The 142,929-nt window shown below is 40.2% G+C and overlaps 11 protein-coding genes and 1 long non-coding RNA gene across 13 annotated transcripts; 10 read left to right on the top strand and 2 right to left on the bottom strand.

The window, feature by feature from the left end:
- The first annotated feature begins 61 nt into the window (after positions 1-61).
- On the top strand, positions 62-9,820 carry LOC140921948 (uncharacterized). Its single transcript, XM_073371961.1, has 3 exons — positions 62-195; positions 7,188-9,438; positions 9,810-9,820. The coding sequence occupies exons 2-3, from the start codon at positions 7,215-7,217 to the stop codon at positions 9,818-9,820; spliced, it is 2,235 nt and encodes a 744-aa protein (XP_073228062.1). The 5' UTR covers positions 62-195; positions 7,188-7,214.
- A 23,050-nt stretch (positions 9,821-32,870) lies between these two features.
- LOC140921947 (uncharacterized) lies at positions 32,871-36,110 on the top strand. The gene is made up of 4 exons (XM_073371960.1): positions 32,871-35,034; positions 35,122-35,223; positions 35,302-35,760; positions 36,022-36,110. Exons 1-4 carry the CDS (start codon positions 32,931-32,933, stop codon positions 36,108-36,110), a joined length of 2,754 nt encoding a protein of 917 aa, XP_073228061.1. The 5' UTR covers positions 32,871-32,930.
- Positions 36,111-39,130: 3,020 nt separating this feature from the next.
- On the top strand, positions 39,131-43,272 carry LOC140953947 (uncharacterized). Its single transcript, XR_012167471.1, has 3 exons — positions 39,131-39,404; positions 43,000-43,187; positions 43,224-43,272. It is a non-coding gene; the product is annotated as an uncharacterized lncRNA (long non-coding RNA).
- A 14,700-nt stretch (positions 43,273-57,972) lies between these two features.
- LOC140921946 (uncharacterized) lies at positions 57,973-64,044 on the top strand. The gene is made up of 3 exons (XM_073371958.1): positions 57,973-60,084; positions 61,306-62,338; positions 62,591-64,044. The coding sequence occupies exons 1-3, from the start codon at positions 57,973-57,975 to the stop codon at positions 64,042-64,044; spliced, it is 4,599 nt and encodes a 1,532-aa protein (XP_073228059.1).
- A 5,827-nt stretch (positions 64,045-69,871) lies between these two features.
- On the bottom strand, positions 69,872-91,920 carry LOC140922125 (uncharacterized). Of its 2 annotated transcripts, XM_073372143.1 has the most exons (19): positions 91,792-91,920; positions 91,553-91,662; positions 91,396-91,459; positions 89,515-89,747; positions 89,031-89,094; positions 88,064-88,149; positions 87,688-87,740; positions 87,291-87,325; positions 86,044-86,089; positions 83,620-83,745; positions 81,732-81,921; positions 78,440-78,774; positions 76,884-77,266; positions 73,831-76,060; positions 72,967-73,073; positions 72,633-72,666; positions 71,772-71,879; positions 71,602-71,652; positions 69,872-71,081 (listed from the first exon to the last, which is right to left on the bottom strand). In XM_073372143.1, exons 2-19 carry the CDS (start codon positions 91,641-91,643, stop codon positions 71,016-71,018), a joined length of 4,302 nt encoding a protein of 1,433 aa, XP_073228244.1. In that variant the 5' UTR covers positions 91,644-91,662; positions 91,792-91,920; the 3' UTR covers positions 69,872-71,015. The 2 variants fall into 2 exon arrangements, with proteins under 2 accessions (XP_073228244.1, XP_073228246.1); XM_073372145.1 differs by lacking the exon at positions 91,792-91,920 and having other exon boundaries at positions 91,406-91,459; positions 91,553-91,596.
- A 1,390-nt stretch (positions 91,921-93,310) lies between these two features.
- On the top strand, positions 93,311-97,789 carry LOC140922130 (nucleolar complex protein 4 homolog). The gene is made up of 2 exons (XM_073372150.1): positions 93,311-94,520; positions 97,064-97,789. The coding sequence occupies exons 1-2, from the start codon at positions 93,321-93,323 to the stop codon at positions 97,418-97,420; spliced, it is 1,557 nt and encodes a 518-aa protein (XP_073228251.1). The 5' UTR covers positions 93,311-93,320; the 3' UTR covers positions 97,421-97,789.
- A 4,397-nt stretch (positions 97,790-102,186) lies between these two features.
- LOC140922127 (kelch-like protein 12) lies at positions 102,187-105,507 on the top strand. The gene has a single exon (XM_073372147.1). It carries the CDS (start codon positions 102,192-102,194, stop codon positions 103,947-103,949), a length of 1,758 nt encoding a protein of 585 aa, XP_073228248.1. The 5' UTR covers positions 102,187-102,191; the 3' UTR covers positions 103,950-105,507.
- Positions 105,508-108,355: 2,848 nt separating this feature from the next.
- On the top strand, positions 108,356-111,660 carry LOC140922126 (kelch-like protein 7). The gene has a single exon (XM_073372146.1). The coding sequence runs from the start codon at positions 108,364-108,366 to the stop codon at positions 110,134-110,136; it is 1,773 nt and encodes a 590-aa protein (XP_073228247.1). The 5' UTR covers positions 108,356-108,363; the 3' UTR covers positions 110,137-111,660.
- A 44-nt stretch (positions 111,661-111,704) lies between these two features.
- On the bottom strand, positions 111,705-116,460 carry LOC140922128 (methyltransferase-like protein 27). The gene is made up of 4 exons (XM_073372148.1): positions 116,379-116,460; positions 114,897-115,026; positions 113,206-113,584; positions 111,705-112,455 (listed from the first exon to the last, which is right to left on the bottom strand). Exons 2-4 carry the CDS (start codon positions 114,999-115,001, stop codon positions 112,259-112,261), a joined length of 681 nt encoding a protein of 226 aa, XP_073228249.1. The 5' UTR covers positions 115,002-115,026; positions 116,379-116,460; the 3' UTR covers positions 111,705-112,258.
- Positions 116,461-116,532: 72 nt separating this feature from the next.
- LOC140921945 (kelch-like protein 7) lies at positions 116,533-118,317 on the top strand. Its single transcript, XM_073371957.1, has one exon. It carries the CDS (start codon positions 116,533-116,535, stop codon positions 118,315-118,317), a length of 1,785 nt encoding a protein of 594 aa, XP_073228058.1.
- A 6,677-nt stretch (positions 118,318-124,994) lies between these two features.
- Positions 124,995-126,815, top strand: LOC140921944 (kelch-like protein 40). The gene has a single exon (XM_073371956.1). The coding sequence runs from the start codon at positions 124,995-124,997 to the stop codon at positions 126,813-126,815; it is 1,821 nt and encodes a 606-aa protein (XP_073228057.1).
- Positions 126,816-131,714: 4,899 nt separating this feature from the next.
- Positions 131,715-133,475, top strand: LOC140921942 (kelch-like protein 25). Its single transcript, XM_073371955.1, has one exon. The coding sequence runs from the start codon at positions 131,715-131,717 to the stop codon at positions 133,473-133,475; it is 1,761 nt and encodes a 586-aa protein (XP_073228056.1).
- The last annotated feature ends 9,454 nt before the right edge of the window (positions 133,476-142,929 follow it).

The raw sequence follows: 142,929 nt of genomic DNA, 5'->3' as shown, positions 1-142,929 counted from the left end.
GTATGTTAGGGGTCAATGCGCATATCTGACGAAAACTATAATAACATGCAAAACACTAAAGACGTCACAGCACTGTAAAGTACCGCAGATTTCTTTCACTTCGAACTGGCGTGTCCGTCTCTTTTCTCCCTCAGCTGGAATCTCTCTGATTTCATTCCGGAATATACCAACAGTCTACAGTGAGAAAACCCCCAAGTAAGTGTACAATTAGTAGACAAGTAGTATAGCGACGGCCATTTCAGAATCGTACTATTAACGGTTCTGTATGTGTATTTGCATTGCGCCTTATGTTATTTTAAACAGATAGTGCTCAATGAATAATCCCCACCCCCACCCCCAAGCCCCCCTTCCGTTTCCGCCCCAGGGAATGAGCTGTGGCAATCAATTTGGCTTTTTTGCGTCACAGTTTTCTAGCAAGTTTACATTGGTTTTTGTTAAAACATCTTTGTTACTTTTTCCCTACATTCAATATTGTCAAGTCCCATTATGGCTCTTGATATTGTTCAATAAATTGGGTTAAGAATCAATTCATGGTCATATTTATTTTCGTTACAAAGGCATTGATATGCAGGGTTAGAAAGGGGCGAACAGCGGCGAGTCAATATACATTCCGCACTACAGTAGACTTTAAGAAGTGTAAATACGCCATGCTTATCAAAAAATGTTTTCTTCTTTCCAATAATTTTGAAACCCAGATAATCTACTCACTATAAGAATTTTGAGGTAAATACTGTGTTTGTTGCTCGGGGGGGGGGGGGGGCACTCAGAGGAAGTTTGGGTAGGGGGGTGCCCCCAAGGCCTTCAAACCTTGACCCTGTGTAAGACAAAAATTGCTCATTTCGCTGCCCTGTTTAAGACAGGAGACACTACTTTCTGACCCTGATTTGTTTTGTTTTGTATACAGAATTTTACCGGGGCCTTTTTTGCCTTGGCAACCCACGTGGAAGGGTCGTTTTCATCAACAAGTTTGTCGGGCGACATGAAAATCTTTTTTATTGCAAATATTCTTTAGAGATGAAAACAAGGTGTAATGAATAATGTGAAAAGAGAAAACGTTAGGGAATCCCCCATTTTGAACAGTTGAGAGTTTCGCATGTCGCTAATGTAAATATTGCGTGACTAAAGTTAGCTTTGATAAGTGTTCGCATTGATTCTCGATGAGTTTCGTGATGGAAGGTTCACCCAATGTAGATAACTTTGATAAGTCGCTTATTTTCTCGATAAGTTCCACGATGGAAGGTTCACTCTTAGGCGATGGCTCGTAAATTTGTCTCTCCAAATATTCACTCTCAAGTTTTCGCTCATAAACTAGTACATCGTAAAGGTTGGGGAACGTGTCGTGCCCAAAAAGCTATAATCTTTCTCTTGACTCTCCTGCATACCTCGTCCTTTTCAAAATGGCGGATAAGATTTCAATGAACCAGCGATATATCTCAGCGAACACTCCCAAAAGTAACGAGCCAGCGATATATCTCAGCGAACACTCCCAAAAGTAACGAGCCAGCGATATATCTCAGTCAGCGATATATCCCTAACCATGTAACTTTGAAAAGACAGAAACGCGTTGCATTTTATGACCGGTGCCAGCCTTCGGCTAGGCCCCGGTAATTATTGGTATTGCCAATGTAGACCGCTCATCGCAAATCTTCACATTCTTTGAAAGACTTCCATTCCAAAAAGACACCCTATTCAAGACGCTTAATAGTGAAATTGTATACCCTGTTATAGCCTGAGATCATGCCCTCTCCCTATTATCCCTTTATGTTTCTCACGGGAAGATGGCATGATACATTTCTTTGTCGGATCACATGTAAAAAAGTCAGAATCTGGACTTTTTTCTGATTGGATAGGAAACAATACCGATGATTTGCGCTATTCCAATTGGCTAAAATGCGGCCATTCGTTAGTTGTTGTTGATTTCAGTGTGCATTTTTGCTTGCGTCATGAGCAGTGAATACACACGCGAGTTCGTTATAAAATTTCTGCCGGCTCAGTTTTCTTGAATTTGAAGAATGCCTAAATAGAAATTTCACCCATTGAAATATTTTCCATCTCATCGTATACTAAAAAGTTGCAGTCAAAAATTCACCGATCATTTGAATGCAATTTGATACCGGCTACAAGTTACAGAAGCGACAAACGGGTTCACTTTTCAAATAATCAATTCATGAATGGAATCTTGATCTGGTTTGACTGTAATTCCTCCTTCAGAAACCTGCGAATTATTCTGAGCAATCTTCGCCTTCACAACACCTTTCAGTTCGTAAAATATGGTGCTTCAAATGCGTGTATATTAGGGTCATTCATTTTTTCTGAAAGTTGAAAAATGAAAAATGAAAATCTGTGTTCAAGTTTCATTTTTTTAAACTTAAAAAGGAAAAATAAAAATCGACAATTGATTTCAATTTTCATTTTTCTCTAAACATAGAAAAATGAAGAATGAAAATCTATGTTCAATTTTTACATTTTTAGAAATTGAAAAATGAAAAATGAAAATAATGCGTGTATATTAGGGTCATTCATTTTTTCTGAAAGTTGAAAAACGAAAAATGAAAATCTGTGTTCAAGTTTCATTTTTTTAAACTTAAAAAGGAAAAATAAAAATGGACAATTGATTTCAATTTTCATTTTTCTCTAAACATAGAAAAATGAAGAATGAAAATCTGTGTTCAATTTTTACATTTTTAGAAATTGAAAAATGACAAATGACAAATGAAAATCTATGTTCAATTTTTATTTTTTTCTGAACATAGAAAAATGAAAAAAGAAAATCTGTGTCAAATTTTAATTTTTTCAGAAAAATGAAAAATGAAAATCTGTGGTCAATTTTCATTTTTTTTTTCTGGACTCATAACGGAAATGAAACTAACCCGGAAATAAAGACACAATAGATTACCGTGCAATTGCTGTCATCAGCTTCGATCTTGTTCGGTCGAGTGTTTCTGTTGCAATGCAGGAAGATTACATTATTTTTTTCTCAGGAGAAGGAGAACGAGGAGTAGAAAGACGAGTGAAAAAAATGCCGGTGACAGCGGAGATGGGCTCAAATGTTTGGAGTAAGTCATATCGCTGATTATTGTAATTGAGCTGATGATAGTTTCCAAGTGTTTTTACGGGGAATGCATGTGACAGCTATGGAAGAACTTCAAAGGCTGATGATGCGGGACCTCTAACATCAGCTACAGGCGAATTTCCCATAAGCGACCACCCAAAATGCAAAGGTTTGGTGGTCGCTTACGGGAGGTCTTCGCTTACGAGGGTCGGACCGCAAGGGCGAAATTTTTAAGTCAACCTAGGATGGGGTGGTATATTTATTCTAAAAAAATAAGGAAAGTTACTTTCCCCTCCCAATTACTGGTAGCTTTATTGACACAATCATTAGCTATTCTATGTGACAGTGCACTCAATTAGATGACGCTATAAATTGGTGGTTAAAAAATTTTACTTGTGTACGTGACTTCTTTACAGAAATGTCCCTGAAACGTCTGACGAACAAAAACGTAACTTCTTAAACTGAAACCTGGAAATCTGAGTCTTTTTCTTAAGGGTAACTATGTTTAATATTGTAGTTATAGATCGAACTAAAAAAAACACAGTAATAGTCGTGTAGGCAATAATGACAGCCAAAGAATAAATTCATTTTTGTCAATTTTTGCCACGATATAGTTCACTGTTTAGTAAGACCAGCTGTCAAGTGGTCGCTTACCGGAGGTTTAAAACAGTAGAAAATTCTCAAACTGTCATCCGAAAAAGTGGTCACGGTCGCTTACGGAGGTGGTTGTTTACGAGAGGTTTCAGTGTAAGGCTTTGATTGACAACATTTTTGTTGTTTTGGTGTTTTCAAGTTCCTCCATAGTTGTCACATACATTCCCTGCGAAAACACATGGAAAAAATCAGCTCAATTACAATAATTTGCGGCATGACTTACTCCAAACATTTGTGCCAATCTCTCCGCTGTTACCTTATCTTTTTTCACTCGTGTTTTTACTCTTCATTCTAAAATAATATAATCTACTTCCATTGCAACAGAAACACTCGAACAAGATCGAGGCTGATTTAAAGAAGCAAATGATAGCAATTTCGCGGGAATCTGTTGTATCGTGATTGGTTGTTTTTCTTTATTTCCGTGTTAGTTTCATTTCCGTTTTGAGTCAAAAAAAAAAAAAAAGAAAAGAAACTGAATTGACCACAGATTTCTATTTTTCATTTTCCTATGTTCAGAAACAAAGGAAAATCGAACATAGATATTCATTTTTTAATTTTAATTTTTTAATTCCTAAAAATATAAAAATTGAACGCCGATTTTCATTTTCATTTTTCTATATTTAGAGAAAAATGAAAATTGAAAATCAATTGTCAATTTTTATTTTTCACTTTTTAATTTAAAAAAAATGAAAATTGAACCCAGGTTTTCATTTTTCATTTTTCAACTTTCAGAAAAAATGAATGACCCTAATATACACGCATTGCTTCAGCCTAATTTTTTTGTCACTGCTTTCGGCACAGAACAAAGTCAGCGAGCTTTAACAAGTAATTTCTTTATTATTTGTAGCTCTTAAATAAAGGTACGGCAGCTCCAGCTAGCAGTATTTGAACACATTTAAAATTCTTTTTAGGAAGCGCCATCTGAACATGGACGTACTTACAAATTTTCTTTTCCCTAAAATTGATTTTAAAAGAGACATTATTCGCGCCAAAATTTGATTCCCGTATGGTAAACGCTTATTGGCTAATAACATGACAGTTCAAGCAGACGTTAGATTATGTAAATTAGGGGGCGGTTAACGGCTCGTTAAATGAATGTATCAGGCGTTATTTTTTTCCTCTCTCGAGCCAAAGAAACAAAGAAGCAAAAAAAAAAAACGCCTGATCTCAGGTTAACCCTGTTAAAGACTCAAGACCTTGAAAACCATACCATGTCTCAGTGGCACACACCCGTATAGGCCAAATAAAGGAGTGCCTCTCCCCCACCCCCCCCCCCCCTCGGGGCTTTTTGCCAGCCTCTAAATCCTACAGGGTCAAAGCGAAACGGATCAATAGGGCCATTTATACGAGGAAAAATAAGACGTGTCTTACATAAGACGCGTCTTAAATAAGACGCGAACCGTACCATTCATACGAGCATGTCTTATCTAAGACTAGAACAGCTCGTATAAATGGTTCGCGTCTTATTTCTGTTCTTGACTCGTTTTCATGTGAATGTTGCCCGTAGCAACGGCAATCCTGCGTGGCTCGCCAAAAAATAACGCATGCGTACTATGCGTTCGCGTCTTATCTAATACGCGAAGGTCATTTATACGAAGTTTTTCTCGTCTCAGCTGAGGCGCGTCTTATCAAAGACCAGGTGTTAAGGGCTGTTCTAAAACAAGAAGCTTATTTTAGACGAAATGTGCAGTTCATACGAAAAGTTCTTGTCTTATTTAAGACGCGTCCTATGTAAGACGCGTCTTAATTTCCCTCGTATAAATGGCCCTAATGTTTCAGACGCGGTGCGCAGATTGAAGATATGCTTAGATTAAAGTCAATTACGTTTCAGTCCGCTAGCACTTTGCAAGTCCCTACTCCGACCTGGAAAGCACCCCAATGGGCTTATTTCAAATTTACATCATTTTAAAAATCCTTTCCGTCTTCGCTCAAGTAAGATTTTCGTGACCAGCAGCTAAAGAAAACCCACTTTTTCGGACCGGTTTTTTTTGCCAATTAACATAACATGAAAATGGCTGAAAATGAGATTGCAACTTGTCTAAGATTTAGTTAAGAGTTCTGCATTTTGTTTTTGGCGCATGATGCGAAACGATTTCAACCTTTCTTTCTTGATTTCATTTATTTCCTTTGCCCTTCTTTCCATCCTCCACGCCACAGACGACCAGAAAGTCTGTTTAAAGAAGTACGTAAAAGAAGACTTAACTCCGTTCTTCAAATTAAATCAACTCCTAAACCGTGCTTGCGCTCAAGCTTATATTTTGTATTTGTATCCCGATTTTGTATTTATTTTGCCACACAGATAAATAACATGATTACAAAAACAAAGTAGAAAGTAATGGCGAGGAGGCCTAAAGGAAACTATAAAGCTCATGATGTTAACTAGGCCTCACTATTACAAGTTTTCGAAGATGAACCATACATTACGGCGACGATACAATTACTATCAAAGGAAATTGATAAAAGTAACAATATATTAAGGAAGTTTACAGATGATGAATATTAAACAGTTTTTTAACACGCATTTCGGCATGATTTTAATCATGTTGCTGCACAGGTAGCCCAAGCTTACTATGAGAACCCTGAACAACATTATCCTACTTTAAGCTAATTAATTGTAAATACGACAACAGTTATAACACGTTGTATGAAAATTATCCGATTTCTCCATAACTGAGCGAGACGTACATTAAATTTTTCCTTTTTTAGTATTTTGTTACATTTATTTGTGTGTTGACTGCGTTTCAGACCTCTTAGGATGCCAAGAACACGAAAAAAACACTTCCCATCAAGCTAATTAATTATTCATACAGCAAGAAAATTATAAGACGTTGTATGGAGAAATATTCTTTGCTCACTAAATTTGCAAAATGTAGTTGAATATCGCTTTGAAGCTCACCTTTAACGTCTAATTGCTTTTCTTTGTATTATGACTGTATTTCAGACCTCCTAGGCGCTATTTAATGCCTTTTTTTGAGCGACAGTTCTCACTCAGATGACAGTAGAGAGAAGAGAAGAGAAGGTTGGCAAACCTCTCTTAACCGGCTCCGCTCTCGGCGGCGATAAATTCCGGGTTCTCATAGTAAGCTTAAGCTACCTGTGGTTGCTGCAATTCACATCAGCGCCTAAACCATAGTCGACTTCCTTATCATATGTCTCTTAAAAGATCTTTGATTCTATTCTTAAAATGCAAAAACGAGGGCAAGTTTAAAAGTACAGCATTTTACGTCAGCTCTTTTTGCCTTTTCCAGCAGCACATTTTTTCCTTGTTGGCGTAGATTGAAAAGTTTCTCAAAATACTCAACCAAGGAACACCTGCTATACTTAGTAAATGAGGCTGTACTCATTGACATCGATCGATTTTACGACAATTTAAAACAAAAGAAGTTGTATTTTGCTTAAATCATATTTAAGAGATCCTGTATTTCTTTTCCCTTCAACCTTCATCAAGTTGTTTCTTGTTCCTTCATTTGTTTTTCCAAAGGTTCCAAGCCTCAGCGTTTCGTCACACATGGCCCTTTCAAAGAAATACACCGAAGAACAGCTAAACTACTTCAGAATTTGTTATGTAACCAATGATATACTAGCCGAAGGCCTCAGAGAGCTTTTTAAACGTGAATGGGACAATCAATATAAATCAACACTATTAGGCGAATGGGAAGATGTGGCCCAGAATGGAACGGACTTTTACAACGGTGAGTCTCCAAGAAATCAAAGAAGAAATGCTCATGTTTTGGCCACCATGATAAATGGAAACAGAGCGGAATGGGATTGCACAATGCTGTTTTCCGCCATCCTTTACTCGGATTGTGTCGGGTCCTACCTTGCATCAACAGTCAGAAACAGTGTGGATGATCTTAGAAAATTTAGAAACGAGGAATTCGCCCACTTTCCACTGGGAAGTCTCCCTGAGATAGATTTTCAAAATGCCATTGGCAAAGTTCATGGTGCGTTCTATGCGCTTGGTCTCTCTACTGTAAAAATTGATGAGATAGAAAATCAGAAAACGTTCCCGACCGACGAATTAGATAAAATTCTGAAAGAGGTTGACGATGTTAAACAAGAACTTCAAGAAAAAGAGAACCAGCGCCAGGTTCTTGAAGACCAGCTTCAAAAAGAAGCGCCTTCATTCTTTATTCTGCCTCCTAAACCTACACACGAAATTGAAAGCCGTGAAAGGGAAGTAGCAGAAATAGCACTTCAGCTAAGAGAACTAAAGAAGGCTAACAAGAACAGGTTGAGTTATCTGTACATCTCAGGGAATCCAGGAAGTGGCAAATCACAACTAGCTGGCCTCGTCGCTGAAAGATTCTTTGATGAAGTAAAAGAAATACCAGGCACTTCGTCCTTTGTGATGACCATAAACGCTGCCAGTCAAGATTCACTTTTGAAGTCATATGCAAATTTTGCTCGTCAGCTAAAGTGCCCAGACTTTTCAGTGATGCAAACCTTGAGCTCTAAGGATTGGGACATTGAGGACAAGATCGCCAATCTCAAGATGCTTATTGCTGCAAAAATTGGGTGTTACACGTCGTGGCTAATGGTGGTGGACAATGTGACTAATCTGACTTTTGTACACGATCACCTACCACAGTCTGGAACCGAGACGTGGGCAAGAGGTCAGTTGTTAGTTACAACCCAGGATACAAAGTCCATCCCATTAAAAAGCTCTTTTATCAATCACATTTCAGTAAGCCAAGGAATGAATCCTTACGATGCCACTTCCTTATTGGCCAAGCTATCTGGGGTCTTCGACATAGAGCTAGCGGAAAACGTTGCCCAGAAACTGGACTATCAGCCACTCGCTTTAGCAGGCGCGGCTGTGTTTGTCAAAGACATTCGACAGGACAAAGCATCGAAGCACTTTGGCTGGGACGAATACCTAAAGATTTTACAAAAAGGTAAACGAGAAACGACCGAAGATACCCTTGCTGACACCAACCCAATTTATCCAAATACGATGACTAGAACAATAACGTTAGCTGTCGAAGCACTAGTCAAATCCGACAAGTTTTTTGAATACCTATTCAGATTTCTTTCCCTGTGCGCACCACAACCATTAAACGTTGAAATAGCGGTTAGTTACCTTTTAAACGTTCTCGAACACGATGATAAAGAGGACAAGGAACAAATTCGCAGGAGATTCAGAAGATGTTCACTGCTTCTTTTAGAGGAAGAAGGAGATAGTTGCTACTACATTCGTCTACATCAGGTTGTGCACGACGCAATGAAATGGGTGATGAGTGAATGTACAGAGAATCAAACGATGAAGGTTGTAAGTGAAGCTGTTACATCATTTAACAAATTTATAGTCACAATTCCACACGAAAATAGAAGAATGGACACCATGCAAATCATTCCGCACGTAAGTGCCCTTATTGTACCAATTAATGCAGTTATTATGGCAGAAAATATGTCTCAAGTCCATGTTCAGGACATTTCTGAAAAATTATCGAATCTTGGCGACATATGTAAAATGCACTGTGAATTCAACGTGGCAAAGACATACTTGGAAAAGTCTCTCGCTCTTCGCATCAGGCTGTTGGGTGACCAAAATGTCGATGTTGCCTCTGCGTACAGTCACTTAGCTATAATTCACCAGAACTTAGGTGACTTTGAACGAGCAAAGGAGTATCAGCAACAGGCTTTAGCCATCTTTCTCAAGAAGCTTGGTACTGAACATCTTTCTGTTGCAACAAACTACGGTAACCTAGCTGTAATTCACAAGGACTTAGGTGACCTTGAACAAGCAAAGGAGTATCAGCAACGTGGTTTAGCCATCTTTCTCAAGAAGCTTGGTGCTGAACATGTTTCTGTTGCAACAAGCTATGGTAATCTAGCTTCAATTCACCAGGCCTTAGGTGACCTTGAACAAGCAAAGGAGTATCAGCAACGTGGTTTAGCCATCTTTCTCAAGAAGCTTGGTGCTGAACATGTTTCTGTTGCAACAAGCTACGGTAACCTAGCTTCAATTCACCAGGACTTAGGTGACCTTGAACAAGCAAAGGAGTATCAGCAACGTGGTTTAGCCATCTTTCTCAAGAAGCTTGGTGCTGAACATGTTTCTGTTGCAACAAGCTACAATATCCTTTCTTCAATTCACCAGGCCTTAGGTGACCTTGAACAAGCAAAGGAGTATCAGCAACGTGGTTTAGCCATCGACCTCAAGAAGCTTGGTGATGAACATGTTTCTGTTGCAACAAGCTACGGTAACCTAGCTTCAATTCACCAGGACTTAGGTGACTTTGAACAAGCAAAGGAGTATCAGCAACGTGCTTTAGCCGTCTTTCTCAAGAAGCTTAGTGCTGAACATGTTTCTGTTGCAACAAGCTACGGTAACCTAGCTTCAATTCACAAGCACTTAGGTGACCTTGAACAAGCAAAGGAGTATCAGCAACGTGGTTTAGCCATCCAACTCAAGAAGCTTGGTGCTGAACATGTTTCTGTTGCAACAAGCTACGGTAACCTAGCTTCAATTCACCAGGACTTAGGTGACCTTGAACAAGCAAAGGAGTATCAGCAACGTGGTTTAGCCATCGAACTCAAGAAGCTTGGTGCTGAACATGTTTTTGTTGCAAGAAGCTACGGTAACCTAGCTTCAATTCACCAAGACTTAGGTGACCTTGAGCAAGCAAAGAAGTATCAGCAACGTGGTTTAGCCATCCAACTCAAGAAGCTTGGTGCTGAACATGTGTCTGTTGCAACAAGCTACGGTAACCTAGCTTTAGTTTACCGGGACTTAGGTGACCTTGAACAAGCAAAGGAGTATCAGCAACGTGGTTTAGCCATCCAACTCAAGAAGCTTGGTGCTGAACATGTTTCTGTTGCAACAAGCTACGGTAACCTAGCCTTAGTTTACCGGGACTTAGGTGACCTTGAAAAAGCAAAGGAGTATCAGCAACGTGGTTTAGCCATCCAACTCAGGAAGCTTGGTGCTGAACATGTTTATGTTGCAACAAGCTACGTTAACCTAGCTTTAGTTTACAGGGCCTTAGGTGACCTTGAACAAGCAAAGGAGTATCAGCAACGTGGTTTAGCCATCCAACTCAAGAAGCTTGGTGCTGAACATGTTTCTGTTGCAACAAGTTACGGTAACCTAGCTGTAATTCACAAGGACTTAGGTGACCTTGAACAAGCAAAGGAGTATCAGCAACGTGGTTTAGCCATCCAACTCAAGAAGCTTGGTGCTGAACATGTTTCTGTTGCAGCAAGCTACTGTAACCTAGCTTTAATTCACAAGCACTTAGGTGACCTTGAACAAGCAAAGGAGTATCAGCAACGTGGTTTAGCCATCAAAGTTAAGAAGCTTGGTGCTGAACATGTTTCTGTTGCAACAAGCTACGGTAACCTAGCTTCAATTCACCAGGACTTAGGTGACCTTGAACAAGCAAAGGAGTATCAGCAACGTGGTTTAGCCATCTTTCTCAAGAAACCTTGGTGCTGAACATGTTTCTGTTCCAACAAGCTAAAAAGGTTAGCTAGGTATAGGGAGTGGGAACTGGGTCGAAGCTTTTGCTCTTACCATCTCCTTGCGATAAGTAAGCCCCTTTGTCCTAACGGAGAACTTGTTACATGCACGCTAAGCCTGGTAAGGTAATAGCGGAGCTCCGGGGGAGTTTTTTTGCTATTGCTGTACACAACCACATGTAAGCCGATCTCAAATCTCATTTTTACAACTACATAAAATGACAATACCCTGTCAGTTACATGTATATATGGTACAAATGAAAAGATTAATTACCAGCTGTCAAAATCGGGCAATCGCTAACTAATATTGCATTACCTTCCCGCTGGTTCAGGTTGTAAGACCGGTCCTTTTCCCCTACTTGTAAGAAGATATAAAATGTCACACTTACCGACATTGGACTATTAGATCAGTGGTTAAAGTCACAACAGAGACTCTATTACCATAGAAATGGAAACGTATAGATACAAAATAGATACGAATTTCGTTGGAAGAAAAGTATGAAATTTTTATTGCGGTGGTAAGAAAATGAGAAGTGCTAGCGACCAGCAAGGTGAAAATGAGTGGCAGTGGCAAAAAATCGAACAAGAAGAGAGGCAACAATTTTTTTCAGAACATACAACATTTTTTCCATAAAACGTGTTTTAAACTAGGAATTTTCATGTTTCAGTTGTGAAACAACAAAGGGAGAGAAATATACAAAAAGGAAGTGCTGCACAATTAGACCTTTCTCGTTGCCGTTGCCGTTAAGAATTACACTACTGTATTTTATTTTTTGCTGGAGTAACTTATAAGTATGTTAATGAGAGTTTCACTTTTAGCCCTGGCTTAATCTCTGTATTATATCGTCAGATGTGGGTTTCCGGTTGAGACCATGTCCACACCAACCCGTCTTTGACTCCCACAGGTGCAATTTCAGCGTATTGGTTTTTGGCACTAAGCCATCAGAAACGTCTATCTCCCGATATATTTCTGCTCCCGGGCTTTTCTCGGACATGTGTACTTCATACTGCGCTTGCGTCAACGGCGCTTGAAAGCAGGGCCAAAATGCACAAATGTAGTCGTTTCAAATGAAAAAACATTGGTGTGGACGAGTTCTCAGTGTGGAATAGTCGAAAAGGCTGCATGGAAAAGGAGCTTTTGATGCATCCTGTTAACAAAAGCGAAGAGTTTCAAGGCCCACTTCTGAATTTGTGTAGAGACAGCCTGACACCCAGATACAAAAAAAAGAGTAAAGTTTGTTGCTATGTTCCCATTTTATTTCAGTTACTTTCACTACCCGCTTAAATTCAGGCATAGGTTTGCCCAATATAGTGAGGATACAAATTGCAAAGTAATCTCAGCGATAAAATTTCACGTTCCGACAATTATACAAAAATAGTTAATTATTCTAGCCTTAGAGGAACCATTACTAAGTGGATAGATATGAGATATATCACTTTTATGCAAAAGCATCGTGCCTCAACACAAAGTCAAAGGGATTGCAAAATCAATTTCTAATTCTGTCGTTTATTTTTCTAACTATTTTTATATAAGAATGAATTTTTTTTGGAATTGCATTTTACCAATTAAGAGTCGTAGTAGTGGGTTTAACATATATCTTAAGGCAAAGTGCAGGCTTTTTTGTAAATAACTCTTTCACTCCAGAACGAATGATCTATGAGGTTGTTCTAACTTTTGAGTCTGCGGATGAAATCCGTTGGTGTGACCATTTAAATGAGACCTCTTTGGCAGTGCTCTTACGTTGTACTATTTATTTCTACCAATTTCATAGAATGAAATTTGGAATTTCTGTCCAGTTTAGACTTTGGCCTTTTCTGTGAGTGAAAGAGTTAAAGCAACCACTATAGGCGGTGTTAGGATAACAGAAAGAATATTAGATAAATATTAATTCAAAGTTAAGTAACGCTTTTGTAAATAAACAGTACGATCTCACGCAAAGCTTTGGAATGCTACTTTCTTCCACCTATAAAAGACTAAAAATCCCTTTTGAATAGAGAAAAATGTTAATGAACGATATGCTTCTCTATTGAACGGTCCCAGGTCACCAGGTATGGACCTCGCCTTACAGTTAAATCAGCCCACAGCCCATTCTTTCCAGGAAAGCTTCCGGATGAGATGGTTGGTCCCTAGCGCCACTCCGGATTACTGAGACTGTTCTAAGGGAACAAACAAGTGCCGGATCCAAACCTTGAGATAAGGGAGGTGCCCGGTCTCCAATTTTTTTTTGGGCCCTTCGCGCCACAGTTTGGTCATGGGCTCCTGGTTTGGTCTAAAAATAAGCGGGGGGGGGGGGAAGGGCCTTCCGGGCCCCTCCCCTGGATCCGCCACTGCAAACAACTTACCCTACTAAGACGTAGTGAAATCATATTAAAACTGGACCCAGCTAGTCGTCACGTTTCGAAGATGAACACCTCTCAAAGTAATTTTTCTGTGAGGTAGACATCTCTCTATGAAGGACTGAAAATAAGCCAAACACCTTTTTATGATTGACACCCCTAAGATAGTTACTTGTTCAAGATGGCCAATGTGTAACACAGACACTAGTCAGGGATTGTGACTAGGGAGCTCTTGCTTCTACGTAAGTCCCCTTATAAAAACACAGACAAAAGCTAGTATTGAGCAGTGCCCTCCCTAGTGTACTTACCAACAGACAGTGGCATGCAAGCGATCTTTTTTAGCTCACCGGACAAATGTCATTCCCCGTTAAGGTTTGAATCTTATAAAAAAAAGACGCGAATATGTAAAGCGCGAGATTAGAACGCAGGGAAGGATAAATGGTACAACAACATTTTGTTGTTGTCCATACCAACCGGAAAGAAGGTACTACCTCAAAACGAAGTCCTAGATGTTCGGTTGGAATATCCGAGAAAATGACCTTAACATTAACCTTCCATCCAAACTTTTCGGAATTTTTGGCTTGGTGGCTAGCGCTTCTGGTATCCGGTATCTGCTCAATACAGGTTTTAGCCAAAATATGTATCAGAAGAATGGGTTTTATAGACTTACGAAATATAGCGCCACCGTTAAATACTTTCTTAACGAAAGATCTAGCAAAACATACAAATTGGTCTCTATTTATTACTATAAAACTCTATTGTTTTTCAATTTTTGGCTCGTTTGCTTTCAAATAAGGATTACATGGCTATTTTAAGTTCGCTGTTGCCGCTTTTCCTGAAACAGAATAAACAGAGAAATAACTTTACAGCGCCACCGTTTGATACTTTCTTAACGAGAGATCTAGCAAAACATACAAATTAGTCTCTATATAGACTCTATATATTACTATAAAACTCTATTGTTTTTTAATTTTTGGCTCCTTAGCTTTCAAATAAGGATTTCATGGCTGTAGTTCGCTGTTGCCGCTTCTCCTGAAACAGAATAAACAAAGAAATAACTTTACCGACTGAACGTTACAGTTAACCACTGGTGTAAACAATTTAATCATTTGTTGAGTATAAGCCCCTAATCAGTCAAAATGACAAAACCGAGACGTGGTTTTGTGATTTTAGCATACAGAGTGTTTTCACTCACGTGGCCAGCATCTATGCAAATTTATTGGAACAAAAGAAAGCGTTTACATAAGAAAAGAGTTCAACTCCCACAGGACTGGTTTAGGACACAAACATGGCTGCCGTTTCATTGTTTTGGGACATAAATATGGCCGCCATGACGTCATGTGAAAACACACAATTACTTATCTTAAAGGTTTAAACTTGCTTTTAAAGCGGCATCCGTGTCTAAGATGTTTGCTTTCTGGACAACGTAATTTATTTCCGCAATACTAATCCACTGGATAGTAAGTTATTCGGTGGAGAATGTTACACTCCTTGAGCAACCAGGACCTATACACTGGCAACAACTTGGTTTACCGTCGACCCTCGCAACAACCTGAATTAAAGGAGGAAATAAGCTTGGTGCGTTAGTTGGAGGAAAGATAAGCTATTATTGGGCAAGCAAGAACGGCTCCGTATTTAAAAGCGTCTGGAGGAGTATCAGCAACGTGCTTTATCGATTAGACTCGAGAATGCAGGTGAGGTTTTAAACTGTCTAAACGTAAATCCATTGCAACGAGTTGAATAATATGTACCGTTGTTACTGTCAGAGAGAATCGCCATGGGCTTTACGAAAAATTGGCTTTGGACAAAATAAAGGGAACTTTTTGAAGAGGTTCGACCTATTGCTTTTGTAGGTACACTTTCTATCTTTGAATCTCTTATATTTAGCCAAATTTACCTTTATTGTAAAGACATTATAACACACGTATTATAGATAGACTTAACTTTATTATGATATTATTTTTTGCCCGATCGGAATTAATGTCATGTGACAATGGGAAATTCTCATGCAGCAGGCGAGAATTTACCGGGCCTGGTTCCCCTCTGAAATCTTTTGGAAATATGGTAATGATGTCCAAAGGGAGAAAATAATAGTGTGCTGCATGGGTATTTAATATTGTGCTAAACTCGAGGCAATAGGAAATCCCAGAGCAAAAACTTAGCCAGATCTATGACATCGCTTCAATATTTACTCAATTTTGCGCCTACGTTAGACAACTTAAAAAGTTTTCAATGGACAAGAAATTCAGGGATTTTATAGTACACTGATCAATTGCAGCACTGAAATTTTTTAAAGAAAATATATCGACGAATTTTGGTTTAATTGCTGTTTTCGTGAAAGTAGCCTTAGAAATTACAAAAAGAGTTCAACATTGCGTTTGACTGATTCACAGGTTTTCATGGTTTTTCGAAATCGCGCAAGTGTATTTGCCTTTGGCCGGTTGTAGAGTACCCTGCGAGGAAGATCGAAGGAGACACTGCTCGCAGGGTAGTTGTAGAGTGCATAAAGGTCATTTGCAAAACGAATGAGTGATAAAAACGTTTCGGAAGGATCCAAAAAGTAACAAATTTGTCTGCATTAAGTCCAGCCTTCAGTTCATGCATAATTTATACCCTTTTTGTAGAAATTCAATGATACTTCAAATTTACTCTTATAGATTTTTGTGAAACTTTGCATAACAGAAGAAAAGCACCCAAAGTATACGTAGCTTAAAGTACTCCTAAAGAAAATGCCGTTAAGGGCAGAAATTCGATTTAGAGCTAAAACTATTGTGGCGTCATTGTCACCTGATATTTACTCGGATTGCCCCCCAAAAAATATCATAATAAAGTTTAGTCTATGTGTAATACATGCGTTATAATGTTTTTACCAATAAAGATCAATTCACTTAAGTATAAGAGATTCAAAGATGGAAGGTGTACCTACCTAAACTTACCCACGTTGTCCTTCTTCCTCTTCACATTGAAGTAGTTTTTTGTCCCAGTCTATGGTTACATTTTTAGCTTCGAGAACGACATGAGGAGGGAAATTCAATCCCTTTTCTTTTAATTTCCGTATCATGTTATCGGTCTGTTGAGTATGGTTAACAGGCAGCTTCTTAGACAACAGCTAAACTGCTGAGCCCAGGTGTCATCTCATAAGTAGGTGGAATATGATCGTTTGGTTGTGTGTAGTCCTGAATAAGGAGGACTGTTGTTCACAGTGACTGTGAACAATCACCCCTGGCCACAATAACCCGGACGATCATATTTCACCTACTTAAGCTTACTTAAGAGACAACTTTTACTAAGTATTATTAATTACGCTTTCTTGCACCCCGCCCACCCCCACCCCCCTCTTCCCGCTACTTGAATCTGAAACACATATTAAGAAATTGTCACTTAATTAATTCTATGTATTATGAAAATTGCCGTTAGACATATGATGTTTCCTCTCCGATCCTCCTTCTCCTTGCTGCTATTACTTTCCCGGATTCTCTAGAGCTTTCGTTACTTTGGGTCTAGTTAAACGAGGAAAAGGCGCCGGTTGAATAAGATGCAATCTTCTTGTTTCAATGGCACCAAAAAAATCTTTGCGCCTTACTTATCACGCGCCTAAGCTAAGACGCTTCTTAGATACTCGTATAAAATCGTATAAATGATGCAGTTCTTTTTAAGACGCGTCTTATTTCCCCAAGTATAAATAGACCTATAATAGATTGTTTTTCCTTTAATCGAGAAAGTATTTACAGTGCGACTGCTGTAACCGGGGCCCAAGAAAGTTGGTTGTGGGTCGATCATCAGCTCGTAAAAAAACACAGCAACAAAAAACAAAAAAACAATAACAAACTCGAAGTACAAACTTTTCCAAAATATAATAGGGACTTTAAGCAGATAGCAAACGTTTTTCAAAAAAGCAAAATCTTTCACCAGACAATGTTTTTCTATTCGAAACTTTGCATATAACACCCAGGAGACCATTGCCGCGCTTTTCAATAAGATGCGACCTCAAGTCAAAATTATAACTAACGTTTACATTTTTCGCCTCTGTCACACACTCTAACGGACCTCCCAGGAAACACGGGTTTTCTTCAGTGGGTTTAAAAGGTCACCTTTTGTTGATTCTGTTTGGTTGATTCAGAGCTCCTGGGCTCCTGGTTGATTTCGATGATCCATGTTGTTTATTTCGTTTCCTGGTAATTATGATTGACAAATAACTTTCTCGGAATGTATTGTTATTTTCCTGTAACCTTATTGGTCAACTTTGTGTAGGTGTCCCCGGTTATAGTAGTCGCGCTGTAACACCTTTGGTTTTCCAGTAATTACGCAGGGTCGGATCCAGGATTTTTTTTAGGAGGGGTTGCACTCGTCTCTTGCTCTACTTCATCACCAATAAACCACATAGTTTTTTTTTTTTTGCGGTATACCAGTTGTATTAGAAAACCGCAAGTCATCTCGGGGGGGGGGGGGTGCGCACCCCCTGCACCCTCCCCCTAGATCCGCCCCTGTTACGACTTCCCTGCGTTTTACCAACAGCGAAAGCATGTGAGCGAGAAACCCCGTAGTCACTGTTTGGACGCCGCTTGCTTAAAGTTGAAATTTGACGGGCTCTCACCAGGAGTCCATGTCCAAATCTGCCATGAGGTCGCCGTTGAGCGATTTGCTTCATAGCCATTGTAGCTGGCGGTTTTTTGATCGGTTTTGCTTCGACCTCTGTTCGCGCGGTTGTAACGCTTACGTTGCTAACCATAAAATAAAAACAGTAAAAAAAAACGCCAGTTACGCAGGCTATTTGCTTAAAGTCCCCATTATTTGACGGACGTACGGGCAAGCAAGCACTTGGGATAATAAAAATATTCACGTCATTGTCCTAGAGCCCTAGAGGGGTGGAGGGTGCATTTTATGAACATGCGTACCCTGCCTAAATCTTGAATGAGCAAATTAAGGGTGGAGAATCTGAACACACGCGAGTCAAAATGGGACAGAGAGGGAATCTTGGGGCGTTGTACGGGATATGTGAATTTCACTACAGTTATTTCTAGAGGTCGTAATTAAACGGAGGACCAACTCCTGAGACATTCTCATTTTAATCGATTGTTTGAAACATTATCAAGTCAACGCGCGACTGCCTCAAAGCAAACAACGCAGAATATTGTAATGGCAACTCAGCTGTAGCAACTGTTAAATATTCAACATGACACTGACATGACCTTTTCGAGAGAGATTAACAGACTTCTAGACTTCGGCAGCAGTATTGTGGACGCACCTGATGAGCGCATTTCAGTTCAAGAAATTGAAGTTAGCGTTCTTACTCGCAAGCGTAGGATAGGCCGTGATTTGTCCAAATAGGACTCAAACTCTGTTTCCCTTGGCGAGAAAGCCGTGAGAAGAAATCCGCTTATGAAAAGAGACAGACAAAAGTCAAAGAATAAGTAAACTAAAATGCTTAAAATGCTGCTGTTTTTTCCCATTACGGCTCTCGGTTTACTTTCTTCTCCTAGGCTTGAAATATATCTTCTGTTCAACCGAGTCTAAAGTGAAGTCGTTACAGGTACCGTAATTTCATAGCGTCGTTCTGGCTTGGTCTAGAAGCATCTACTATACATGTGGTGGATGACAGTGGGGTGCCAGAGAGGGGGCATAGGAGGTACGTGAGGAGGGAGAGGAAATGGCGGGAGCTGAGAGTTCTACAAGGGTTGGAAGCGGGAGAAATAGGGGGAAAATACTCAATAATGCTTATTATTTCGCTAAATTAGAAAAGAAGCCAAGAAAAAAAACGGAAGCTGGGAATACAAAGTTCAGGAGGCGGGAGGTTTGGACCCCCTACCTCCCTTCTCTTCCCCGTATACAAGCCACAAGCTGCATGATGTAGGCTTCGAGTTAGTTTGCAAAACCTAAAATCTCTTTAACTGGCTCAGCCACAAAGAGAAAACAACCCCGCGATGCAGTGCAAAATCCATAAGACAAACGTAAAGCGTAACATAACATAACATTTTATTAGCATTCCCATACACAGAAATGGTATTGTATTACAATTGTAAATTTAATTTAATTAATTTAAAGCAAGGGGCACACATAAACCAACCCATGGCCCGGCCATCACCCGGGCAGTGCAGTGGCAGCCATACAAATCCATGCCCCGATCACTATTACCGATTGAATCAATCCAACCTCGTCCCCAGGTTTTCTCTCCTACCCTCCGTAGGGACGGATAGGAGAAAACCCTGGGAACGAGGTTGGCTGCAATCTTGGACAGAAGACATTGGAAACTTACTTATATCCCCCTGCCCCCCCCCCCCCCCCCGAAAAAAAAATCAAAGTTGGGAAAATAAACTACCAGTAGTCCCCATTTTTCCTCAGGGATAGTAGAGCGAGCCAAACGCGAGCGTGCGTGAAAATAATCCCACGCGAGAAAGGCGAGACGCAGCGGTGATGTTCACGCGCGCTCGCATTTCGCTCGCTCTACTATCCCTGAGGAAAAATGGGGACTACTGGTAATCCAAAGGGAAAATGGAACATAATGGAAAACGGAAAAATGGAAAATAATCGCCCTCCCTCGAATAATCGCCCCCTTTTAGTGCGAAAAAAATTATATTCGCCCCCGGCTATCATTCGAGGAAACGGTATGTGCCGGTCAGTGAGCAAAAAACAGGATGATAAAAATAGGTTGCTTTGACTTTAGACTCCGCTGGCGTGTGTCCATCTTAAACACTGAAATCATTAATCACGATGACCTTTGCGTAGGTGGTGAGGGAAAATGTATGTTAGGGGCCAATGCGCATCTATGACGAAAAATAATAACATGCAAAACACTAGAGACGTCACAGCACGGTGAAGTACATCAGATGAATGGCCAGCTGGATTGTTTTCACTTTCGACTCGAAGTGGCATGTCCGTCTCTTTTCTCTTGACCCTCAGCTAAAATCTCATTGATTTCATTCGGGAAAAAATCAGCAGTCTACAGTTTGTGAGAAGACCCCAAAGTAAGTGTACAATTAGTAGACAAGCGATCTAGCGACGGTCATTTCAGAATCGAACTTGACGGTTCTGTATGTGCATTGCTTGCTATCATTTGCATTACAAACAGAAGATTGGGGGGGGGGAGGGTTAACATTTGCTTTCACATTAGCATTAAAGGATCCATTTGGTGCCTGAACCGTCTCCAGCTAAACCGAATGGCCACAAACATCTATTTTTTTAAATGTCAATCAAGGAATACATGTAATATGTTGTTCTGCCCCACGTACTGTGTGCTTCTCTTGAGATGCAGACAACGTACAACAGAGAACAGGAACTGTCACTTTACAAGGCAATGATGTTTAGAAATAATCCAGTAGGGCACTTAAATGCATTGGGCTAAAAATGCGTTATTTTGTGAAGCTGATACTACGAACATAGTGGTACTCATAAAAGGGACCCTTTCTTAAATCTACTGCCGTTATTTTGGGGAAAGAAACACAAAAGGAATACCTGGAATACGGCAAGCGATTTTTCTACGTTTTCGCGGAAAGCAAGCACATGACCCCAAAACGAAATGTTTCAGTGATGGTTCCAAACGTTTCCGCTACTTTTCGATCTATGACGCTAGAAAAACAAAAACAAATTCAGTTTTTCGCTGCGCCTAGGTCCAATCAGATCACAATTCCATCCCAAAACGTTTTGTGTGAATTCCAACTAACTAATTTACTACACCAGCGCCATATGTTATTTTAACGAGATTGTGCTCAATGAATAAATCCCCCACCCCTCCCCCCACCCCTCATCCCGTTTCCTCCCGAGGAGTTTTTTGCGGTTAAGTCTTCTAGCAAGTGTAAAAAAAGTTTTCTTACCAAAACATCTTTGTTGCTATTTCCCTAAATTGAATATTGTCAAGTCCCATTATGGCTCTTCATATTGTTCATTAAACTGGGTTAAGAATCAATTCATGGTCATATTTATTTTTGTTACAAGACATTGATATGCATGGTTACACGAAAGCGAACAGCGACGAGTCAATATGCATTCCGTACTTGAGCACTTGAATACAGTAGACAACAAGAAGTGTAAATACGCCATGCAGATCATAATGTTTTCTTCTTTTGAACAAACTTCCAGATCTGACAATGAAACCCAGATAAACCCGTAAACTTATAGTTATAAAGGTTTGGAAGGAAATACTGTGTTTGTTGTCAATCTCTAAGTTCTTCAGGGCCAAAGCGAGACGGATCAATGTTTCAAATTTAAATCAGTAATAGGTGCGCTGGTTTAAGATATTGTAATGTCGAATTGTTTAGATTAAAGTCAGTCACGTTTCAGTGCTGACATTTTGCAATTACCATACTGCCACCCGAAAGGCGCCTCAGTGGGCTTATTTTTACAACATTTTAAGTAAAAACTCGCCTTTCCGTATTCGCTTAAATAAGCTTTAGTGACTAGAAGGTAGAGACAATCCTTCTTTTCGGGGCCGGTTTTTCCACCAATTGCTCTATTCATGAAAATGGCTAAAATGAGATTGCAACACGTCTACGATTTAGTTAAGAGTTCTGCATTTTTGTTTGTGGCGCATGATGCCTTGAAACCAGGCTGCTTGGGCAATAAACCATCGAATCAATGGTAGATGGTAAATTGGAAGGAGAATTTCCAACTCTTGAAATCACAGAAATGAATTATAGTTAACGAGTACAGATTGGGTCTTAATTAACCCTCGTATATACTGGGACACCCCCTCACCCCACCCCCCCCCCCCCCCCCCCCCACACACACACACCTATTTTGTAAGATATCAAAAGCTTTTTGAGGCAGAACTTCTTCTTTCCAGTAGCTGTCGTTTATTCCTTGACACTCAATGAGTTTTGGTATATATCAACAAACAGGAGGCTCTATGATTAAAGAGGCAGCTCGTCAACTGACAAAAGATCAAGGAATTTGATTCGTGAGTTTGAAAATGAATTACCTCCATTTTTAAAAATTGAAGGAGCAGGCTTCAGTTTGTAAGGACCCCAATTGCCAGACCATTATATTGCCACTCGATGATAAAATTTTGTCCAGGTGACAACCCTTAAATATCTTGTATACGTAGGTGACAAGGCTTTGTAACCCATTTTTCTGTCAATTATTTCTTCAAAAAGACACTAACTGAGAGTAATAGAAAAAAGTATAAACAGGAATTCGTGACCGAAAATTCAAAGCCTGTAAGGCGCATGGCAGAGATTTTATGACAATCGTGAAAATTCCTAATTTACAAGATTTATGTGTAGAACCACTGAACCTTGATGGCTTATATGAGATGTTCTTCCACTAAAAATCCTTTTGACGGCTGTCACTTCAGTAACGACCCTGCGTTTTTTAGATAATTTATAAGCCTGAAATTTACACGTTCGTGCTAATTTTCCGGCAAGCCAATTATATTTGTTGTTACAAACAGAGTCTACAACCTGGTGTATAACGTGACCAACAGATGCACCTCGCAGAGAGCAAGGGGTGCAGGCCACACTTTACAGACATGCTTTCTCTGCTTAGATTTCAATTGAGCATGTTGAGTGTGTGGGGAAGCACGATATTTTTTCCAGGTACCCTAATTACATGGCATCGCTAGGCTTACTCTAAAAGAATCTACCATACTTGTGGGGGAGGACAGGGGGGGTGGTAGCCTGTTTCAGGCTCTCAGATAGTAGCAAAGACGCGTAACTCAGAAAGGCACACGAAAATATGAGCGCGTGATCGCGCTTTCTTAATTCCTGGAACAGGCTAAGGGGTGGGAGCCTGGGATGGTTATGGGAGGTGGGAGGAAGCGAAAGAAATAGAGAGAAATTTTGTAACAATGCTTAATATTTCGCAATCGGAAAGGAAACCAGCAAAGAACGGGCAGGAGCCGGGAATGCAAGGTACGGAAGACAGGAGATTTGGACCCCCTACCCCTCCTCCCTCCCCCGTATACAAGCCAAAAGTTGCTTGAGGTAAGCTTCAAGTATTTTTGTACAACCTAAAAACTCTTTTAGCTGGCTCAGCCGCAAAGAGAAAACAACCCCGCGATGCAGTACAAAATCCATACCTCGGCCACTATGTCCGATAGAATTCAACCAATCTACAATCTAAGACGGACGAGATTGAAAATTTTTCCGCCCTTTCCCCCCTACCCTCCTCCCAATAAATTTCGAGGATGGGAAAATGGCGCGTTTTGGCTTTTGCGCGGCTTCATCCTTGGGGTGGAGTGGGCTTTGTTGTTCCATTCTGATCTGTCCAAGATTGTTGCCAACATTACTTTGAGGTGGGTTTATGAGGAGAAAAATACGTGCCGGTCATCAAATGAGCATTGGCTCGAAGCAAAAACAGGATGATAAAAATAAGTTGCTTTGACTTTAGACTCTACGGCGTGTGTTCATCTCAAACAATGAACTCATTAACCACGATAACCTTTGCGTGGGCGCTGAGGGAAAATGTGTGTTAGGGGTCGATGCGCATGTTTGACAAAAAATTTTAACATGCGAAACACTACAAACGTCACAGCACGGTAAAGTACCGCAGATTGCTTTCACTTTCGACTCGAAGTGGCATGTCCGTCTCTTTTCTCCCTCAGCTGGAATCTGACGAATCTCACTGATTTCATTCCGGAATATATCAACAGTCTAAAGTGAGAAGACCCCCAAGTAAGTGTACAACTAGTAGACAAGTAGTCTAGCGACGGCCATTTCAGAATCGAACTAAACGGTTCTGTATGCGTACTGCTTGCTATATTTGCATCACAAACAGAAGGCCGGTGAGGGGAGAGGGTTTAACGTTTGCTTTCACAGTAGCATTAAAGGATCCATTTGGTGTTTGAACCGTCTCCAGCTGAACCGAATAGCCACAAACATCTATCTTTTAAAATGTTAATCAAGGAATAATATCTTGTTCTGCGACTTGTACTGTGTGCTTGTCTTGAGATGCAGACAACGTACAACAGAGATAAAAGAACTGTTTTAAAAGGGAATGATGTTTAAAAATACAGTAATCCAGTGGGGCAATGCATTAGGCTAAAAATGCGTTATTTTGTGAAGCTGATACTATGAACATAGTGGTACTCATAAAAGGGACCCTTTCTTAAATCTTCTGCCGTTATTTTGGGGAAAGAAAGACAAAAGGAATACTTGGAATACGGCAAGCGATTTGTCTACGTTTTCGCGGAAAGCAAGCTCATGACCCCAAAACGAAATGGTTCCACACGTTACCGATATTTTTCGATCAATGACGCTAAAAAACAAAAACAAATTCAACGTTTTCGCTGCGCCTAGGTACAATCAGATCACAATTCCATCCCAAAACGATTTGTGTGAATTCCTGCTAATTAATTTACTGCACCAGCGCCTCATGTTATTTTAACCAGATTGTGCTCAATAAATAAAGCCCCCCCCCCCCCCCCCCCTTGCATCCCTTTTCCGCCCCAGGAGTTTTTTGCGGTTTAGTTTTCTAGCAAGTTGATATTGGTTTTCTTGTAAAAACATCTTTGTTGCTATTCCCCTAAATTCAATATTGTCAAGTCCCATTATGGCTCTTGATATTGTGCAATAAATTGGGTTAAGAATCAATTCATGGTCATATTTATTTTTGTTACAAGACATTGATATGCAGGGTTAGACGAAGGCGAACAGCGACGAGTCAATATGCATTCCATACTTAAGCACTTGAATACAGTTGACAACAAGAAGTGTAAATACGCCATACAGATCATAATGTATTCTGCTTTTGAACAAACTTCCAGATCTGATATGAAACCCAGATAAACCCGTAAACCCATAGTTATAAGGGTTTGGAAGGAAATACTGTGTTTGTTAATAATAATAATGTTTATTTCTTATATTGCGCAGTCTAGCATGCGATAAAGATATGATCGAATGCGCATAACAACACTAAAATCTTAAAGTGTTAAATGGCTAATCCAAATAATGATAATAATAATAATAATAATTTATAATTTTCAGAAAACAATAAAAGTAAAATATGAGTTAATAAAAGAACTAATAAAAAGCTAATTTAAAAAGATGTGTCTTTAGTAAAACTTTAAAAATGTTCAATGATTGACATTGTCTAATTTCTAAAGGGAGTCGGTTCCATACTTTGGGCGCAGCATTTTCAAACGCCCCATCCCCGAGGGTCTTTTTTGTTCTATAGGTATTGTCCATCAGGAGTATGCCCCGGTATGATCTCAACTGATACCGCGAGCCCTCTTTGATTTTTATCAAGTCTAAAAGATATTGTGGTGCGACGCCGTAGATACATTTGTGAACTAGCATTGCTATCTTGAATTCTATTCTGTGGGTAACCGGAAGCCAGTGCAGGTTGATCAGGGATGGTGTGATAGGATCATACCTAGATACAGTACATATCAGCCGAGCTGCCGCGTTCTGCAGGCGTTGCAGCTTACCAAGATGAACAGCGGGTGTACCATATAATAGACCGTTACAATAGTCTAATCGTGACATTATAATAGCCTGTACAATGGACTTCCTTTTGTCATATGATAAATACTTTCTAATACGCCGGATGTTATGTAGATGGTAATAAATATCCTGACATATGCTGTTAATATGTGTGGTCATATTCATGTTTGCATCAAACCAAACACCCAGATTTCTAACAGAGTGGACAGCAGAAACCTTTACCTCACCTACTTAATTGTCAGTCTCTAAGTTCTTCAGGGTCAAAGCGAAACGGATCAATGTTTCAGATTCAAATCAGTAATAGGTGCGCTGGTTTAAGATATTGTAATGTCGAATTGTCTAGATTAAAGTCAATCACGTTTCAGTGCTGGCACTTTGCAATTACCTTACTGCCACCCGGAAAGCGCCTCAGTGGTCTTATTTTTACAACATTTTAAATAAAAACTCGCCTTTCCGTATTCGCTTAAATAAGCTTTAGTGACCAGAAGTAGAGACAATCCTTCCTTTCGGACCGGTTTTTTACAATTGTACTTTTCAAGGAAATGGCTAAAAATGAGATTGCAACACGTCTACAATTTAGTTAAGAGTCCTGCATTTTTGTTTTTGGCGCATGTTGCCTGGAAACCAGGCTGCTTGGGCAATAAACCATCGAATCAATGGTCGATAGAAAATTGAAAGGAGAATTTCCAACTCTTGAAACCACAGAAATGAGTTATAATTAACGAGTGCAGATTGGGTCTTAACTTTTTCAAACATTGAAGAAGCATATTTCAGTTTGTAAGGACCCCAATTACCAGTTCATTGCTACTCGATGATAAAATTTTGTGCAGGTTCCAACTCTTAAATAACTTGCATATGTGGATGCCAAGGCTTTGCCACCCATTTTTCTATCAATTATTTTTTCAAAAAGAGGCTAGCTGACAGTAGTAGAAAAAGAGTATAAACAGGAATTCGTGACCGAAAATTCAAGGCCTGTAAGGCGCATGGCAGAGATTTTATGACAATCGTGAAAATTCTTAATTTACAAGATTTATGCGTAGAACCACTGAGCCCTGATGGCTTAAATGAAATGTTCTTCCACTACACATCCTTTTGACGGCTATCACTGTAACGACCCTGCGTTTTTTTAGATATAAGCCTGAAATTTACACGTTTGCATATTTTTTTATGCTTTATAGTTCCTGCTAATTTTCCAGCAAGCCAATTATATTCGTTCTTACAGACAGAGTCTATAACGTGACCAACTGATGCACCTCTCGTGCACCTCGGTCACCAGGGGTCCAGGCCACATTTTATAGAATTGCTTTCCCTGCATAGATTTACGATTGAGCATGTTGAGTGTGTGAGGAAGCACGATATTAGGCATACATGACATCGCTGACAGTAGGGGCAGGAGCCGGGAATGCAAGGTACGGGGGACGGGAGATTTGGACCCCCTACCCCTCCTCCCTCCCCGATATACAAGCCAAAAGCTGCTTGAGGTAAGCTTCAAGTAAGTTTGTACGGGGAGCAAGGGTGGCGCAGTGGTGAGAGCACTCGCCTCCCACCAATGTGGCCCGGGTTCAAATCCCAGCGTCGACGCCATGTGTGGGTTGAGTTTGTTGTTGGTTCTCTCCCTTGCTCCGAGAGGTTTTTCTCCGGGTACTCCGGTTTTCCCCTCTCCTCAAAAACCAACATTTCCAAATTCCAATTCGACCAGGAATCAGGTAGACGAAGAACCATTATGTGGATGTGCTTCCTGCAAATCGTTATTTATTTATTTATTTTATTTATTTGTTATTTACTACGTAAAAGCTCTTTTAGCTGGCTCAGCCACAAAGAGAAAACAACCCCGCGATGCAGTGCAAAATCCATACCCTAGCCACTACTACCGATAGAATTCAACCAAGCTACAATCTAAGACAGAATCATTTCAAATCCCAATCGTTTCCATGGATGGGAAAATGGCGCGTTTTGGCTTTTGCGAGGCTTCATCCTTAGGGTGGGGTGGGGGTTTGTTGTTCCATTCTATTCTGTCCAAGAGTGTAGTCAACATTACTTTGAGGTGGGTTTATGAGGAGAAAAATACGTGCCGGTCAATGAGCATTGATTCAAAGCAAAAACAAGATGATAAAAATAGGTTGCTCAAAAATAGGTCCATCTCAAACACTGAACTCATCTTAAATCAGCGAGAATCTTTGCGTGGGCGGTGAGGGAATAAGTATGTTGGGGGTCAATGCGCATGTTTGACGAAATATAATACCATGCGAAACACTAGAGACGTCACAGCACGGTAAAGTACCGTAGATTGCTTTCACTGTCGACTCAAACTGGCGTGTCGACCGTCTCTCTTCTCCTTCAACTGAAATCTCACTAGTGGTTTCATTCCGAAAAAAATCAACAGTCTACAGTGAGACGAACGCAAGTAAGTGTACAATTAGTAGACAAGTAGTCTAGCGACGGCCATTTCAGAATCGAACTAAACGGTTCGTACATGTATTGCTTGCCATATTCATAAACAGAGGATCGTGGGGGGAGGGGGGTGGTTTAACGTTTGCTTTCACATTAGCACTACAGGATCCATTTGGCAGTGATTTGGTGTCTGAACCGTCTCCGGCTAAACTGAAACGCCACAAACAATTATTTTTAATGTTAATCAAGGAAAAATATCTTGTTCTGCGCCTTGCATTGTGTGTTTACCTTGAGGTGAAGACAACGTACAACAGAGAACTGTTTTGGGGCAATGATGCTTTGAAATAATACAGGAAGGCACTTAAAATGCATCAGGCAAAAAATGTGATTTTGTCCGGCTGACACTAAGAACATGGTGGTTCTCGTACTCATAAAAGGGCCCCTTTCTCCAATTATCTACTATAGCGTGACCAACTGATGCACCTCGCAAGAAGCTAGGAGTATAGGCTATATTATAAACATGCTTTCCCTGCATAGATTTCATTGACCGTATTAAGTGTGGGGAAGCAAGATATTTTTTCCAGCTACCCTAATTATATGGCATCGCTAGGTTACTTTAAAAGACTAATCTACCATATTTGTAGCCCGTTCCAGGCGTTCAGATAGTAAAGCGCGGAAGATAAATTCACGAAGGAAAAATGCAATGCAGTGCCAAATCCATACCCCGGCCACTCTTACCGATAGAATTTAACCAAGCTCAGTGCAAGCTGCAATGTTAGAGAGAAGAGATTGGAAATTTATACGTCGCCCCTTTCTCCCCCCCCCCCCCCCCCCCCCCGCCCCCAAATCAAGGATGGAAAAAAAATGGCGCGTTTTGGCTTTTGCGCGGCTTTGTCCTTGAATGATCTTGATTTGGGGGATGGGGGTTTGCTCACTTCCATTCTATTCTGTCCAAGATTGTAGTCGACATTACTTTGAGGTGGGTTGTGAGGAGAAAAAATTTGTACCGGTCAATGAGCACTGAGTCAAAGCAAAAACAGGATGATAAAAATAGCTTGCTTTGACTTTAGAGTCTACTGGCGTGACGTCCATCGCAAACATTGAACGCATTAATCACTATGACCTTTGCGTAGGCGGCGAGGGAAAAAGTATGTCGGGGGTCAGCGCGCATATTTGACGAAAAATAATAACATGCGAAACACCTGGCGAGACGCTAGAGACGTCACAGCACGGTAAAGTACCTTCACTTTCGCCCGGAAGTGGCATGTCCGTCTCTTTTCTAATCACCCTCAACTGAAATCTCACTGATTTCATTCTGGAAAAAAAAATCAATAATCTACAGTTAGAAGACCCAAAAGTAAGTGTATAATTAGTAGACAAGTAGTCTAGCAACGGCCATTTCAGAATCGAACTTAACGGTTCTGCATGTGTATCGCTTGCTGATCACAAACAGAAGATCGGAGGGGGGGGAGGTTGATGTTTGCTTTCACAGTAGCACTAAAGGATCCATATAATCCATATGGTATCTGAACCGTCTCCGGCTAAACCGAATGGCCACAAAATAAACATTAATTTTAATGTTAATCAGGGAATAATATCTTGTTCTGCGCTTTGTATTATGTGCTTGCCTCGAGGTGCAGACAAGGTACGACAGAGATAAAGGATCTGTTTTAAAATGCATTAGGCTAAAAATGTGTTATTCTGTGAAGCTGATACTAAGAACATTGTAGTACTCATAAAGGAGCCCTTTCCATGTATGTACTGCGGATATTTTGGGGAAAAAAAACACGAAAGGAATACGGTAAGCAACATGTCTTCGTTTTTCGCGGAAAGCAAGCACATGACCCCAACACTAATTAATGGTTCCAAACGTCTCTGCTACTTTTCAACCAATGATGCTAAAAACCAAAAACAAATTTAAAGTTTTCGCTGCGTCTAGGTTCAATCAAAGCACAATTCCATCCCAAATTGTTTTGTGTGAATTCCTGTTGATAAATTTACTACACCAGCGCCTGATTGTGGTCAATGAATACCCTTCCCCCCGCCCCCGTTCAGCCCCAGTGGATGAGCTGTGGAAGTCAATTTGGAATATTATAGGGTTTAGTTTCCTATAAGCAAGTTGATATTAATTTTCTTGTAAAAACATCTGTGTTGCTAAAATTCCCCATACATTCAAATGATTGTTCTTTAAAAATGGGGTTTAATACCAATCAAGTGTAAAATGGTCATATTTATTTTTGTTACCAGACATTTGATGTGCAGAGTTACGGTGGCGAGTCATCCTGCACTTGAGCACTTGAACACAGTAGACAACGAGAAGTGTAAATACGCCATGCATATAGTAGTCTGCTACACAGCCGTTTTTAGTGTCGTCACGCAACGCTCCTCTCCACTCACTAGTGGGGAGGAGCGTTGCGTGACGACACTAAAAACAGCTGTGTAGCAGACTATGCATATAGGGGTTTTGTAGTAAATACTGTGCTTGTTGTCAGCCTCTAAGTTCTTCAGAATCAAAGCAAAACGGATCAATGTTTCAGAGGCCTGGTGTAAACTTATTTGCATACACGTTAATTTTCAAATCAGCAATCTGAGGTGCGCAGATTAAAGAAATTGTAATGTCAAAATGTTTAGATTTAGGCCCGGTTCAAACGTCGAATTTCACAGGCGCCGAACTTAATGCGAGAGTTAAATGCATGCGAAGTGCGACGTTTGAATCAATTAAATCCGAATGTTTACACGTAAATTAAATGCGACTTTGCGAACTGGAACAGTCGAAGATTCGACTTAGGTTCGACTTTTGATTCAAACGTCGCATTTCACATGTGCCGAACGTTTAGTTTTGGAGATTGGGAATACTGACAGCGAATAGAGCTAAATGCCGTATTTAAATATTTTAGTCGACTAAAATAGGAAGTTCAGCACATGTGAAATTCGACGTGTCAAATGGGCCTTAAAAAGTAACGCTTTAGCGGGCGCTACAGTGCTGGCACTTTGCAATACCCTACTCCCACCCGGAAAGTAGCTTGCGTGACAGGCGTTAAAAGGGGAAGGGGAGGGGGGAATTTGGGCGCGCGTGGTCTCGCGTCCTTATTCCCTTCCCCTTCCCTTTCGAAGGCCTGCCCTGCAGGCTACCCGGAAAGCGCCCCGATGGTCTTATTTTTACAACATTTTAAATAAAAATCCTTTCCTACTTCGCACCGTAATTTTTAGGGAGTTATTATAACTCCAAAAATGGAGTAAAAATTTTAGGTACAGGATAACCCCTTTTTTGGGGTTATTTTAACTCCTAATTTAACTCCGAATTTGGGGTCATTTTTACTCCTGAAAGAGAGTTCTTTTTACTCCCAGTCTGGAGTTAAAATTACTCCGAAATGGGGTTACTTGTACTCCTTACATGGGTTGTTTTTACTCTTTTTGGAGTTAATTTAACTCTGAAAGTGGAGTAAAAATTTTAGGTACAGGATAACTCCTTTTTTGGGGTTATTTTAACTCCTCAATATCTGGGGTCACTTTTACTCCTGAAAAAGAGTTCTTTAAACTCCTTTTTGGAGTTAAAATAACTCCACGAAAAATAACTCCACTGTAAGGAGTTAAATTAGCCCCACTAGAGGAGTTATTATAACTCCCTGAAAATTACAGTGCGCCTAAATAAGTTTTAGTGACCAGCAGCTAGAGAAAAATCTCCTTTTCGGACCAGTTGTTTTTTTTTGCCAATGCGATATAGTAGATATGGCTAAAAATGAGATCTCAACACGTCTAAGAGTTAGTTAAGAGTACTGTATTTTTGTTTTATGCGCATGAAGCGAAACGATTTCAACCTTTGTTCTTGCTTTCATTTTTTTCCTTTGCCGCTCTTTCCATCTTCCACAGGCGAGCAAAGAGCCTGTTTAAAGAAGTTCGTAAAAGAAGATTTAACTCAGTTCTTCAAATTAAATCAACTCTTAAACCGCGTTCAAGCTTGTGTTTTGTATTTTGTATTTATTCTGCCACACAGAACAATTTCGTGATTAGAATCACAAAAAAATACAAAAATGTAGAAAGTAATGGCGAGGAGGCCTAAAGGAAACTATAAAGCTGATAATGTTAACTTAAGGCCTCCTCAATTACAATTTTTCAAAGACGAACTAACAATTACGGTGACGGATACAATTATTATCAAAGGAAATGAAAGTAACAAATATATTAAGGAAGTTTACAAAAGAAGAATATTAAACAGTTTTTTAACACGAATTTCGGCATAATTTTAATCATGTTGCCATAATTCACATGAGCGCTTAAATCATAATCCACTTCCTTATTATACGCCACTTAAAGTATCTTTGATTCTATTCTTAAAATGCAAAAACTGGAGCAAGTTTAAAAAAAGAATTTTACGTCAGTTTTTTGGCCTTCACATTTTGAGAAATAAATGTTTTCTTGTTAGCGTAGATTAAAAAGTCTGTCAAAATACTTAACCATAAGGAAAACCTGCTTTATGCTTAGTAACTGAGGCTTCACAACTGATTACATCGACCGAGTGAAGGACAATTTAGAACAACAGAAGTTATTTCGTTTAAATCATATTAAAAGATCCTGTCTTTCTTTTCCCTACAACGCTCATCAAGTCGTTTTTTAAATTCATTTTTCCAAAGGTTCCAAGCCTCAGCAGTGCCTCAAACATGGCCCTTTCAAAAGAATACACCAAAGAACAGCTGAACTACTTCAGAATTTGCTATGTAACCACTGATTTACTAGCCGAAGGCCTCAGAGAACTTTTTAAACGTGAATGGGACAATCAATACAAATCAACATCATTGGGAGAATGGAAAGATTTGGCCCAGAATGGAACGGACTTTTACAAAGGCGAGTCTCTAAGAAATCAAAGAAGAAATGCTCATCTTTTGGCCACCATGATAAACGGAAACAGAGCGGAATGGGATTGCACAATGCTGTTTTACGCCATCCTTTACTCTGATTGTGTCGGGCCCTACCTTGCATCAACAGTCAGAAACAATGTGGATAATCTTAGAAAATTTAGAAACGAGGAATTCGCCCACATATCACAGGGAAGTTTCCGTGAGATGGATTTTCAGAATGCTATTGGAAAAGTTCATGTAGCGTTTAATGCACTTGGTCTCTCTACTGTAAAAATTGATGAGATAAAAAATCAGAAAACTTTCCCAACCGACGAGTTACATAAAATTCTGAAAGAGGTTGACGATGTTAAACAAGATCTTCAAGAAAAAGAGAACCAGCGCCAGGTTCTTGAAGAGCAGCTTCAGAAAGAAGCGCCGTCATTCTGTATTCTCCCTGCTAAACCTACACACGAAATTGAAAGCCGTGAAAGTGAAGTAGCACAAATAGCCCATCAGCTAAGGGAACTAAAGAAGGCCAATGAGAAAAGGTTGAGTTATCTGTACATCTCAGGGAATCCAGGAAGTGGCAAATCACAACTAGCTGGCCTCGTAGCTGAAAGATTCTTTGATGAAGTAAAAGAAATACCAGGCACTTCGTCCTTTGTGATGACCATAAACGCTGCCAGTCAAGATTCACTTTTGGAATCATATGCCAATTTTGCTCGTCAGTTAAAGTGCCCAGAATTTTCAGTGATGAAAACCTTGAGCTCCAAGGATTGTAACATTGAAGACAAGATTACCAATCTCAAGATGCTTATTGCTGCAAAAATTGGGTGTTACACGTCGTGGCTAATGGTGGTGGACAATGTGACTAAACTGACTGTAGTACATGATTACCTACCACAGTCTGGAACCGAGACGTGGGCAAGAGGTCAGTTGTTAATTACAACCCAGGATACAAAATCCATCCCGTTAAAAAGCTCTTTCATCAATCACATTTCAGTAAGCCAAGGAATGAATCCTTACGATGCCACTTCCTTATTGGCCAAGCTTTCTGGGGTCTTCGACAAAGAGCTAGCGGAAAACGTTGCCCAGAAATTGGACTATCAGCCACTCGCTTTAGCAGGCGCGGCTTTGTTTGTCAAAGACATTCGACAGGACGAAGCATCGAAGCACTTTGGCTGGGACGAATACCTAAAGATTTTACAAAAAGGAAAACGAGAAACCACCGAGGATACCCTTGCTGATACCAACCCAATTTATCCAAATACGATGACTACAGCAATAACGTTAGCTGTCGAAGCACAAGTTAAATCCGACAAGTTTTTCGAACACCTATTCAGATTTCTTTCTCTGTGCGCACCACAACCATTAAACGTTGACATAGCGGTTAGTTACCTTATAAACGTTCTCGAACACGATGACAAAGAGGACAAGGAACACATTCGCAGGAGATTCGGAAGATGTTCACTGCTTCTTTTAGAGGAAGACGAAGATGGTTGCTACTACATTCGTGTACATCAGGTTGTGCACGACGCAATGAAATGGGTGATGAGTGACTGTACAGAGAATCAAACGATCAAGGTTGTAAGTGAAGCTGTTACATCATTTAACAAATTTATAGTCACAATTCCACACGAAAATAGAACAATGGACACTATGTACATCATTCCGCACTTACGTGCCCTTATTATACCAATTAATACAGTTATTATAATTACGACAGAAAATATGTGTCAAGTCCATGTTCAGGACATTTCTGAAAAATTGTCGAATCTTGGCAAGATATGTAAAATGCATTGTGAATTTAACTTGGCAAAGACATACTTGGAAAATTCTCTAGCTGTTTGTATCAGGCGGTTGGGTGACCAAAATGTCGATGTTGCATCCGGGTACAATGACTTAGCTTTAATTCACGAGGACTTAGGTGACCTTGAACAAGCAAAGGAGTATCATCAACGTGGTTTAGCCATCAACCTCAAGGAGCTTGGTGCTGAACATGTTTCTGTTGCAGCAAGCTACGGTAACCTAGCTTCAATTCACAAGGCCTTATGTGACCTTGAACAAGCAAAGGAGTATCAGCAACGTGGTTTAGCCATCGACCTCAAGGAGCTTGGTGCTGAACATGTTTCTGTTGCAACAAGCTACAGTAACCTAGCTTCAATTCACGCGGACTTAGGTGACCTTGAACAAGCAAAGGAGTATCAGCAGCGTGGTTTAGCCATCTTTCTCAAGAAGCTTGGTGCTGAACATGTTTCTGTTGCAACAAGCTACAGTAACCTAGCTTCAATTTACCATGAGTTAGGTGACCTTGAACAAGCAAAGGAGTATCAGCAACGTGCTTTAGCGATCAAACTTAAGAAGCTTGGTGCTGAACATGTTTCTGTTGCAACAAGCTACGGTAACCTAGCTTCAACTAACAGGGCCTTAGGTGACCTTGAACAAGCAAAGGAGTATCAGCAACGTGGTATAGCAATCCAACTCAAGAAGCTTGGTGCTGAACATGTTTCTGTTGGAACAAGCTACGGTAACCTAGCTTTAATTCACCAGGCCGTAGGTGACCTTGAACAAGCAAAAGAGTATCAGCAACGTGGTTTAGCCATTCAACTCAAAACGCTTGGTGCTGAACATGCTTCTGTTGCAACAAGCTACGGTAACCTAGCTTCAATTCACCAGGACTTAGGTGACCTTGAACAAGCAAAGGAGTATCAGCAACGTGGTTTAGCCATCCAACTCAAAAAGCTTGATGCTGAACATGTTTCTGTTGCAACAAGCTACAGTAACCTAGCTTTAATTCACCAGGACCTAGGTGACCTTGAACGAGCAAAGGAGTATCAGCAACGTGGTTTAGCCATCTTTCTCAAGAAGCTTGGTGCTGAACATGTTTCTGTTGCAACAAGCTACGGTAACCTAGCTTCAATTCACCAGGACTTAGGTGACCTGAAACAAGCAAAGGAGTATCAGCAACGTGCTTTAGCCATGAAACTCAAGAAGCTTTTCTAACCGTTGTAGTTGAACCCAGGAGAGAAAAAAAGTTTAGCTAGGTATAGGGAGCGGTAACTGGGTCGCAGCTTCTGCTCTTCCCTTCTCCTTGCGATACGTAACCTCCTTTGTCCTAACGGAGAGCTTGTTACACGCTAAGCCTGGTATAAGGTAATAGCGGAACTCCGGGGGAGCCTTATTGCTATTGCTGTACACAACCACATGTAAGTCGATGTCAAATCTCATTTTCACAACTACATAAAGTGACAATACCCTGCCAGTTATATATGCTACAAATATGAAGATTAATTGACAACTGTCAAAATCGGGTAACCGCTGACTAGTATCGCATGACCTTCACGCTGTTTCAGGTTGTAAGACCGGTCCTTTTCCCTTACGTGTAAGAAGATATAAAATGTCACACTTACCGACATAGGGCTATTAGATCAGTCAGTGGTTAAAGTCACAACAGAGACTCTATTACGATAGAAGTGGAAACGTATAGATACAAAATATTTTGGTAGTCAAGTGACCGCCACCTACACTTTTGGAAGAGAAAAAAAAAACAAACATAAAGCCGAGTCTTTTCCTCGACTAAATTTTAATGTCTTCATTGACGTGGATGATAAACATAGATTGACGTTGGAAGAAAAGTATGAAATTTTTATAGCGGTGGTAAGAAAATGAGAAGTGCTAGCGACCAGCAAGGTGAAAATGAGCGGCAGTGCCAAAAATCGAACAGGAAGACAGGCAAGAACATACGACATTTCTTCCGTAAACGTGTTTTAAACTAGGAAGTTTCATGTTGTAGTTGTGCAACAACAAAGGGAGACAAATGTACAAAAAAATGTGCTGCACAATTAGACCTTTCTCGTTGCCGTTGCCGTTAAGAATTACACTACTGTATTTTATTTTTTGATGGAGTAACTTATAAGTATATTAACGAGAGTTTCGCTTTTAGCCCTGGCTGCATGGGAAAGGAGCTATTGATGCATCTTGTTAACAAATTCGAAGATTTTCAAGGTCCTCTAATGAGTTAGTGTGGAGACAGCCTGAGATCCAGATACAAAAAAAGAGAGTAAAGTTTGTTGCTATATTCCCATTTTATTTCATTTACTTTCACTACCCGCTTAAATTCAGGCATAGGTTTGCCCAATATATTGAGGATACAAATTGCAGCGATAAAATTTCACGTTCCGTGTACGTACAGTTATACAAAAATACTTAATTATTCTAGCCTTAGAGAAATCATTACTAAATGGATAGATATGAGATATATCACTTTTATGCAAAAGCATCTTGTTTCAACACAAAGCCAAAGGGATTGCAAAATCAATTTCTAATTCTGTCGTTTATTTTTCAAACTATTTTTATGTAAGAATGAATCCTCTTTGGAATTGCATTTTACCAATTAAGAGTCATGGTAGTAGGTATAACATATATCTTAAGGCAAAGTGCAGGCTTTTTTGTAAATAACTCTTTCACTCCAGAACGAATGATCGATGAGGTTGTTCTAACTTTTGAGTCTGCAGATGAAATCCGGTGTTGTGACATTCTCTTACGTTGTACCACTTGTTTCTCCGAATTTTATAGAATGAAATTTGGAATTTCTGTCCAGTTTAGACTTTGGCCTTTCCTGTGAGAGAAAGAGTTAAAGCAACCACTATAGGCGGTGTTAGGATAACAGAAAAAATATTGGACAAACATTAATTCATAGTTACGTAACGCTTTTGTAAATAAACAGTACCATATCACGCAATGCTTTGAAATGCTACTTTCTTCCACCTATAAAAGACTAAAAATCCCTTTTAAATAGAGAAAAATGTTAATGAACGATATGCTTCTCTATTAAACGGTCCCAGGTAACCAGGTATGGACCTCGCCTTACAATTAAATCAGCCCAAAGCCAATTCTTTCCAGGAAAGCTTCCGGATGAGATGGTTGGTCACTCCGGATTACTGAGACTGCTCTAGGGGAACAAACCAGTGCCGGATCCAAGCCTTGAGATAAGGGGGGTGCCCGGTCTCCATTTTTTTTTGGCCCTTCGCGCCACAGTTTGGTCATGGGCTCCTGGTTTGGTCTAAAAATAAGCGGGGGGGGAGGGAAGGGCCTTCCGGGCCCCTCCCCTGGATCTGCCACTGCAAACAATTAACCCTACTAAGACGTAGTGAAATCATGTTAAAACTGGACCCAGCTAGTTGTCACCTTTCGAAGATGAGCACCTCTCAAAGTGGTTTTTCTGTGAGGTAGACATCTCTCTATGAAGGACTAAAAATACGCCAACCACCTTTTTATGATTGGTACTCCTAAGATAGTTACTTTTTCAAGGTGGCCAGTGTGTAAAACAGACACTACTCAGGGGTTGTGACTCGAGGGCTCTTACTTGTACGTAAGTCCTAGCACAGGACGAAATAACGTGTTTCCGTATTTTGTAAACTCGACGGAAACGGGACGTTGCTTATATCCGTCACGTTTCCGCGCTGCGGAAACATGGTGATCTAGTTTTCCATGGACGGGACGCGTTTCCGTCATGTTTCCGCGTCGGAAACGAACGATCATGTTTCCGCCACATTTCTGTTATCACATTTCCGTTCTTTCTTGTTTCCGTTACGTTTCAGGTGACGCATTTTTTTCTTTTTTTTTTAACCCATGTCCAAGATCGCGGGATAAATGTTTCTGAAACTTTTCCTTTGCGTACAATCAAGGTGAATAAAGGTAAATTTACTCTCGAGATTGGGCCATTAAACGGTTATCGTGCATTACTCGCGCGCGTTGCATTGATGCAAAGACTGTGAAGTGTGCGAGGTTGCCATTGCTTTCGATTCTAATTGATAAAAATCGCAGAGCTTACTAACAGCTTTCGATATTTGCCAGATTGATGTCAATCAGTACCGGCGTAAAAATAAAATGCTCTTAGACGGAGAAAACTAGAGAGAATGGGGCCTAGAATAGAGCGGAGTGCTGGTCAGCGGACGTTTCTTTTGCTCATGCTCATTGTGGTCATTCTTTTTGGCGTCCATTTTGAAAGTGATTGCAACGGCTTCAAATTTGCTAGCTTCTGTAGGTTCTAGGAGCGTGGAATCGGTATATTTTTGCTTTCTGAGGACACCACAAGACATCTAAGGGTTGTTATGTATATTAAGCGACAGATCGGCCGTCAGCAATCGATCGCTTCCCACGTTCTGACACAGTTGAGCAGAATCTGAGACAAAAACCTCGTGATGCGTAAGTATGATTTAAAAGTTGGAGTGTTTTACCGTGCTAAGGCTATCCAAGGCGGAGGATTGTGACGGAGAATACAGATAGTAAGACGAGGTAAGCTTAACAGTTTTCCATATTTCATTTTTGTGGTCTGTAACATTTGATATAATGCTTGGGAGTCATATTTGTTGACACAAAGCTGTGATTGATAAGTACAGTAATTTCCCAAGCAGGAAACTGCAACATAATGAACCTGAATCCTTTTACTAAACAGGGCAAGGCGCTGCGCCTTGAGGTCTGTGAAATGATTGTAGAAAAATGGTTAGATGGTTCCAGTGATTTTGTGACAAATAGTATATGGTGAGTCCTGGGACTCATCTTGCGAATAGTCAAGGGTCCCTGTCCATAACCAGTGAGTCCCAGTTAGAAAACAAGGAGTCGTTAATTGAAAATGCTTGGTATGGGCCTTTTTACCAGACAGTTAATCTGGAGACAGACACCAAAACTCTTAATTACAGTTTACTGAAATCAAAATATAGTCCTTTATATTTAAAGCACAAAAAGACTAAAATAAGTATAGATCTTTAAACAACAGCTACAGAAATCACACAAAAAGGATATTCTACCAAAAAATCTTCAAATTGATCGATCATCCTTTGCATCCTCCAGAACGCATGCCATGAAATTATTATTTTACGTCTTTGGGGAATTTTATGTGTAAGGGACGCAAGATGCAGAGGTAACAAAATGACTGGGGTTCAAAACCATTCCAAATAGTGCACCAGTTTAATTTACTGAGAAAGACCGTAACAAATATTGTTGATCGGTTCATACGTCCAGGAAGCCCCCACACAGAGTTGGGTAAACAGCAGACCAAGTTTGTGTGCTACAGAAATACAAAAACATTTAATCGAAAATCAGGTTGTTGACTTGCAAAGGTTTGATAAGTCATGTATTGACACGTGATTTTGGTTACTCGTGCAAAAATGTTGACAATAGTTCCAAAAGAGAGCTTATAATAATAATATAATTCCTGACTGAGAATGCTCAAGAAAAAGTTGAAGAAAATTTTTTTCTTTTTCAGTAACTGTGATCCCTAGCCTGTGAAAACATCCATTTCTCCTCGCTCTTCGCCGCTAGGGACGTTTCTCGCGGAGGAACGTCTGCGACTCAGCGGCAAAAATTCCATACTGATGACGCAAATCAATGTTTACATAATAAATCCGGTAGTCATGGGGTTCCAAATATAAATTTGTCCAGTTTTATGTCTCTTCTGGTCGGTTTTGGTAAAGTGTTGTGTTCATCTGCCAACGAGCTCCAGCAAAATTCAAATACGTCTTCTAGAGAAGAATATATTCCACAAATATTGACTGTTTTGTTAGGGATTCTTCGCATTTACATTTGACCTTTGTGGCCTTTTGTCTTTTGTCTGTCATTGGTAAACAATAGCTAAAACAATGTAACTACTCCGTGGACCAATCAGCGCTTCTGACCGGATTCCGGACAGATTTTACGTCATCAGTATGGAATTTCTGTCGCTGAGTCGCAGATGTTCCTCCTCGCAAAATGTCCCCAGCAGCGAAGAGCGAGGAGAAATGGATGTTTTTGCAGGCTATGTGATCCCAGGAATAAGCACTTCTTTGACAAGAGCTCAGTGATTAAAACAACTGGAAGTGAAGTTACTGTTGAGCAAACGTTCAGTCACACCAAAGTTGACAACTATGTCTTGAAGTTCACAATTTGATTCCCTAACTTGCTATGTAATTGGCTACCCAATTTCCCAACAAACTTGGCAATGTGGTGTGGTAAATAATGTGAAATTTACTGTAACAGAGTGATCCAGACAATACTAAATATTATGACACAGCCCCTTTAAGTCTTCATTTCAGTGGACAGCAAAACCAGCACTGGAGTTAAACTAGTAAAACCACTTTTATTTATCCTGTATTACCCTATGCAAGCATCATATTAACCAGGGGGAAGGGAGGTACTCCTTAAATAAGTTCTCTTGAAATCTAAACAATGTTCCCACAACTTGCAAAGCAACCAGCAGATTTGTTTACTGATCATTCTTTGAATAACCAAAGATTGGTGGTTTTGAGATACATTGTAAAAACTGAAAAAGGGAAATTGAAGGTGGGACAATTTTTCTTTATTATAGTTTGGTTATTCACAAGTGTATTGATAATATAATGCTGCTTTTCAGACAGCATATTACAGCATAGGGACACATTATTGGTAATATAGACAAAGTGAACAACAGTTTACCACACAACTGTGACACAGGCACTTTAAAGTCATTTCAATTATAATTCAAGGAACTGCAGGAGCTTTCAGGAATAGTTTTGCTTTGTTTACTAGGTTTATTGAATTTTAACTCTGAATTTAAGTTGTTGAACTGACTGTAATAAACAGAGTGAAATGCTGAGAAGTGAATTTGCTTATTCAAAATTATAAGCTCGTATTTATAAGCTCTATAGAATAGTATACTTAGTTCGACTAAATTTGACACCTTCTCCAGTGTTTTTTATCAGCATCATAACTATAGTAATCTGATATCCACACTCATAACTCAGTGTACATTGTTGTCAGTTAAAGACGTTACATGGTTGCGGTGACTGTCACTTGTTTTTTAGTTTCCCTTGCAACTTGAATACCAAGAAACAATATTATTACAACATGTGAGAAAAACAAGGAGGCATGATATTTTTGTCAATTACCGATTTCTTAACTGTCGGTTTGCCTCTCACTGCTAAAATATTTACTTTAGGAAATACATGTACATGTATATCTAGCATATCACAATGAATGTTTGGCTTTCAAACTAGATCAAACTCTTTCGCATGAAAGAGTTTGATGCAGCTCAGCCATTCAACAAAACCCACTCACAAGAAAAAATTGAATGGATCATTAATGTAGCATATTCTGAATCCACTAGCACTTGTCAGATTTCCTTGGCTTGTTGAGTTGACTCAGTTTTCACATTTTTTTTTTCCAATATAATAATATTATTTTGGTTTGTTTCGATTTTGTTCAGGCATCAAACTCTCAAAAAAGATGGTTTGATATTGTTCGATAGCCAAACTGTTTTGTTCGGGGGAGTTTGATGGGAATTTTGTTTTGTGTAATACATTGTACACCAGAAGTATACATTTACTGCAATAAGTTATCTGTTGCCCACCAGGGTGATCGCTTTACAAGTTGTGAGAACATCATTTCTTGCACCCAGACCTTGTTACTTTCCCCTGCCTTCCTTGGTATTGACCCTGTACGTGTAGATGATAATGTGCAACCTGAGGGAGGTTGTGCCCTTGAAAAATAGGCTTTTTGTTACTGGTACTGGTAATCATAGACAGCCTCTGTTTACATTTACATGTAACCCCTAGTCCACAGTCTTAAAGTTGCAGGTTACAGGCAACATAATGTACTAGCTATTACTATGAAACACAACTGTATGTATGTAAATGTAATGTGATGAATCAGGGTTGTCAGAGAGTTTAAAAGTAGACGGCTGAGTTGTCAAAGTAAGCGGTCAGTAAATTATATGTATACATGTATTAAACATTTCCTATGTTTTAATCTCATTAGTAAAGTTATGTTACTGCTAAAAGGTTTTCCATCCCCCCCCCCCCCCCCCCCCCTCGATAGCCGGGGGAATAGCCTCTGTGTTTTACTTAAAAAGCACTTTGTTTTGTTTTTCATGCAACAGGCAGATCACCTTGGTATGTGATGTTGGTGCGGAACGTTCTCTCAAAGCAAGCAGGCTGGATCATGGAACTTAATTTCAGTCTCAAGTTACTGTGCTTTATGCTTAGTCAAGTTCTGATATGTTAATCTTGAAATACTACTTCCATGCTAAAGACAAAAAATGTCCAACTGCTACCTCAAGTGGGCAAGGTGAAGCGGACCTTGCATTCTTATTGGCTACCCAAGCAGGCAAGATGAGCCCATTTTTCCCACTTGGGATTTCACGCGTTGGTCAAAAAAAAAGTTCTCTTCTTGGCCATGTAATAATTCATTATTTTATTGACCAAGCTTGTTCGTTTAAGATGGCTGAATATTAGCTTCATTCAATTTTGCATTTTTGTTGACCAAGACCGGGCTGTGCTCTCTGGCCCGTGGTGCCTGTATCTGTAACTTTTGTTCTCGGGCGACTAGAAAATCTTTGCTTTTTCACAGAAATCATTTGCTGAGCACACTGGATTTCATAAGTTCAGAGTGCTGGGCTGCCTTCAATTTTTCTTAGAGCACAGCCTTGCAAGAGGAAGGCAGGGTCAATAAAGGCACAAATATTCAGTCATCTTAACAGCGTGCAAAGAAAGTCCCGTCCGATAGCCCGGGACTAGTGGATTTTGCTATCGGGCTAGTGATGTTTGTTCTTAACTTGCTCGATGGGCAAGTGCTGTTTTTGGGGGAAATTCAAATTATAGAGGGATGGTAATCAATACTGTTAATCAAAAACGGTTTTGGGGCTGGTTGAAATGACTTGTGGGCTAGTACATGCTAGCTACAGCTTGCCCAAATGGCAGGCTGTAAAACTGACTTTCTTTGCATGTTGCTTAACCTCACACCTGGTCAGTAAAGCATAATTATTTATTACAATTTTATATTTGAATCCGTGAGCGGGCAAGATAAAGCAAATCCTGTGTTCTAAATGGCTGCTCAAGTGGGCAAACCAATCAAGCTTGTTTGGTGGAGATAGCTGGGTACTGGCCTCGCAAAAAAGAGCTTGGCCAATATCCAGCCATCTTGACCGAATGTTGGTCAATAACACATAATCATTTTTAACAAAAATAATTATTAGAACTTTGTGAACATCTTTTCCAGAAAGGCATTTTATATTGCTTTAAAAGGGCTAGCTTGTGCTATGTTTTGTTCTTTGAGAGGCTTAAATGTGTCTTGGCGTAAATTAAGTTCCAAAAAGTTAATAATGGTGCAGTTTTAATTGAGGCATTGGTACTGTTTCCCATCACCTCTTGCTATGCATGACAAAGATGATCATGGATTGAAACTTGGCCAACTTTTTCAAGCTTAAAATAATGCTATGACTGCATAAATCACCAAGAATTATTATGGTTTGTGCTTCCTGATGAAGTTGGCTTCATGCATGTATCTTCTTCATAACTCTACAAGTCGAGCATTTTGTGTATGGGTAAAGACTCTAAGTAATGACTTCAGCATAGAAGTGACCTAAAATGTATACATGAAACACATAAACGGTTTTAGCGGACTTGTATTATGTAAAACTGTAGCCATAATTTGTTTGTTGATGTATTTTTTTGCATTTGAATCTTTGCACTGGTCATAGAAAATTGTGTAGTTTAGACCACCATGTCAGAAGAGTAAGAATATTTCCTGACACAATATAATATTATCCTGAAGTAGAATGGTCATATAAGTAAGTGGTATATGATCATACAGGTTAGTATAGTACTAAGTGGGACTGTTGACAGGAACTGATGTTTTGACAATGCCCATGAAAATGATGATCACCTTGTTGTCAAAACGTTAGTCGCTCTCAACAACAGTCCTGCTCAGGACTACAATGAACATTCACCCAACAAATCATATTCCACTTTGTTGAAATATTATAGACAACCAAAACTATCACTAGCCATAAGCTGCACATGAAAGTGTTTATCACTATCTGCTATAAAGGATATTAATTTGTTAACAGATTTGACATTTTCTTTACCAAAAAAAAAACAGTACGTTGTCCTACAGAATATGTCTAGATGATTTCTTAAAGGAAGTCTCTTAATATTCTTGTTCATTGCTACTGTGAATAGGCACTCACACTTAACTTAAGCAATGTAATAAATAAATACTATAAGAAGACCTGATTGTCAATTTAGGAAGCAAGGAGAATAAAGAAAGTACTTGGAAAGATTGCTTTGGTATTATTTTGTGCAATAAAAATGTCGAGAGAATGGGTTTTTGTTACTATAGATGGCGGGAAAACCACCCCAGCATGGTGAAAAGCGCTTTTTCCACGATGGAAAGAACTTGAAAACACCAGTTTCCGACTCGTAAACTCGTGTTTCCGCAATAGTTACATCCGATTACGTTGACGGAAACATGAAATTGACTTGTTTCCGGAACGTTTTCGCGTGTTTCCGCAAGGATGCCACGCATTTATGCTTCGGAAACACGTGTTTCCTTAGACGGAAATTTGACGGAAACGTCTAAAAAAGTGGTACGATTCCGCCGGAACCGCAGCGACGGAAACACGGGTAAACGTAATGTATCCGCTAACGGACACATGTGATTACCGTCATGTTTCCGCAACGGTTTTACGTGTTTACGTTAAGTTTCCATTTACGGATTCTTGAAATTTCGTCCTATGCCTCTTATAGGAACACAGACAGAAGACAGTATTGAGCAGTGCTCACCCTAGGGTACTTACCACCAGACAATGGCATGTAAGCGACTTTTTTAGGGCACCGGAGAGAAGTCATTTCCGTTACGGTTTGAATCTTATAAAAAAGGCGCGGGATTAGAACGTAGAGAAGGTTAAATGGTAAGCGACATTCTGATTGGTCCATTCCGACAGGAATGATTGGACTACCTCAAAACGTCATCCTAAATGTTCGGTTGGAATTTCTGAGAAAATGACCTTAACCTTAACCTTCCATCCAAACTTTTCGGGATTTTTGGCTTGGTGGCAAGCGCTTCTGGTATCCAGAATCTGCTCAATGCCTATTTGTTCCAAAACATGTGTATCATTAGAAAGGGTTTTGGATTCACTAAATATAGTCTCAATATAGGCGTCAAAAGGAGTAGGGGATAGGGAGGAAGGGAAAAAGGGAGGGGTGTGGATAGTGGGTTAGGGCTCCCATCCCTTTTCCGCTTTCCTGCTTTTCTCCCCTCTCCCCCTTCCCCGTTTTGCGCCTACCACGCAGGCTAACTAGATAAAACGCGACTGTTTAATACTTTCTTAACGAAATGTCTAACGAAACATACAAATTAGTCTCTTTTTATTCCTATAAAACTCTGTTTTTCAATCTTTGGCTCCTTTGCTTTCAAATAAGGATTTCATGGCTGTAGTTCGCTATTGCCGCTTTTCCTGAAACAGAATAAACAGAGAGATAACTTTACAGTTAACCAAGGTTTACGTTGTAAACAATTTTGTCATTGTTTCAATTTTGTTGAGTATAACCCCCTTATCAGTCAAAATGACAAAACCGAGACGTGGTTTTGTGATTTTAGCATATAGAGTGTTTTCACTCACGTGGCCAGCATCCACGCAAATTTATTGGAACAAAAGAAAGCGTTTACAAAAGAAAAGAGTTCAACTCCCACTGCAGGACTGGTTTGGGACACAAACATGGCTGCCGTTTCATTGTTTTGGGACACAAATATGGCCGCCATGACGTCATGTGAAAACACACAATTACTTATGTTAAAGATTTAAACTTGCTTTTAAAGCGGAATCCTTGTCTAAGATGTTTGCTTTCTGGATAACGTAATTTCCGCAATACTAATCCACTGGATAGCAAGTTATTCGGTGGAGAATGTTGCACGCCTTGAGCAACCAGGACCTATACACTGGCAACAACTTGGTTTAACGTCGACCCACGCAACAACCTGACTTAAAGGAGGAAATGAGCTTAGTGCGCTAGTTGGAGGAAAGATAAGCTATTATTGTGCAAGCAAGAACGGTTCCGTATTTAAAAGCGTCTGGAGGAGTATCAGCAACATGCTTTATCGATTAGACTCGAGAATGCAGGTGGGGTTTTAAACTGTCTAAACGTAAATCCATTGCAAAGATTTGAATAATATGTGCCGTTGGTACTGTCAGAGAGAATCGCCATGGGCTTTACGAAAAATTGGCTTTGGCCAAAATAAAGAGAATTTATTAAGGTGGCTCGACCTATTACTTTTGTAGGTACACTTTCCATCTTTGAACCTCTTATATTTAACCAAATTGACCTTTACTGTAAAAACATTATAACACAAATATTACACATAGACTTAACTTTATTATGATACTATTTTTTGCGCGATCGGAATAAAAATCACGTGACAATGACAAATTCCCATGCAGCAGGCTATATTTACCGGGCCTGGGGCCCGTTTCTCGAAAGTCCCGATAATTAACGGGCCCGTAAAGCTGTTGTTGTTTACACGTAAGGTAGAGGTTTCAATAGTTTTGCATCTAACATGATAAAACTATCAGTTAATGAAACAGAATGGAGTAGTTTGCTAGCCAGAACCCGCGCTCTTATTCTTCATATTTCGATTTAAAAATTTGATTTCGGGCCAAAAACGTTACCGGGGCTTTCGAGAAACGGGCCCTTGGTTACCCTATGAAATCTTTTGGAACTATGGTAATGCTGCCTAAAGGGAGAAAACAATAGCGTGCTGCATGGGTATTTGATGTTGTGGTAAAACCGAGGCAATAGGAAATCCCAGAGCAAAAACTTAGCCAGATCTATGACATCGTTTCAATATTTACTCAATTTTGCGCCTACGTTAGACAACTTAAAAAGTTTTCAATGGACACGAAATTCAGGGATTTTATAGTACACTGATCAATTGCAGCACTGAAATTCTTTTAAAGAAAATCTATTGACGAATTTTGGTTTAATCGCTGTTTTCGTGAAAGTAGCCTTAGAAACTACAAAAAGAGTTCAACATTGCGTTTGACTGATTCACAGGTTTTCATGGTTTTTCGAAATCGCGCAAGTGTATTTGTCTTTGGCCGGTTGTAGAGTACCCTGCGAGGAAGATCGAAGGAGACACTGCTCGCAGGGTAGTTGTAGAGTGCATAAAGGTCATTTGCAAAACGAATGAGTGATAAAAACGTTTCGGAAGGATCCAAAACGTAACAAATTTGTCTGCATTAAGTCCAGCCTTCAGTTCATGCATAATTTATACCCTTTTTGTAGAAATTCAATGATACCTCAAATTTCCTCTTATAGATTTTTGTGAAACTTCGCATAACAGAAGAAAAGCACCCAAAGTATACGTAGCGTAAAGCACTCCCAAAGAAAATGCCGTTAAGGGCAGAAATTCGATTTAGAGCTAAAACTATTGTGACGTCATTGTCACGTGATAGGTACTCGGATTGCCCCCCCCCAAAAATATCATAATAAAGTTTAGTCTATGTGTAATACATGCGTTATGATGTTTTTGCCAATAATGATCAATTCAGTTAAGTATAAGAGATTCAGAGATGGAAGATGTACCTACAAAAATACTGGGTCAAGCCACCTTAACTTACTCACGTTGTCTTCCTCCCTTCTCACATTGAAGTAGTTTTTTGTCCCAGTCTATGGCTACATTTTTAGCTTCGAGAACAACATGAGGAGGGAAATTCAATCCCTTTTCTTTTAGTTTCCGTATCATGTTAGTTGAGTATGGTTAACAGGCAGCTTCTCGGACAACAGCTTAAGTGCTGAACCTAGATGTCATCTCATAAGTAGGTGGAATATGATCGTTTGGGTGAGTGTAGTCCTGAATAAGAAGGACTGTTGTTCACAGTGACTACTGTGAACAATCACCCCTGGCCACAATCACCCGGACGATCATATTTCACCTACTTAAGCTTACTTAAGAGATAACTTTTACTAAATATTATTAATTACGTTTTCTTGCACCCCGCCCACCCCCCACCCCTTTCTCCCCGCTATTTGAATCTGAAACACATATTAACAAATTGTCACTTAACTAATTCTATGTATCATGAAAATTGCCGTAGAAAGCGTTAGACATATGTGTCCTCTCCGATCCTCCTTCTCCTTGCTGCTCTTACTTTCTCGGATTCTCCAGAGCTTTCGTTAGTTTGGGTCTAGTTAAACGGGGAAAAGGCGCGGGTTAAATAAGATGTAATCTTCTTTTTAAATGGCACAAAAAAAATCTTTGCGCCTTACTTATCTCGCGTTTAAGCTCAGACGCTTCTTTGATACTCGCATAAATGATGCAGTTCTTTTTAAGAGGCGTCTTATTTCCCCACGTATAAATGGCCTACGCTACGGCGACCTTTCGTACGGCGGCCCCACGTCAAAAAAGCCCAAAAATGGGGCAGTGCGCATGCTCGGAATTTTTTACTGTGACTGGTTTTATAACCTATCATAGATTGTTTTTCCTTTAATCAAGAAAGTATTTACAGTGCGACTACTGTAACCGGGGCCAAAGAAAGTTGGTTGTGGGTCGATCATCAGCTCGTAAAAAACAAAAACAATAACATACTCGAAGCACAAAATTTTTTTCAAAAAATAATAGGGACTTTAAGCAAATAGCGAACGTTTTTCAAAAGGCAAAATCTTTTTCCAGACAATGTTTTTCTATTCGAAACTTTACATATAACACCCAGGAGACAATTGCCGCGCTTTTCAATAACATGCGACCTCAAGTCAAAATTATAACTAACGTTTACATATTTCGCCTCTGTCACACACTCTAACGGACCTCTCAGGAAACTTGGGCTTCCTTCAGTGGGTTTAAAAGGTCACCTTTTGTTGATTGTGTTTGGTTGATTCAGAGCTCCTGGGCTCCTGGTGGATTTCGATGATCCATGTTGTTTATTTCGTTTCCTGGTAATTATGATTGACAACTAACTTTCTCGGAATGCATTGTTATTTTCCTGTAACTTTATTGGTCAACCCCGGTTATAGTAGTCGCGTTGTAACGCTTCTGGTTTTCCAGTAATTACGACTTTTCTGCGTTTTACCAACTGCGAAAGCAAGTGAGCGAGAAACCCGGTAGTCACTGTTTGGGCGACGCTTGCTTAAAGTTGAAATTTGACGTGCTCTCACCAGGAGTCCATGTCCACAACTGTCATGAGGTCGCCGTCGAGCGATTTGCTTAATAGTCATTGTAGCTGGCGGTTTTTTGATGGGTTTTGTTTCGACCTCTGTTCGCGCGGTTGTAACGCTTACTTTGCTAACCATAAAATAAAAACAGTAAAAAAAACGCCAGTTACGCAGGCTATTTGCTTAAAGTCCCTATTATTTGACGGACGTACGGGCAAGTAAGCACTCGGGATAATAAAAATATTCACGTCATTGTCCTAGAGCCCTAGAGGGGTGGAGGGTGCATTTTATGAACATGCGTACCCTGCCTAAATCTTGAATGAGCAAATTAAGGGTGGAGAATCTGAACACACTCGAGTCAAAATGGGACAGAGAGGGAATCTTGGGGCGTTGTACGGGATATGTGAATTTCACTACAGTTATTTCTAGAGGTCGTAATTAAACGGAGGACCAACTCCTGAGACATTCTCATTTTAATCGATTGTTTGAAACATTATCAAGTCAACGCGCGACTGCCTCAAAGCAAACACTGCAGAATATTGTAATGGCAACTCAGCTGTCGCAACTGTTAAATATTCAACATGACACTGACATGACCTTTTCGAGAGAGATTAACAGACTTCTAGACTTCGGCAGCAATATTGTGGACGCACCTGATGAGCGCATTTCAGTTCAAGAAATTGAAGTTAGCGTTCCTACTCGCAAGCGTAGGATAGGCCGTGATTTGTCCAAATAGGACTCAAACTCTGTTTCCCTTGGCGAGAAAGCAGTGAAAAGAAGTCCGCTTATGAAAAGAGACAGACGAACGTCAAAGAATTAGCTAAAATGCTTTAAATGCTGCTGTTTGTTCCCATTACGGCTCTTGGTTTACTCTCTTCTTCTATGTTTGAAATATATTTTCTGTTCAACCGAGTCTAAAATAAAGTCGTTACAGGTACCGTAATTTCATAGCATCGTTCTGGCTTGGTCTAGAAGCATCTACGATACATATGGGGGATGACAGCGGGGTGCGAGAGAGGGGGAATAGGGGGTAAGAGGGGTACGTGAGGAGGGAGAGGAAATGGCGGGGGCTGGGAGTTCTACAAGGGTTGGAAGCGGGAGAAATAGGGGGCAGTTACTCAATAATGCTTGATATTTCGCCAAATTAGAAAAGAAGCCAAGAAAAAAAAAGAAGCTGGGAATACAAGGTTCAGGAGGAGAGAGGTTTGGACCCCCTACCTCCCCTCCCTTCCCCGTATACAAGCCACAAGCTGCATGATGTAGGCTTCGAGTTAGTTTGCAAAACCTAAAATCTCTTTTAACTGGCTCAGCCACAAAGAGAAAACAACCCCGCGATACAGTGCAAAATCCATAAGACAAACGTAAAGCGTAACATAACATAACATTTTATTGTATTACAATTGTAAATTTAATTTAATTAATTTAAAGCAAGGGACACATACACCAACCCATGGCCCGGCCAGTACCTCACGCATGCACAGAGCCATATCACCCGGGCATTGCAGTGGCAGCCATACAAATCCATGCCCCGGCCACTATTACCGATTGAATTCCACCAAGCTACAATCCAACCTCGTTCCCAGGTTCTCTCTCCTACCCTCCGTAGGGACGGATAGGAGAGAACCCTGGGAACGAGGTTGGCTACAATCTTGGACAGAAGAGATTGGAAACTTAGTTATACCCCCTCCCCCCCCTCCTTCCCCCCCAAAAAATCAAGGATGGGAAAATAAACAACCAGCAGTCCCCATTTTTCCTCAGGGATAGTAGAGCGAGCGAAACGCGAGTGTACGTGAAAATAATCCCACGCGAGAAAGGCGAGACGCAGCGGGGATTTTCAAGCGCGCTCGCGTTTCCCTCGCTCTACTATCCCTGAGGAAAAATGGGGACTACTCGTAATCCAGAGGGAAAGTGGCGCTCTTTGGTTTTTGCGCGGCTTCATCCTTGATTTGGGGGAGATAGGGGTTAGCCTCCCACGCAGGGTTTGCTGTTCCATTTTATTCTGTCCAAGATTGTAGTCAAGATTACTTTGAGGTGGGTTGTGAGGAGAAAAATATCGTATTCCTTCAATTAATCTCCTCCCTTGACCCAACCCCTCTCGCCATCTTCTCTTTCTTTTATCCCCTCTCTGTCATGTTGAAGTTGGGTCTCATTCGGATCAATGACGATTCAAGCTCTGACGCCGCGGTCAAGGAACCAAATTTGGAACACTTATTTGATGTGTTTGTTTTTTATTTAATGGGATAATAGAACAAAATATTTAAAGCACGACTTCCAGTGACCAAAATTTGAAATAATCTTCTCCCTCGAATAATCGCCCTCCCTCGAATAATCGCTCCCTTTTAATGCGAAAAAATAATAATCGCCACCGGCTATTATTCGAGGAAATATGGTATGTGCCGGTCAGTGAGCACTGACTAAAAGCAAAAACAGGATGATACAAATAGGTCGCTTTGACTTTAGACTCTACTGGCACCTGTCCATCTTAAATACTGAATCATTAACCACGTCAACTTTTGCGTGGGCGGGGTAGTTTTGAAAACGAAGCACTCGAAAATAAAGACCTAAGCACGAAGCACCCAAATCTCGAAAACGAAGCACCCACATCTCGAAACCGAAGCACCCAAAACTCGAAAACGGAGCACTCAAAACTCGAAACCTGTCTGTCCTTTAAAAACATGAGACAGTCCCTTGTCAAGTCACCAGCAGCAGGAATCAAGAACGATAACGAATAGAACGTAGTTCAAAACTATTCAAGTAGAACTATGAGGTGTTGTAAATGCATTTCCGTCGCCCTGACTGTTGGCCATTTCGGAGTTGCCTAGGGCACTGGGGCGAGTATCAGATTTAAACTATCGATATATGACACCACCATATAAAAGGTCAGAAAATGGACAAACATAGTAATTTTCGAATTAGTTCCTTCCAGGTGGTAGATGCATGACGAACTTTACAGTTTAACAACCTGAAAAATATTTTAAAGATTTTATATGGTTTTTCTTTTGTCGGGGGGAGGGTGCGGCTACACATAGGATACACTGTCTAAAAGTTTTCAGGTTGGAAAAAACTTTGAAAATCGGCAAAAACATCAAAAACGCCGTAGTGCTTGTGTGGGGCAGGCAGATTTTGGAAAACTCGAGCTAAACAATATAAGGAAGGACAGCGGTAACAGTCAGCGCTTGTCAGTGGTGAACGTGATCAGTTTGAAACATGATCAATTAGAAATAAACGTGGCCGAATGTTTAGACCTTCGCGCTTTCGAAGACGGACAAGCGGAACTTCTATCCTTGGCCATTTTACGGCTTTTAAGCAAACATTCAAACAAACAAACATTCAATTGTAGGGGCAGAGAAAGTTGGAATGTCGGCTACACGAACACTTGAAGTTTACTGGTAAGACTAGTGATCAACGTAAGTGCTCGCGAAGTGCTCTATCAGAGGCTTACGTAGACAAAAGGGTGAAAAGAAAGAAAGGCTCAACTAAATATTGATATCTACGGGCGAGAAATCAAATGGTCCGTGGGATGGATTGGTGGACCTTTGAAGGTGCGGACTAATCCGTTGCCTCCACCTGGTTTGGCTTGCGTCATGCAAGACTTAAAGTTGTAGTCCTTCAACGTACTTCGTTTTCGAGATTTGGGTGCTTCGTTTTCGAGTCTTGGGTGCTTCGTTTTCGAGATTTGGGTGCTTCGTTTTCGAAACTACCGCGTGGGCGGTGAGGGAAAATGTATGTTAGGGGTCAATGCGCATGTTTGACGAAAAATAATAACATGCAAAACACCTGGCGAAACACTAGAAACGTCACAGCACGGTAAAGTACCGAAGCTTGCCTTCACTTTCGACTTAAGTACTCGAACTGGCGTGTCTCGGCTGAAATCTCACTGACTTCATTCCGGAAAAAATAAGCAATCGACAGTGAGACGAACCCAAGTAAGTGTACAATTAGTAGACAAGAAATCTAGCGACGGCCATTTCAGAATCGAACTAAACGCTAAACGGTTCTGTATGTCTATTATATCACAAGCAGAAGATCGGGGGGGGGGGGGGCGGTTGATGTTTGCTTTCACAGTAGCACTAAAGGATCTATCTGATCCGTTTGGTGTCTGAACCGTCTCCGGCTAAACAGAATGGCCACAAAACATTTATTTTAATGTCAATAGCAGGGAATAATATCTTGTTCTGCGCTTTGTATTATGTGCTTGTCTCGAGGTGTACACAACGTACAACAGAGATGAAGGATCTGTTTTGCGAAGTAATGATGTTTAAAAATGCATTACGTTAAAATGTGTTATTTTGTGAAGCTGATACTAAGAACATGGTGGTACTCATAAAGGGGCCCTTTCTGTGTATGTACTGCGGATATTTTGGGAAAAAACACAAAAGGAATACGGTAAGCGATATGTCTACGTTTTCGCGGAAAGCAAGCACGTGAGCCCAACACTATATGGTTTCACACGTCTCCGCTACTTTTCAACCAATGATGCTAAAACCCAAAAACAAACTGCCTTTAGGTTCAATCAGAGCACAATTCCATCCGAAATCGTTTTGTGTGAATTCTTGCTAATAAATATACTACAACAGCGCCCGATGGTGCTCAATGAATACCCCCCCCCCCCCCCGTTCTGCCCCAGTCATATATGTTTGTGTTGAAAGACATTAATATGCAGAGTTAGACGAATCCCATTTTTAACCAATAGACAACAAGAACTGTAAATACGCCATGCATATGGGGGGGTTTGAAGTAAATATTGCGTTTTGTTGTCAGCCTCTAAGTTCTTGAATATGAAAGACATTAGAGCCATTTATACGAGGAAAAATAAGACGCGTCTTACATTAGACGCGTCTTAAATAAGACGCGAACTTTCCGCATAAACGGCACATTTCGTCTAAAATAAGACGCGGCTTAGCTAAGAAGCGTCTTATTAGTTAAGACATGCTCGTACAAATGGTATAGTTCGCGTCTTATTTTTCCTCGTATAAATGGCCCTATTGAGCTTGAAGATATTGTAATGTGGAAATGTTTAGATTTAGGCCAGGTTCAAACGTCGAATGTCAAATGCGCCGAATTTAATGCGAGAGTCAAATGCACGTGAAGTGCGACGTTTGAATCTATTAAATTCGACTGTTTACATGTAAATTTTAACGCGACTGAAAAAGTCGAAGATTCGACTTAGATTCATTAGCCTGAGAACGGCAGACGTTTCTCCTCGCTTATCGCCGCTGAGGGACGTTCCGCGAAACGTCCCTTAGAGGCGATGAGCGAGGAGAAACGTCTGCCGTTCGCAGGCTATAGGTTCGTCTTTTGATTCAAACGTCGCATTTCACATGTGCCGAACTTTTAGTTTTAGAGACTGGGAATACTGATAGCGAATAGAGTTAAGGTGGCTCGACTGGATTTTTTTTGGGGGATACCAAATATAGCCAATTTTTCCCCCAAATTTTGTGTTTACAAGCGAGCGTCCTCATTATTCACTGACATTGTTTTCAAGTTTCATATACACGTGCACATTTAGCAAAAAAGATAGAATTTGCATCAAAAAGGACCCTCGGTTAAATCTCCGGGATATGCTAATTAACGGGTAAAGAGGTTAGTGATACATTATAACATCAGAGCAACTCTTTGTGAGAGTTTCTGTGATGTTATAACCCGGGTAAGATAATTAAGTATTGCATCCTACACGATGAGCCGTGACGTTCACCGTTTCGGCTCTCACTGCTATCTGTGACGACAAGCCAATTTTTAGCATATACCGGATATTTCTTCGGAAAGTAATCGAGAGTTCTTTTTGATGCAAATTTATATCTTTTGCTAGTTGTGCACGTGCACATGAAACTTGAAAACAATGCCAGTGAATAATGAGAACGCTCACTTGTAAACACTAAATCTGGGGGGAAAGTTGGTTATGTTTGAGTCCCTATTTAAAAGCCTTCCCTGTTTTCAATGTTCTTGAAACTTGCAGGGAATATTTCTTGACGATTGGTCTCGGGATTGTCGAATTTATAAAAAAATTTATCGAGCGGTTTTTGGGAAAATGCGAAATTTTTAGGCATGGAACAAATTACCTCCAAAAACTGTATCAAAAGCATCTGAATGCAAGTTAATAAAATTCTTCTTACACGCGATCGCCCTGAGCAATTCCCCTATTCTTTTGTATGCAGTTTTCAATGGAATCAATCCACTATGAGATGAAGCCGCATTCCCAAAGCTTATCATTTTCTCAAAATATTAGCGAATTGAGCGGCTAGCATGCTATTTCACTGCTTTGATGATTCTTAAAACTGCATTTCGAAATATCTCGAAAATGCTCTCATAGAATTTCTTCAAACTTTGCCATAATGGAGGCAATTATGGCAGGTACATACTCCCTTAAGCGATTTCTTCAAAAAACTCCTGGTACACAGAAATACAACGATAAATGAAAAACGTAATGGCGTCATTACGTTGCCATGGCGACTCCGATTGCAATAAAACTCAGATCATAAGAAATTTTCATCTTTATATAAAACAGTTGTGGTAACCTTTTTTCCATATCTTTACTCATGCCGACGTAGTTAATGCTCAAACTTGGGAGGTATCAACCCCAAAAAATCCAGTCGAGCCACCTTAAATTCGACGTTTGAATCAAATGCCGTATTTAACTATTTTAGTGGACTGAAATAAGAAGTTCGGCACATGTGAAATCTGACAGTTGAACTGGGCCTTAAAAATGAGATTGCAACACGTCTAAGATTTAATTAAGAGTTTTGCATTTTTGTTTTTGGCGCATGAAGCGAAACGATTTCAACCTTTGTTCTTGCTTTCATTTTTTTTCTTTTGCCACTCTTTCCATCCTCCACAGACGAACAAAGAGCCTTTTTAAGGAAGTCCGTAAAAGAAGACTTAACTCAGTTCTTCAATTAAGTCAACTCTTAAACCGTGTTCAAGCTTGTATTTTGTATTTTGTATTTATTGCGCCACACAGAAAATTACATGATTAGAATTACAAAAAAAATACAAAAATGTAGAAGGTAACGGAGAGGAGGGCTAAAGGGAACTATAAATCTAATGTTAACTAGGCCTCCTTAATTACAATTTTTCACAGACGAACTAAAAACTACGACGACGGATACAATTATTATCAACGGAAATTAGAGTAATTATACTACTACAGGAGAAATTTCTGCAATTTGATTGGCTTAGAGCAGTGATATTTCATCTTAATTTGAAATACCTACATGTGAAAATTACAAACCTTTTGCGAGTAGCAGTATAAACAAATAATAGCATGATTTGTACGTGATATTTGGCGTAAATACCACTCGTGATATTTCAAAATTGTCTGAAATTTCACTCGCCTAACGGCTCGTGAAATTACGTATAACAATTTTGAAATATCACTCGTGGTATTTATGCCAAATATCACTACAAATCATGCTATTACCTATACGAATATATTAAGGAAGTTTACAAAAGATGAGTATCAAACAGTTTTTTAACACGAATTTCGGCATAATTTTAATTACGTTGCCGTAATTCACATCAGCGCCTATATCATAGTCCACTCCCTTATTATATGTCTCTTAAAAAGGATATTTGATTCTGTTCTAAAAATGCAAAAACGGGGGCAAGTTTAAAAATGAAGCATTTTACGTCAGTTTTTTTCGCCTTTCACATTTTAAGAAAAAGTGTTTCCTTGTTAGCGGGAGATTAAAAAGTCTATCAAAATACTCAACCATAAGGAAAACCTGCTTTCTGCTTAGTAACTGAGGCTTTACAACTGATTGACATCGACCGAGTTAAGGACAATTTAGAACAACAGAAGTTATTTCGTTTAAATCATATTAAAAGATCCTGTGTTTCTTTTCCCTACAACGCTCATCAAGTCGTTTTTTAAATTCATTTTTCCAAAGGTTCCAAACCTCAGCAGTGCGTCAAACATTGCGTCAAACATGGCCTTTTCAAAAGAATACACCAAAGAACAGCTGAACTACTTCAGAATTTGTTATGTAACCACTGATTTACTAGCCGAAGGCCTCAGAGAACTTTTTAAACGTGAATGGGACAATCAATACAAATCAACATCATTGGGAGAATGGAAAGATTTGGCCCAGAATGGAACGGACTTTTACAACGGCGAGTCTCTAAGAAATCAAAGAAGAAATGCTCATCTTTTGGCCACCATGATAAACGGAAACAGAGCGGAATGGGATTGCACAATTCTGTTTTACGCCATCCTTTACTCTGATTGTGTTGGGCCCTACCTTGCATCAACAGTCAGAAAAAATGTGGATGATCTTAGAAAATTTAGAAACGAGGAATTCGCCCACATATCACAGGGAAGTTTCCCTGAGATGGATTTTCAGAATGCCATTGGAAAAGTTCATGTAGCGTTTAATGCGCTTGGTCTCTCTACTGTAAAAATCGATGAGATAAAAAATCAGAAAACTCTCCCAACTGACGAATTACATAAGATTCTGAAAGAGGTTGACGGTGTTAAACAAGAACTTCAAGAAAAAGAGAACCAGCGCCAGGTTCTCGAAGATCAGCTTCAGAAAGAAAAGCCGTCATTCTGTATTCTCCCTCCTAAACCTACACACGAAATTGAAAGCCGTGAAAGTGAAGTAGCACGAATAGTCCATCAGCTAAGGGAACTAAAGAAGGCCAATGAGAAAAGGTTGAGTTATCTGTACATCTCAGGGAATCCAGGAAGTGGCAAATCACAACTAGCTGGCCTCGTCGCTGAAAGATTCTTTGATGAAGTAAAAGAAATACCAGGCAATTCGTCCTTTGTGATGACCATAAACGCTGCCAGTCAAGATTCACTTTTGGAGTCATATGCCAATTTTGCTCGTCAATTAAAGTGCCTAGAATTTTCAGTGATGAAAACCTTGAGCTCCAAGGATTGTAACATTGAGGACAAGATTACCAATCTCAAGATGCTTATTGCTGCAAAAATTGGGTGTTACACGTCGTGGCTAATGATGGTGGACAATGTGACTAAACTGGCTTTTGTACATGATTACCTACCACAGTCTGGAACCGAGACGTGGGCAAGAGGTCAGTTGTTAATTACAACCCAGGATACAAAGTCCATCCCATTAAGAAGCTCTTTTATCAATCACATTTCAGTGAGCCAAGGAATGAATCCTTACGATACCACTTCCTTATTGGCCAAGCTTTCTGGGGTCTTCGACAACGAGCTAGCGGAAAACGTTGCCCAGAAACTGGACTATCAGCCACTTGCTCTAGCAGGCGCGGCTGTGTTTGTCAAAGACATTCGACAGGACAAAGCATCGAAGCACTTTGGCTGGGACGAATACCTAAAGATTTTCCAAAAAGGAAAACGAGGAACGACCGGGGATACCCTTGCTGATACCAACCCAATTTATCCAAATACGATGACTACAGCAATAACGTTAGCTGTCGAAGCACAAGTCAAATCCGACAAGTTTTTTGAACACCTATTCAGATTTCTTTCTCTGTGCGCACCACAACCATTAAACGCTGACATAGCGGTTAGTTACCTTTTAAACGTTCTCGAACACGATGACAAAGAGGACAAGGAACACATTCGCAGGAGATTCAGAAGATGTTCACTGCTTCTTTTAGAGGAAGACGAAGATAGTTGCTACTACATTCGTGTACATCAGGTTGTGCACGACGCAATGAAATGGGTGATGAGTGACTGCACGGAGAATCAAACCATCAAGGTTGTAAGTGAAGCTGTTACATCATTTAACAAACTTATAGTCACAATTCCACACGAAAATAGAACAATGGACACCATGTACATCATTCCGCACGTACGTGCCCTTATTATACCAATTAATACAGTTATTACGACAGAAAATATGTCTCAAGTCCATGTTCAGGACATTTCTGAACAATTGTCGAATCTTGGCAACATATGTAAAATGCACGGTGAATTTAACCTGGCAAAGACATACTTGGAAAAGTCTCTCGCTGTTCGCATCGGGCTCTTTGGTGACAAAAATGTCGATGTTGCATCGGGGTACAATGACTTAGCTTTAATTTACAAGGCCTTAGGTGACCTTGAACAAGCAAAGGAATATCAGCAACGTGGTTTAGCCATCTTTCTCAAGAAGCTTGGTGCTGAACATGTTTCTGTTGCAACAAGCTACGGTAACCTAGCTTCAATTCACAAGGACTTAGGTGACCTTGAAAAAGCAAAGGAGTATCAGCAACGTGGTTTAGCCATCCAACTCAAGAAGCTTGGTACTGAACATGTTTCTGTTGCAACAAGCTACGGTAACCTAGCTTTAATTCACCAGGACTTAGGTGACCTTGAACAAGCAAAGGAGTATCAGCAACGTGGTTTAGCCATCCAACTCAAGAAGCTTGGTGCCGAACATGTTTCTGTTGCACCAAGCTACGGTAACCTAGCTTCAATTCACCTGCACTTAGGTGACCTTGAACAAGCAAAGGAGTATCAGCAACGTGGTTTAGCCATCCAACTCAAGAAGCTTGGTGCTGAACATGTTTCTGTTGCAACAAGCTACGGTAACCTAGCTTCAATTCACCAGGACTTAGGTGACCTTGAACAAGCAAAGGAATATCAGCAACGTGGTTTAGCCATCCAACTCAAGAAGCTTGGTGCTGAACATGTTTCTGTTGCAACAAGCTACGGTAACCTAGCTTCCATTCACCTGCACTCAGGTGACCTTGAACAAGCAAAGGAGTATCAGCAACGTGGTTTAGCCATCCAACTCAAGAAGCTTGGCACTGAACATGTTTCTGTTGCAACAAGCTACGGTAACCTAGCTTCAATTCACAATGCCTTAGGTGACCTTGAACAAGCAAAGGAGTATTACCAACGTGGTTTAGCCATCAAACTCAAGAAGCTTGGTGCTGAACATGTTTCTGTTGCAACAAGCTACGGTAACATAGCCTCACTTCACAAGGACTTAGGTAACCTTGACCAAGCAAAGGAGTATCAGCAACGTGGTTTAGCCATCGAACTCAAGAAGCTTGGTGCTGAACATGTTTCTGTTGCAACAAGCTACGGTAACCTAGCTTTAATTCACCAGGACTTAGGTGACCTTGAACAAGCAAAGGAGTATCAGCAACGTGGTTTAGCCATCGAACTCAAGAAGTTTGGTGCTGAACATGTTTCTGTTGCAACAAGCTACGGTAACCTAGCTTCAATTCACCAGGACTTAGGTGACCTTGAACAAGCAATGGAGTATCAGCAACGTGGTTTAACCATCGAACTCAAGAAGCTTGGTGCTGAACATATTTCTGTTGCAACAAGCTACGGTAACCTAGCTTCAATTCACCAGGACTTAGGTGACCTTGAACAAGCAAAGGAGTATCAGCAACGTGGTTTAGCCATCGAACTCAAGAAGCTTGGTGCCGAACATGTTTCTGTTGCAACAAGCTACGGTAACCTAGCTTCAATTCACCAGGACTTAGGTGACCTTGAACAAGCAAAGGAATATCAGCAACGTGGTTTAGCCATCCAACTCAAGAAGCTTGGTGCTGAACATGTTTCTGTTGCAACAAGCTACGGTAACCTAGCTTCAATTCACAAGGACTTAGGTGACCTTGAAAAAGCAAAGGAGTATCAGCAACGTGGTTTAGCCATCGAACTCAAGAAGCTTGGTGCTGAACATGTTTCTGTTGCAACAAGCTACGGTAACCTAGCTTCAATTCACAAGGCCTTAGGTGACCTCGAACAAGCAAAGGAGTATTACCAACGTGGTTTAGCCATCCAACTCAAGAAGCTTGGTGCTGAACATGTTTCTGTTGCAACAAGCTACGATAACCTAGCTTCAATTCACAAGGACTTAGGTGACCTTGAACAAGCAAAGGAGTATCACCAACGTGGTTTAGCCATCCAACTCAAGAAGCTTGGTGCTGAACATGTTTCTGTTGCAACAAGCTACGGTAACCTAGCTTCAATTCACAAGGCCTTAGGTGACCTCGAACAAGCAAAGGAGTATTACCAACGTGGTTTACCCATCCAACTCAAGAAGCTTGGTGCTGAACATGTTTCTGTTGCAACAAGCTACGGTAACCTAGCTTCAATTCACAAGGCCTTAGGTGACCTCGAACAAGCAAAGGAGTATTACCAACGTGGTTTAGCCATCCAACTCAAGAAGCTTGGTGCTGAACATGTTTCTGTTGCAACAAGCTACGGTAACCTAGCTTCAATTCACAAGGCCTTAGGTGACCTCGAACAAGCAAAGGAGTATTACCAACGTGGTTTAGCCATCCAACTCAAGAAGCTTGGTGCTGAACATGTTTCTGTTGCAACAAGCTACGGTAACCTAGCTTCAATTCACAATGCCTTAGGTGACCTTGAACAAGCAAAGGAGTATCAGCAACGTGGTTTAGCCATCGAACTCAAGAAGCTTGGTGCTGAACATGTTTCTGTTGCAACAAGCTACGGTAACCTAGCTTCAATTCACCAGGACTTAGGTGACCTTGAACAAGCAAAGGAATATCAGCAACGTGGTTTAGCCATTCAACTCAAGAAGCTTGGTGCTGAACATGTTTCTGTTGCAACAAGCTACGGTAACCTAGCTTCCATTCACCTGCACTTAGGTGACCTTGAACAAGCAAAGGAGTATCAGCAACGTGGTTTAGCCATCCAACTCAAGAAGCTTGGTACTGAACATGTTTCTGTTGCAACAAGCTACGGTAACCTAGCTTCAATTCACCAGGACTTAGGTGACCTTGAACAAGCAAAGGAGTATTACCAACGTGGTTTAGCCATCAAACTCAAGAAGCTTGGTGCTGAACATGTTTCTGTTGCAACAAGCTACAGTAACCTAGCCTCACTTCACAAGGACTTAGGTAACCTTGACCAAGCAAAGGAGTATCAGCAACGTGGTTTAGCCATCCAACTCAAGAAGCTTGGTGCTGAACATGTTTCTGTTGCAACAAGCTACGGTAACCTAGCTTCAATTCACAAGGCCTTAGGTGACCTCGAACAAGCAAAGGAGTATTACCAACGTGGTTTAGCCATCCAACTCAAGAAGCTTGGTGCTGAACATGTTTCTGTTGCAACAAGCTACGGTAACCTAGCTTCAATTCACCAGGACTTAGGTGACCTTGAACAAGCAAAGGAGTATCAGCAACGTGGTTTAGCCATCGAACTCAAGAAGCTTGGTGCTGAACATGTTTCTGTTGCAACAAGCTACGGTAACCTAGCTTCAATTCACAAGGACTTAGGTGACCTTGAACAAGCAAAGGAGTATCAGCAACGTGGTTTAGCCATCAAACTCAAGAAGCTTGGTGCTGAACATGTTTCTGTTGCAACAAGCTACGGTAACCTAGCTTCAATTCACAAGGCCTTAGGTGACCTCGAACAAGCAAAGGAGTATTACCAACGTGGTTTAGCCATCCAACTCAAGAAGCTTGGTGCTGAACATGTTTCTGTTGCAACAAGCTACGGTAACCTAGCTTCAATTCACAAGGCCTTAGGTGACCTCGAACAAGCAAAGGAGTATTACCAACGTGGTTTAGCCATCAAACTCAAGAAGCTTGGTGCTGAACATGTTTCTGTTGCAACAAGCTACGGTAACCTAGCTTCAATTCACAAGGCCTTAGGTGACCTCGAACAAGCAAAGGAGTATTACCAACGTGGTTTAGCCATCAAACTCAAGAAGCTTGGTGCTGAACATGTTTCTGTTGCAACAAGCTACGGTAACCTAGCTTCAATTCACAAGGCCTTAGGTGACTTCGAACAAGCAAAGGAGTATTACCAACGTGGTTTAGCCATCCAACTCAAGAAGCTTGGTGCTGAACATGTTTCTGTTGCAACAAGCTACGGTAACCTAGCTTCAATTCACAAGGCCTTAGGTGACCTCGAACAAGCAAAGGAGTATCAGCAACGTGGTTTAGCCATCAAACTCAAGAAGCTTGGTTCTGAACATGTTTCTGTTGCAACAAGCTATCGTAACCTCGCTTCAATTCTCGAGGGCTTAGGTGACCTCGAACAAGCAAAGGAGTATTACCAACGTGGTTTAGCCATCAAACTCAAGAAGCTTTTCTAACTGTTGGTAGTCGAACCCTGGAGGGAAAAAAGGTTAGCTACAACCCCGGACAAAGCCTGTTGAGACAAATCGCGAAAATGCCTATTTTTTCCTGTCATCCCGGCAAAAACTGAAACCTCCGCCAAATGAATTCCCGATTTCCCCCCTCCCCTTATCCAAAGTTGTTTAGGATAGCATGGCAATTGTACACGTTGGTTTTTAGACCAAGACAACTTTGAATAAGGAGTGGGGAGGTGGTTTACTTTTTGTGTTTAGGGGAGACGGGAGTAGGGCGCAAAAGTTAGAAAATAGATGGAATTGTCTCAACAGTTTTGTCCGGGGTTGTAGGTATAAGGAGTGGGATCTGGTGCCCGTTTCTTGAAAGTCCCGGTAACTTTTCGTGCCCGAAATCAAATGTTCAAATCGAAATATAAAGAATAGGAGCGCGGGTCCTGGCTAGCAAACTACTCCATTTTGTTTCATTTTAAAACTGATAGTTTTATCATGATATATGCAAAACTATTAAAACCTCGATCTTGAATGTAAACGGAGACAGCTTACCGAACTGGAAGACAAGCAACAACTTTTTGTGTGAGCACGTATACGACATTTCTTGCATAAAACGTGTAACTAGGAAGTTTCATGTTTTAGTTGTGCAACAACAAAAGGAAAGAAAATTAATGTACAAAAAAGTGTGCTGCACAATTAGACTTTCTGATTTATTTTTACCGTTTTCGTTGTCGTCGCTGTTTAGCATTACACGATTTTTTTTTGGAGTAAATTATAAGTATATTAACGAGAGTTTCGCTTTTAGTCCTGGCTTAATCTCTATATTATACCCTCAGATGTGGGTTTTCGGTTGAGGCCCTGTCCACACCAACCCGTCTTCGACTCCCACAGGTGCATTTCAGCGTATTGGTTTTTGGCACTAAGCCATCAAAAACGTCTTTCTCCCGATATGTTGCTGCTCCCAGGCATTTCTCGGACATGTGTACTTCTTACTAATAGATGTCTTCATAGATGTCTTTAATAAATTCAAAAGATAAAAATACGTATCTTAAGTTACAAGACAAAAATATTTATTCAAGTATAAAAAAAACTTAAGAGCTCTTAGAACAATATACTCAACTATTAACATGAAGAAATTAATATCATAGCTAAAGATAAGTCTATTCACATAGGACGATTTGAAGCGCTCTGTTGCCAGTATAGCGGGATGATGAAAGCATGGTTTTCTTAGCGCGGCGTAATTGGTGAAATTCGTTTCTGATGAAATATTCACAAGGGGCGAATTTGTTCTCAATGCCTTTCTAAAAATAGGGCAATCTGATCTTTCAAGCAGCTCCCTTATATTCAATTTCCTCGATATGTACCTGCGTTTATAGCACCTATGTAAAAAATGATGTACGTTGTTAAGGTTAGGGGTCAGTTCAATAAAACGTTTACAAGTGTAATTTACAAGCGTAGCCATTGTTTTAGAGTCTGGTAAGAGTTTTATTAAGGGACGGACCATTAGAAAAGTTATGGGGGGGGGCGGAATTTTTGAGCTGCGGGAATTTGTCTTCGTTATCAAATTCCTTGTATGAATTTTTTTTAGGCCATAGCATCAATATTTGTTAGGATTAATTGGCGTGCATGAATTTTTTTCATTTAATTTTCCCTTGCGCGAATATCTTTTTTGTACTTCGCCCGCGCCCCCCCTCCCCCCCCCCCAAAAAACTTTTCTAATGGTCCGTCCCTAAATTGACCCCAGAAGAGGAGGCTTCACTGTCACGCAACAAAAAATTAAATTGGAAACCGTCCAGTGGAAGAAGCCAAGAAAATGACATGCTATAAAAGACTATTATATAAACAATTTATCCAAGTCTCAGGTCTTTGTGGCCCACAGTTTCTGAGTTATTTGCCGAAACGTTTCGCACACCTTTGTAGAGCTTTGTATGGAGACGCCATATTGGTGCACCGTTCTGGTGCACTAATATGACCGCCGGAAATCAACAAAAAACATCTGGAGTTCACTTTTTCTATAAAAGCTCTTTCTTTTCACTCGAGAACTAGCATACGTACGCATAAACATATCTTCTAATACTTGAAGTGGTTATACTGCTGAAAATCAAGAGGAGAGACAATTTTTTTCAACGAGACAGCATTCCTATTTTGGTGTCACGCACTGTGAAAACTCGGAAGTTCAAATTGCTGTATTTTCGAAATGAAACATGCCACGGAAATGGAAACTTGTACAAAGATTTACTTTTTGTTTATCTTCAACCTAGTGTAAATAAGAATTCGTAAAACCTCGCTATTTTGACTTTACAATTGATGACGTTACAGTGAAAACCATACCGATAAATCGTACAAAAAAATTAGCCATAACAATTGATTGAAACAGATAATCCAGCTCCTCCTGATTGTACCCCTCTTGCCAAAGAGTTCATATTACGTGCAAGCATTTGTTAGCCTTAACAAGCCTTTCACGCGAGTGACTAGTATTTATTATACTGGAATATCACACCTAATAGTTTAAGCTCGCTGCATTGTTATAGATTTTACACAGTTCATCTACAAACCCTTTTTCTACGCATAGTGAGTTCTTTGCACTTTCTTGGATTACACGACATGGGTTTTTTTTTTCAGACCAGCGTAAAAAATTGCCAACCACTTCCTGTGACTGATCAACTCCATCTTGCCACAAAGGGATTACAATATTCGTGTCATCGGCATATTTAAAAAGTATGTCAACACCTTCTAATTGAATATTAAGATCATTCAGGAAAACATTGAATAAATAAGGCCCGTTGACGGACCCTTGGGTCGTACCCTTATTGACATCTTTCCATTCTCCGACGAAAGCTGTTATTGTATACAACTCGTTGTTGCCTATCAGAGAGAAAACTAAGATACCAAATCTGAATATAAGGATTGAGAGCAAGACTTTTAAGCTTATCAGCGAGTAAGACGTGCTTCACCATATTGAAAGCCTTACTAAACTCCATATTGAAGAGTCTAACCCCTTTGCAAGCACGATTATCGAGAAAACTAAGAACCCTCTGCTGAATAGTCAATAAAGCGAGTCATACTGCGCTTACGTCAACAGGACTAACGGTATTCTCGTTTTTTCCCTGCCAACATATCCCGCATGATAAGCTACGACGTTAGGGCCTTCGATGGCTTTAGTTTGAAAGCAGGGCCAAAATGCACAAATGTATTCGTTTCAAATGAAAAGGCATTAGTGTGGACGAGTTCTCAGTGTGGAATAGTCGAAAAGGCTGCATGGTAAAGGAGCTTTTGATGCATTTGTTAACAAAAACGAAGATTTTCAAGGTCCACTACTGAATTAGTGTGGAGACAACCTAAGATCCAGATACAAAAAAGGAGATTAAAGTTTGTTGCTATATTCCCATTTTATTTCAGTCATTTTCACTACCCGATTAAATTCAGCCATAGGTTTAAGCAATATAGTGAGGGTAACAAATCGCAAAGTAATCTCTCAGCGCTAAAAATTCACGTTCCGACAGTTATACAAAAATAGCTAATAATTCTTTCCTTAGAGGGATCATTACTAAATGGATAGATAATAGATATATCATTTATGCAAAAGCATCTTGTTTCAATACAAAGTCAAAGGGATTGCAAAATCCATTTCTAATTCTATCGTTTATTTTTCAAACTATTTTCATATGAAGAATGTATTTTTATTTGAATTGTATACATTATGACTAAAAGATTGCTTTTTACTAATTAAGAGTCTGGCAGTAGGTATATCATAAATCTTAAGGCAAAATGCATGCTTCTTTAACTAACTCTTTCACTCCAGAACGAACGGAATCCTATGAGGTTGTTCTAACTTTTGAGTCTGTGGACCAAATCCGTTAGTGTGACCATTCACATTAAACCTCTTTGGCAGTGCTCTTACGTTGTACTACTTGTTTCTCCGAATTTTATAAAATGAAATTTTGAATTTCTGTCCAATTTAGACTTTGGCCTTTTCTGTGAGTGAAAGAGTTAACGCAACCATTAAGGCGGTGGTTTGGGATGACAGAAACGGTTAAGCTGTTAGAAAGAAACATTAATTCAAAATTAAATAACACGTTTGTAAATAAAGAGTACGATCTCACGAAATGCTTTGGAATGCTACTTTCTTGCCCAAAAAAAGACTCTAAAAATCCCTTTTACAAAGAGAAAAATGTTAATGAACGATATGCTTGTTTACTAAACGGTCCCAGGTCACCAGGTGTGGAGCTTGTCTTACACTATTAAATCAGCCCAAAGACCATTTCTTCCAGGAAAGCTCCCGGATGAGATGGTTGGCCCCTAACCCCAGACTACTGAGACTGTGTTCTAAGGGTACAAACCAGTGCCGGATCCAGACTTTGAGATAAGGGAGGCCCGGTCATCTAGACCCAGAGATAAGGGGGAGTGACCGGTCTCCAAAAAATTTTCTTCGGCCTTTCGGGCCTCAGTTTGATCTTCCCTGGATCTGCCACTGCAAACAATTTGGAATTTACGCAACGACGACGGCGACGGCTACGGCTACGAAAACGTCACTTAAAAAGAGAATTTGCGCTGCCTCAAACTTAATCGCGCTTATCCCATCTCGTTTAATTCGTCAAATGTTGGCAAATTTTCTTGAAGTTGAATTCTAAAGGACTGAACAAAGAAAGTTGTTGTCTTTTGCTCCCGTCCTCGACAAAACGTGAAATTAGGCAGTTTCATGCAACGACGACAGAAAAATGTACAAAAAAGCGTGATGCACGTGCAAATTTGTTGTTTTACTAGTCTAAAGGTGATGTTACGCGAGACGATTCGCAACGACGATTTTTAGCTTAACACAGCCTTGTTATGTTGGAACGATGTTGTACCTATTCAAAACAATGTCGCAACAATGTTGCAACGCTGTGTTGCGCTAAAAATCGTCGTTGCGAATCGTCTCGTGTAACAGCACCTTAAACCTATTGCTTTTTTGCTGTTCTTGTTGCCGTCGCCGTCGCCGTTGCATAAACTTCCTATTAGGCTTATTTAGCAACAGAACGGGAACGTCGGTGACGACGGCGCGAGCAAATCAAACAACTGGCTTGACCAATGGCAGAGCGATAAATTGAGCACCGGAAGTCGTGTTTAGTCCTTTCCGCGCGCTTTCCCGTCTCAACTGACATCCCCGTCCTGTTGCTAAATCAGCCTATTAACACCACTAAGACGTAGTGAAATCATGTTAAAACTGGACCCAGCTAGTCGTCACCTTTCGAACATGAACACCTCTTAAAATGCTTCTACTGTGAGGTAGCCATCTCTCTATGAAGGACTGAAAATAAGCCAAACACCTTTTCATGTTTAACACCCCTAACTCAGTTACTTGTTTAAGGTGGAAAAAGCGTAACACAGACACTACTCAGGGGTTGTGACTCGGGGGCTCTTGCTTGTAGTACGTAAGTCCCCTTACAGGAACACAGACAGAAGCCAGTATTGAGCAGTGCGCTCCCTAGGGTACTTACCACCTGACCGTGGCATGTAAGCCACCTTTTTTAGCGCACGGGAGAAATTTACCGTTTGAATCTGATAAAAAAAAGGCGCGAAAATAAAAAGCGCAAGATTTGAACGCAGAGAAGGATAAATGGTAAGCGACAATTTGTTTAGTCCATACCGACCGGAAAGATTGGACTACCTTAAAACGTAGTCCTAAATCAGTTTTCGGTTGGAATTTACGAGAAAACGACCTAAGCATTAACCTTCCATCCAATTTTTTCGCGATTTTTGGCTTGGTGGCAAGCGCTTCTAGTATCCGGTATATCTGCTCAATACAGGTTTGTTCCAAAAAATGTCTATCATAAGAAACGGTTTTGGATTTACTAAATGCAGTGCGACTGTTTTATACTAGGGAACTTAAGATAGAGACGTTTTCGGGGCGACGGCAACTTCAACCGGACGTGACATCATCATTTGTTGGATATTGCGCATGCTCCTGCTCACCACCTTGCCGTCGTGGTCCCGTCGGCGACGTGAAACTGGTGTGTTTGCCGTTGTGGCGAAAACGTGAGTATTTAACTTTCATTTCAATCAGGTTTGTTGCGTTTAGCAACCAACATTTTGCAGATTATCGTTCTTAAATTGTCCTTGTTTTCTTTGAGGCACATTTCAAGCTCGATTTCCAAGCTCTGTTATCTAAACTTACATCTTTGAATGTTTCTATGTTTTCATGTCAGAGGGTCAAGAGCCAACTTGGCAAACAGCCAACCGTAACTGAGCTTGACATGGACAAAATTTTCCTACGAGCCAAATAAAAGTATCCAGACAAAAAATATGAACTCCGATATTTCAATTGCGTGTTTTTAGTTCGCTCTTTTCGTTAGAATATTGTATAAATGAAACGCATTGAAAATTATGTAGAATAGTAGGTAATACCATGTACTAACTCGGCGTGGGAATACTGAAATAAAGTTGTTGCCGTTGTTGTTGTTGTTGCATGCAAGTATTTCCCGGGAATTATTTCAATACCAAACTAAGAATACGGTTCCTTGGTAGTATTTTAATGTTCCTGTAATTTGTAAGGCTTCGGCAAGCCTGTGGAGATCATTTTTTTTTCAACACGAAATTCTGCCTTGAACTCAGCTGCATCCCGCATGTTTTTTAGCGTGAACGGATCGTAACTGTCTCGAGGAAAATCGGGATTTTTGGACTCATAATTTTCCCACAAAACGAGAAACTCTTCATCCGATACATGTTATCTGCATAGCAATTTTTTTTTCTCTTAATTCTTTATGTGAAGCCATATTTTCCTCTTCGGTATTCTTCTAATTAAAGGCGCCGTCCTTCTGAGTTCACTGCGATCTTAATGTTCTATTTTTGACGGGAAGCGACGGCTACCGTAGCTCCAGGCTTTCTCTGCCAGTCCGGTCGCCGTCGCCCCGAAAACGTCTCCATCTTAAGTTCCCTACTTTCTTAACAAAAAGTCTAGAAAAAACTTCAAATTAGTCTCTATTTATACTATAAAACTCTGTTTTTCAATTTTTGGCTCCTTTGCTTTCAAATAAGGATTTCATGGCTGTAGTTCGCTGTTGCCGCTTTTCCTGAAACAGAATAAACAGAGAAATAACTTTACCGACTTAATGTTACATGGATTTTGGCATATTAGTCACCTTAATCATTTTAACTTGCTTTTAAAAGCGGCATCCTTGTCTATGCTTGCTTGCTGGATAACGCAATTGATTTCCGCAATACTAATCCACTGGATAGCAAATAATATTACTCGGTGGAGAACGTTCCACGCCTTGAGCAACTAGGACCTATACACTGACAACAACTTGGTTTACCCTCGCAACAACCTGAGGAGGAAATGAGCTTGTTGCTCTAGTTCACGGAAAGAAACTATTATAGGGCAAGCAAGAACGCTTTTGGTATCTTAAAGCGTCTGCTTGCAATTTAAAGTGAACGGTTTTGAACTTCTATCGTATATATCGATTATAGAGGCTTGAAATAGGGTTTTAATTTTCGATTTCGTATGTGAAAATAATCCAATCGCAACTTGTTCACCAGTCTGTCTTTGTCCAAAACTGGAGGATGAGGTTTAAACGTTTCACCGAAACTAACCTTCTCTTCTTTTTCTTTCCTCTTCCTTTCCATTTCTTGTTCATTCTTCTTCTGAAAGCAAAAGGGTAACGAAAAACGTTAACCACACGCCACAAATTAAACTGATTGCAACCACAGCAGATAAAAAAAAAACAACAGCAACAACAACGAAACATTCACTTTCCACGTACCTGTTTCATAAACTGATTCTCTTCCTCTTTCTGTTGTCTTTCTAACAAAACTCTTTCTCTTTCCTTCTGAAGTTCATCTTCCCTTCGTCTCTCTTCCTCTTTTTCCAGCTGCCAAAGATATGGTAAAACAAGGAAAATTAGTTTCCAAGCGAAATATACGGCATAAAAACAACAAACTGAGTTGAGGGAAACAAGCACGAGAATATGAGATAGTAAGTAAGGGCGTTTATACGAGGAAAAACAAGACGCGCCCTAAATACGACGCAAACTGTACCGTATAACCGGCACATTTCGTCTGAAGTAAGACGCGTCTTATTTCAAACGAAATGTGCCGTCTGTACGGTAAAGTTTGCATCTTATGTAAGATGCGTCGTATTTTTCTTCATATAAGTGGTCCTAGTATATCTTCTCTGGTTAACATTCAAAGAGTTCTCTCGGCAGATGAATTCCCTACTGTCATCAGTTACAGGTTTTTCTTCAATCGAGTCTGGTTTCATATCTCCCGCTTCATACTAGGTTTTCCTGAGTAAGACGGGTTACATGACTTCCTGTGCTTTGCCAAAAAAAACAATACTTCCTTCCACGGAGGCTACCGAGTTGGACAAGTTGCACGTGTTCTTACGTTTGGTACCTAACGCATGTTTTTCCCGCCTTTGTCACCAATTGCAAGTTTCCCGCCATTCGCACACGTTGAATGTTTTACAACGCTTGGTACGATGGTATGTTTTCCCGCGCTCAGGATTTACTGCATCTTTTCGCGTCCTTTGCATCAGTCACATGTTTTCCCTCGAAAACGACCCCTTTGTTCACGTTTACATGACATTAATATATTCTTATGGAGTAGAACTACAAACACCTTACCTCGATCACACTCTTTCTTTTATTCACGTTGCCCCTAAAACACATCAATGAGAAGACAAAAAAGGTGTCAGGGAAACATCTACCCAGTGCGTGCAGGAAAGAAGGCTGCGGCGCTAATTCATAAGAAAACAAAAATCTCCCAAAGAAGCCAAACTTGAGGCAAATAAAAACAAATCATGAAGAGAAATACACCAGAGCACATAAGTTATTAAATGATCCGGTCGGGAATCGAACCCAGGCCTGTGCTTTACAGTCTAGTACCCAATCAATTGAGTAAATCAGTTGGCAAAATTAAAGCAAATAATGTAATTTGGAGACTAAGCAGCTGGCTTACTTTGCCTCCTTTCCGTCTGGTACTGACTGTAACACTGTCTCCCAATGGGCTGCCATCGAATGGGTCAGCGAGTCTCGGTTTGATGACGAGGATTGGGGCTTTTTGACCTGTTGGAGGCAAATTTACCCAATAAAAGTCACAACTGACCAAATTAAGAGAACATTGAAGCCTGGAATAGAAACTACAAAATCGAAAAAAATGCCACACGCTTTCAAGAGAAAACCTTGCATTAAACGTTAAGTTCAATCTGAGATTTGTACAAGCAGTGATTCAGTTCATAGCTGGTAATTTCACCATTTTTGAATAACTTCGTGAGATAATTAGAATTGCAAAAGTAAACTGAGGTGGGTCAAACGATATGAAAGGGTAGATAATCAGTAGACTGCCACTTATTACTTGGTGAAAACAGGAAGGAGGATTTTCTACATTCATGTTTACTTCGAGTAACCTTAGAGACCTTGCGTTTTTATTGACCGAAACGAAATCGAGGTCCATTATAAAGCAAAAACTAGAACTTGGCAAATATTCGGCCATCTTGACCTTAGGCTTGGACAATACCGCATATTTATTATATAGCTGAATTCGCGAGCGGGCAGCATGAAGCGAATGGTGCGTTTTGATTGGCCACCCGAGTGGGCAAGATGAGCCCGTCCTACACTCCCGGGTTTCTTATGCGTTGGTCCCGCAAGAAAAAGTTCTCTTTTTGTTCATATAGTAAATCCTTTAATGACCAAGCTCTTTCGGTCAAGGTGGCTAAATGTTGGCCTCGTTCTTTTTTACGTTTTTACTGACCGACACGATGGATATTCAGCCATCTTGTTGACCTCAGACTTGGTCAATAACGCATAATTATTATATAACTACCTGAATTTTGTTAGGAAGAGGATTTCTCTTGATGTCATTTAAGCTCATCTCCTTCTTGCCCGCAGACACCTCAACGGTTTTCTTTTTCTCTTCTTCTAGTCGATGACGCTTTTCTCTCTCCAAGACTTCTTGCTTTACGATCTCTTCCCGCAAACGCTGTTCCTCAAGCTCTTTCTGTATTCTAGAGTCGGAGAACGACGGTACGCCGTCCACGGAATCGGTCTGGTCTGGGGTGAAAGAAACTCTCCTTAACACTGGATAAGAACGAGTTTCATCATTTTTTGCGCCTTTTTTAAACGACAAATCACCTACACTTTTAGCTTTGCTTAGCTTGCCTTCACTAGCTTGTTCTCCACCTGTATTCACATCTGCTTGAGACTTAAGTCTTCCTACAATGACGTCATCAGCGGCCTCCATAGTTACGCGGTCTTTTCCCAACGATGTATCCTCCAAAGAGTTTATCCCACGTCGAGTGTGGTGAAGATTAAGAGAGTACCGCTTCTTTCGCAATTCCTCCTTAGAGTCTTTTCTCACTCCATTTTTCTCAAAATTAGCTTTTCTAAGCGTTACTCCTCCACTGCTAAATTCATCTCTTTCCGAACCGAGAGAGCCGCCTTGCTCAAACGCTTCAGACGGGCGATCAAAGCTGGACGCGCGCCGCTTTGGAACAGTACTTTCTTGTTTACTCTCTTCCAGCGCTTTCAAAACACGCTGTTCAAGAATCAACTTGTGCGCTGCGAAGGCCGTTTTCCTTGACGTCGCATCATTCTCATACCTCTTTAGCGTTTCCGCGTGGTCTTTTTGACGTTCCTCAGCGAGTTTGCGTTCGGTTTCCCTCTGCTTCTTCTTTTCTTCTTCTTTCGCAAGCTTAACGCGGAGCATCTCTTCAGCTTCTTTAAGATCTACTTCTTTCCTGATTCTTTCAAGATCTTGCCTTTGCGCTTCCCTGCGTCTTTTCTCTTCCTCTTGCTCCAGCCTAAAAAGTTCCTTCTCCTCTCTTCTTTTTCTCTCCTCTTCCGTTTCCAAACCGTTTACCTCTGGCCCCGAACCGTTTGCCACTGGCTGGCGAAACGCATCGATCTCGTCAACAGGTGAAGACGCGACAACTGTTGACTTTGCTTGCTGAACGACAGTTTCTTCTCCATTACGGGTCTGAAATCCTGGGGTTTTACCAGTTAATCCACCTGAGACAGGATTTTTGGGCCCTTGACCGGTTGCTTTAAAAGCCTCACTTTTCTTTTCAAACTTTTTAGTCTGCTTCTTCACGCTGGGGACTTTCGCAGCAACAGCATTTGACTCAGCTACTTGTCTTGAATGCTGTTCTTTCGATTTTATCTCCTCGCTCTTGTTTTCAGGCCCTTTATCCCTGCCTTGGTATGCAGACTGAACCCGTCTTGCGATTTCAGCCTCTCTCCTCGCCTCCTTTTCTCTTTCCTTCTGTCTTTCTATTTCCAGCTCCACGATACTCTTCCGGTATTCAGGTTTTCCTCCTGTAGCTGGTTTTGCTCCATCCTTTGATCTACGGATAACGGGCTGATGTTGCGGTTGGTATTGTACCTGGGGCTGTGATTGGGGAGGGGCAGGACGTGGCGCGAAAACAGGTTCCTGAAGGGGCCTATTCTCTATCGCCCCTTTTATTGGACCACTAACACCTCCTTCTTCGCTCAGATCAATTACGCTTCCTCTCTTTGAAGAAAACCGAACGCCTTGAAAATTACCCCCGTCCGGTGCGTCTAATTTCTCATCAAAGACCGCTGTTTGGATTTGGCCTTTTGTTTGAAAAGCCGAGGGATGCTCTTCCTTTTTCGCGTGTATTAGTTTCTGTTTCTCAATCTCCAATCTTTCTTTTTCTTTAATTTTCTCTATCTCAATACGAGTTAATTCCTCTCGCATTCTTTGTTGTTCTAACTCGTCTTCAATAATCCTTCCTGCCTCCGATCTGGAGAGTGGAGCCTTCTTTTGTCCCTGTCCTTCCTGAGCGAGCGACATTTGTTGCTCCAGCCTCTTTCTTTCCTCTTGAAACGTGTTTTTTCTTTGCTCTGCAGCTTTCCTGCTTTCTTCCTCCTGTTTATAAACTTCTTGGCGTGCTTTCTTCAGCATTTCCTCATCTATTTCCCGCTGCTTTGCCCTTTCTTCCTCCTTTCTTTTCTTCTCTTCCATCAAGAAGGGAATCAGCTCTTCCTGTGACAAACCACTCGGTAAGCGCGGCGACTGAGCATCAGAAGTGGATCTGCTAGGTAAAAACAAAAGAATCAAAAAACAGACGATAAAAAATCCGTCTCATGTAAAAGTACTACACAGTAGGTTCTATTTGAGCGGTCAAACTATGATTTCACTCACAGACTCTACAGTTAGGACTACATTTAACAGGAAAGTAAACAGCACTACTTGAGAAAGCTGCTCGGTAGTTCTAATTTGATTGTTATTTGATTATTTCCTTTGGGAATAAATGGACAACCTTATTACCGCGCTTTTCACAAACATGCGAATTCTGAAGTTCAAAAGCCAACTGACGATTGCGTGCGTTTTCGCTGCCGTCAATCATCTTAACGGACCTCTTAGGAAACAAAACTTTACTTTAACGGGTTCAAAAGGTCAAGGTTTGTGATTTGTGATTGGTGGATTTCGATCCGTTTTGTGTTTCTGTGTTTCAAGGTTCGTTGCTTGTGATCGTAATTATGATTGACGGCAGCGAAAAACGCAATTTTGAAGGCGGCTTTTGAACTTTAGAGTTCGCATGTTTGTGAAAAGCGCAGTAAAAAGGTAAGACCTCATATAGCGTAGTAAAGAGTATCAGAGGAAAGTGCTGCTCAGTAGCTTTCATTCGAATGGCCACAGTCTAGGATTTCATCAACAAACACAAAAGTAATACCACAGGAATACGACAAACAGTACTGCTCAGTAGCTTTCATTCGAAGAGTTATAGTTAAGAATTACCACAGCATCACACACGCTTAAAGAGAAGAGCTAAACAAAGACAATGATGATGATGATGATGATGATGATAACCAATAATGACAACCGACAGTTTAAAAAGATGGCCGTAACTGTACCTTGTGTGGTTTCCAAACGATGCACCGTCTTCTTCCAAGTTCAACAATAAGCCGTCCATTTTACTTGAAGCCGCAGAAGACTGGACAGTGGGTGCCGTGGACATCTGTACCGCCTCGTCCAAGGCACCGCAAGAACCGTTCATAGAACTAAGCAGGAGTTTGTCCTTTTCGGTGGTCGCGGGAGGTTCACTATAAGGGTCTACTTTCGGTTCCAGTTGAAGCGACCCAGATTTTTCATCATCCGTTCTGTTTTCGTACATTGTTTTCTTGTCACCAAAGCTTCGTTTGGGCGGAGGCTTGATATGGTTTTCGGTTTCTGGGTGAAAGTTTCCGTTAGTAGCAGGCTGAGATGGACTAGAGCCATTCACTGATGAATTAATGTCCTATTAAACAGAAAAAAAAAACTCTTTTAAAAACTAAACGTTGTTCCCCACGAGGAAAATGCAATGTATTTCTTTTAAACTGCTCTCATAATCATGCAGGTAAATGGTATTAAATCGTAACAAAAATCGCCTGCATGCTTTGCAGAAAGCAAGATTTAACTAAAAGCAGTTCAGCTTTTACGGCAAACGCGTGATTTGGACTTTCACTGAGTTTTCAAGGCCAATTCAGTGGTTTCGTGCGGACAATTCGATTCCTGTAAAAAGATACATGTGTATGCGGTTTCAAGAATATCCGGATTCTTGTCTTCGCGCCCAAAAAACATGTTCGTTGGTCGAGGGCCGTGGTGGATTAAGATTCACTTTGCGGCGATAGAGCAAATGACGAGACAAGAGCCCTTAGCTATTTGTGGGTGAAACTCTTCAGTGGTTCACGGCAATATTACAGGTGACGGCGATGTTGAGTAAGACTAGAACCATTCACTTTGGCAATTACTTACGCAAATACAGACCCACACGACAAAATAGATATTCATTAAGAGGGTTCACAGAGTCACAGCCGCCTTGTGTAAAACGAACACAGATACTTTTCTATTTTTGCTGATCTTTAATACGGACAACGAAACGACAAACTCTGATATATCAGATCTTACACACGCACATGATAGCATTGTGTAAAAAACCATGTAAAAGTGTAAACTACAATGTTTCAGTATTGTATTGTCGGTGTTCTTTCGCATAAAGACTAAAACATGCTTTCATTTTAGTCGTTTCGGAAAGTAATAGTGAGTTTTCTAATGAAAAATTCACTGACGAACCTAAAACTAATTATCTGTCGCACTAGATCGCTCTTTGATGAAAACAAACACTTTTCGGAGAGAAAAACAATTTACACAGTTTACACAGTGGAGTTTGTAGCGAAACGACTTTGCAGCGACAACCGTAAAATCATTAAGAACTCAGGCGTACTTAAATAGCGCATACGATGGATTTAAACAAGATCGGCATTGTCCATTACAGAAAACCCGTTCATGACAGATTACAAGCCGAAAAGTGACAAGTGAGTTAAAAAATACGATGTTGACATTCAAACGAGTTAGTTTACATAATTTTCATAAGCTGCTGGGAACAAAATCTTTCGCAGTTTTGCTTTCCTACATTATACTGTAAACTCACCTTGTCAGCGTGTTTCAAGTGTTTCTTGTTCAATTCTTTACCGCCGCTTTCTTCGACTACCAATTCCTTTTTAATTAACACCGTATCTTCCGTTTGCTTTTTATAAAAGTTTTCGTCGTTGTCAATTTTAGAGTGCACAAACTGGGATTTATACGCTTCTAGGCTGTTGTTGTTCCCATCATTCGCTGGATGAGACAGTGGCGACGGCGGAGCAACGCTTGAAGACTCCTGTGAATGTGTTAACTCGATGACTGTTCGACCAAACTGGTCTTGTGTGATATTCTGATAGATAACTGGCGCCGATGGTGGTTCTTCGCATATAGAAGTTCCAAAATCTGTTTACACAACACATGTAACGCAACATTAGTCATTCATCCCTTAAACGAACAAAAGCGTAACAAACTAGGAGTTAAAACTATCATACTTTTCAACTCTTTAACATTCATTTTCCCCAGGATTTAATCAAAAGTTAGATCCACTTTGCACAGTATAATAATAAGCAGCAGCGGTAAGTACTGCCCACTTAACAATATCTAAATGATTACACCATGCGATTTCGTCGACAGACTCAAAAGTTGGAACCTTCTAGTACAGCATAATAAACAGTTTCAAAGAACAATACTGCTCAATAGCTTTTATTTGACAATTTTGAATGGTCACACTTTAAGATTTTATCCACAGACTCAAAACTTCGAATCCCCCAGTACATCATAATATAATATACAGTACAACAGAAAAGTACCGCTCAGTACCTTTCACTTAAATGTTCACTCTGGCATTGTATCCACGGACTAAAAAGTTAGACCCAGTTTCGTACGCTAGTCATGATTAACAGCAGCACTGAAAAGTACTACTCATTGATCTTTATAAAAATAGTAACACCGGTATTGGATTTCTCGACCGAGTAAGATGTACTTCTTTGAAAAATCGCTTGAAAAATACTTAACGATGTATGTTGCAATACTTAGCTAACATAAAAAGGAAAATTAAATTGAGAAACTTGAATTCTTCAGGACCCCAAAAAGTTGAAAGTACTTGTCAAATAAACGTGTCGTTCGGTTATGTTTCAGACGAAACTGAAAAGACACCAGCCTCGGGAGATATCCTGTTTCGTATTTGGAAGCGAAGAGTATGAATTAATGCAAGTAAAGGTAAAAAATTCCCGTGAATTGAAGCGACACGTTTCTCAGAATATTTCAAGCAATTCCTGGAACTCAGTTCTTCGAAGCTCTGAGCCCAAAAGCGTTAAAAAAATCAACGAGACTTCATTAACCCTTTTAAAACTTTTGTGGTGAGAATTACAGCTATTCATTTTTTACGGTATTCCATATGCAAGTGGATACAAGAACTAAAACTTGACCAAACTATCAAAATCAAACATTTTAGTATCGTTCAGAGGTTTGGGAAAATAAAAAGAACATGAAGACAGGAACATTTTAAAAGTTACTGAAAGATATAAGTTTACACATCAGCATGTGCAATTTACTAAATAATTAAAACGCTCCTTGTGCTGACGAATGCCTCTAGATTTTCCAAGTTATTTATTAGTCATCTCATTTAGACAATGAGAGACTGGTATGAGGTTAAACAAATATAATGTAAATTTTCTGTGATATGCGCTTTCCGGTCGCGGTAGAGCGAGCTGTTGTTTACATTCCGGAAAGAACTTCACTTGAAGTCATTTTAGTTGAAAAGTTTTTAAATCGCTACTGAAAAGCTTTTCACGAGTTCTCCCAGAATGCCGCTTAAGTATATTACGCTGGTATACCGATAGAAAGTTTGGTCTGTGAGTTAAATCAGTTTCCAGGGCATTAAAAGCTGAATGGAATTTTTATCTGCTAATTGTATTTGCACTGTGAAACAATTTTGTATCGATCAAGTAGCTGCTGGCCATAATCCAGTCTCTGGCTTGAAGCGACTGCAACAATGAATAAATCTCGCTCCCTTAAATAAGAGCCTGCAAGACGAACTCTTACTTAGACAGCGACTAAGTTAATCACTGTGCCGGGATATCTCTGTTTTTAAATGGGTTATTTTAAAACTGCAGAGAATTGTTTGTCTTGTCTGCTATATACTCGGCCTTCCTGTAAAAGCTAACAATGGACAATGGGTTTAAATATCGAGGTTGGTCAATTTGCTTTGACAAGGGCTTAGATTGCGTTTCAATGTTAAACGCCGACAGACTAAACTTTGTTTTAATAATCGATAATAAAACTGGCCCTCAGGGCATTTTCATGATAGGCAGGTCATCAGACATGGCTCGGTTTCCGAGATCTCGTGTTAACCCTGTTTCTTATGTAAAACTTCCTTGTTCTCTTCCTATGCGAGTCGACTCGTTCTCATTTATCAATAAACCCTGAACGGCCAACTGTCTGTCTCCATTATTTCAGGTTTGAACGAAACAAAACCGACCAGGGACGAAAAAAATGCCACAAAGAATATACACTACATGTGACGAAATTGAAGATTTTCAAAAAGTACTGAAATTAAACAAACTTTTAAACTGAAAACTACGGCCGATTTCCATTTGACTACTCCATTCGATCGTTAAGATCAGCACGCCCCGTAGTACAAAGCTTGCTGAACCTTTTCAGTCCCTAGCAGTCACTGGAAACGAACTTTATTAATTCATCGAATGGACTTAAAGAAAGATCACGGTTACAGCTTTAACATTTTAGAAACTAAGTTCACTAGATGAATTACAACACAAACTAAAGAAATTTGAATTTAGCATACTTCATTGTATGCATACTTCATTTGACTTAAATATTTTTAAGGCAGCTGTTACACACGGTAAAATTCGTTGATAAAAGAAAAAGTTTCGAACCAACAAACAAATCGATAATGTCATCACTATGGTTGATCGAAGTATGATAATTATTCGCATTAAATAAAACAAACATTGAACGATTTTCTGCAACGATGAGCGTTTGAGAAACACAAATCTCTTCTTCAATTTATAGGCCATTCTGATACAAGGCCATTCCTCGATCTGATCCAGCAACGGAGTAAAATGCTGATGAAAAAATAATAAAACAAAACTCATACAAAGTCGCGCCGCTAATTGGCGAGATGAAGGTTCTTGGGCAGTGTTAAAAATGGTTGTCAATGTTTTCTTTTCATTTATTGTGTTTGCAAATTTTGCGATCGAGCAATCCAACCGCGAAAGGTTCAATAATCGGCCCAAACCAAAGCTGCGAAATAAAATCGTCAGCGAAAGCCAGGATTATAACCAACACCGCGTTAAAGTCACGCAAAATATTTGCAAATAACAATCACAAATCATAATTACCGCTCAAGTCGCCGTCTTCGCTCCACAATTTCAAGACTTCCACGTCCTTTCTATCAGAGAGCGGCGACCAATATTTCTTGTTCGCTCCTAGAAATATATCTTCGCCCGTGGGCTGACGTTTCAAGAGAAAACTTCGATCGAACGGCTTGAAACTTTCCCTTTTGGTCTTGTCCTTTAACTGCTGGAGTGTCTGCGAAATGTAAATATCAGGAAATATCAGCAGGCTAATATTGCATGTTGTTAAGAACGCTTAGCTGCCCATGCGTTGCTGTAAATATTACTTAGCATCACAACCGGTCAAAGATGGAGGCATACCGCGTGCCTAGGCGGTGGAAAATACGAGAAAAAACAGCACAAAGGAGTCTATTATTTGCACGAACAAAGTACATGAACGTTTTGAACTGTATTTTTGGCAAGTCTGCACGAGTCTGCTTTTAAATTCAGAAACTCGTGAGTCTGTGGCTTCTGGTCTCACGTGAACACTCGTAAGGGATATTTTCGTGGACATAAATGATGACCACGATGACAGGAAGATAATCGATATGGAGAAAAATAATGGACCATTATACGGTAGGAGGGCTAAAAATTGTCAGTGCTCATTTTGTATATTCATGTCAGTAGGATTTTGTCCTTCGTCTTTCAAGTTCTTTCCTCTTAGGACAGCTACTAGCAGGACTTCGTAAACAAATTTTTCTTCTGAGCTGCAGAGGAGAGTTTTGATAGTTTTTTTGATCTTTATTGTTTTTGTTGTTGATGTTGTTGATGATGATGTTGTCCTGTGTTGTTGCTTTTGTTGTTGTTGCTGTTTTTTTTTTTCGGGGGAGGGGGCTAATTGCACCTCCACCCTCCCCACCCAAACCCCGCTCCCTCTTTCTAAACTTGCAGAGGATCACGTTCAGGGGCTTTTCTTTTTCGTTCCAAGATAACTAAAACATCCCCCTCTAAAAGCATTTTTTTCGAGGCGCAAAAAAAATTGATTATAAAAAAATAAAATAACGAAACCGTCCACCATTTTGGTATCATAATGGCTTCAAAGCCAAAAGGATATAGTTTTTGGTCTGCAAGTACTGAGCTTAACCATTGTGGGGTTAGACATGGATTGTTCAAAACGCTTTGATCGTTTTCTTCAATTACTGTCAATTAAAATTGAATTCAAGGATAAATGTCTATTATCTACTTCCGGCTTAAGTTTACACTAAAGAAGATTATTCCGCATTCAAAAATGTCTCCGGATTTCAGTTACTTCAAGGGTATTCACTACAGTAAAAACCCGCGACTAAGGACGAGGTTTTTAAGAACCTGTTAGGCTAAAATTTGCCACTTAGGCCCCCTCTATACAAGAACCTGTTCAACCTAAAATTTAAAACAGGTTCTTATTTTCAAAATTTTTTTTAAAAAATTTTTGTATACTTGGACAAATTGGATAAGTCAACATTCAGGATCCTCTTTGGAGACATAAGTGCCTTATCACCCCTACTGGGATGTATTGGCATGCAGATTTTCTGCACAGAATAAGCTGAACACCACTAAATACTCTTAGCTACAATTTATTTTTCCTTCAGAAAATAAGAATCTATTTGAGAACCTAAACAGCATAAATTTGTCCCTATATTTACCATTTACGTAAGAACCTATTTAGGCTAACTTGGGAAAAAGCAGGTTCTTAGTTGCGGGTTTTTTCTGTATACATTCAGTCAGGATTCAGAATCCCGGACCCGCGAGATCAAGTTGGGACGTTTTTCTTTCGGACTCACGAATCTGCGTGCGAACGGCAAAACGAATCCGGCACCAAACTTTCCCCATTCTTGAATCTCCTTTATTGTAAACCTAGCATGAGTTATACTAAAGGGCGAGCTAATTGAGCAAAAGCCACAAAAATACTTCTTACAAGTCTGAGTTCAGTTTCCTCTTTTTCAAAGACGAACACTTGTCTCTCAACTTGCTCCAACTCTTCTTGGACTTTCTGCGCCATGGATACTTCGAAGCCTCCAGCTATTTCCAGGCATAGTTTCTCCTGAAATACCACAAAAAAGTGCTAAAAAGTAAGGCGGGATAAGAGTGGCATCCCGGCAATCCCGAAGGGATCTCACGGGATATCGATATCCCGACATTTTCACTCTTGATGGGAGATGATATTACACGTTGGTTCCCGCCACCAAGTGTGTGGTATCAAATGATGTTATATGTTATATGTCAGATACGTGTCTTCGTCCTAAAGGATAGACTACGAGTAGTCTCTCTTTTTTCGTAGTCCGTCGAGCAAAACGCGCGTGACTGAGGGCGCGAGATGGGAGAGGCACGCTCTCGCGCGAGTGCACTCCCCTCGCTAAATCTAAAGAAAACGGAAAGGTTTCCTTTACAGGTCACATTCCAAAGGTCACGATTACAGGTCACTGTTTTATGAAGAAAACGAGTGACTGCTCGCAATCTACCTAAAGGACAAAAAACGTGCACTTGTTTTGTAACATTTCTCAGGCAAAACGAGTTGAAAAGTGATGTTGCGCGTTTTACCACCCACAAATCAAACCTGTCTTAGAGCAACTAAGTTGTTACTGGTTACGAAAAGTTATTGCAGAAAGTAGAAAGCAGTTCTTTTTTTGCAACAAATTCTGTACATGTTGCCTCCTTTTTGCGGCCCAAGGCAAACTTTTTTTCGGCAAGTGATTTAATTCCCTTGTATGGCGTGACTCCCGCGTAATTTAATCCAATCAGAAGTCAGTATTCACGTAACTTACAACAACCTGATTTATTTCCAGTCCGGTTTGAAATTGGGTGGTAAAACGCGCAACACGTTTTCAACTCATTTCGCAGCTGTTCCAAAACAAGTTGCGGGTTCTTGTTGCCCGTTTCACCGTAGCTTAAGACTTGACCGAAACAGGAAACCGCGCATGAAAAGTCTCCCACACCAAGGATATTTAGAAGGCGACCAACACCTACGCACCGGAGAATGCTGCTTGAAAAGATTTCGCTCTCATGTTAAGCATTTGGAGTATAATGAGACACTGGTAAGTTTGAAAAACACGTTTTCGCTGGTAATAAAACTGTACAACAAGAAATTACACGTCCTCTGAACCCAAGCTTAACGGTCACGTGAACGATAAGATCTGAAAATTTCGTCTGAAACGTTTCAACAAAATATTGCAAAATAATCTATTAAGTAATTAAATTATTTTATTGCACTATTTTTCACACTACGAAAGGTTCGCAAATAAACGACTTTCTTCTTCGAGTCTTAAAGAGAGAATGATCTAATCAGCATTTTTGCAGGTAACTGTGTTCGTCACAAAATGGCGGATAGTGGAAAGTACTTAAAAAGTCCAAGTTCGTGATTGTTATCAAGCAAACACGACAGCAACGGCAACAGCAACGAAAACGCCACTTGGAAGGCAAGTTCGCGCTGTTTTAAAATGTATTACTCTTGCCCTGTTTCATACAATTTGCTTAATGCTGGGGAATTCTTCTGGAGTTGATTCTAAAGGACTGTATCTAAATTCAGAAAAAGAAAAAAAGAAAGTCGTTGTTTTCTCTCCACGTCCTTCATAAAACGTCAAACTAGGAAGTTCCACGTCGTAGTCGTGCAACGAAGGCAAAGAAATGTGCAAAAAAGCATGACGCACGTGCAGAGTTGTTGTTTTTCTAATCTAAACCAATTACTTTTTAATCGTTCTCGTTGCCGTCGCCGTCGTAAAACTTAGTTCCTCAACATTCTACCACGTTTATGACTTGTAAAAATGGTGAAAAGTACTCTGCCAAAATACAGATTTGCGCGTTCTTCGCATTATAAGTGAAACTCGGTTATTTACAGCATAGAATAAAACAAGAGTATACAAGTAATAGAGGTCACTTAATGCTGTCATGAAGGACCCAGTAAAGATCAACATACATTTTCTCCAAACCATTCCACATAGTACATTCCTGTGGTGCAATAATGAGATTTTACCCACAAATCCAGACCTTTTACCTTTGGCGCTTATATGCTTTATTCTTCTGCTCTTTTACTTTTGTTCAACTAAGGCAGTAATGAAATAAAGACATACTACGTGCACATCAGATTAACCCTAATTAAGCCCGGATATTCACACACAAATTCTCCACACTTATCCTCACTCATTGCCTTAAAGAATAAGTTGAGAGAATTTGATAAAAGATTGATCAAAGCATTTTTCCTTAGGTGATCATTTTCTTTATTCTCATAAAAATTATTTTATTATGTATCGATATTGTTAAGAGAAAATTGATGTTGGTCACCCTTGGTACTTAACAGCAGAATTAAAAATAGCTTTTGGCCCCTGGTAACAGGGGTAAGTCTTACCTTCAATGAAAGTAATTTTCTCTTCTCCATTTGGACCTCAGCAAGCCTGTAAAATCATCAGCACACAAAAGTTAGCATATAAAGAGACAAGAAATTATCGAACTTTCCAGGGGAGGTTCTTCCAGGAATTCAGGTGTGTGTTTTTACATATACTGTACCATTTTCTTTGCAACATCGATGATACTTATTAAATATGACCACCACTTGCATAAAGATTAAATTGTATTTTTTGTTCCCTCCACAATCAACATTTATTTACTGTAAATCCCCTATTAAGCCCCCTGGGGAGCTTATTTTTTTCAAGCACTTTTGAGGGGGGGGGGGGTATTTAATTTAGCAAAACGTATCAACAGGAGCAAGGTTTCTCGAGGACAGACTTGTGGTTACCGGGTGTTATACTGCTATTTCTAACAATAAGGAAATGGTAACAATACTTCACAGAGAACTAGAGTGTAAAGTTGAAAAGTTAAGCACATGAAGTTGGAGGTCATGCAGCTGAAGACCAAAAAACAATATGAATTTCCAGCCTGAATAAACCATAACTGATCAGCACATGTTAATTGTTTGTGAAGAATAAGGATGGAGGGGAGGGGGGAGGGGGCCTTATTTGAGAGGGGGGGCTTAATAGAGGATTTACGGTAATAATCTTAGTTTCAAGGAGTTAACTGTCTCATTTTTTATAAAGAATTATCCGCTCAAGGACAAAGTTGTGGGGTATCAAGCAAAATTCTTAAACTAATAGTAAAATAACAAGAATGCAGCTGAATAGGTGCCGTATTTATTCGATTAACCGCCCTGGGCGCTTATTAAATTTTTGGACCTTGAGAGTGGGCGCTTATTCTAGGTGGGCGCTTATTCGAGGCTGGGCGCTTATTAAATTTTCACCATTTTCAGCAACTGAAGTATGTTTATTTTGCAACAAAACAATAAACGCTAACAACAAAACGCGAAGAAGTAACAAAGCAAGGTTTCTGAAAAACACTCTGAAGAAAACTCCTTCCCGGGGAAGTCTGTTATTAGAATTTATTCACTCAAGTGGGTGGGGTGGGGGTGAGCGCTTATTTGAGTTTGATTGGGAGGAGATGGGGGTGGGCGCTTATTCGAGGCTGGGCGCTTATTAACTTTTTCTGCCTTTAGGATGGGCGCTTATTCGAGGTGAGCGCTAATTCGAGGTTGGGCGCTTATTCGAATAAATACGGTATCATAAACAATATTTATTTAAATGGAATTTCTTTATCATTACAAACCTCAGTCTTTTGCTCTGATAGCACTCATCTGTCAGCTACAAATAGAAAAATAATATTCTGTTATACTGATTTGCATTTATTCAGGTCTTCGGGATACACAATTTACACACTAGACAAAAATGTTAACAATCAACATACATGTAAAAATGGGCAGTTATATTGTAAGGCCAAGCAAGATAAGAAAATTAACTTTACCAAAGGGCAAGGTGTTTCTCTATTAAAAGGGTGGTAAACTACACAAGTCCGCCCTTCTGAAGTTTTGAGTATGTGGTCATCAGCAAAAACAAAATAGGGTTTATTCTACATATTTTATTTTAAGTCATGTTAAACTATTCCCTCATTAAAGCATGAGAATAAAAAATGATAAAAGAAAAAAGAAACAGGATAGACAAATTACCTGTGGTGGAAGAATTGATCTCACATTAATTGACAGCCCCTCAATTGAGTTACCTAGTGAAAAAAAGAACTGCTTTCAATTTGCACTTGTACAAAATGTTTTTTTTTTTGTCTTTTTGCATGTAAATAAAGCATATAGAATGAAGACTGGCAATGAAACAGGAGCCAAATGCGAAACACTTTGCAGATAGCTCATATTGTGATGGAAACTCTCATCTTATGCTAAATTTGCACCAAACTTAACATCTCCACAATGTAAAACTGAGTATGTAAGGGGATAATTGATATTTTAATAAAAGCCAGGCAAATAATTCTGGGTATGCCTGAACAGGCAATATTCTTTGCTTTGCATGTTACTCCATCTTAATAGCAGTTACCTTGCTTGCAGAATCTAGTTAAATGAAGAGCTACAAAGAATTCTTCCAGTGATAGTTTACCATCTCTGTCAATATCAGATAAGTTCCTGTAAAAAAAACAAGAAAATTATGTTTTAAAAATGACATTACTGAATGTACACGATAAAGTTGAGCCGTTTTAACCTTGTGGCCAGAAGCTGTGCAAATATATTGAAAGAAAAGAAAGTTTAAACAATAAAAGAAGGTTAGACTCTCGCAGGATTGGTTTGGGACACCAATATGGCCACCTTTTCATTGTTTTGGGACAGCTATATGGCGGAAGTTACGTCATGTGAAAATGCTCTATCCATAAATTAGTACGTCACTTATTATCCCAGTTCCTTCACAAAGGGATGTGCTATGGGGCAAAGAAAAGCCAGAAAGTTAGGTTTAATAAAATAAAGTTCCTGTAAAAGCATGAGACATTAAAGAAATAATAATATTGTTATCACACAGTATAGATAAATGAGTCAGATACCCACAATGCCAGTCCCCAACTCTACACTCCACCCCTCCCCCCTATCTCCGCCAAAAAAGGGATGTTCTTACAGAGGGCAAATGTGAAGTTTTCTGCTCTAAGCATCAGGGCCTCTTTGGAGACCAGGGGCCCGTTTCTCGAAAGTCCCGGTAACTTTTCGGGTCCGAAATAAAATATTCAAATCAAAATATAAAGAACAAGAGCACCAGTCTTAGCTAGCAAACTACTCCAGTTTGTTTCATTAACTGATAGTTTTATCATGTTAGATGCAAAACTATTGAAACCTCAATCCTTAATGTAAATGAAGTCAGCTTACTGGGCCCGTTAATTATCGGGACTTTCGAGAAACAGGCCCCTGCCCCCGAACTGAATGGGCCACCCTATTGAAATAAAGTGTTACTTTACTAAACTAAACTACTTTCAAGGGGACAGTAAAAACCAACTGATAAATATCTTGTCATTTTAACTCACCAAATTTGAGCAAGGACATGATCAGGCAGACCAGACCCAGTAAGGATGGCACAAGCAGCTTCAGCTTAAAGAGAAAATACAATAAATATTAACCCACAGACAGACTCATATAAATGACAAGGCCAGAGCTTGAAATAATTTTTTACCTGGGACCTGTCAAGTTGTCTAGTCAAACCTAGTCAAACCTATTTTCACTTGGACAAAGCCAGCTACTTTTGACTAGAATTATAACATTGTCCGTTGACTGGCTGTCATTTCAAGTCCTGCGGGCTTAAATACTTTTTTCAAAGCTAGCTGGCAATTACCAGGTTTTGCTGCTTAAACGTTCTGGAGAACCTAGCATAAAACTTCCCTTGATTGAGTACCTCTACCGATATACAATGCAGTTTATTCCAGTACTGCTCTAAACCTCAAAAACTTTCACCCTTACTTCCAACATCATGACAGAGATGCTGATCCAGCAAAGTGTCTTTTCGATGCTTACCATTAATAAATCCAGTTTTTGAATTAACATTCCACATGAAAGCTTTTTCATAGACTTCTTTCTCCTCCGGTGACATAGCTGGAATATCGACAGTAGTTAAATAAACTGGATTTAGGGTCTCAGGCAATTTTTCAGGAATGTCTGTGCCCTTTAAACGACTTTGAATGAGATGCATTGCTATTGCAAATTCTGCGGTGTCCAACATGTTGTTTCGTGTCACATCAGCGAGTTTCCTTTAAGAATAAACAAAAAAATTCAACCCACAAGCAGTTCTTAACAATTTAAAAGTAACTTTTTGTAACAATGCTATTATTATGACGTCAACATTGCTACTTAATGATAAAAGTAATCAACAGAGCATTTTTTTGTAATTTCTAAGAAGGCATTCCTCATATAATCCCGACTGAATGGTCCAAAGGACAATAATATTTACTCCAGGGAGGGGAGGGGGAGCACTTTTTTATCCTGGCTAATAAGTATATGCCAAATGGCAAGGTCTAACAAGGTCCTGGCAACACACCCCACCTGTGGCCAACAATATTATTATTTATAGCCACCCCCTCTACCTTAAGGGAAATTACTGTACACAAATTCACAGCAGATGTCATTGGCCCAGGCCCCTAATTAATTTATAGACCAAACATTTTGGGGTTTGCCCACTCTCTTCTTCTATCAGCATCTGAATAAGGGGACCCCTCAAACACTAGAGGGTCTACAATGTTGCATGGTCTGCCGTTGAGTGTTATTTTGACTTATAAAAAGGATTTATTATAAACTAGTGTCCATGGTATTCTCAATAGCCTATGTTTGATGTATTAAAATTCTGACATGACTCTGAGGCTTTATGGTCAAAATTGCAAAATTTTCACCACTCCACTGTTTTGCAATTCCCAGAGACTTGAGCACAAAGAAAACAAAACAAAATACAGAAAATGACCAGAAAGCTTCGGAGTCATAGAATTTTAATATATTGAATATGGCCCACTGTTGTTAATATTGAGCAAACAGAGTTTGAGTCTGTTTGTTTACTGCTTGTTTATTTGCCCTTAAGAGAGAGTTTTTAATATTTACGGGTTTCTTTGTGACATCTTTATAAAAACCACAATGAAAGGTATGAAAAGTATGTACAAAAAAATTAAGCTACAGCAAAATATCCAGCTATGTAGGCGATGTTCAGTTTCTTCTCTTACAGCCTTCGATTCACAATGGCTAATCAGCAGTGAAAATCATTGCCCATATTTTTTCCCACGAACAAAAACATAATAATGTAAGGAGGCACTCTAGAGTAGAGATTAATATAATTATTTCTTACCCCTGGGCTATTGGAAATTATATATACTTTGCATAATAAAAACTTGTGTAATGGGGTGTATTTGCCTTGAAGATATAGAACACAGTCAATTTTAATACCTATGGTTTTCCCAATCAAATGACACCTCGCCTTATTAAAGTATCACATGGTTCACCAAGACATTTACCAATCCAATTTAATTACTGTGGTTTAAAAATAAAATACGTGAAACACAATGCGTATGTAGCCACATGGATAATAAAGAAATCTATAGCCGAGATAATTCTGTTTTGAAAACAAAGCGAGGAACCCGTTGTTTCTAGAAAAAGACGAGCTTTGGAATCTGACGATTGCAACTGCGAAGGATTGCGATCCAAATTTTACAAAATTTATAACGCTGATGGGCCTAATTTAGAAAAACTGCATTTCCTAAAGGCTCACCCCTGCGAACATAACTAAAACTTAATCTCACACACTCGATTTAGCTTGTTGAATATACATGTACTGTCTATAAGCTTACTATTCAGTTAAGTACCGCGCTAACTGAAAAATTTATCATATACATTTCGAAATTATTTTTTTAAACCAACCAGATCTTACTGAGCTCCGGTAAAGGTAGTTTGGATCGTATGAACAAAGAACGAGCCTGTTCACCTGAAAAATATAACAAAAAATGTGAAGAAATATTTGCACAGATGAGGCGCGATCGAAGCCGCCATCGCTTTCACACATCACACATTTTCTCACCAGATAAATATTGATCCGTAGGTTTTTGACTGTAAAATAAGGCATCGTGACGAGTTCTTTCCTCTTCAGAAATAACCCACTTCAAATCCATTTCAGGTTGAAGAAGAGACCTGAAATAAATGCAAAATAGTAAGTTATTTTTACCAATTTCATTCATGAAACGAAGACGTCAATTTCCAATGCCTCTGAGATTTCCTTTCCACGGCGATAAAAACGTGATACGCCAACGTGCGATTCACCTTAGGAAAAACCATCATTGTTTAAATTGTCCATCATGTAGATTCAGTTTGTTTTTGTCGGCGAAACATCGCCTGAATATCTGCATCAATATCCCACTGAACTCAAATTTTACATTTTGTCACGGTTTTTTGACGCTGGTCCAGTTTCCATGAGTGCCATAAGAGATGTGGGGGGAGGGGTGGAGTAGGAAGAGAGTGTGAGGGGAGGGCCGGGTCAATGGTCTGTTCGGTGCGCCCGCCCATGAGTACAGAAATCTTTGTTCTGAATTTTCTCTCAAAGACAGTGATGCAAACAAACACGTGAGCGGAAAATCATCCCTCGAGGACACAAAACGCGTCCCGCGAAGAACTCCGCGCTTCAGAAGCTGAGCTGCTCGCGAGGTGGAGATTTTACACGCCTTCACATTATGACATATTTTGCTCGCGCTTCCTTGACTCTGAGCAAGATGTTACAGACCTCGTAGCCATATATATGTAGTAAGTAGGGTAGTTATTTGAATTATGCAATAAAAATTTCAACGGCCGGACAAGCTTATGTAGCAGAAGCACGCTACTCTAGATTCTACAGAACATTCATGATTACATACGTACAATCATGTACATTTTTCGTGATGACCTCCTTTTTTTCGGCTTGCTTATAGGTTTAACTGAATTCATAATGGTTAGAATCATGATTCTCCGTAATTTTCCGTCGTCATTTTGGGGGATCAGTTTTCTTGGAAATTTGACCCATGTGTACATCATGCGTCTTTATACAGCGATCTAAAGAACACCTGCTTTCATTGTTGTTTTAATTTGAATTTCAAAGCATACCCTGCGATTCGGGTCGTAATACAAAGCCTAACTATTTTATCCAAGTACAACTTCAGTTGCTGCAATGACAAATACTTGGCGCACGAGCGAGATTATCCTTCACACACACGCACAAAAAAATTCCTTAATAGAATTAATAGTTTAAAAATATTCTAAGTTTTGATTCTGAGAATGATCTCAGTATAAATAATAACTAGCAAAAAATAAACAACAAAAAACTTTGTCACAAACTTGATCCGAAATAATGCACAAAGATCACAAAATTATCGTCTTTTTCTTTTATTTCAATAGGAGCCCATTCCTGATTTCAAAGATTATCGGTGTGTTTTTTAAGAACATCATACTCTCATGAATTAACTATATTTTAAATTGTCATTGATAAACTAACGGGGCGTAAAACGCACTAATGAAACTGGATTCATTATAAGCTATATCGCTATTAAATTACTGGAAATGAATTTACAACATACCAATGCTTTCTCAGAATCATCTTTTAAATCAGTTCGCTGAAAGATTTTCCAACAGTTTTGTTTTAAAAATCCACTTATTCAGCAAGCCACGATATGCACTAATGACTCTTAATTTGCCTGATTGGTGACAGATTCTCATTGCCCAAAATTTTTTCAAAGTTTTCTTCCGGAATCCCTTTCTAGCGCCTGTCACGCAGAAAACAGACTGATCAGCGGTATTTTCACAAGAACACATGGAAAACCAATATGGCGGACACAGCGGATCTATCCAAAAAAATCAAAGAAGTAAAGGACAAAACGAAAGCTATTTTAGAAAGCGATGCAAATTCAAACTTGCTCGTTGATCTACTGGAACTTTCGGAGAGGGAGGATGAAAAGCTCCTTCTCGCATTTATCAGATCGGCACACAAAATCTTCACAACGTTTTCTTCTCGTGGAAAGCTACAACCGCCTTCTAGCATGGCGAAAGAAAGCGAAGATCCTGGAGATGTCTTTTGTTGCTGGCTGCACGAAAAGTATTTGCTTACCTTGAAGCGGCTTCTGTATCTGCTGAGTATTGGATCACAGAACGTTAAGGAGTTTTCTTTATGTACATTAATGAAGTTCATTGGCGAAGAAGGCAAATTAATGAAGTGTTTCCCGAATGAGCTATTCAGGCAGATTTGCGATGCACTCTTTGATGGACAACGCAGCATGAAAAATTGCATTGAACGATTTGCAGAGTTCTTAGAGTTTGACGATGTAAGGTTTTATGTGCTGAAAAATCTTGGTAAATTCCTGGGGAATGTCTCCAACAGCACTGAGAAATTTCTGGTGGAAAATACCTTGACAATGCTGAGCCTTGTAAAGATGAAGAAAAATGAAAACGAACTCAATAATTTTCTTATTGATGTGAGAAAAAAGAAGAAAAAGCATGGCAAAAGTGGAAAACAAGAAGAAAGATTTCTTGTTCTACAGGAGCACAGAAGGGTGTTCAGCTCAGCTTGGCTCGGTTTTCTTTCAATTCCATTGACATCAGAAGTTCACAAGAAGATCCTGCTGAATCTTCACACTGATGTTTTGCCTCATATGACTGACCCAAAACTGCTGATGGATTTCCTGACCGATTCCTATAACACCGGAGGTGTTACGAGCCTACTTGCACTCAACAGTCTATTTGTGCTGATACACAAGCACAACTTGGAATACCCAGATTTTTTCAAGAAGCTTTATGCCTTGTTTGAGCCTAATATCTTCTATGTGAAGTATCAAGCGAGATTCTTTCACCTGGCTGATCTGTTTTTGATGTCAACCCATCTTCCCTCTTACCTGGTTGCCGCTTTTGTAAAGCGTCTGTCGCGCCTCGCTCTCACTGCTCCTCCATCAGGTGCAATGTTGGCAATTCCCTTTGTCTGCAATTTAATTAGGCGGCATCCAAGTGTACAAGTCCTCATTCACCAAAAAAAGGTAAGACAGAGAAATTTTATTTTACAGGGGCAGATCTAGGGGGAGGGTGCAGGGGGTGCGCACCCCCCCCCCCCCCCCTGAGATGACCTGCGGTTTTCTAATACAACTGGTATTCTGCAAAAACAAAAAAAACTATGTGGTTTATTGGTGTTGAAGTAGAGGAAGAAATGAGTGCACCCCCTCCTAAAAAAAATCCTGGATCCGCCCATGCTTTACTACTTTCCCTGTCTCCTTGCTCCCTGTCGTTTGGGACATTTTATAGGAGAGACTTCTGCACCTCAATGACAGAGATGCCAAATTGATGCGTAAAATCTGTCCAGAATCTAGTCAGGAGCTCTGATTTGTTGACATAGTAATTGTCAGGGTTTTCATTAATAATCCTAGTAGCAGGAGAAAGGTGTAACGTTACCGGAGAACATTTTGAATGAGGCTCCTCTTCTGAATAAAAAATAGTCATAAGCTACCGAATGTTAGGCGGAGAATTCTGTGTAATAAACAGAGAATTCTCTGATCTCCAATGCCTAAGGAATGCGCTGAATTGTATTCTTTTAGCTATGGCATTTCTCTTGTTAAGATGCAGACTTCTCTCCGACAAATTAATTAAATGTCCCTAGTACCAAGGATGAATGGAACAAGGCCCTAAGTGACTCTTCAGGTATTGTCGATAATACTCCGTAATAAGTAGGTTGAGTATGATCATCTGGGTGAATGTAGTCCTGAATAGGACTGTTGTTGTTAACAGTGACTGACGTTTAACCTGTGCAGTCGTCATCTTCAGAGTCAAAGTGAGTTGTATCACGTCAGTTAATGGTATTTAACTCTGGTTATTGAGCTGATTAGTCAATTAAGTTGCGATGTTATTGGTCATGAGCAAGCCGTGATGTTATTGGCTATGAAGACTTATAATGTCATTCGTACATTTCGATCCGCCTATAGTCACAGTTGAACAGTCATCTATTGTTAGTCAAATTTTCAGTTGTCCAGTTTAACAAGGAAATTCAGGGTAATTCAGAAAGAGAACCAAACAGTTTATCAAAGTAATGCAGGGCTTTTTTTTCTAACACCTTTTTGGTAGACATCTTGTCAGAATGTAACCCATTCTTTACAAAACAAAAATACACAAAGAAAGATACCGAGTTCAGTTTTTTTTATTTTCTTATTATTATTTTCAGAGCAGTTTTGGTGATTTTCAGTATCCTATAGAGCATTTTCATATTACATCACACCCACCATGTTAGTGTTCCAAAGTAGTGCAAAATAATGCAGCCATGTTGGTGTTCCAAACAAATCCTGTGGGAGTTAAACCTTTTTGTTACATAAAGAGTTTCTTTTCTTCCCATAAATTTGCATAGTTGCTGGCCATGTGAGTAAAAAGGCTCTATTAACAGAACATTATATTAAAAATGATGCACTTTCTCCTGTACTGTGGACATACCTATTTACGAGGGTTTTCCCACGGCTTCCCTTTTCTTCAGATAGACATAAGAGACTTGAAAATAGTACAATGACAAGGTTGGGGCTCACAAATTTATTAGTTTGACTGTAAATGGTCAGTCAGGATTGAGCAGGAATACCAGATATTCAATACACCATGCATAGTTTTAACGTAGACAAATAATACTGTGGAACCCCACTCTACTTACAGCACTTAATAGAGACACCTGCGCACATGTATAACAGACAGTTTTGTTTGTCCTGACAAAATGCTTACATATCTGTTCTAAAATTATCATGCTTTTGAACACCCATTAGTACATGTATGGACAATGGACACTATTTTCGCATCCAGAGGCACAAAATTCTCAAATATTGTCAACCCCGCTTTACTAACACTGGTTATCTATGCACTATCTATTTTACTTCTCACAGTCATGTGCTAATTCTAGACATTGTACATTGTTCAAATATTGACAGATTTCTGTGGGTTAATACAGTAGCAAAATACTGTGGCATGTTTGATTTTGATAAAAAACTGTCCCTTTTTCATGTTTGACTCTTGTACTGTAGCCATTTGATTAAGTTTTCTGCCTTCAGTATTAGGATTATCAGGATAACTTTAGTTGTAGAGCGCTTGACTGCATAGCAGAAGGTCGAGGGTTCGATTCCGGGGACCAGTGGATCAATACTCAAGGTCTTAAAATAACTGAGAAATGAAGGTACTCTCTTTGCACTCCAAGCGGCTAGCTTCGCATGGCTCAGACGACCACGTAAGATGGTGGTCCTGTCTCCAGTTAGAGATGTCAAAATAGTATTCCCAATTGGTACTTTTGTGCTAAATACCTTGACACTCTAATAAAGTGGGTTTTTTTGTTTTTGTTTTTGTTTGTTTTTTTCAACTACACATGCAAGTTTCACTTCCTCTGCACTTTGCTGAGGTCATTGTAACTATTGTAGCCTTCTTCCTCTTTTTCTGCTTTAGTCTGTATATCAATACAGTGTGTGTCCGTGACTTTTTTCGGAAAGCTTACTTACTACGGACAACATGGCAATTGCCCTCTTGGTATCCATAGTAACCGGGTTCCACTCTATCATTTTGTCTTTAGTCAGGAAAGTTATTGCTTGAAGGTGACGCAGAAGAAGACATTTCAGATTCTCAAAAAGGTGATCCTTTTATTCCCGATGAACCAGACCCTGCAAAATGTAATGCGCTGAAGAGTTCACTTTGGGAACTGAAAACTCTCCAAAGCCATTATTATCCAGGAGTTTCATCACTTGTGGAAATGCTTCAGAAGCCACTCGGTACCATGGAAACAGACATCTCGCAGTATTTTGATGAGGATTATGATCAACTGTTCCAGAAGCAATGCAGAAAGATTACAGCGGAAAATGCAGTTTTGGAGTTTCAAGTTCCCAAGGGATTATTTAGTAAGGGCATGTTAGAGAGCTGGGTCTTGGAGTAATGTGATGGTTAGCAGAACATTTACTATACCTTTTGTTATATGTAAACTGCTTTGTTCTTGTTTTGCTATTACGCTACTTCTTGAAACCAAAAAAAAGAACAGTGAATGTATAGGAGAGTGTAAATGATTTTAATGAAGGGTGGTTAGGGTGAAATCCTAACAAGCAGCATGGTCTTTTAGCATTGACATAAGACAGATAAATTGACGACAAATGACACACAGACAGGTTGAAATTGCAAAGACCAGCGAAAATACAACAGTAAAATACCGTCAGAGACGGGGCGCTAAAACAGGAAAATTCAACATCATTTTCGCTTTTTTAATACTGTCGACTCCCGATAATTCGAATCTTCAAGGGAAATAGAAAAAAGTTCGAGTTATCGGGAGTGCGAGTTATCGAGGGTAAGATTATATGGAAAATGATCTGAAGGGAAATGAAAATTACTTCGAGTTAACGGGAGGTTCGAGTTATAGAGGGTTCGAATTACCGGGAGTCGACTGTAAAACAATTTAACGGGTATTCCACTTGCGCTTTGGTTTTGAGATGATTATAACCAACTGGTGCGAAAATCACATAGCAAAGATACCCTTGTACATTGTCTCTTGACTACAATATGTACTGTATTCTGATTGATAATTGTAATTGATGTAACAATTTGTTTCTGCTACACTATTGTCTTTTTGTTTCGATTTTTTTCTTTTTGCTGAATTTTGTTACGTCATATACGCAGAAAGAAACATTAACCCGGTTACCACAGGTCAGGAAATGGTCAGAGAAAAGCCAGGGAATTTCACTTCGAGTCAGGGAAAAGTTAAATCTTTGAAAGAAGTCAGGGAAAAGTGAAATTTTAAGAGTACATATTGATTCTTTGAACATTCTATGGACATGGATCGTTTTGTATTGGTAGAAAATTGTCCGTGAAAATGAACGACAAGCCGATGTTGGCTTTTCAAGAACATCCATTTTTTGGCACGTTATGTTAAAGAACTATCAATTAATATGCACTTCACGTTACTTGCTGAAAGTGGAGGGGATTCCGTGAGAGAGTTGGTAGGGGAAATTTTAAATTTGTCAGGGAATTTCAGAAACCTCTGGCTATGCCAACCATGATTAAGTTTGTGTCATAAGCATTCAGTATTTTCGCAGTTTTCGCCTTATGATGCTAAATTATATAACTTTTCGAAGCGGACCGAGGGAAACTTTTTATGTCATTATAACCTCAATTCTTGGCAGCGTTGGACCCGGGATATTTGACGCTGTAATATACTAGCAAATAGTTGTTTTGACGAAATTTCCTAGAGACTTCCCTTCAAACAAGCGAAACAGATTTAGAGACACAGTTTTTTCTGTCTTCCCCCTTTTCAAAAAAAACGGTTCGCAAAAACTTCCGGTTAATTTAATAGTCGTTCAGGGAACTTATTTCTTGTCTACAAGGCGAAACGTTTAGTACACAAGTTGTTCTGTGTGGCAAATTCGAAATATTTTTCATGTTTCTCTTTGTTACGTTAGCCTTTTATTGTTTTAATCTAGCATCCATCACAAGTGCTGGTTAATTGATGCTTTGGTAAAAATTCCGAATTCCTATTGGTTCGTTATGACTGTTAGCCTAGTACGGAGGCTCGGCGAATTTGAGCTGTCTTTAATAATAACAGAGTCGAGTCGAGTCGAAATTGCAATTGGACGAAACTCTGTACCATTTCCTGGGAAATCCTGAAATGTTTCGATTTCTAAAGGTTGATTTCCCCGAGGAAATACTTGCCACGCTTTCATAACGTCGACACTTCCTAGTGTCCTCATTTGGCTTTGGCAACGCGGAAACTTCAGCTGAAACTTTTATGACAACATTAGCAAAGGAAGCTTTCATTTTTCTCTAAATCTGTGCGAAATGATGTCGAAACGATAAATCGCCGGACTGAAAATGGCGGATGGATTAGTGGCAATTCATTAATTTACCTCTGTGTTTGGCTCTATCACTTTTGTCTTGGTTGGAATTATTACAAGTTGATTTTCAGATCGTCACGTCTTCAACAGTGAACTGACAGAATGGGCGCCTCTCACAGCTCTGAATCTTGGCAAGTAAATAGAAAAGCGAGAAAACGAGGGCAAACTCAGAGTGGTTTATATCGCATCAAAAAATCACTAAAAACACGGACGAGTGGGTACAAAAGTGAGAGCGACTTCATGGATCAGGAGGCCTCACAAATCAGGCCAGTTTACGTAAATCCTCTATTTCAGCACCAAGAGATGTTCAATAACTCGGATGTATTTTTTGAGGAAATTTTGTCTAAGATTGAGCACGAAGCAGCCAAGCTGACAAGCTTAAAGAGAAACAGCGAAAGTTTGAGAGGTTTTGACACTTTTATGCTCTACTAGTATATTATATTGTTGCAAGTAACTTTATACGACACTGACCTGAACTTATGTGAAGGCCTTAAATTTTGTTGACGACAAGGCTTTGTAACTGAAAATTTGGCAACGCTGCTAGATCGATAAAATGTCTTGATTTCCTGGCGCAAGAGAAATAACTTTAAAAATTGCAAGTATTTGCTTTGTTATGGAGACGAGTTTATGTCACAAAGTGAACGCTGCTTGTCTCAGTGACTCGAATATCGTTGCTGGAAGGAGGAACTCGGCGGAAAGACTGCATGTTTAGAAATGGTATCACAACTGGATCTTATAAATTTAATTGCTTCCTTTGAATGAGTGATGAAAAAGTTGTAACGTTTAAATTCTATGAAGTTCAAGACTCGCATTCAAAAATTATCGTAGTGACAGACGACGTGGGGGGAAGAGTTTGAAAGTGCCACCTGCTTCCACATATTATGCATTTTTATTCTTTTGACATTAGGATTGGCTAATTTGTTTATAAACTTCACGATGTCTATCACATTTAAAAAAAAAAAAAACCAATAACGACAGCTGAACTTTTCCCTCTTTCCCTGTGTTTATCAGTCTCGTTTGATTGTCGAAATTAACTCGTAAAGATTCTCAAATTATGTCCCTTAAGGGTGCTCCCCACTATATAACACATAAGACAGATTTGCTTTGACTGAAGCGACTCTCTCTCCCGGCAGCAGGATATTATATAGTGCACAAAGTTTTTTATTATTAAATTTTTCTAATCATGAATTTCCGAAAAAGTTCTAACGATTAACCATAATAGATGTCATATGGAAGTTCATTCGCAAACCCAGTCGTTTAGCATAATAAACAATTACTTCAGTCTATTGTTTTGAATTTTTACCGTTGGCTATGTTTTATTACCCGATCTCTGAGAGGTTCAACATTTCTCTAACCTTGCGATCACGCGGTCCTTCATCCCTTTTTCTTCTTTATCTCTCTCAAAACTGGAGAGCGCTCCTCAAGAAACCAACTCCAGGAAAATTCGCCTACAATTGCCATTTTCAGCAAATTGGTACATATAAGCGCGACAAAGTTTGAAAAAACGGTAATTCATTTTAAAAGTGAGGCGTTTTCGCTGCCTCGCCGTCTTCGATGCTAAGGGACCGGTAATTATTTTTCGCTTGAGGGTGTCGGGGGCGGAGTGTCTGGGGCTAAACAAGGTGAAATTTAGCCGATCCCTCCTTTGAATGTTACTTCACTGAAGTGATCCCCCGCTAATATCTATTGATAATTTTCGCGATCCCCCCCCCCCCACGTCTTCATTTACCTAGAAAATTTGAGTGGTTCCCCCTCTGAATCCTTTCAAATCCTTCCTTTCAGTGATCCCCCCCCCCCCTTTTAGGTTCTCACTTCCGAGTGGTCCTGCCTATTGTTCTCCTAAAAATCAAGTGATTCCCCCTTAAAATCCTTCCCCCTCGGCGATAAATATTGACCGGCCCCTAAAGCTCCCTTTTTTAGCGCCTTCCACGTAGGCTATTTTTCCCGTTGCCCGTTGCTATTCGTCGAAAAAAGGAAACGCCTTATTGCAGGCTATCATTTCTCTCGGCATGTGTGGGGAAGGAGGGTCCCTAATGGGGTTCTTCAACCCGGCAGGAACCCGGTAATCCGAACCCAAAATTTCGTGCCATCTCCCACGGATACTTTCAATCCTAAATTTCGCCCAAATTTTGCTTGAAAAACACGAATCCCTAGCTTCAATTAAGGGTAATCCCGGGTCCCGAAAAACTTTGAGGGGACCCTCGTGAAGCGATCTATGGGAGAGATATTTAAACCTGAGTTTTTGGATTCCGGCATAGGGTATATATTAATACCTCAAGGGTATATCTCGGCTGTCCGTCCGATAAGGACCCTTACTCAAGTTTTCAAAATGTCCATAACTTCGCCTAAGTATAGCATAAGTTGTATGGAATTACGAGCCAACCCCCCCTCCCCCTCCCCCCTCTGGCAATCCGCCTTTAATTTTCAGAAAGTAGAGAAAGTATGCGTTTTCCTCTTAATAATTTTTCAGCTGACAACAGCAAAGAAGGACAGCAAGCGTATCAGTATGTACACGTAACATAATGTGCTATTCAACAATGACCAGGCAATTATGCTCCTGCCCAGATCAAAAATGACGACAGCCAAATCCTGCTGTTTTCTCGTAGTGAGCTTGGGCAGGAGTCCATCACCCTGTGCTTGAAAAATCTTAATAATCGACGTTCATTATAATTATTTTGTTGTTTTTAAAAATTTCTTGCAGAGTGTTTTCTAACCCCACACCACCCCCACCAGCCCCCCCCCCCCCCACCCTTTCCCCTGATGCCATTGTCCTGTTCCCAATCTTCTCTCCTCGAACGTTTTTCGAAATCGAGTTTCACGTGTTCCAACATGGCTGACTTGTCAGAGATAATGACGGCGAATCCTGCAAAATATCAAGAGGAACTTATCAAACGTCTCGATGCCCTGAAGAGAAAACAAACCTTCTGCGATGTGACTGTTGCAGTAAAGGGCAAAGAATTCAAAGCTCACAAAGTTGTGCTAGCTGCAGCAAGCCCGTATTTCCTTTCACTTTGGGAAAGCAACATGGTAGAAAGCAATGAACAACGAATCGAAATCAAGCTTGAAGAGGCTACTGCTTCTGTCTTCGAAGACGTGCTGCAGTTTATCTACACTGGAAATGTTTCTGTGACCGAAGAAAGTTGCCACAAGTTGATTGCCACGGCTGATTATCTTCTTTTACCGGGGTTAAAAACATTGGCTTGTCGTTTCTTGCAAGACGAGTTGACGGTTCAAAACTGTGTTTTCACCTATTATGTTGCTGAAAAGTATCAGTGTGAACAACTTAAATTGGCATGTTGCGAGGAGATTTGTTCAAATTTCACTGCTGTTATGGAAACAGAAGATTTTCTGAACCTTGACATGAAACAAGTCATGGAATGGGTATCTCGAGATGACATCAAGGTTGGTGCTGAGGAAGAAGTATTTATGGGAATTGTCAAGTGGGTCTCTCATAACAAACCTGAAAGGGAAGCCAGTTTTTTTGAGTTGTTGCGCCAAGTGCGCCTAATTTCCATATCAAAAGTCTTTCTCCACAACACATTAGTGAAGCAGGAGCTTGTAACTACAAGTAATGTCTGCTTAAACTTTGTGTTGGAATCTATTACTGATGAAAACACAACTCTTTCCAAAGCACCAAGAAAATGCCTTATATCACAAGTGGAAGCAATTTTTGTGTGCGGTGGCAGGAAGGCATTGTGTTATCTTCCCGACATAAATGTGTGGTATCAGTTGGCAAACATGTCGTTTGAGCATCAAGACCATGCTGTCATTCAAGAGCGGGATAAGGTTTTCATTTTCAGTAAACAAAATTTTACAGATAGTCTGTCTTATGTAGTAGAGTACTATGTGCCTTCCACAAACCTGTGGTGTTCTTTTCAGTCAGGCTTTGAGTATAATGAGCAATTCTGTAGTGTGTTAGCAGTGAGTGGTTATTCACCATTGTATGCTTTAACCAATAATGACTCTATTCCTGAAAATACAATTTATACATTTGACGTTGATAACAATGAGTGGGAATTACGAGGAGAAGATGAATATAGGAATCGATGGGGGGCCTGTGCTGTGTCACTGGGACATTACCTTTACATAATAGGCGGTAGTTATGATGACACTACCACTAGAACTGGAATAACTAAAGTGGAAAGATTTGATCCAAATGATGACAGTTTCCAAGAAGTTGCACCTATGAATAAAGCAAGACATGCTGCATTTGGAGCAGCCATGAATGACAAGATCTATGTTGCAGGCGGAATTCGAACAAGACAAAGAAGTGGAGTGCTTGACTCCTGTGAGGTTTATGACCCATCAACCAATGAATGGCATCTGATTGCAAGTCTCTGTGAACCACGCTATTCAGCAAGCATGGTCTGCTTCAACGGAGCTCTGTATGTCATTGGTGGTGTGAAGTTTACAGATCGGGAATTGTCAGTTGAAGTATTTGATTCTGAAACAAATGAATGGAGGAAGAAGAGCACCATACCTGTCAGCCAAGTTGAAAGTGAAGAAGAGAGAAACAAACAGATGGATTATAGGGCTTGTGCTGCATCAGTTCATCAAGATGTGTTTTTGAGGCCTATTTTTCCCTGAGGTGAGACAGTTGCATGCTCTGTAAAGATAGTGTGTTTAAGTGCAAAAGCATAAACTTTCATGATCACAAGACTATAAAATGCTTCAAAAAAGGAGCTGTGAGCAATATAGTATTGAAGCAGAGGCACTTTTTTGACCCTGAAAATTTTCTTGAAAAACTATTAATCTTGGAAACACTTCAATACGATATAACAGTGCAGGGCTCAGTGTTTTCCTCTGAGAACATTTTGCTGGAGCCCAATGCTCTGTACATGTGAAATCTAAAGAGCCCAGTATGTGTTTTGTTTTGTTGTGTTTTTCTTTTCTTGGTGAAATTTCGATTTCCTAACCTTCCAAGTGCAAAAGTTAAGCACCAGGGACCACCAAGCACTGCAAGAGCATAACCCTGGTTGGTTTATAGCGAAATTTGTTGTATATATATATATTATATATTTTGGGTTTTTCTGTTCTGTCAATCATCTTAGCGGACCTCCTAGGAAACACATGTTTACTTGCACAAGTTCAAAAGATCCTAGTTTGTGATTGGTGGATTGCAATCCGTTTTGTTTACTTTGTGTTTCAAGGTCCATTGCTTTGTGATCGTCCTGTTTCAGGCAATGATGGACTCGTTAAGTTTGCTTCACAGATTTCTCTGATCTTTCTTATTCTTGTCACTTGCAAAAATCCACTTACTATCACGATTTCCTTTGCTATTCTTGAGCAGTCTAGAGTCATTCTCAGCCAAGCCGGGTAAGCACATTACATTGTGATTTGCATTAACCCTACCTTCACTCGAATGATTGACAGAACAGAAAAACCCAAAATCTCTTCGAAGTTTGCAATATGCGCAACACGGTACAACAAATTTTGCTGTTGTATTTTTTAAACAAAACCCTGCAAGAGGTCAAGTGGGTTCATTGTCATTGAGACTTTATAAACATGAATGCACTTGAATTTTAGCTGATATAACTGAATGGTTCCTTATCTACGGATCAATCTGGGAATGTATTAAACACCAAATGGGAGTAGCAATACTCTTGCACACTATTACTCTCAAGTTGACGTATTTGATATATATCAAAGGTGTTCAATGGAGGGTCACTTTTAGCAGGATTTACACAGTGGGTACATAATGTACCCACCATGAGTCACTGTAGCCTGTTCCAGGCTCTCAGATGTGGGAAAGACTCGAAAGTACTGAATTCAATGGGCCCGACTATCCTGAAGCGTGGAACAGGCTAGAATCACTCTGACTTTTTAGGCCATCAGGCATCATGTAAGTGAGGTGCCACGTTTACTTAGAGCAATAACAACAACAACAACAATTTTATTCAGTATTACCATTTTTTACAGGTGTTACCAATTGAAATAACAATAAACAGCTGTATTTAAGGAAATGAAGATATAATGGAATGGTAGAATTAATTATGTTTCTTTCATCTTTCAAATGCTTGAAAGAGGAAATTAGCAGTTAGCCTGCTGATATGTGAATCAGTATTGTTAAAAAGAAAACAGACTTGATCATGGATATTGTAATTTGTATATAATGTATTTCGGTCATTGATTTTAATAAAAAGAGTCTTTCTTAATTGCGTTATGTGCTCCTGAACTGGCTAAACCTGCAACTAAGGGACCGGTCATTATTTATTGCCTGGGGGTTTGGGAGAGGATTTAAGGCTAAACAAGGTGAAATTTAGCGGATCCCCCCTTTGAATGGTACTTCACTGAAGTGATCCCCTCTAATAATGTTTGATGACTTTCGCGACCCCCCCCCCCTCCCCCCGCATGTCTCCATTTTCCAAGCAAACTTGAGTGGTCCTCCCTCTGAATCCTTCCAAAGTTTTCAGTGATCCCCCCCTTTAGGTTCTTAGTTACGACTGATCCCCCTTTTGTTCTCCCAAAAATCAAGTGATCCCCCCCAAAATCCCCCCCCCCGGCAATAAATAATGACGGGTCCCTAAAGAAGTCCTGTTAGTGTCAAATTCCAACAAGCATCTTTGTACCTTCAACTGGGGTTTTGATGGATGTAAGGGCGGTTCTCTCTGCTCATCATAATCAATTAATTTTTCAATTCTCATTACAATATTACTCATTTTAGGTGCTCATTAGATTGTCATACATTATGCATAGTTTTATTATGTTTTTGTTTTTATATTTTATATAATTTAATTCCAATGATAAATTGTGTCCCCAAATTAGTATGGGGTTTTTCCCAAGCTATACGGCTCCAAGACATTAATAAAGTTTTCAATCATTCCAAGCGCGATGTAAGGGAAATGAAATGTCTGGAAACTGCATCAGCAACAACAACAGTCGCAAATACCGATGGGGATGTGGCTTCTCCAGAAACAAGAGTTTTAAAATTCAGATGTATCAGGGTTGCCACGATCAGGGAAAAGTCAGGGAAAAACAAAAATTTCTCAAGGTCAGGGAAAAGTCAGGGGATTTTCCAAAAAGTCAGAGAAAAGTCAGGGATATTTGTTTTCCGGTATACAGTTCATAAGTTCAAAAATTCGCCTCCCTCCCCCCTCACTTACTTAGGGATGTATGCTGGGGGGGTGGGGCTAAAGCCCCCCCACTTTTTTGGATGGTAAAATAATTTTTTTTTTTACTTTGGTCTACCAGATCCATCACTTACCACACAAACAAGGTTTAGTAATCGATACTGAACACTCACAAACAGAGAACAAACAAACTTTGTCTTAAAGCTGTTGCTAATGAGTTTGTAGCTCCTAATGAGAATCAGAAAGGCAACTTTGGCACCTTCAGAGAATCCGACTTAAAAATGTCCTGGGGACACTCAACCGTTGGGTGTGTTGGGTTTAGCTTCAAAGTCTATTCATTTAAATTTTGGTCGAACGTGGGGTCCTGGTTGTAACTTATTGTTTTAAGTGATAATTACAATTTTTTATTACTATCGGCAGTTTTAGATGCATTTATCGCCATTTCAGAAGACTTAACTTTGAAATTTTCCAGGGGGAGCCGGACCCCCCTAGTTTGTTTAACGTTCGCATTAGCCCCCCAACTTGAGAATGCGCTTCGCGGGCCCTGCCAAATCCTGGGCAAGATCAATGCATTTAAGGCTGAGCAAAGCAAAATCAATAAGCAGAAATTTGACATATTACCATACAAGATACTAGGCATGCTACCAGAAGTAAAACTGGAGGAAATGTTTGGAGCCTAATTCCTTCTGACTACTTCGATCCTTCTTAATATGCACCCCTACTTAGACGCACAAGTACTCACATTCTTAGGCCATTTCCAGGTTGTCCCAAGCCTCTGCTTGAAGGCAACTTGCTCCCCCTACCCTACTCCCTCGCTGTTTTTGCTACTCACTTCTCTTCACAACGTTCCCACATTCTGAACGCCTGAAACAGGCTACAAGGCGAGAATAACTGCGAAGCCATTGACTTAAAAAAACAAGAATCGCCAAAAGGGGATTTTAACTGGGCTGCCAATTTTCCTGGGGGATGGGATGGCTGCACACTTAGGCCACTAGGCTTGTCGCTGACCATTGCGTGACGTATCATCTCATGTGAGGGTTTTAAAAATAGTTACTCATTTAAATATTGTACCCTTTCTGAAGACTTTCGTAACAAGAAAAATGAGTACCATTTTTAAGTCGGGGCTGTATAGTATCTTTTCAAATTCCACCATTGTGAATAAAAATATGAGTGAGCCATTCTTAACAGAAAACAATAATCGTTATTTTCACGCACCCCTCCCCCAACCCCTCTGCTCCCCCAACTATAGCGTGACCAATTTGACCCAACCGGAAATTTTAAATTTATTGTCGTTACGGGTCAAAACGTAGTCTGCTACACAGCCGTTTTTAGTGTCGTCACGCAATGCTCCTCCCGTTGCGTGACGTAAACTTCTTGGACAGGGGTTTACTTATGTCTGAACTTGTGCCGATTGCTTTTGTCGCTGTCACAGTTTCAGACATTTCATCTCTCTTTATGATTCTGTTTCACAACCCCGGTCCAAGGCCATGTCGTCGCTTCTTTTAACTTTACCCCAGCGGGACCTCTTTACAATAGAGATTTCATCAGTGCTAATTAAATTAAAGGTGAAAGTTTTAAACTAGGTATGTGAAAAGGGTACCATATGAGGTTAGCCTGTGCCAGGCTCTCAGATAGTGGGAACGTCAAAACGAGCAACGCCCCCGCGCGTGTTTAGCATTTCTTATTACTGAACGACTTTCCACCACCATCTCAGAGCCTGGAACAGGCTAATAGAAGGTATACAAAAGGAGTACCTTTCCTGTCAAAAATGGCATAAATATTAAGAGAGTGAGGGGTTGGACTTCGCGCTCCAAGCTCCACCCCCACCCGGTGCGATAACATTGTATCACGTGATACCAAACGTGCCAAATTTCCCGTTCCAACTTTCTCTCGACCATATGGACTTCGAAGCTAACCAGAGTTCAAACAACATGGCCGACTTATCACAACCTATGGCGGCAGATCCTGCTAAACATCGTGACGAACTTTTTCAACGTCTAGATACCCTGAGAACAAAAGAAAGCTTCTGTGATGTAACAGTTGCAGTGAAAGGCAAAGAATTCAAAGCTCACAAAGTGGTGTTAGCTGCAGCAAGCCCCTTTTTCCTCTCACTTTGGGAAAGCAACATGCTAGAAAGTAACGAACAACTGATCGAAATCAAGCTTGAAGAGGCGACTGCGTCTGTCATGGAAGAAGTGCTGCAGTATATCTACACTAGAAATGTTACAGTCACCGAAGAAAGCTGCAATGAGTTGGTTGCAACGGCGGATTACCTTCTCCTACCAGGATTAAAATCATTAGCCTGCGAATTCTTGAAAAAGAAACTGGCCATTGATAACTGTGTCTTTACGTATTATTTTGCCGACAGGTATCACTGTGCAGAGCTAAAAGAAATGAGTTGTTGGAAAATTAATTTAAACTTTACTGCTGTGATGAAAACGGGAGATTTTCTGAACCTTGACATGAAGCAAGTCATGGAATGGGTCTCTAGTGATGACGTAAAAGTCAGTTATGAGGAAGAAGTATTCGATGGAATTGTCAAGTGGGTGTCTTACAACAAGAGTGAAAGAGAGAGCTGTTTCCTTAACTTGTTGCGCCAAGTCCGTCTGAATTGTGTATCCCAAGACTTTCTTCAGAGTAAATTGGTGAAGGAAGAACTTGTAACTACAAATAATGCCTGCTTAAACTTTGTATTGAACTCCATCGTTGCCGCACATGAAAGTCATTTCAAACCACCAAGGAAATGCCTTAAGCATTACGTCGAAGGGATTTTTGTGTGTGGTGGTAAAATGGCTTTGTGTTACTGTCCTGATGACAATAAGTGGTATTGGATAAGCAGCATGGCATATGAACATCAAAACCATGCTGTCATTCAGTACAAGGATAAAGTTTACATTTTTAGCAAACAAAATGTACATTCGATTGAGTCACATGTTGTAGAATATTATGTGCCTTTATCAAACTGCTGGGGTTCAATTCAAACAGACTTTGAGGACGAAGACAAATTTTCAAGTGTATCGCCATTGAGTGGTTGTTCATCCTTGTTTGCTTTAACCAACAGTACTGAAATTCCTGAAAACACAATATTCACCTACAATCCTGCTGAGAATAGCTGGGAGATAAAAGGAAGTGCATCTTCTAGAAATCGATGGGGAGCATGTGCGGTGGCAGTGGGAAATCACCTTTATATTATAGGTGGTAGTAATTGTAGTGATACTGTACCAAGTGGAATAACTAAAGTTGAACGATTTGATCCAAGAGAGGAGAAGCTGGAAGAGGTTGCGTCCTTGAATGAGGGAAGACATGACGCATTTGGAGCAGCCATGAATGACAAGATCTATGTGGCAGGTGGAATTCAAAAAAATGACCAGACTCTGACACTACTTAGCACATGTGAGGTATACGACCTGTCAACAAATGAATGGCATCTGATGGCAGACCTCTGTGTACCTCGTCATTCTGCAAGCATGGTGTGCTTTAAAGGAGCTTTGTATGTCTTTGGTGGCTTGAAAAATACTTGCAGTTATCTCCCAACCCGAGAGTTGTCAGTTGAAGTATTTAATTCTGAAACAAATCAGTGGAAGGAGAAGAGCACCATACCTGTTTGCCTTGAAAGTGATGAAGAGACAAATAAACAAATACATTACAAAGCTTGTTTTGCAACTATCCACCATCATGTCTTGTTGGATCGCATTTACCTTTGACAGACAATTATTTATTCTCTTCCTGAGTTGATCTCTAGGCATATTATTTTGCCAACTACATAAGACTCAAAAGTTAGAACCACCATGCACAGCATGAAGTAAATTGTAATTTGTTTACCCACTGAGCCCTTAGAAGTTCATCAAGGCTGTGCTCTAAGGAAAATTGAAGGGAGCCCAGTGCTCTGAAACTGTAAAATCTAGGGTGCCCAGCATATGATTTGTATGAAAAATCTGAGATTTTCTAGTTGCCCAAGGGCAAAAGTTAGGTACCAGGGGCCACTGGGCTCTGCTAGAGCACAGCCCTGGTTCATATAAACTTGTTTAAACATGTCCGTGTGTTCCAGATCCAATTGGAATTTGGACGTGTTGGTTTTCGAGGAGAGGGGAAAACTGGAGCACACAGAGAAAAACCTCTTGGAGCAAACTCAACTCACATGGCATCAATGTCAGGATTCGAACCCTGGTCACATTGGTGGGAGGCAAGTGTTCTCACCATGGCGCCACACTTGCTTTATGAGTAAATAGCACCACCCAAGGGACTGCTTAGTAGCTTTCATTTGATTGGTCCATCACTAGACTATACATGAGAACTACATTTTACTCAGTTATCTGTATTAAAACATATTGACTCTGGAGGGAAAGGTCATGGTCAAGCGAGGTCAAGAACACCCCTCCAAGATTCCATTAATGAATTTATTGTTCAAAAGTTGAATTCGTTAGTTGTTTCTGCAACCGGTATCAAACTCAAATCTGTATACCTGCATAATGAGCAGTGCATTTTTTTGATAACTCCTCTGTATTGGCCCTGATTGAAAAATCTTTGAATGCATAAAATTTCTTTGAAGACATTAACATTAAACACAAGAAAACTGACCTGGTAAAAGTTTATAGATGAATCTGAAATCTACAACTACCAATGAATTCAACTTTTGTATAATAAATTCATTTATGGAATCATGAGGGTCACTAAAGCTGGCTTGACTGCAACAAGAAGCAGATGTAGTTCTGTTGTTATATCTGTTGTTTGTAACTGGAATTTTACTGTGTGCTAGCGGCTACTGCATGAGGTATCACAGAGGAGAGGTTTTTTAAATTCCCTGACTTTTTCCTGACAAATGTACATGTAAAATTTCCCTGACGAAGTGAATTACCAATATTCACGAATTAGTCCTGATAATGGACTCAACTCTCCCCTCACAGCCACTACTCCCCCCTCCGCTTGACAACCGCTACCCATCTATTCATACTGAGCTTTTAGCAAGTCACATGTAATGTAAATGAATTCATAGTTCCTTAATACAATGTGCAAAAAGGATTGATTTTTTAAAAACCCAACATCAGCTTGTTGTTCAAACCTCTTTCAAATTTTCCCTGACTCGAAGTGAAATTCCTTGACCTTGTAGAAATTCCATTTTCCCTGACCATTTTCTGGCCTTGTGGCAACCATGTAATCTGATAGATAGTGTCTCTTTTGTATCAAAAGCACATAATAAAAAAATAAGTAAATATACTTTATTGGCTGGCATAATTGCAGGTGGGCCCAGAAGTTTACACTGTGGCCCAAAAAGAATTATGTGGCTATTTGTAATACAATGCATGGTATATCATCACAAGAAGTTAAAAGGGAAAAAGCTTAAAATGGATAAATATAGTCATCTGGTACAATACAGTCGATGAAAATTATGCTTAGAAAGGTACTTTAAAATTCCCTCATAATACTTAAATATTTGCTATTTTTCTTAAAGTTGCTTTCAATTGACATGTTGGTTAAGGTCGTACAGACAGTTCCACAGGCGAGTTGCACTCGCATGAAATGTTTGGAGACCCATGTTTGACCGGCATCTTAATACAGCCAAAGCATTATTGAAAGGAGATCGAGTGTTCTAGCTATGGGTATTTTGAAAATACGTTCTATGATTAGTGAAATAATCTGGACATTCCCCATTTACAATTTTGAACATCAGGCAAAGTTTCTTTACTTATAGTTATTAAATAGTATCATATAGTCAATCTGCAGCCTTTGTTGTTTCTACTGTTTCTACACATTCTACTGTCTGATGTGTTGCTTGTGTTTAAATGTTTGCACCACTTATGTGTCAACTAGCTGCTTCAGCAATGTTGATCAGTTCTTGAGCACTTTGTAAGTGATCAAGTAACAGTTCCTAATGCTCTCATCATGGGGATGGGTGTATAGTTCTCGCTGCTCTCTGTTTACGAGACTCCATCTTCCTGCTTTCTCCATTTCCTCAAATTTGGTGCGGTAACCAAGTTCTACAGGATCAAATGAGTCTGCACGTATGGAAAAAATAAATAGACCACCTAGGGAAAGATCAGCAACAGAAGATTAAAAACCATGCTGGACAAAAAGGTGGTGGAAAATGAATGCCTAGCCCACTTTAGGCAATATTTTCCACGCTTTTTTTCTAAATAAAAAAATTATTTTTCAGAGACAAGGTGATCAAACTGGTGATTGACAGAAACGATCAATCAACAGAACTTTTCCCATGATGCATTGCAGACATAGTGTTTAAAAAAGGAACAGTGCCGACATACGCAGTGAGTTCTGAAACTTCTCATTCTGTGATTAAATGCTTTGGGTACAGACAAGATTACATTTAAATAAAATTTTACTTTAAAAAAATCTTTATTTTCAAGACCGTTTCCAGGTTAGTTTGAAATGTCAGCTTTCTCCACCCCCTAAGTGGTAACCCGTGGGAAGAACGGGGCAGATCGTGATGGGTGGAGATGGCAGACATTGCAAACTATGTCCAGGCCTGCAAAACTGCTTTGTAAATTTCAAGACTTCAAGACTGGAGGAACGTTGGTCAATGTATTTAGCAGTTTTTAGGTTTCTTCTGGATACAAAACCATTACTATTTTCTTTCTAGTCATGATCTGAGCCATGTGAAGGTCAACTCCACTTCCTCCTCTCTACCTAAAGTAGGTTTTCAATGGCCTGTTGAGAGCCTAATGTATTCTAACCAACAAAAACAGCAATCTCCCCCACTCCTTGCCGCTAGGGATTTGATGTCCCTATTGACAAGAAGCAAAGAGACATTCTTGTATTACCTGGTCTTACATGACGGACACACTCATCCAGCGCTACCGGCTTTGCTTGTCCATAGACTATAGTACCTGCACACAGTGTTACATCATACTCGCCAGTCTGTATGTCATCAATGGAGATGTCACTCAATGCAGCACAGATATATCGCTTGTAAACATTCCTCTGTTTCGCTAAATTCAACATTTCTTCAGAAATGTCCAAGGCATCAATGTTCCTATACCCTTGCTGCACCAGCATTTCACCAATGATTCCTGTGCCGGCCCCAGCATCAAGGATTTTGATATCCTTGTTAGCTTCAGGGAAAATGTCTTGAGACCGCATGGCTTTATTGAAAGCCTCAACACACAGGACATGCCCTTTGTAACCAAGTTTGTTTGTATCCTAAAAGATAAAAAAAAATAGTATAGACAGTATTATGGCAAAACTATTTCATCACTATTACAGTCAAACCCCATTAATACAGGGGCACCCAAAGACGGTTTTCTCCTAATTGCATTGAAAACACTTTTTAGGTTATCCAGAGTACTTTTAGATCAGTAAAAATGTATTCTAAAAGGCGCTAAAAAATTTTTATCTGTTCGATCATGCTGGGGCAACTTGAGTCTTTTAGAAATTACAACGGCTTCAGTATTATTTTCCCAAAAATTTTAGCTGCAATATAAAGTTTTATGAAAGTGACAATTTTTCTGATTCCTCTCTGCATCGTATTTTCGATTCCGAAAAAGTTAGGTTCCCTTTCTCCATGAAAAATAGCTTAACCTGGGAGTGAAATGGGAAAAATTAAACTTCAGAAAACTGTAGGGAATTTATTAGATAAGCTTTGAAAATTGTACATGAATGGAACGGTCATCTAGAAGTTTGTAGCCTTCCCAAGCTTTAGAAAATTCGAGGCGATTTTTGCTTCTCCGAACAGATATTTCACAGAAAACAGCCATTGGGTGCCCCTGATTAATGGGGACACTGAGGAGGCCATAGAAAGTGTCTCTGTTGACTGGGTGTCCATATTATTAAAGAGGGTTGAATTTAGAGAAAATGTAAGGGCTTTCTTTTCCCTGGGACAAAACAAACTGTCCATAATAAAAAGGTGTCTGTCTTAACTGGGTGTCCGTTAAGCAGGTATTGACTGTTTACCAAGTTTATTTTCCCTCATTATAGTCTTGGACACCACTTTTGATGGTCTCTTTACTTACGGCAGGGACATGGCCGCGGGGGGTACTTTAGGAATTTCTGGGTGGGGATGTGCTGCTGGGACCCTCAAACCCTTAACCTATACCAGAGCTAGTTCAGCTGAATTTTGCTACTCAGGAGTATACTAGAGTAAACTCCCCAAATCCCCCCTATCCTAGAGTAGCTGTTTTCCAGAAACTACTGAGGTCACTAGCACTGTCTAGCCAAAACAAAACCCTATACCACAATCCCTAGTCTAGATAAAATCTTCAACCAACTCATCAGTTTCCTAGAAAATGATACCCTATTCTAGACCCAAATGCTCTATACGCTATCCTAGAGTAAACTGCTTGAAAAACCATACCCTTCACAACAGCACATACCTATATAGCCCATATATGGCAGTACTCCCGGGGACATGGCCTACGCCTCAAAATGCGAAATGACCATATTTAAAATTCAGACTAGGGACATACATACACCCCCTAAGAGAGCCTCTTTCATTTTTCTAAAAAGTACAACATACCTCTTCATAAGTTTTTGCCCAATCATCAAAAGTTTTTTTGGCATCCTTTAATGCTGACTTTGTGATCACTTCTAAAATTGCCTTGTTGTTAGGTGCAACAGCCATTATTAGTGGAAACCACCAACAAATTCTTGAAAAAAAGGAAAGGCAATATAATATTGGATTTACTCAACCATGTTGGATAAATACACAGGCGACACTTTGATGACCAGGCTAAAGGCTGAACCTTTTTTTAGCCTATGCATGCTGCTGCTGTGTTAAGCTGGAAATGGTCCTCTTTGATGAAATTCTCAAGAAGGGTTTAAGTGTTACTATCACTGACAAAGTCAAGGTCATACATCATCTCATCTTGGGTAATCTATTATATTGCTTATGTGCTGTAAACAAAGCTATAAGATCCTTCAGATTACTTAAATGTAAAATCAGTTCCCCTGTAGGACAACATTGATGACCTCAAATTCTTTGAACACATTGCCACTAAAACTCCCTGGCCTCAAACTGTAGGGTTTTTGTGACTGCTAATGGTGATAATCTACTGTGGTGGCACTGTGATTAGTCCAATCAAAGAGGGTGTAAACTGTTGATCATCTGATTTCAAAGCGTCTCCTCCCAATTCTCAGCACAGCTTCCCAGTTCCTCTGCCAAAACTTTGCTCACTCTAAATAATAATCAATCCCGCCGGCTACGTTCAAAAGGAGGTATATTAAACTAGTATCCACTGGAATAGAGAGGAGAAGTCGTTACATCACGTTGCCATGGTAGCAAAGTTTTTGGATGACAACAAATCAAAACGACACTTAAAAGTGGATTCAACTCTTTCAACTTCATCAATCTTATTCAATAAATTTCATTTAATTTGTCAAATGTTGGCAAAATTTGCTGGGTTGAATGCAAAAGGACCATCTCTAAGTTTAGAACAAAAAAATTTTTGTGTTGTGCTTACCTACTCCATAAAGTGGGCAAGTGAAATTAGGAAGTTTCATCCAGTCGTGCAACAATGGCTAAGAAATGTACAAAAAAGCGTAATGCACATGCAAAGTTGTTCTTTTGCTAATCTAAACCTATTGCTATTGTTGTGATCCAAAAATTTTGCTCCCATAGTAACGTGACGTCACACTTCTCCTCTCTATCAGTATTCCCAATGAAGATCCCAGGGGAATTGGACCATGTGTCTTCTTATAGGCCGCATCTGGGGATTATGGCATGACCCGCTTTGGGAAAACAGGGATACCAGCTGGTTTACAGAATTTGTCGTTTTTTCAGGCTAGCAAAGACGAAACCGAAGCGGGCGAAGGACGCGAGAGTCGAGACACACTCGAAGGAACACACGCCTGGCGTTTATCTTTGCTCGCCTTAAAAAAAGCGAAAAAATAATCTTGTTCTGCAGGCCAGCGTGACAAGGCAAGTATTACCGAAACAGAGAAGAGAATTCGGGCGCGCGAGAACGTGAAAAAGGTCTCACGTTCTTGCATTTTACATTACCTAGGCCGGTTTTTTGGAAGACGTCCATTCGTAGGTCATTCGTTCCATCCGACTGTTTCCGACCTTTATTTCCGACGAATTTTCGCGGTTCGGTCCAGTGCCCAACGTTCCCGGAATGCGGAAGATGTGGAATGTGTTCTAAACTGCCGGCAACATGGCCGACCTGACTGAACCGATGACAGCAGATCCTGCAAAACATCGTGAAGAGCTGCTTGAACGTCTCGATGCTCTGAGAAGAAAGGAAACCTTTTGCGATGTGACAGTTGCAGTGAACGGCAAGGAATTCAAAGCTAACAAAGTCGTTCTAGCTGCGGCCAGCCCGTTCTTCCTGTCGCTTTTGGAAAACGACATGAGAGAAAGAAACGAACAACGGATCGAAATCAAGCTTGAAGAGGCAACTGCTTCCGTTATGGAAGACGTGCTAGAATACATCTACACTGGAAATGTTTCCGTCACCGAGGAAAGCTGCCACAATTTGATCGCAACAGCGGATTATCTTCTTTTGCCTGGATTAAAAACATTGGCTGTTGAATTTTTGAAGGAGAAAGTGACAGTTCAAAACTGTGTCTTCAATTATTACTTTGCTAACAAGTATCGTTGTACCGAGCTGACAGAAATCTGTTGCAGCGTGATCAATTTGAATTTCAGTGATGTAATGAAAACTGATGATTTTTTGAACCTTGACATGAAGCAAGTAATGGAATGGGTGTCTGGTGATGACATAAATGTGAGAGCAGAGGAAGAGGTATTCACGGGAATTGTAGACTGGGTGTCTCACAACAGAAGCGACAGAGAAAGCTGTTTTCCTGATTTGATTCGCCAGATCCGCCTAAGACCTTCATCACAAGACATTCTACTAAAGAAACTTGTAAATGAAGACCTTGTTACTACGAATATTGAATGCATGAACTTTGTCTTGAGATCCATTACGGACTCAGATGAAAGTCTTTCCAGAGAACCAAGAAACTGCTTGAAGGTGCAAGTGGAAGGAATTTTTTTGTGTGGTGGCAGGAAGGCATTGTGTTATCTTCCCCAAGTAAATATGTGGTATAAAATGGTAGACATGTCTTTTGAACATCAAAACCATTCTCTCCTACTGGACCGGCAAAGGGTTTACATTTTTAGTAAGCAAAATCGGTGTCATTTAGTGGAGTACTATGTGCCTTCCACAAACCTCTGGTGTTCTTTTCAGTCTGGCTTTAAATATAATGAGCAATTCTGTAGTGTGTCAGCAGGGAGTGGTTATTCATTTTTGAATGCTTTAACTTATAATGAACATATTCCTTACATGTACACATATGACATTAATACTAATAAATGGAATATGCAAGAAGAATCGCCTATAAATCGATGGGGAGTCTGTGCCATATCACAGGGACACCACATTTATATAATAGGTGGTACTCAAGTTGGAGATTCCGTAGCTGCTGGAAATACTAAAGTGGAAAGATTTAATCCAAGTAATGAGAGTGTTGAAGAGGTTGCACCTTTGAATGAGGCAAGGCATGATGCATTTGGAGCAGTTATGAATGACAAGATATATGTTGCAGGTGGAATTCAGATGAGAGAACAAAGATGTATACTTCTCAACACATGTGAGGTATATGACCCATCAACCAATGAGTGGCATCTGATGGCAGGCCTCTGTGTACCACGTCATTCAGCAAGCATGGTCTGCTTTAAAGAAGCTTTGTATGTCATTGGTGGGTTAAAGAATACCAACAATCAAGTTGTAACCAGGGAGTTGTCTGTTGAAATGTTTGATTCTGAAATAAGTGAATGGAAAGAGAAGAGCACCATACCTGTTGGTGGTGAAACTGAAGATGAGAGAGAGAAACAGATACACTACAAAGCTTGTACTGCAACAATTCATAAAGATGTGTTAGTGGAAGAGAATCTCATTGACAATGTGACGGAGATAACACCATTGTCTTGTTAGTCAAGCCTTACTTTTTGACTGCAAGGCTTGTCCACAGCAAGTGGAGGAGTTACATAAGATTTAATTCATTTTGCTCTTATTCAAACCACCATAAATTTGTACTGTGAAAACTGGCAGACCTTATGCTCTTTCAATCTCTTTTTTTAAGGGTTGTATCTCATGATTTTGGCATGAGTTAGCTTACCTGAGCCCTAGAAGCAAAGGTCCCACATCAACCTTCTGAACACTAGTGTTAATATTTTTTTAAAAATCAAAATTTGGCCATGCTATTATGGGTAAAGTAAGTTCATTACCATATAACCTGATAAACTTCTTTTAACAAACAAGGTTTTGGAAAAGGAGCATAGTATGTACTCTTCTGTTTACGCATTTGTTCTTTCTTCAGACATTACCTTAATAGGTTCATTTGCCTACAAGTGCATACCAATGTAATACAATAGAATTTTGAACCCAAGTTTGAAAAAAACAATAACTTAGGAAATTTTTTGTTGTTTTTGCTTGTTGTTCAGCTGCTGAGTGATGTAATGGTGTTGACATTTTTATAACAGAAGAAACTAAACTTAAGCACCCCTTAAAGTTATGATGGGTGGCCATATTTTTCCAGACATCAATAGGCCATTTCCAAGCTGTCCCAAGCCTCTGTTTCATAACGAGGCTAAGTGTGAAGCTATTGATATGAAAACAATTTTTTTTCTCATGCAAGTAACAGTGGCAGATCCAGACCTTCAGATAAGGGGGCGGGGGGGGGGGGTCATCCAGACCCTGAGATAAGGGGGGGCTGGTCTCAAAACAAAATTTTTTCGGCCCTTCAGGCCTCATTTTGGCCTAAAAATAAGGAGGGGGCCCTCCCCTCAATCCACCAGTGAATAAGACTTGTTTTCACAAGAAAGGTTTTGCACTTAGCTTCATTTTTAAAGTGAGAGTTTTGGAACTCAGAAATGGCCTATTGCAGACATTACAATCATAATACTTTGTAAAGGATATATCTGTGTAAAGAATAGGAAAAACATTCATTGAATTTAGAGGTAATTTTAACATCCTTTCTTCCCAAGAGTCTTGAAGTCAAAAATCAATAAGATAATAATTTTCAGTTTGTTAAATACTGACTTACAACGGTTGTGATGGAAGAGGAACTGCTCTGATTAGCTTTTATTTGAATGCTATACACTTAGGATTTCATCACAAAATTACCAAATTTATGAGAACTAACATTTAGCTTTTATCTGTGATTAACTCTAGGGAGGGTGAAATAGTATTTGTATAGATAATAGCATGATTAGTAGTGATATTTGGCATAAATACCACGAGTGATATTTCAAAATTGTTATACGTAATTTTATGAGCCGTTAGGCGAGTGAAATTTGAGACAATTTTGAAATATCACGAGTGGTATTTATGCCAAATATCACATACAAATCATGCTATTATTTGTTTATGCTACTACCCGCAAAAGGTTGTAATTTTCACATGTAGGTATTTCAAATTAAGCTGAAATACCACTGCTGTAAGCCAATAAAATTGCAGAAATTTCTCATGTAGTAGTATAAACCACGTAATAATGTTATGATTAAGGAGACGAATGAAAAAGTAGTGGTTTACACTTTTTACTTATTTTATTATTTTCAAGTCATTACAGGATCGGGGGATGTGGCTTAAATTATGTTAAGCATATTTCTTAAATAGACACCTTCCCTGGGTGAATTCAGAAATTTCACAAAGCGGAAGGGGTGAGACTTGCCAGCCCTTAAACTATACATGTAGATTAAAAAAAGTACAATGTATTTTTTGGTAACAGAACTCCGAAAGCATCTGTATCCAAACAAGTAAAAGCTTTATAGACGACAGATGTTTTATACTTGGAATTCATTTACAATTTTTACTCAATTTGAGACAAAAATTATGGGGGAGAGAGGTTTGGGACCATCTAAATCAACCCATGGTTCCCCCAGCTTGTGTGGTAAGCATTCTAAAGGGAGAGGAGAATTTGAGCGCACCAGAACGTAAAGAGGGCCCCGCACATCCATGCATACCAGTGTATTCACCTTTCCCATTTTTTCCCCAAGAGTGACAAACATCAATTTTCTCTTAATAATATCTATACACAATCAAGAGAATAGGTTGTGAGAATTGATTAAATAATCAGCTGAGAAAAATACATTTCTTTTTTTATTCTCTTTACTTATTCTTTTTGGAAATGTATAGAGACCAGTTTGGAGAATTTGTATGTGGATTTTGGGGCTTAAAGGATTAAACGCCTCCCGAATGGGCTGTACTTTCTCCAGATAAATGCGGGAATGCTATCCATTTGGGATATATTGTAAGAAATCACAAGCGAGAGGAATGCGAAGCGAGACGTGCGAGCGGGGGTAGGGGGGAAGGATATAAAGCTCTCCTTTCGTCCACCCTTAGGACTTTACAAACGGGTGTTAACCTTCCTCACTAATGCAGCCAACAGCTAAATTGTGGAGGAACCAGAGGGGTGGGATTAGACATGTAAAAGGCGCGCTACGCTGCCACCTCAGTCCACATTAAATGTGATCAAATTTTGAACACACCTCGCTCACCCAGCTCAATGATGGCACAAAGGTAGATAAACTATCCATATCCCAGCCATATCCCTACTCTTTTTGAAAAATATGCAGTCTTGCCAAGCCCCAAAAGGGGTGTCTAGAAAACACAGACCTAGAAAACACAGACCTCAAAAACACAGACCTAGAAAACACAGACCTCGCAATTTAAAACATGTCATAAGACCTACACATTTGATGAAAACAGTTTACGCATGGCGCTTATTTTCGCTATAGTTTATGGCTACTGGCCATGGCATGCCGACTTTGCTTTTTGTTTTGGTCGTTTGACGCTTATCTAAAGCTATTGCTGGACTGGGCAACAAGAACAGGCAACAGCCAAACGCAGGCTTCCTTTGTTGGTCTAGGATCTATCGCGTGATGGAATGCCTCAGTCTTTTGAATTTTTGTATCTTTTCCCTTAAGCATTTTTTGTTTTGGAATATCATTAAAAATGTAAAGCCAAATAAAATATATGGACCGAGTAGTTTTAATGGTGTGAAGGAAATTGTTCGGAAGGCCCTGCAATTTTCGTGAATACAGTGAATACATCACACATCATCTTTATTAGCGACTCAACAGCTGACTAAAAAGCACAATTACTTGGTACATCCTGAGTGGCAAATTAAAAAACACCAGTAAATGAACATTAGTGGAAAAACCATGTTCATAGAAGTAAAGTTGTTGTTGTTTTACTACGTTATAAACAGGAACTGGACTACGTCGAAAACATCGCGGCCCGTTTTAAATTGCGAGGTCTGTGTTTTCTAGGTCTGGGTTTTCTGGGTCTGAGGTCTGTGGTCTGTGTTTTCTAGACACCCGCCCCAAAAGGCAAAAAATGTGAGATTCTAAACCTATAGCTGGGAAAAGTAGTGAGAAAAGTCGTGAGATGTCCCAAATTTCCTAGTGGAATGACTTTCAGTAGAGATAATGGATATTGGAATTCACTATGTCACTTTAAAGCTGGAGCAGTAACGATTTAGGTTTTGTAATTTCTATGTTTTGTTGGCACCATCTTTAAACAAGAGAAACAGAAAGTCTACACATTTGGTGGCAGCGATAGGCTGAAAGAATGTAATCAAACGCGCCCGGTAACCGTTTTCGTTGGGTTGAGCTGGCTATCTGTTGATATCTAACTTAAAAGCGAACCCTACAGCTCCAAAAGTTTTTGGAGTTTGACTTTTTGAGAAAGCATGAGAAATCAGTTGCCAACTCGTGAGAACGTGAGACATCCTTTAATCGTGAGACTCACAACAACGTGGTGAGACTAGGCAAGTCTGAATATGTCACGTGTTTTTTACGTCCTCTTCCACGGATGCGCAAGGATGAAGAAACAAGGCCAACGTCTATGTCCCCTACTCTTTCAGTCGTGCTCTTTTTGAACAATATGTCACGGATTGTTTACGTCCCTGCAAGGATAAAGGAACAAGGTCAGAGGCTTTATGTTACCGCCCTATGAGGCAATCATCTGAACTGAGAGCTGAGAAGGGATTTTAATCACAGGTGGCATGCGTCACCAGTCTTTTCAAGACCTTAGTTGCGCTGGTGCGGCGGGCTTTGAACCCAGATCCTCCAGCTCAGAAGACCCGCACTCCTCCGACTGGGCTAACCAGGCGGCTCCTTGGGCGGCTCCCTGCCCTCTCCCCACCTAGCCTACGTAGCAGGCGTTAAAGGGAGGAGGGGAAGGGTAAGAAAGAGAAGAAGGGAACGCCTGCTACCAAATCCTCGTCTTTTGCTTCTTTCATTTATCCCAGCTGTCGCTTCAACGACCAATCAGAATTAGGCGCGCGCTTTTCTGCATGACTTCCCTTCCTTCTCTCTCCAATCCCCTCTCCCTTACTACCTCTTCTTCCCTTTCTCACCCTTCCTCCCCGCCGCTTTAATGCCTGCTACGCAGGTTACCCCCCCCCCCCCCAACTTGCCCTTAGCAAAGAAGAACAACTTCACAAGAAAGAGCTTTTATTAGGGTCTTAGCATCTCAATAATAGTACTTTAACATGATACGCTCTTGAGCTCTAAAGACAACACATAACTCGGGTCGCTATTTTTAAAAACTACCATTCCTTTTCAGTGAAATATTAAAAAAATATTAAGTGAGAAATCCTCCTTACTCAATCAAGTATCAAGGTGCAATAAAAGAAGACAGGTGCAAATATCTTCAGTCCTGTATGGTGTCCTGATTGAAATACTAGGAAGGTTGAAAACCGAAATTTCGGGCAAATACACAACTTCGTCCCCAGGGCTTTTCTCTCAAAAAATGGCTGTGTGATTTTCGTTTTTTTAGATCTTTTGTTGTTTGATCGTTTTATTGTTCGTTTGTTTGTTTGTTTTTACCGAGAGGTTCTCTTTCTCCGATTTTTTTCCTTTCTTGCAATCATTTTGCCGTAAGGATCAGTCTACTGTTTTTCTTCTTAGAATTTATTAAGTTATTTACTGATCCTTCTTTCCTCACTGATATTAATGGTTTCCTTGTCCTATTCACATCCTCACCAAAGTGCGATCTTCTATAAAATATGAGTGAAGTTCTTGTTTCTCTCACCGAGGAAAATTGCCATGAGCTGATCGCAACTGCGGTCACTGCGGAGTCTTCCCGGATTAAAATCAATGGCTTGTTGTGTCTTGAAAAAGAAATTGGTGATAGATAATTATCTCTTCGGTTATTATTTTGTTGACAAGTATCATTGTGCAGAGCTGAAATTAAGCGAAATGTTTTAGGAGGATCAATTCAAATTTCACTGCTGTGATGTAAAGAGTTATGAAGAAGATATCAAACAATATTTCACCAGGGAGCATTCCTGAACAGTGCCGAAGAAGAAGCATCAAGGGAATTGTCAAGTGGGTGTCTCACAACCGGAGTGAAATAGACTACGAGCAGTCCCCCATTTTTCCTCAGGGATAGTAGAGCGACCGAAACGCGAGCGCGCGTGAAAATCACCCCACGCGAGAAAGGCGAGACGCGGTGTCGCCTTATCTCGCGTGGCGTGATTTTCACGCGCGCTCGCGTTTCGCTCGCTCTACTATCCCTGAGGAAAAAAGGGGGACTACTCGTAGTCTAGGAGTGAAAGGGAAAGCTGTTTTCCTGATCTTTTGCGGCAAGTCCGACTAAGGTCTTTGTCAAAAGATTTTCTTCTTAAGAAATTAGTGAAGGAAGACCTCGTAACCGAAAATAAAGACTGCCTTAACTTTGTGATGGGTTTATCGATTGACTACAACTTCTATAACAGATTCATAAGTAATGATGTACCACTGTCCAGTGTCTACTGGCAGTATTTTACCGTACAATTTGTAACCTCTAGTTTAGGTTTCTACTGGAGAAAAAACCCTAACCCCGGGGGGGGCACTTTAGGAATTGCTGGGTGGGGATGTGCCGCTGGGAGCCTGGAACCCTTAACCTTTAGCAGAGCTAGTTCAGCTGAATTTTGCTACCCTATACTAGAGTAAACTCCCCCAATCCCCCTATCCTAGAGTAGCTGTGTACCTAGTCTAGATAAAATCTTCAACCAACTGATCAGTTTCCTGAAAAATGATACCCTATACTAGAGGAAACTCCCCATATCCCCCTATCCTAGAGTAGCTGTGTACCTAGTCTAGATAAAATCTTCAACCAACTGATCAGTTTCCTGAAAAATGATACCCTATTCTAGAGCCAAACGCTCTGATTTATATACCCTATCCTAGAGTAAACTGCTTGAAAACCATACCCTTCACAGCGGCACATACCTATATAGCCCATATATGGCAGTACCCCCCCCCCGGGACCCTAACTTCCCATTTTAAAGTTACTGGGTGCCGGCTCCTGGTGATTTCATGTGATTTGGTCGGTAAGGGCGAGGAAGTTTCAGTCTATTTTTCAGCGACATTTTCATTAGCGTGGCCGTTGTGGGATCGTAAGGTCGCTGTCTACCTGTACCCGTTTCCCTTTGAATTCGTCTTCGTAAGAAGAAGTCGTCGTAGGTCGTAACCTCTCCTTACCTCTCCCAGCCGATTTTTACTGAGGGGAGGTAGCGGGGAGGGGGGAGGGACTGTACACAGGTTACCGAACGACTCCCAACATTCCTTTGTTCGGTCCAGGTCCCAATAGCGAGGTAGTAGTCTTTCACTTACGCCAACATGGCCGACTTGACTGAACCCATGACAGCAGATCCTGCAAAACATCGTGACCAACTTTTTGAGCGTCTCAATACTCTGAGAAGAAAGGAAACCTTTTGCGATGTGACAGTTGTAGTGAACGGCAAAGAATTCAAAGCTTACAAAGTCGTTCTAGCTGCGGCCAGTCCGTTCTTCCTGTCACTTTTGGAAAGCGACATGAGGGAAAGAAACGGGCAACGGATCGAAATCAAGCTTGAAGAGGCCACTGCTTCTGTCATGGAAGACGTGCTACAATACATTTACACTGGAAATGTTACCGTCACAGAGGAAAGCTGCCACAAGCTGATTGCAACCTCGGAGTATCTGCTTCTTCCGGGATTAAAAGCGTTGGCTAGTGTTTTTTTAAAAGGGAAGTTGACAGTTGAGAACTGTGTTTTCAACTATTATTATGCTGACAAGTATCATTGCGAAGACCTGAAACGAGCATGTCGCACGGAGATTCATTCAAATTTCACTGCTGTGATGGAAACAGAAGATTTCCTTAACCTTGACATAAAGCAAGTCTTGGAATGGGTCTCTAGTGATGACGTAATAATCAGTAGCGAGGAAGAAGTTTTCGAGGGAATTGTCAAGTGGGTGTCTTACAACAGGAGTGACAGAGAAAGCTTTTTCCTTGATTTGTTGCGCCACATCCGCTTAAGATCCATACCACACGACTTTCTACTGAAGAAATTGGTGAAGGAAGAACTCATAACAAGAAATTATGACTGCTTAAACTATTTGCTGGGGTCCATGGAGTCAATTTTTATTGCCACAGATGAAAGTCTTAGCAAAGCACCAAGAAATTGCTTGAAGGTTCAAGTGGAAGGAATTTTTTTGTGTGGTGGCAGGAAGGCATTGTGTTATCTTCCCCAAGTAAATATGTGGTATCAAATGGCAAACATGACTTTTGAACATGAAAACCATGCTGTCGTACTCAACCAGCAAAAGGTTTACATTTTTAGTAAACAAAATACAGAAAGTCAGTCTCATGTATTGGAGTACTATGTGCCTTCCACAAACCTCTGGTGTTCATTTCAGTCAGGCTTTGTGTATGATGAGCAATTCTGTAGTGTGTCAGCAGTAAGTGGTTATTCATTTTTGAATGCTTTAACCTATGTTGAACATATTCCTTACATGTACACATATGACATTAATACTAATAACTGGAATATGCAAGAAGATACGCCCATAAATCGATGGGGAGTCTGTACCATATCACAGGGACATCACATTTATATAATAGGTGGTACTAATTCTGTGGATGCCATAGCTGCTGGAAATACTAAAGTGGAAAGATTTAATCCAAGTGATGAGAGTGTGGAAGAGGTTGCACCTTTGAATGAGGCAAGGCACAATGCCTTTGGAGCAGCTATGAATGACAAGATATATGTTGCAGGTGGAATTCAGTTGAGAGAACAAAGATGTATACTTCTCAACACATGTGAGGTATATGACCCATCAACCAATGAGTGGCATCTGATGGCAGAACTCTGTGTACCACGTCATTCAGCAAGCATGGTCTGCTTTAAAGAAACTTTGTATGTTATAGGTGGGTTAAAGAATACCAACAATCAAGTTGTAACCAGGGAGTTGTCTGTTGAAATGTTTGATTCTGAAACAAGTGAATGGAAGGAGAAGAGCACCATACCTGTTGGTGGTGAAAGTGGAGATGAGAGAGATAAACAAATACACTACAAGGCTTGTACTGCAACAATTCATAAAGATGTGTTAGTGGAAGAGAATCTCGTTGACAGTGGACAGAAAGTTCCGTTGTTTTCACGAGTTGAACATTACCAGTAAGTTGTCACTGCAAGACTAGTCCACAGCAAGCAGAGGAGTTATGTATAATATAAGTTAATTCATTTCTCTGTTATTCAAACCACCATAAAATCACACTGATAAGAGTTCAAAACCTAACATGTTTTATGCTCTTTCAACTCTGATGTTTTTAGGGTTGTATCCTATAATTTTGGCATGAGATATAGCTGTAGGTCACCTCACCCCTAGCAGCAAAGGGCCCTTATCAATCCTCTGAACATTAGTATAAATTTGGCCACAGTAGTAAATATACTGTTTTGTTTACACAAATTTGTACTTCCCCAGACCCTACTGTGACAGGTTCATTTGCCTAAAAGTGCATACCATATAAAAATTTCAACACTAATAGATAATTCAGGAGCTGACCAAGAGGCAAAAAGAACACACAATTTCCTGGTCTATTTGTTTTTTTTAACTCTTTAAGTCCCAATGGTGACCGACATCAATTTTCTCCTAATGATACCAATACATTGTCAAGAGATTGGGTTATGAGAATTAATAAAATGATCACCAAAAACAAAATGCTTTGATCTTTCATCAAATTCTCTGAACACATTCATTGAGGAAATGTTAGAGATCAGTGGGGAGAATTTATTTCTGGATATTGGGGCTTAAAGGGTTAAAACTTGGATTCAAAATTCTATTGTAATGTATTGCATTGGTATGCATAGCCTGTGAGCAAGCTCTCCTGGGCGCTCTGGCGACGGGGCAGGAAAAGGAGGGAGAGCTTGCAACTACGTCTCTGGAATTTGAATATCTGCATGGAAAAAGTCAATGCGAAATGCTGATTGGCGGAGATGATATTAGTAATGATGTCATTACCCTTGGAGGGTGCTTTCACATGTTTTTCAAAGTTTGTTACATTCCCACTCGTTTCCGCTTCATGCTGATTGGCGGAAGTCTGACAGCTCAGTCAACAGAGAACCACAGGGGAATTGGAGGCGGAAATTGAAAAAAGGACTTGAGACTAGGCCATTCCCAAGTTCCTAAAACTGACACTAAGTACAAAACCTTTCTCGTTAACATAATTAGTCTTGCTTGCGTGAGAATAAAATTTCATTTTTTTATTATCCTTGTTTCTACAAAGAGGTGTGGAGCAACTTGGAAATGGCCCGCGATGAGCTCAACTACGCACTCGGCAAGTTGCATAATTTAGGTGTTTCATTTAACAGCTATAAGCTTAAAGAAGTGGTACAGCAATATGAGAAGGCAAATGCCAAGAGTCAGCTTTATCAAAATCGAGAGTGAGCCTTTTACTTATTCTGGGAAAATTGTACTATTATCTACTATTTCTTGATTTTACTTTTGACAGCAGCTCCCAGTGATTTTTAACAAGTTATGTTAGTATTCACTCGACCTTTCTCTACTCCATATCTATTGGCTAGAAAGTGAGCACCTGACATGCAAAACACTACGACTTGGATTTTAAGCTAAAAATAGATAGAATCGAACAGCTAGAATATGTTACAATGCATCTGTAATAGTACTCACCGTCACTCACTCGCTCACTCATGAAGTAGTTTTTCTAACTGAAGTAATAATCCGGGTAAGGTGTATAGCAATTTCTTTTGTTATGCGGCAACGGTGCTTTCCCCACATAGGAATGTTCTCATTTTTACACAGAGAATGCATAAACGTACATGAAGGCCCTTTACGCAATAAAATGCATTTCCACTCCACTTTGAAAGGGTGATTTTTTGTGTTAAAAGATTTTGATCAATCACAAGAGTTGAAAACAATAGCCAAGAAAAGTTTACAATTTTACATGTTCCCCACAGAGGATTTCTTTGTTATTGAAACTGAGACCAGATTTTGTTATATGGAAGATGGTTGGAAAGTAAGGATGAATATATGTACTGCTTTATGAAGTTTTGTTAACTTTTGCTGTTTAAGGAAATCAGAAGTAAGTACAGACAATAGAAAAGTTAGCACCTTTTTGCATTCCAACTTGTTCGTTGCCGTTGTTGCTATCGTTTTTATCTGGACCGTTTCTTAATATTGGGTTCTTTGTTGTTGTTAAGCTACGCAAAAACGGGCAACAAAAAAGTGCAACCTGTTTTGCAACATTGATGCAAAATGACTAATTTTACCACCCTCCTTTACACCTGTTGCAACAAATTAGGTTTTTGCAAGATGCGCGAATACTGGCCGTTCATTGGTTAAAATTACGCGGAAGTCATGCCATACGTAAAATTTATTCACTTCATTCAGTTAGTCACTTCCTGCAAAACAAGTCTGCCTTGGGCAAGTAAAACAACATGCGCAGATTTTGTTGTAAAACGTATAATTTCTTTCTGCTCTCTGCAACAACTTTTCGCAATCTGCAACAACCCAGTTTGTTGCAGGACAAAGTTGACTCGTGGGTGGTAAAACGCGCAAAATCGCCATTCAATTCCTTTTGCACCTATGTTGCAAATCCAGTTGCTAGTTGTTGTTGCTTGTTTTACCGTACCTTTAATACAAATTGCATCCTTCAGGGGCGGATGGAGGATTTTGTGATAGGGGGGCCTAGAGATATACCATACAGTGGCAATATGGGCGAGAAAGCGCCCATCAGGACTGCGAACGGTACACTTTTCGAGGGAGTTTCGGGCGCATGCTCCTCCGGGAAGTTATTGAGATTGAAGTTATCTGAGATGCAATCTAGTACATTCAGGACGCTTAAATTTAGCAAATGCCTGGATTCCATATTGAACATGCAACGCTGAAATATGTAATAAACCACGTACAGGTGTGGTTGTGGTCAAAGAAGTAATATAACAGTTTATGATGCTATCGGGGGCCGAAGCCGATTGCAGCGAGAGCACAACCTCCCGGCTAAGGCGGTCTCATTGTCTGCCTGAAAAATTGTCAAATCTAGTTTGTTTGAGACGGATAGTACTGCATGCATTCTGGGAGCTTTGGTCATTTGGGACATAAAATGGAGGCTTCGAATACAGATTCTTTTCTTATTAACAATGTTTATTAAAGAAAATATATTTAAGTAACAAAGCTCGAAGTACCATCCGTCACGCATTTACAAAAGAAAAAAATTTCCCAGACAAAAGGGAAGCCCGGGACCCCTTGGGCCCACCCGTAAATCCGGCCTTGTCCTTTAATCATCAACAGCTGCTGAAACCAACGCTTAAAGTTCCTCCTGTTAGGTGCAACAGCCATTATTAGTGAAAACCACCAACAAATTCTTGAAAAAAAGGAAAGGCAATATAATATTGGATTTACTCAAGCATGTTGGATAAATACACAGGCAACGCTTTAATGACCATGCTAAAGGCTGAACCTTTTTTGGCCTATGCATCCTGCTGCTGTGCATGTTAAGCTGGAATTATGGTCCTCTTTGATGAAATTCTCAAGAAGGGTTTAAGTGTTACTATCACTGACAAAGTCAAGGTCATACATCATCTCATCTTGGGTAATCTGTTATATTGCTTATTTGCTGTAAATGAAGGTATAAGATCCTTCAGATTACTTCAATGTAAAATCAGTTCCCCGGCCTGTGGGACAACATTGATGACCTCAAATTCCTTGACCTGGGACACTGCCATTGACATAAACTCCCCTCAATCCATAGGGTTTTTGTGACTTCTACTGGTGATAATCTACTGTGGTGGGACTGTGGTTAAATGTAGTCAAAAGCACCCTAGAAATCAGAGAAGGTGGAAACTAATGATCATCCTATTTTAAAGCGTATCCTCCCCATTCTCCGCACGGCTTCGCAGTTTCTCTGCCATAACTTTACTTGCGCCAAATAACTATCCCGCTGGCTACACAGGCTACCTTCAAAAGGAGGTATAAGGGACTTGCTTTGTCAGAAATTAGCAGCGGGAGGGGGGTGGAAACAGAGGGAGGGTCACAACTTTTTGAGACTGCAGAAAAGGGAGGAGTCATGAAAAATGAGCTGTTAAAAGGGGGAGGGTCATGCAAATATGTGTCCGTGATCATGTAGAGGTTCACCCACAGAAGAAAACAGAAGTTCATTATTTTTAAAAAAACCTGGGAGAAATTTTTTTTAAGGAGAGTCGAGTGATCAGCTGTCAGAATCAGAGTCGGACTCTTAATGCTGTCATCTAAAATGTATGTATATGACATTACAAAGAACAGATTAGAAATATATTTTGAGCTTTCATAATACTGACTCACCCTGGTGTATTGCAAGAACTAAATTTTATCATTTATACAAGACCGGGAGGGTCATGATATTTTAGGCCCTAGGTCAAGGGGAGGGTTAGCAAATTTCACTCCCATTGCAGGGATGGGTCACCTCATTTCCGAACCCAAATTTAAAATTCCCACCCCCCCACCCCTCCCCCACTGCTAATTCCTGACAAGTCCCTAACTAGTATCGACTGGAATCAGTATTCCCAAAAAGGTTCCCAACTGAATCTGCCCCTTAGTCTTCTCATGCATAAATTATGTGCATGCGCTGCATGTGAATCAGAGGATTATGACATGACCCGCTTTGGGAAAACAAAAACATACCAGCTGGTATATAGAGCAGGTTTTATTTTTTCGCTTTTTTCAGGCGAGCAAAGACGAACCCGAAGCGGGCGTAGGGTGCTAGAGACACTCGAAGGAACGCCCGCTTCGCGTTCTCCTTCGCTCGCCAAAAAAAGAGCGAAAAAATAATCTTGTTCTGCAGACCAGCGAGGTAAGGCAAGTGTTTCCGAAAGGGGGAACAGAATTCGGGCACGCAAGAACGCAAAGAAGGCTTGGTGTTCTTGTTTTGCATTACCTGGACCTGTATTCGTGGTCGTCAAAAATTCTGCTCTCTCTCTAATCCATCCGACTGTTCCCGACCTTTTCCGACCTAATTCTGCCTTTGTTCGGTCCATTGTTCGGTCCAGTCCCTACTGTTCTAAATCGAAGCCTCTCACTTCCGCCAACATGGCCGACCTGACTGAACCGATGACAGCAGATCCTGCAAAACATCGTGAAGACCTGCTTGAACGCCTCGATGCTCTGAGAAGAAAGGAAACCTTTTGCGATGTGACAGTTGCAGTGAACGGCAAGGAATTCAAAGTTTACAAAGTCATTCTAGCTGCGGCCAGCCCGTTCTTCCTTTCGCTTTTGGAAAGCGACATGAGAGAAAGAAAAGAACAGCTGATCGAAATCAAGCTTGAAGAGGCGACTGCTTCCGTTATGGAAGACGTGCTACAATACATCTACACTGGAAATGTTACCGTCACCGAGGAAAGCTGCCACAATTTGATCGCAACAGCGGATTATCTTCTTTTACCTGGATTACAAACATTGGCTGTTGAATTTTTGAAAGAGAAAGTGACAGTTCAAAACTGTGTCTTCAATTATTACTTTGCTAACAAGTATCGTTGTATGGAGCTGACAGAAATCTGTTGCAGCGTGATCAATTTGAATTTCAGTGATGTGCTGAAAACTGATGATTTTTTGAACCTTGACATGAAGCAAGTAATGGAATGGGTGTCTAGTGATGACATAAATGTGAGAGCAGAGGAAGAGGTATTCACGGGAATTGTACAGTGGGTGTCCCACAACAGAAGCGAGAGAGAAAGCTGTTTTCCTGATTTGATTCGTCAGGTCCGCCTAAGACCTTTATCACAAGACATTCTACTAAAGAAACTTGTAAATGAAGATCTTGTTACTACGAATATCGAATGCATGAACTTTGTCTTAAGATCCCTAGTTAATTCAGACAAAAATCTTTCCAAAGCACCAAGAAATTGTTTGAAGGTGAAAGTTGAAGGAATTTTTGTGTGTGGCGGCAGGAATGCCTTGTGTTACATGCCCTGTGTAGACGAGTGGTATCAGATGGCAAACATGACCTTTGAGCATCAAAACCATGCTGCCATACAATACAAGGATAAGCTGTACATCTTTAGTAAACAAAAGTGTGTGGATGGCCACTTACGTGTAGCAGAATACTATATTTCTTCCACAAATTGGTGGGGTTCAATTCAAACAAACTTTGAGTACGATGAACAATTTTCTACTTTGGCAATACTGAATGGTTACTCATCCTTATATGCTCTAACCAATGATGAAGAAGTTCCTGAAAACACCATATTCACATATGCTCCTGATATGAACAAATGGGAAATAAAAGGAAACGAGAGAAGTCGATGGGGAGCTTGTGGAGTGGCACATGGACAATACCTTTACATTATAGGTGGCACTACTAGAAGTAATACCACAGCAACTGGATTAACTAAAGTAGAAAGGTTTGATCCAGATTTTGAGATTTTGGAAGAGGTCGCATCTTTGAATGAGGCACGGCATGATGCATTTGGAGCAGCCATGAATGACAGGATATATGTTGCAGGTGGAATTCAATTGAGAGAGCAGAGAAGTATACTGCTGAATACATGTGAGGTGTACAATCCATCAACCAACGAATGGTGTCTGATGGGAAACCTCTGTGTACCACGTCATTCTGCAAGCATGGTGTGCTTCAGCGGACGTATGTATGTCATTGGTGGCTTAAAGAATACCTCCAAGTATTATACAGCTAGAGAGTTGTCAGTTGAAATGTTTGATTCTGAAACAAATGAATGGAAGGAAAAAACAACCATACCTGTTGCCAATGAAAATGGAGAAGAAAGGAGGAAGCAAATACACTACAAAGCTTGTATTGCATCAGTTCACAAAGATGTATTAGAGAAATGCATTTAAACCGTGATGGATAAATGTGTCAGCCCTGTCCCCAGTTCAGTTCTACTATGTGAGTAAGTGGAAGATGCTTCAAACAGAATGTAACAGCCAAATCCTGCTGACAAGCCTGACAGGAGCATCACATCCAAACTGGTCACATGCAATGAGGATTCCGGAAATTATACATTTGTAAATGTAAAGAAAGGGGAAAGAAATTTCTTATATACCATATTCTTACTAATTATCACTGGTTTCATCATCTTGTTTTTTTGCAAAGTAAAGTGCAAGCAAAAAGCTATTCCAAATACAGAGATCAATTCTATTAACCTTGACTCCACAGGCCCATTCTCAAAGTACCTAGGATGAAATAAACCGTACTCACAGCTTGATAGATCTCCCAAGAAGGACTTCTGGTCACAAAATTAGATTCAGAATCTGAACTGGGCCACCCACTGGTTACTCTCTGCAGGGAATTAACTATGTAACAGCAAACGTGATTGGCGTCATCAAAGAACTTCTGCCCATGAGACTGAAAACTAGTTTCGATGTTCTTAACAAACAATTCAGAGTGAGCTTCCTGTGTCTTTTAGAAGTGTGGCTCAGCAATCTCTGGCTCAACTTCGAATTTGAAAACATCCGACAACTGAATCTAAGTTGCTTGAGGAAGACACTTTGCTTTGATTTATCTGACCAAAGGACGTACTTTGAATGAATGTGATGATTTGCTATCCTGCTTTGTCATGCTGGGCTCAGTTCTGCAGTGTTGTTTGCACAGTGTTAGATTCTCATGGATAGTACCCTGGGTGCCAGGGTTTTTGTCTTTCTCTCCTAATTTCTGATAGTTTGTGGTGCTGTTTATTTGCTACAAAATCAGCAACTAATAATCTTTTGTTTTGCATAGCCATTCTGATCTGTCTGGTAATATTTAGTTTGACCTGGTACAGTGATACCTGCATCGTGGACCAGAAATACATGTTATCCTGAGTGTTGGCTTCTAAAAACAGCTAGTTACAGAGTGTGTTCTTCTGTCCTTTTTATATGGTTGAAACAAAAATTTTGGGTTTTTTTGCAAAGGAATATGTGACAATTTTAATAGCATTTTCCTCTCTAAGTGAACTTTTAGGCAATTCTATTTTCATGCATCGCAGAGGCAGAGCCACGTACGATCAAATCTCAGCTGTCAGAGTCAGTGGAAACTCATAACTGCTGTGACCAGAGGTTTTTTTTTTTCTCTCAGCACTAACGAGAGAAAATTATGAAAGAAATTAGGAAAGAAAAAAAAAACCTCTGGCACCCAGGAGAATTGGAGAAAAGAGGTGTAGAACTCACAGCATGTTATTGTTTCGTGGTCTCCAAAAATTATGCAGACACTGTTGATATGGCAGTTTTGCATTTTATTTTAATAAAGAGGAAAGGTATTCCTTAGGGTAACAGTTCAACTAGTTAGTAATTGGCTGTTTTATTCCAGATAATTTAGCAAACCGGCCGTAGGATTCAGATCTTTAAGTTAGTGGGGAGCCCGCTCATCCAAAAGGGCCTGGCCTCGAATGTAATGGCTTGAGAATGGCCCCTCCACTAGACCTACGACTAAAATGACATGCTCAAAAGATTGCTTATCTTTGCCTGCGATGACGTTGTAAGTTCTTACAGTGTACTTAACTAGATCCACGTTGTTGGAAAGTTTATAAGTGGTATCCATTGGACAAATTACTATCCAGTGGAAATTGTTAGAGTACATGATTGCATTATCTACCAGATAGACTTTTATCCACTGGAAAAAATATCCTTCTTGGATTCTTTCGTTTTGCTTTCAAAAGGTCAAGGCTGGAAAGGAATCAAATTGGAGATCAGAAATTATTCGTTTAGTTAGGGATATATATAGTATGGAGGGTGTTTAAATATGTGATGCATATGATGAATAGCCATATTTTTCCGTATATTAGAAGCAATATTTTTGTGCCAATATTGATGAAAGGTTTGCTTTTATGCATCATTGAGTACTAAAGTATTCAAAAAAGCATTAAAAAATATGCCATTCCCAAGCCTTTCTTGTGAAAATTAGTCTTACTTGCGTGAGAATAAAAATTCATTCTCATATTATGGATCCTTGTTTCTACACAGAAGCATGGAGCAACTTGGAAATGGTCTGATGTGCTCAACAACGTACCTGGCAAGTTGCTTAATTTAGGTGTTTCATTTAAGCAGTTTTTAGCTTAAATTAAAGAAGTGGTATAGGCAAATACCAAGAGTGAGCTTTCTGAAAATCGAAAGTGAGCGTTTTAATTATTTTAGGAAAATTCTACCATTATATAATATTTCTCTATTTCTTTTTTAATAGCAGCCTCCCGCGATTTTAAACATTAAGTTCTGTTAGTAATCACCTAATCTTTTTCTACTCCATATCTATGAGCTAAAAAGTGAGTATCTGACATGCAAAACACTAGGTGTGGGATTTTAAGCTAAAATAGTTAGAATCGAACAGCTAGAATATGGTTACAATGCATCTGTAATAAAACCATGACTGTTTTGTCTTAGAAATTAAGGAAAAAGTAGTTTTTCTAACTAAATATTGTGTTCTTTGTTGTTGTTAAGCTACGCGAAAACGGGCAACAAAAAAGTGCAAACTGTTTTGCAACATTGATGCAAAATGACTTGAAAAGTGATGTTGCTTATTTTACCACCCACCTTCACACCTGTCGCAACAAATTAGGTTTTTGCAAGTTGCGCGAATACTGATCTTTCATTGGTTAAAATTACACGGGAGTCATGCTATACATAGACGTTATTCACTTCATTCAGTTAGTCACTTCCTGCAAAACAAGTTTGCCTTGGGCAAGTAAAACAACATGCGCAGATTTTGTTGCAAAACGTATAATTTCTTTCTGCTCTCTGCAACAACTTTTCGCAATCTGCAAAAACCCAGTTCGTTGCAGGACAAAGTTGACTCGTGGGTGGTAAAACGTGCAAAATCGCTATTCAATTCGTTTTGCACCAAGTTTGTAAATCAAGTTGCTAGTTGTTGTTGCCCGTTTTACCGTACCTTTAATACAAATTACATCCTTTTTTCCATTCATTCATTCATTCTTTATTTGCCATATATACAAAACTTTTCCTACGCAAGATTGGAATGATATGAGATAAAAGAAAAAGTAAAGTAAATAATCACCATCAGCAGCTGAAACCAACGCTTAAAGTTCCTCAAAGTCCAAGTTCCCCCAAAATTGTATTATTATATAATTGTTACTGAAAAACTCAGAAAACCATAAACACCAGGGTTGTTTTGGAGCGAATTGGAAAGGTAAAAGCGTATCAGGTTTAAGAAAACTTAACTGCGAGCAGCCAAGATAATTTGTTTGTGGTTTCGCGGTCTGTTCAAGTGTCTGGCCTGAGAAAACAGCGGACATTTCGCGACGTCACCACTGGTTTCCCGCAAAATGACGTCTTAGAAACGAGCGCAGAAATTCCATACTGATCACGCGTCACTACCCAGATCTGGGTAGTGTTTCTGATTGGTCGTGCCGCGTGAGAAATGTTCTTCAACCGATCAGAAGCACTACCCAGATCTGAAAAAAAAGCCAAGAAATTGTTCTTCTTCACGTGACAAGTTATAAACTGTTGAATTTCCGTATAAATGATTTTTCTTGAGTGACTAGTCTCAGACTAGTTGGACGCCTCCCCAGTACTACAAATGACCGATACCAGACTCTCGAAACAAAATTGAGTGGTTTGTGAGCTAGGAGCCTTGTTACTTTTCAACAGGTTTTAATTCTAAAATTTGCCCTCGAGCCCGAAAATTTACTGATACTTTCGAGAAACGGGTCCCAAGTTTCAGCATGAGTATGAAATTTTTAGGCCGGCGCTGTCAAACGCGCTGAAAATGGTGCAAAAGCGCAAGCAAAAATGCATTTCTTGTTGTGCACTGAAATGTAGTATCGTGAGAAATAATTCTGTTAGTTTTGGGGCTGGGAATAAAAACAACGCATTTATGTTATGCCATTCTGCATGGCATGCAACATGTGGACTAATGTATTGTAGGTTTCTGGGAAACTGCCCACTTACCCCTCCTCTAAGCCATCATTTTGCCTAAGGTGAGAAGTAATTGTTAATGTTAGCTTAGGGGAGAGGTAGGTGGGCAGTTTCCTAGAAACCTTAATTGATCACAACTGATTGCCTTTTTTTCTCATAACTCAAAAGAAAATTTCAGTCAACGTTAAAAAGTAAAGATAAAAACTTCATTTATCCCAAGATACAGTAACAGTAAAGGTACCAAGGCCTTGCTCAGAGAAGCATGACAAAGTGAAACAAAATTTGAGATCGGCAGAAAATTGGGTTAAAAATTACTTATGTTATTCTTTAATTTACCAGACATGTTTGGACGATACATGCGCCATCCTCAACGTCAATCAACGTTAAAGTTTAAATAGCGCGCCCTTTTTTTTTTCATCGTTTGTTACATTGGATAAGTGACTTCAAAAGCAATCAGTAATGATTTCAAAATATGTAACACTGATAATGGCAGATGTACTGTCGAAATATTTCTGGCAACTTGAAGTAAGTTGTGTTGTTTTCAGGACGATATAGTGTTGCCCCTTTCGATATACTTTTATGTACCAAAACTAATTTGACTACAGACTCTTTAGCAGCGTGAAAGCAGCGGCATTTCTAAAATTACGCTATCTTTTTCATTCAACTGAAATGTTACGATCCTGGAATTACGTATTTTATGTATTTTTGTTAAATAGACCTTTCATGTATCATGCTCCACTTTTGTCCACCCGAGCCTCGAGTTGGTGCCTTTGTTTACAGAAATGCGGGAAAGGTATATTGTAGAACATTTTGGCTTTGTTACAACGGAGCTGATTTGCTCTGCCGGCTGAGACTAGTCCTGCTGTGCTTCTAGAGCAGTGTGTATATTTCGTTTTCGATGTTGTAATATTGAAATAAAACTTGTCTCAGGAATATTAAGGACTGCACGTTGCGCTCACGACTTTCCTGAGAGGTGAAATGCTCTGAAAAGCCGATAAATCACAAATATTTCATGTTTTCTAGAGCTGTTATAAGGCTTTTCCTTAGTGGAATGTGACTGGAATGACGAGTTTTCCTGGACCCGGCTTATCCAATCTTCTTATTGGCTGACTCTCTTGTGTTTGTTGAACTGTCCTTCGTGGATTATAGGCAAGCGGTAACGTTCTGATCTGCTCGTGTGTTAAGGAATGCGTCAACCACTCTCTTTGGATGTTGCTTTTCTTCCCAGACAAGGCAGGATCTTGTACGTCAATGGAAAAGCTATAAGCATCGTTATTAGGAATAACAATTCCACCAGGCGGCGTACCCTGTTTGAGTGTAAGGTGCAATGATTCGTCATCGCTGTCCTTTCTGTGCATTAATGCTACCGCCTCATCAGCGTCCTTAAACTCTCTTTGAGAAGCAGGCAACTTGTTCGTTAATCTACCATCTGACATTTCACCCGATAACTCGACGTCTTGATTATAATTTAATTCAAATTTCTCTTCAGAGCCTTTGTTACTTGGACCAGAAAGGAGTACTACGCCACCACTAGTTAAATAATTATTAGGCCCTGTCAAGTTTTGTGATTCTTGGATATCAAAGAATGTTCCTCTTTCTTTCATTTGGTTCGTTAAAGGTAATAGCGGTTTGCTTTGCTGTACTTCCTTGGCCGATGAGAAACCGACTTTATCTTCTGAAAATTTACTTCGTGAACGCAGTGGTATTGATCCGACCTCTTCGCGCGTCATAGAGTGTGTGACCCAATCTCCACCACCACGTTTACCGATTTCTGGAGGTAAAGCGCTTTCTTTAGAACCTAATTTACCTCTGGAATTTCTAAAGTTAGGAATAACCAGTCTACCTGGTGAAGCAATATCTTCCTTTAACGAAGAATCAGCATCGACTGTCTGAACAAACTGCAGCTTAAAAACTGACCCCTTATTTGACCGAGTAACACACACAGATTTAGCGTTTCCACTTTTCAATGCGTCATCTCTCGGTTTTTCCTCCGAAAATGCTTTTTCCGAAACATTAACGATCGTCCTATAAGGGTTCTGATTAAAAAGTACCCCTTGTAGGGAACCTTTCCTCCCAGCGAAAAGTGCTTCTTGTTCTCGTCTTTGAAAAGTTGAGCTGTCCTGATTAAAATCGGGAATAATTATTCTTCCTGGAGTGGAAAAGTAAGCCTTGTCAACTCTCTGCGTTTCTTGTTCTTGAAGGAATTGCACCTTGTCTGTCGGCAGCTTGTTGACTGGAGGCGGCAGTTCTAAACGGAGCTCTTCTTGTTTAAAAGTGTGCGTTATCCACCGTTCTGCATTTCGCTTTTCCACTTTAGGAGAAAACACTGCCTCTTGAACCTCCAAGGTAAAGTTGTGCTGCTCGAAGTCAGGAATAACAAGTCTGCCTGGCGACACTCCATCAGCCTTTGCAACTGGTTGCGTATCTTGTTTTTGAAGAAAATGTAGTTCATCTGCTGTCAGCTTATTTGCGGGTGCAGGCATTTCTGAACGCAGGTCTTCTTGCCTAATGGTAGTTGTTATCCACTGTTCGGCATGAAGTTTCTCTGTTTTGGGAGGCGGCGGCTTTTCGTCCACCCTGAAGGTAGAGGTTTGCTTCTCGAAATCGGGAATGACCAGTCTGCCTGGTGAGGGACCGTCGACTTTTGTGGCTGGCTGTGTTTCTTGTGTTTGCAGAAATTGCACTTTATGTGCCGACAGCTTGTTGGTTGGTGGAGGCGGCTCTGATCTTAGCTCTTCGTGTTTTATTGTGTGCGTTATCCACTCTTCGGCTTTGCGTTTGTCCAGTTTTGGAGGCGGAGATGTTTGTTGTGTTTGTAAGGTTGAGCTGTCCTGACTGAAATCGGGAATGATTATCCTTCCTGGTGTGGAGAAGTTGGCCTTGTCAACTCTCTGCGTTTCTTGGTCTTGAAGGAATTGCACTTTGTCTGTTGGCAGCTTGTTGACTGGAGGCGGCAGTTCTGAACGGAGCCCTTCCTGTTTAAAAGTGTGCGTTATCCACCGTTCTGCATTTCGCTTGTCCACTTTGGGAGAAGGCACTGTCTCTTGAACCTCGACGGTAGAGCTGTGCTGCTCGAAGTCGGGAATAACAAGTCTGCCTGGCGACACTCCATCAGCCTTTGCAACTGGTTGCGTATCTTGTTTTTGAAGAAAATGTAGTTTATCTGCTGTCAGCTTATTTGCGGGTGCAGGCATTTCTGAACGCAGGTCTTCTTGCCTAATGGTAGTTGTTATCCACTGTTCGGCATGAAGTTTCTCTGTTTTGGGAGGCGGCGGCTTTTCGTCTACCCTGAAGGTAGAGGTTTGCTTCTCGAAATCGGGAATGACCAGTCTGCCTGGTGAGGGACCGTCGACTTTTGTGGCTGGCTGTGTTTCTTGTGTTTGCAGAAATTGCACTTTATGTGCCGACAGCTTGTTGGTTGGTGGAGGCGGCTCTGATCTTAGCTCTTCGTGTTTTATTGTGTGCGTTATCCACTCTTCGGCTTTGCGTTTGTCCAGTTTTGGAGGCGCAGATGTTTGTTGTGTTTGTAAGGTTGAGCTGTCCTGACTGAAATCGGGAATGATTATCCTTCCTGGTGTGGAGAAGTTGGCCTTGTCAACTCTCTGCGTTTCTTGGTCTTGAAGGAATTGCACTTTGTCTGTTGGCAGCTTGTTGACTGGAGGCGGCAGTTCTGAACGGAGCTCTTCCTGTTTAAAAGTGTGCGTTATCCACCGTTCTGCATTTCGCTTGTCCACTTTGGGAGAAGGCACTGTCTCTTGAACCTCGACGGTAGAGCTGTGCTGCTCGAATTCAAGAATAACAAGTCTGCCTGGCGACACTCCATCAGCCTTTACAACTGGTTGCGTATCTTGTTTTTGAAGAAAATGTAGTTTATCTGCTGTCAGCTTATTTGCGGGTGCAGGCATTTCTGAACGCAGGTCTTCTTGCCTAATGGTAGTTGTTATCCACTGTTCGGCATGAAGTTTCTCTGTTTTGGGAGGCGGCGGCTTTTCGTCCACCTTGAAGGTAGAGGTTTGCTTCTCGAAATCGGGAATGACCAGTCTGCCTGGTGAGGGACCGTCGACTTTTGTGGCTGGCTGTGTTTCTTGTGTTTGCAGAAATTGCACTTTATGTGCCGACAGCTTGTTGGTTGGTGGAGGCGGCTCTGATCTTAGCTCTTCGTGTTTTATTGTGTGCGTTATCCACTCTTCGGCTTTGCGTTTGTCCAGTTTTGGAGGCGGAGATGTTTGTTGTGTTTGTAAGGTTGAGCTGTCCTGACTGAAATCGGGAATGATTATCCTTCCTGGTGTGGAGAAGTTGGCCTTGTCAACTCTCTGCGTTTCTTGGTCTTGAAGGAATTGCACTTTGTCTGTTGGCAGCTTGTTGACTGGAGGCGGCAGTTCTGAACGGAGCTCTTCCTGTTTAAAAGTGTGCGTTATCCACCGTTCTGCATTTCGCTTGTCCACTTTGGGAGAAGGCACTGTCTCTTGAACCTCGACGGTAGAGCTGTGCTGCTCGAAGTCGGGAATAACAAGTCTGCCTGGCGACACTCCATCAGCCTTTGCAACTGGTTGCGTATCTTGTTTTTGAAGAAAATGTAGTTTATCTGCTGTCAGCTTATTTGCGGGTGCAGGCATTTCTGAACGCAGGTCTTCTTGCCTAATGGTAGTTGTTATCCACTGTTCGGCATGAAGTTTCTCTGTTTTGGGAGGCGGCGGCTTTTCGTCTACCCTGAAGGTAGAGGTTTGCTTCTCGAAATCGGGAATGACCAGTCTGCCTGGTGAGGGACCGTCGACTTTTGTGGCTGGCTGTGTTTCTTGTGTTTGCAGAAATTGCACTTTATGTGCCGACAGCTTGTTGGTTGGTGGAGGCGGCTCTGATCTTAGCTCTTCGTGTTTTATTGTGTGCGTTATCCACTCTTCGGCTTTGCGTTTGTCCAGTTTTGGAGGCGGAGATGTTTGTTGTGTTTGTAAGGTTGAGCTGTCCTGACTGAAATCGGGAATGATTATCCTTCCTGGTGTGGAGAAGTTGGCCTTGTCAACTCTCTGCGTTTCTTGGTCTTGAAGGAATTGCACTTTGTCTGTTGGCAGCTTGTTGACTGGAGGCGGCAGTTCTGAACGGAGCTCTTCCTGTTTAAAAGTGTGCGTTATCCACCGTTCTGCATTTCGCTTGTCCACTTTGGGAGAAGGCACTGTCTCTTGAACCTCGACGGTAGAGCTGTGCTGCTCGAAGTCGGGAATAACAAGTCTGCCTGGCGACACTCCATCAGCCTTTGCAACTGGTTGCGTATCTTGTTTTTGAAGAAAATGTAGTTTATCTGCTGTCAGCTTATTTGCGGCTGCAGGCATTTCTGAACGCAGGTCTTCTTGCCTAATGGTAGTTGTTATCCACTGTTCGGCATGAAGTTTCTCTGTTTTGGGAGGCGGCGGCTTTTCGTCCACCTTGAAGGTAGAGGTTTGCTTCTCGAAAT

The sequence above is a fragment of the Porites lutea genome, chromosome 12, assembly GCF_958299795.1.
Source record: "Porites lutea chromosome 12, jaPorLute2.1, whole genome shotgun sequence".
In the NCBI taxonomy this organism is placed as follows: Eukaryota; Metazoa; Cnidaria; class Anthozoa; order Scleractinia; family Poritidae; genus Porites; species Porites lutea.
The sequence above is the reverse complement of the archived record's forward strand: the minus strand, read 5'-3'. Positions and strand labels throughout refer to the sequence as shown.

Excerpts from the sequence above, each read along its gene's own strand:
- LOC140921948 (XM_073371961.1), top strand. The coding sequence starts at position 7,215 with ATGGCCCTTTCAAAGAAATACACCGAAGAACAGCTAAACTACTTCAGA.
- LOC140921947 (XM_073371960.1), top strand. The coding sequence starts at position 32,931 with ATGGCCCTTTCAAAAGAATACACCAAAGAACAGCTGAACTACTTCAGA. Across the intron at positions 35,035-35,121 it reads TTTAATTCACGAGGACTTAG|CAAGCTACGGTAACCTAGCT; the intron begins GTGACCTTGAAC and ends TTTCTGTTGCAG. Across the intron at positions 35,224-35,301 it reads CATCGACCTCAAGGAGCTTG|CAAAGGAGTATCAGCAGCGT; the intron begins GTGCTGAACATG and ends ACCTTGAACAAG.
- LOC140921946 (XM_073371958.1), top strand. The coding sequence starts at position 57,973 with ATGGCCTTTTCAAAAGAATACACCAAAGAACAGCTGAACTACTTCAGA. Across the intron at positions 60,085-61,305 it reads CCTTAGGTGACCTTGAACAA|CTAGCTTCAATTCACCAGGA; the intron begins GCAAAGGAATAT and ends AGCTACGGTAAC. Across the intron at positions 62,339-62,590 it reads TTCAATTCACAATGCCTTAG|GTGACCTTGAACAAGCAAAG; the intron begins GTGACCTTGAAC and ends ACCTGCACTTAG.
- LOC140922125 (XM_073372143.1), bottom strand. The coding sequence starts at position 91,643 with ATGGATTTGAAGTGGGTTATTTCTGAAGAGGAAAGAACTCGTCACGAT. Across the intron at positions 88,150-89,030 it reads CATGTCCTTGCTCAAATTTG|GAACTTATCTGATATTGACA; the intron begins GTGAGTTAAAAT and ends TTTTTTTTACAG. Across the intron at positions 87,741-88,063 it reads AACTAGATTCTGCAAGCAAG|GTAACTCAATTGAGGGGCTG; the intron begins GTAACTGCTATT and ends TTTTTTCACTAG.
- LOC140922130 (XM_073372150.1), top strand. The coding sequence starts at position 93,321 with ATGGCGGACACAGCGGATCTATCCAAAAAAATCAAAGAAGTAAAGGAC. Across the intron at positions 94,521-97,063 it reads TCCTCATTCACCAAAAAAAG|TCAGGAAAGTTATTGCTTGA; the intron begins GTAAGACAGAGA and ends TTTTGTCTTTAG.
- LOC140922127 (XM_073372147.1), top strand. The coding sequence starts at position 102,192 with ATGGCTGACTTGTCAGAGATAATGACGGCGAATCCTGCAAAATATCAA.
- LOC140922126 (XM_073372146.1), top strand. The coding sequence starts at position 108,364 with ATGGCCGACTTATCACAACCTATGGCGGCAGATCCTGCTAAACATCGT.
- LOC140922128 (XM_073372148.1), bottom strand. The coding sequence starts at position 115,001 with ATGGCTGTTGCACCTAACAACAAGGCAATTTTAGAAGTGATCACAAAG. Across the intron at positions 113,585-114,896 it reads GGGCAAAAACTTATGAAGAG|GATACAAACAAACTTGGTTA; the intron begins GTATGTTGTACT and ends TTTATCTTTTAG. Across the intron at positions 112,456-113,205 it reads TGTCCGTCATGTAAGACCAG|GTGGTCTATTTATTTTTTCC; the intron begins GTAATACAAGAA and ends ATCTTTCCCTAG.
- LOC140921945 (XM_073371957.1), top strand. The coding sequence starts at position 116,533 with ATGGCCGACCTGACTGAACCGATGACAGCAGATCCTGCAAAACATCGT.
- LOC140921944 (XM_073371956.1), top strand. The coding sequence starts at position 124,995 with ATGGCCGACTTGACTGAACCCATGACAGCAGATCCTGCAAAACATCGT.
- LOC140921942 (XM_073371955.1), top strand. The coding sequence starts at position 131,715 with ATGGCCGACCTGACTGAACCGATGACAGCAGATCCTGCAAAACATCGT.